Source organism: Corvus moneduloides, chromosome 2 (assembly GCF_009650955.1).
Source record: "Corvus moneduloides isolate bCorMon1 chromosome 2, bCorMon1.pri, whole genome shotgun sequence".
In the NCBI taxonomy this organism is placed as follows: Eukaryota; Metazoa; Chordata; class Aves; order Passeriformes; family Corvidae; genus Corvus; species Corvus moneduloides.
The window spans coordinates 118,269,669-118,413,467 of record NC_045477.1 but is presented as its reverse complement, the minus strand read 5'-3'; the positions used below and the strand labels follow the sequence as shown (position 1 = coordinate 118,413,467).

General features: G+C 45.3%; 2 protein-coding genes across 8 annotated transcripts; one reads left to right on the top strand and one right to left on the bottom strand.

Annotated features, from left to right (window-relative positions):
- Window positions 1-49,592: 49,592 nt before the first annotated feature.
- HSF2BP (heat shock transcription factor 2 binding protein) lies at window positions 49,593-108,409 on the bottom strand. Of its 7 annotated transcripts, none has more exons than XM_032101014.1 (9): window positions 107,914-108,001; window positions 107,289-107,387; window positions 105,599-105,749; window positions 100,984-101,087; window positions 96,754-96,903; window positions 92,693-92,831; window positions 91,229-91,346; window positions 86,706-86,809; window positions 76,675-77,528 (listed from the first exon to the last, which is right to left on the bottom strand). In XM_032101014.1, exons 3-9 carry the CDS (start codon window positions 105,678-105,680, stop codon window positions 77,320-77,322), a joined length of 906 nt encoding a protein of 301 aa, XP_031956905.1. In that variant the 5' UTR covers window positions 105,681-105,749; window positions 107,289-107,387; window positions 107,914-108,001; the 3' UTR covers window positions 76,675-77,319. The 7 variants fall into 7 exon arrangements, with proteins under 7 accessions (XP_031956909.1, XP_031956905.1, XP_031956904.1 ...); XM_032101013.1 differs by having other exon boundaries at window positions 105,599-105,746; XM_032101016.1 differs by lacking the exon at window positions 107,289-107,387 and adding an exon at window positions 83,576-83,673 and having other exon boundaries at window positions 77,442-77,528; window positions 107,914-108,409.
- Window positions 108,410-108,657: 248 nt separating this feature from the next.
- Window positions 108,658-132,118, top strand: RRP1B (ribosomal RNA processing 1B). The gene is made up of 16 exons (XM_032101010.1): window positions 108,658-109,170; window positions 113,302-113,384; window positions 114,260-114,317; window positions 114,995-115,080; window positions 116,085-116,146; window positions 117,535-117,664; window positions 119,068-119,132; window positions 119,643-119,806; window positions 120,024-120,118; window positions 121,411-121,508; window positions 121,957-121,976; window positions 122,389-122,514; window positions 123,206-123,942; window positions 126,767-126,913; window positions 127,649-127,715; window positions 128,786-132,118. The coding sequence occupies exons 1-16, from the start codon at window positions 109,038-109,040 to the stop codon at window positions 128,974-128,976; spliced, it is 2,262 nt and encodes a 753-aa protein (XP_031956901.1). The 5' UTR covers window positions 108,658-109,037; the 3' UTR covers window positions 128,977-132,118.
- The last annotated feature ends 11,681 nt before the right edge of the window (window positions 132,119-143,799 follow it).

Sequence of the window (143,799 nt, the reverse complement as noted above, 5' to 3'; positions counted from 1 at the left end):
GTAGACTTCAGATATGAGAGCAGAGGTGGGAGGGAGGCATGTCCATGATCCATTTCACAGGGGATTTCATTCCTGCGAAATTATCCTTCCCCTTCTCCTTGTGTGCGATTTTTTCTCTTTGGGATCTTTTCTCTTTAGGATTCCAACAAAAGAGTTGAGGAAATTCTGCCAGGCTGATGGGAGAGCTAGAAACGAGTTTGGGAACCTTCCTGTGGGCAGGCCAGGAGACTGAAGGCTGTTGCCCGTGTCATTACGGCCACTGGAGTTGCCATGAGGTGCTCCCACGTGGGAAAGACCTGCCAGCTATCCTTCAGCCAGTGCAGGGACTGGATGTCTGTTCCCGTGCTGGGCTGGAGGGACAATCTGTGAGGGCAGGAAGGAATTCAGCCTCGTTCCTTTTGGACTGACTGTCCCAAGTGTCCTATTGCGTTTTACAGGAGTGCCATAGGATGCGGGGGTGCCCCGGCCGTGCAGCTGTGGGTGATGTGGACACGTGCCCAACAGGAAGCATCCTGAGACAATGGAATTCACTGCACACACACGTATGTCCTTTGTTGGTGGCTGTGCTGGAAACAGTGACCTGAGTGAGGCACTTTTGATGTCCCCTCGCTGCAGCCTCCACTCCTCTCCCCTCACTTGGTGAGTGATTCATGCGGAAAGCTCCAAATCATTCCCCAGGGACAAAATTAATAAGGGCCCCCTCACCTTTCTTCTGTATTCATGCATTGGAGTCTGAGATCCACCGTGCTCTTGCTGCAGTTTGAAATGGAAAGGCAATCACTTCCCTGGAGTCCCAGGTAATTGCTTCATCTGCTTGTGCCTGCCTGTACCTCTGCCAGGCAATGGGATGTGCACAGGCTCCTTTTGAGAGGGTTTTAATGGCATTTGTCTACTGCATACCAAAAAATCAGGAGCTTTTCCCCTCCCCCTTCCCTTTTTCTACTTTGCTCACTCTGAAAGAAAACAGAAACAAAATAAAAGTTGAGTTTACAGCGCGGTGCCGGTGGTACAGTTATTCCACAGGGAAAACCTGATATATCCACCTATTGTCTGAGCCACTAGCAAGAGCCCTTCGTCAATGAGCAAGTTACGAAAACAGGTATCCTTCCTTAGAGATTGATGTGATATTTGTGTTGGATATTTCCTGCCATGCAGCACAGATTGTTTGTGCCAGTGGACAAGTGAGAAATGCGGCTTTCCAGCGGGGGGGAGGACTGTTGCAACACACCTTTATTGTCCTCCTCTGGAGCAGCATATTTAATTCGTTTTCCACCCATCCATCCCTGCAAATACATTTCCTATAATTGCTGCTCTGTCAGATGCGCTGTAATCCGTCCCCTCCTACGACAGCTGCATTGTTGTCACCCCACTCCTGTGTCAGGAAAACTGTAATCCTGCTCTTACGTTACTTGGGAGCTGCGCCTCTGGCATTTCCAATCGCATTCGCCCCGAGTCAGGCAAAGCAGGGACACAGAACAAAACACCACTTTCTGGACCACGAATGTAATGAGTCCTCTGGCGTTTGGGGTGTGCACGTGGGTTGTTTGGAACAAAACATAAATGCATTTTACACACTGGGAGGTTGGCATTCTGCAGCCACACACCAGACAAAGGCTCCCATTGGTGGCGGCTGTGAGAAGCTCAGCAGAATTTTTGCGTGGCGTTGAATCATGCGTGATGCATTCTTGCACACTGGTTCTGCACGTGGTCTGTGATGGAGGCAAAGACAATAAATAACCTTTCAGAGGGAGAAGGGTTAGCAAAATTCCTGCTTTGTGCGTCCCAGCTGATGAAATGACTCCAAGGGAGCAGGAGTGGGGGAGGTGGGTGGGCTCACAGTCTGTGAGTGAGACACCAAGACAATCTATTTTCCAATGTGCACACGTGTGTTACGCTCCAGTTCCAGGGCTGAGCAAGAACCTATGAGCAATAACACATGGGAAATTTCTTATGTGCAATTCTTGGCACAAGCCAGCCCTAAGTTTCCAGGGAAGTGAAGTACAGGGCATATGGCACCTAAATACATGCCATCATGGATGACAAGAAACATGGAAGAACTTTTTGGATGGGGTTGTTTGTTGACATCCTGAAAATATCTTTCACAAGACAGATACTGACAAGACAACTCCAAACCAGATGATTCTCCAGTGATGGTTTCACACGAGCTTTAAGTTTGGGGTGAAATAAGCAGTTTGTGCTACTGGAGCAGATTGATTGTGACTCCTCAAATAGGAAACCAGATGTTCCTGCTTCAGCTACAGCTATTCCCCTGTTACACAGCTGATACAACCAGAGAGCACACGGCTTTGTCCTCACACTCAGCAGGACATGCTATCTTCAAGAAGTCTTCCTGTTTCACGCTCTTGATAATTTTTCGAGTTGGCTCAAACTGCTTCCTCTCTGTCGATACCCGACACCTCTCACAAGATCAGTGACACAGATTCTCCTTCCCTGCTTAATTTATGCTTTTCAGTTGGGCAGATGGCTCCCCAGTCTTGTTGGACATACCGGGAGCAAACCTTTACAATTAAATCTGCCACTGCTCATCTTGGAGGTAAAGACAGACAGACAGGTGTCTTGGTCTAAAGAGATGCCTTTTAGAAGGTGTCCTAATTATGTGAGGATAGCAAGATCATATTCTGTGGGTATTTATTTTAAAGAATAACACTTCAAGATGCATAAGAGGTAGAGAGTCAGATTAGGAAGAGACCCAGTTATGCAGAAATTCTCACTGCAAGCAAGGGTGAGAAAGTCAGGAGCTGAACTCATCTCCAAATTTTGGGCAGATGCTTCCATAGGAGCTGAGATCTGTGACGTGAATTCCTCCAGTCAGCATGTTCCTACTTGGGTAAGTCATGTCACTTATGTCAGCAGCAGGGCTTTTTGGGATGAAAACCTCTAAATTTTGTAATTTGTAATTGAAGGAGGAAGAGTGTGAAGAAGGAGAACAAAATGGGTATAGATTTGCAGTGGGTTCCAGTGCAAAACCTCTTCTGGTGAGTCTATGTGAGAACACCCCACTCTGGAGCTGCAGATGGGACATCCCATCAGGGGGAATGATCTGTGATTGAGGGAACTGGTGGTAAAAAGTTGCATAGTCTGCAAGGCATCCAGATACATCTTCTTGCTTCACTGCATGCCAATAAAAACTAATGTGATGGCCAAACATTTCCATAGACTCATTTGTTAATAAGAGATACTAGATAAGAAAGTCAATATATTTGCATACTCCTTCCTTTGACAGCATGAAATTATTCTGCTGGTTTGTAATATCAAAGGCAGTCTAACCTGGGACTTGAGGCTTTAGCCTATTGGCAATATTGATAAATATTTTCCTTAGACAAAAAAGTTTCTCACCTTTGAAATCAAAGGGATAAGCCATAAAGGGATATGTGCCTTCTCTGTTAGCAGGAGAAGTACTTTTGGGAAAAGAGGAATGCTTTTGGGACAGTGCAATAATCTGCCTTACAGAACATGCATTGAATTGGGTAAATACAAGCTTGCAGTGTAGTTGGGACAAAGTACAGGAAGGAGCAACCTTCACCACCACAAGTAGGATGGGGCTGTGGTGAGAACATCTATTACTGCATCTTCACAAGACAGGAAGGTATTCAGGAACTCCTCTTTTTTTTTTTTTTTTTTTTTTTCTGTTTTTCATGAAGAGGAGTCTTGTTAAATAACACAGCAGCCACGTGGGCATTCAGAGAGAATGTACTCATACAGCAACATTTATGGAAAGGAAACACTAGTTTGGGAATCAGAAAAAAATGCCAAGGCCAAACCTGATGGGAAATGAATAGTAAAGGCATGGTCAGAGTGCAGTTCACTGGGTGATCCAGTGCCAGCCACTGAAGCCATTCACTGAGGAATTTCCAGTGATGACAAACTCTCTCTGCACCCAGCTTCATCAGTAGACAGAAAGACAGTTTCTCTTGGGCACATTGTTAATGGCAAACTGTTTTCCTGGCACTGCAAGAGAGCAGAGTGGAGTTTATGTGCACCACTGTATCATCATGTCCTGAAACAGAGGGAGCAGCATTCCTGCACTGCCCCGGCAAATATCACTGGGAAGGACAGGGAAACTTTGCAGAAGCATCACCAGTGCAGGCTGCTGGCCTTTAGAGTCTCATCAGTGAACTGTTTTGCATAAAGTCCATTAGTCAATGCAATAAAAACACAGCAAGCCATAAACCAGTTGTCCTAATAAACTAAGACAAAAAAGGCTGGGTCCTATGCTGGAGAAATGGCAGCAACTTTTCATCACTGGAGTAGCATGAGACAGCTGGAGACTTGTGCTGGGTGCACAGTGTGTCTTGTTTGACAGGACCTTCACAGCCAGAGCTGGTCCACTGGCCATGAGTTTAACTCTAGACTCCGCCCCAGTGCAGTCCTAGTGTGAGGGGGATGCTGCCCTGGTCAGCTCCTGCATCTGTCCCACTGGTGCTGTCCCACTGCTCAAGGCATCCTTGAGAGGACATTTCACCACACACCTAGCTGTCTCCAACAGGGCATTCCTACCCACAACATGGATGCTTTCTTGGAATGGCAGACCCCCCCCCAAAATATAGAAAGAAGGGGGAGGAAAAAAAAGCTTTAAAAGCAAGAAAATCATCAGTGACCCCTGCTGGACACAGGCACAGGTATTGCTGTTGGGCTTCCCGTTCGCTCCAGTGCCAGTGAAATGTGTGCCTGGCTGAAGCTCTTGGGAGAGGAATAGAACAAAAAAAAAAAAAAACAAAACAAAAAAAAAAAAAAAAAACCAAAAAAAACCACAAACAAAAAGTGGAAGAAAGTTAGAAGTTAAAATTGTGCCATTTACCCTGTTTCAGTGTGCTTCAGAGCTTTATGGAATCTCACATTTCTACCTCCACCTCAGTTGTTGCTGCCTGCTCCAGAGGAACCCTTTCCTGGCAGCCTTGACCCTTCCCTTCCTGCCTGCTGTCTCCATGGGCTCCAATAACTCCTGCCAAGGCCGAGCATGGGAAGCTCTATGCACCTTGCCAGCTGCTTCTCCCAGGAAAAGTCCTTGCTCTTGTCTCCAGGATCTCCTCACAGTAGGAGTTTTGCTTAGACATGCAGGTTTCTGGAAGGGATCCTAAGCTTTCCTTCACATTTTTTAAAGCCAGCTCTGGATGTCCAGGAAGAAGCAAACCAAGTGCCCATTCATCCCTTCCTCCATCCTTCCTGACCCTGGGGGCAGTCTAAGGGGAAGTGTTCCTCCCAGGGTTCCCAAATGGCTCATCTTTGTCTCCTAGTGGCTCTCTGGCCAATGCAGTTGATTATCCTTGGAAGCCCTCACAGCTGTTGAGTCTTTCATTTGCTCTTGGAGCCAGGATAGTTGGTGTGCTCCAGGTCCAAAATAGTTTAGGACAACTGCATCCTGTCCACCTAAAAGTGCCCAGCAGGTTCTTGTGGATGGCCCCCAGCAGCTGCTCGGTGTTTTCATGTGCTGTGCAACAGCTGGATTTCCAAAGGGGAGAGGGGGCTCCTGTAACGTGGACAGTTGTCTCAACTGCCTTGGAAAGGAACAACACAGTCTCTGTCCCAGCTTGACTGAAAATGCCCTCAGCCAATGCTAACCGTGCCAAAACTATAATTACTTTATCTTCCTTGTTCTCCTGGAATCACCAAGAGCTGTTTTTTATAGGTGATAATCACAGTGCAGCTGCTCCTGACGTCGCCATTCCTTGAATCCAAAGAAATCCCTTACCTGCTCTGTAATTGTGTGCTAACTGCCGAGCACACAGGCAATGTATTCTGCCTGATTTGAGGCCACTGGGCTTCTGGCTACAGCACCATCCTCTGTTCAGAGGCACTGGAAGAAGGTGGACACCAGCAAACAGATTGTGGTGGTGTGATCTTCAGTTTCCAAAACTGCGGCACCTTTCTGCGTAAGCAGCCCCACGCAGTCAGCAGAGCGGTGAATCCTCATTATTCACCCTGCTAAAACGATGAAGTATCTGCAAAATCTGGCAGAGTGTGTGCACAGGATTTGGACAAGTTCTGGTGGAGCTCTGGGGACCCCCACAGAGGGGATGTGGTGAGCCTGGAGCGAGTTGCCTGCCCACCCACTGGGTTAGGTGTTCTGCTCAGTGACCAGCATTAGGTTTTGACTTCAATTAATCTATGCACAAAAACCAAACAACCAACAAACAAACAAAAGACTTTGCATCATGGGCACTTTTTACCTCTCTAACAGCTGTGATCCAGCATTCTCCTCCCTTCTCTCCCAGCTCCTGGGGAAACAGCCTTTATATCAAGCAGTCATGTCGCCACAAAGATGTGTTTGCCAGGTCAGTAAACAGCAGTGACATAGGAATCTGCAAACAGGCTGAATCTCTGCTTTAATGACTAGAGAGTTTGAACAAATACAGGTGAAGAACAGTATGAGCCCTCTGCTTCCACCATAACCCCAACATCTAAGGCCCTGCTGGCTCAAGGGACTGACACAGATGTCTTGGGAAGGAGCATCATTTTTTGCCTCTACTCCATGCAAGAGTAAGTCATGAAGGAGACTGATTCATGGATTAGGCTTCCCTGACACACAGTCTTTGCAGAAGGAACAAGCCCCTCATTCCTAGGTTGTGTGGAGGAGCCCAGTGCAGTAAATGAGCCCCAGATGGGCACTCACAGGTTACCTGCACTGAGAAGCGAAGAAGGGCACACAGACCTGCCAGTCCATGCTGCTGGCTCACACTGTAGGTCTGTTTTGGACTGCTCCAGCTGGGCATCTCCTTCTTGAAAGGAGCCTAATTCTTCACAGTGGAAAAAGGAGTGAGCAAGTGCTCCATAAAATCAGTTTGTGGCTTTATTTTTTTTTTTTTTTGTCTGTCAGGATGAGTGCCACGGGGCTTAGGTGCTCTCACTAACTGAAAGCAGTGGGAAACTACCCAGTTTCGCACATCCCAGAGAACATCCCTACTGACTCAGCAGACCCAGCACTGACTGCTGATTTCCCCTCCCCTGCCCACGAGGCGTGTTTAATGTCTGCTTTGTGTTAAACAGTGAAAATGAATGCTTCCCTGATAATTGCTCTCAGGAAGGAGTAACATCATAGTCAAGGCATCCTGCAGGAACACCATGAGTCAAAGGAGAGGTAGTTCCAAGACAATCTTGCTGTTAGCTGGGGTCCAAGCTGTGAAGATCTTGCACAGCTCTGAGCAGGCAGAACCCAGTAGGGCTGTAATTTTGAGTCTGTCATCCTTTATTTTCCCTTTTTTGTACAAAGTTGTGCCTGGTCTGAACCCCAGGCCAGGCTTATTGCTTTGCCTGTGTTCTCAGGGGTAGAAGTACCCTTTGGATACACAGCTTGCATCATTAGTCACAGACTTTGATCCTTGTGCTCCCATTTCCTCTGTGGCAAGAGCCCAACCTCTTTCTTTCTGACACCACTCTGCAGGGCTCAGTCCTTTCACCACCACACTGAAGAGCATTGCAATGTTTTCAGTAGCTACTCAGGAACCCAGTGAACCCAGTGCAGATGGAGATGCCCAAAATATTCCTGTATGGATGTGATAATAACATCCAAACTTTGTTGGGCAATAAAATGCAGCAGGGCTGGTGCAATACTCCTGGAGGACTGGCACATGAAATGGGCAAATCTCTGCACCATGCAAGCTTCAGTAATGGGCTGGACATGTCAGGTAGGTGGGCTGGGCACAAAGCCTCATGCAGTTAATCTGTCTCCCAAATCAGAAACTTCCTGTGCCTGGATTTGTGTCTCATAGGCAGAGTGAAGCTTGTCTTGGTTCTTTGCAAATACCACATTAACAGCTGGCATTTTCAGTGGCCAGAACTTCAAAAGCACAAGCCAAGGAGTTGGAGTTCTTTGGCAGGGGGACAGGGGGTGTCATGGTGGAGGTGCACAGTGACAGGAAGAGAGGCAGCAGAAATGGGTTGTAAGAGGGAGATTCTGATTAGGTCCTAGAAAAAGTTGTCTCCCTGTGAGGGTGGTCACACACTGGACCAGGCTGACCAGAGATGCTGTGTAATCTGCAGCCTTAGAGATACTCAGGGCTCAGCTGGACAAGTCCCTGAGATGTTTGAACTGTGTTGGCCGTGCTTTGAGCAGGGGCTGGGACCAGATGTCATCCAAGGACCTTCCAGACATGCTCAAGCCAATGGTTTTACGATGCTGCGGCCAATGCCAGACAAGTCACAGTGACTCAAGAGGGCACCCTGAGGATGGAGACTGAGCTAAATTCTCCTCTGCTTTATAACTCTTAAATGAGACTGTGCAAAAATCCTCTCAATCACCTCGGGGACTTTGGGGAGCTACTCTGCACCAGGGACCCTCAAGGCTGTATCTGCTCTTGCTTGTCTCTAAGCTATAACTTTATTAGCACAGGATTTCTCTTCTGGCTGAGAGCTTATCCACAAGAAACACAGTTCCAATCAGCCATGGAACACACAGCTCCCCTTCAGCAGCTGATATTTCAGGGGCAAGTCATGAAGCCACAGGGACCCAGCAGCAGCACTTTGTGGTCAGGGCACAGAGCTGTGGGAAACCCATCTGCCTCTCTCAGACCAAGTGGTGGAAACAACATGTCCCACCACACAAGGAAGTCTCTCAGCTCCCAGGCCATCATCTCTTTGGCTCCTGGCTATTTAAAGAGCCTGTGGAAAGTGGAACAACTCCAGCACGAGGAACTGGGAATAATCCACCCCTCAAGACACAGAGACGCAGTCAGGACGCTGTGGAGGAGGCTGGAGACATGAGATTCCCTTGAGGGGTGAAGTAGTGGGATCTGCATGGCCTCCATCCTGTGCCACAGCCCTCACCTCCTGCCTCATGTCCTGCCACATCTACAGCAGATCTGCCACATCTGGGGGTTTGTGAGGAGCAGATAAGGGGCTCCATCCCATGCCAAACTTATTTCTTCCTAATATCTAACTTAAACATACTGTCTGTCAGTTTGAAGCCATCCCCCCTTGTCCTGTCACTCCAGGCCCTTTTAAATAGTGTCTCTCCATCTTTCTTGTCAGCTCCCTTCAGGCACTAGAAGACTGCAATTATTAGGTCACTCTGAAGCTTCTCTTTTCCAGGCTGAACAATCCCAATCCTCTCAGCCTTTGCTCATAGGAGAGGTACTCCATCCCTCTGATCATCTTGGTGGCCTCCTCTGGACTCTCTCCAATAGTTTAGGCCAAACTTACTGCTCTGCTTTGCTGCCAGAACAAAAGACCAATGGGTACCTCCAGAAGGGAGGAAACAGGGGCACAGCAACACCTGACACACCTTAAGCAGAGAGCAAACAAGAGAGAGGGAGGTGAGCAGGATTTATGGCTGTGACCTTGAGGCTTTCAGCACATCTCACTCTATATAGGGGGCAGTTTTCTTTGACAGAGTTGCAACACTGCAATAACCTCCTGCACCTGGTAACAGAGGGCGGGGGCATTGCTTGTGTGCTTTGAAATAAAAACCAAGCATTAAACTAGTGAGAATGATATATTAAAAAAAAAAAAATAGGTAGAAGAAAAGCAGTAACCTGAGAACACGTTTTCACAGGAATTGCCTGCTCTTTCTCATTGGGTCAGTGTATTTGCCCAGCACATAAACAACATTGCTCACACAACTCGCAAGGAAATCTGACCGGCAGCTCAGGCTGCCTGGGTGGGGAGATATTTTTGTCCTAAGGCCCAAAGGAGGAACAAACAACACTGAGCAGGGAGCATAGGTGAAAGGCAAGCTGAAGGAAGGCAGCTCTGAGGCAGTGTGGGGAAGATGGACCAGTTGCTCAACAGGTGAAAGCAAGAGCAGAGGGAGCAGCCTGGAGAGATGAGGAGCGGGAGGCAGGAGTGGGAGCCAGAGATGAAGAAAGTGGCAAAATAGATGAGTCTGTGGTGCTACCATGAGGATAGGAAGAGTAGGAGGAAAGCTGAGCTGAGATGTGATTAGAGGCTGGTCAGCTCAGAGTTTTAAATGTCAGGATGAAGAGCTTGACCAAACGTGGAAGGGAAGCGAGTGGGACGGCGATGCAGGGAAGGGGCAGCCCTGCAGGCAGGCACTGGCCCTGCTGGGTGTTCCAGGGGACCTGCTGTGCCCAGCACAGCGTGAGGGCAGATGGAGAGGGGAAGGGAGGTGCCAGTGCAGAGCTCCCAGGGTGGTGGGAGACACCCTGACATCCCTGAGAGGCACTGGGTGCTGTGACGGTGGGAACAAACAGCCCTTTTGGGGACCTCCACAGTAAACAGGAAGAAGAAGATAAAGCTGCAGCCAGAGAGGCCACTTGGTTTCAAGGGAGATTTCCTCTGTCTTTGAAAGACCAGGGAGTGCTTGCAGCTAAGCAGCCAGTCCTGAGGGAAGCACAGCCCATGGATGGAAGGGAGATCCTGCTGGAATCCTGTGCCAGGGAGCAACGTAGAGTGATGTGGAGGAGTGTAGGTACAGCTTCCCATTCTGTCTGTCATGTTGGCACCTCTTCTGTGCTCAGTTCCTACTGCCACAAGCCTTCCTGATCTCAAGCCCACAGGAGGAGGACCCCTCTCAGCATTTTGAGATCAGCTTCACATATCCCAGCGACCAGAGGAGAAGGTTTCCCTGTGACAGGCTCTTCCAGGAAGATACCATCCCACTGGGGTGGCAATGCCATGCACACCTTGGGCTGACTTCCTCTGCTTGCACAACTCCCATCCCATCCCATCCCATCCTATCCCATCCCATCCCATCCCATCCCATCCCATCCCATCCCATCCCATCCCATCCCACTTTATCCAATCCCACGCTCAGGATGGGAACAGCAGCCATGAAAAGAGCTGGGTCATACCGAAGCAGCAGCAATGCAAAGGAGATGCCAGAATACACAAATTGAAGGTGCACCACGAAAGTGTGAACAGATTGGGGTGCAACTGCCTGACCCCAGGAAGCACAGCTCTGTGGTGTCACATCTCCACCCTGTCTCCCAGTGGCCCCGTGTGTGGAGCCAGGTGGGGTGTGGTAAATGACGCCATGTGGAAATCACACTTAAAAAGGTTTTGAAGAACAGTCACACAGGGCCTTTCTTTGGGTTCCCATGCAGATTTGTTCTCTGATGCTGATAGTGCTATCAGCACGTCTGTCCTGGGCTGCACTGGCAGGGGAGGCAGGGCTGCGATGCCTTCCTTACTCTGCAGTGTAACCCGAGCCGGTGTGGGCAGGAGAAGTCCTTGTCTGGCTGTGCTGCTCTCACCCCCGCTGGCAGCAAGCAGAGATAGTGGAGGGGAAGTGTTGGTTTTCTAGCACGGATTATTTTCCTAAGGATTCCTATCCCTCGTGAGTCACTGGAGGTTTTTCCGCTGACTGCAAGGAATGAAATTCATATCACTGAGATACTCAAAAAATGTGTGCAGTGGTCAGGAATGCTGCTTTATCAGCTTTTAGGACACCCTTTGGTTATGAGACAACTTTGATTGGTGTGAAGATACAGCTAATTGCAATTTAAAGGCCACATCTTCAAATGAGGCACAACAGCTTCCCCTGTCTGAAAAATCTGTAGTATCCCAAAACGAAGTGCTAATTTGGTAAATGTTCAGCCCTCTGAGACTTAATTAGATCCTTTTGTCCAGGAGGAGAATTTGGAGCTGGGTTTCAGTGCTGGGTGGCCCCGATCCCACTGTAGATTCTGGACATGGAGGAGCTTTGCTCTTTCCCAGAGCTCACAGTGGGATCACATCAGCCACAGCACCGTGGGCAGCACGGTTTGGGAGGACGGAGTCCCTTCCTCCCAGCTTCCCAGATGTCAGCAGTGGAGCACTTCCATCCCACACTGCCGGAATAGCAGGTCAAGATATTCTCGAACAAATAGACACCAAGTCAAAGCAAAGTTCAGGGGTTTACAGACCAGCAGTGTGCGTGCAGCTGAAGAAATTCTCTGGGTGGTTACTGCACAGCTTTAAAACAGCCAGGTTGGGGGAAAGGGCTGCATTTACATAAAAATATCCATTTTCCTGCAAAGAGAGTGCTTCTTCAGGGCTTTCTTGGAAAGAGCCCTCCAGCCGGCTCATCCCAAGCATCACATGGGAAGGATTTTTAAAACACACTAATGAGCAGTGAGATGGAGACACTAAGTGCTGGTTTAGACATTCTAGAGGAGGTCAAAACCGTGTTTAACTTCCATTAATGTCACTCCAGTCCCTTTTGATAGTACTGAATAGCAAAGGGAACAAGAGAAAGACAAAAACAATCTTAAAAGCTTCTCAAAAACACCACATTCCTAAAGAAGATGACATTTGTTTAGAGTGGCTTTAACGGGAAAGAAAGCATGAAAGAACAAAGATTTCTTCACTGATTCCCAAATTGTAGGCTGGGCCTGGGGAAGACTGAGATGTGATTCAGTGCTTGTTGGACACTGATACCAACTGAGTGCCCTTAGCACTGCCGATGTGGGCAAAAGAGATGGTCAGTGGGGAGCAGGGGGGTGGCAGATGCCCCCTGGTCCCCCTGCACTCCAGGAACAGCACAGGGTAAGCAAACAGAAAATCAGGACCTGTGTAGCATAGCAAATCAAAATGTTGGAGACAAAGGCCATAAGATTCTGTCCAGAAGGAAGAGAAGCAGCAGCCACAAGCTCAGAGAGACCACAACTGCTTTCGGCAGTGCATAAATGTCACACGGTGCTTAAAATACTTGATCAGCCTCGTCCAGCCAGCCGGGCTCTGGCAATAAACACACTGTTCTGCTTTAGATTGTGTTTCCCTCAAACGATGCTCTAGCAACCAACTGTGTTCAAAAAAGCCCAGCAGTTGCAGTTCGAGATTTATTTTAACTTTGCAGAGAATCAAAACAAAAAGAGCCAGAAGGGAGTGTGGGAAACTTTTTCCTAGATAAAGATGAAGTTAGATTATTTTGCTCTTTCCACCCTGCCAGGGCTGTTGGGATGCCACCGGGAGAGCATGGAGGATGTGTGGTCTAATGACTAACAGGGTCAGAGGAATCTGAGCCCAGACATTACCAACAGGCAGAAGCACCTCAGGCAAATCGCTAATTGCCTGTGACTTATTCCCATTTATCCGGGGGGCAGCAGCTCACTCCCGGGAATGTGGTGAGCATTTAATCAATTAGGGCTTGATTGCTGCTTTGAAATCCTGGCTCCCAAAACATGCGGGGTAATTGCAGAAAGTCCTTTATTATTCCCAGCAGCAGGGACCATGTTTGCACACATGGATCAGGCCCTCCCCAAGCCTGGCTGATCCCCACTGCCCATCTGGGTAACCTGCTGAGGTGGTGGATCATGGCTAGGACAGATGGCTACGCTGCCCATCACTGGCTGGAGCTGGCTTTGAACCCCCCCAGATGGAGCTGTGAGAGGTGGATCACAGCTGAGCACAGGCAGGCAGAGAACTGTGGCAGTCGTTACCCTGATGGGAGAGGACAGCCAGTTTGTAACTCCATCCCTGAGGTGTGGCACTGGGAGGAAGGTGGGAACGTGGCTGTGCTCCTGGGAGGGAGGAAGAGGCTTGCCTTGGAAATGGAGAGAGATGGAGATGGAGATGGAGATGATGGAGATGGAACAGGCTGAGGTGACTGTGACCAATGGAAATGTCAGTGACCTTTAACTAAAGTCTGTGTACACTCTGCAGATGCTGAAACTCAGCTGGGTGGAGAGCTGGAGCAAGCTCTGAGCTGTCCTGTGCCCCTGGCAGCACCCATGCCCTCAGCTCCCCTCTGGGGGAAGCAGGACCACCCTCAGGGACCCTGGCTGCTCTCCCAGGCCCCAGAGCAGTGCCACCATGCCCCCTGCACCGTGCCCGTGACAGGACACAGTGCAGCCAGCACGCAGCCGCGGGGCTGGAATGGGGTCGTCCGTCAGCTGTGTGGAAGGAAGCCAAGGGACATTTTTTTAGGCGTCTCAGACAAGAAGGAGGTTAACTTTCTTTACTAGATAAGGCATTTGCCATCTAAGTAGGACATTTCAAAATGTCCCATTCCCAAACAAGCCTTTCTAAGAGGGCCTGAGCAAAACAAAGTGTCAGAAGCCATTGGTTTGAGCTCCTCCTGCTCTGTTTTGTCGTTCCCCCCCTACCCCTGGCCTCGCTTCCCTCTTTGCCTTCTTTCAAGGAAGAAAGAAAAAATGTTGAAATTGGAAGGCTGCCAGCAGGACTGGCCACAACAAGCCCTGCAGGGCACTAGTGCAGGAGAGGGTGTGACCTGTGGGGACAGTCCTGTGGCACCGTGGGGCTGGTGGCTGCAGCCGCCACTGGGCTCTGGTGGGGACTGAGAGGCTCTTGGAGGTGACACCAAGTGGGGTGACTTTTCTACCCACCCACAGAGCCAGGGGAGCTGGGGGGACTGGGAGCACTATGGGGCCACCCTCGTCTTCCATTGGGGGTTGCTCACCCTTGAGGTGTTGGAAGAGAGCTGATGGCTGCAGAGGCTCCAGACCCTGTTTCCTCTCTAGTTTTGTGCCATTTGCTGTTGAAATCAGTGACCTTGGCTATGGTTTCCCTTCTTCTGTGCAAGTGCCACCCACCTCCAAAGCTGGCACCCAAGTGCCCGATCTGCCTGGGGCGGTGTCATTTTGGAAAGTGCCCAAGGATGAGGACCCCTCTATCTACTACAGGATGTCCTATGTGACATTTTGCCATGGCCCACCATGTCCAGAGGACACAGCCGGGTTCAGAGCCCGTGCTGGTGACTCAGCCACATAATCACCATGGCTGACGCTCTCGCTGTGCTCCGCACTGAAGCGAGGAGCTGACGGCATCCACGCTTCACCACACACGGCTGGGGTCGGTGTGAATCCACCTTCCCCAGGAAGCTGATGAGCCAGGACAAGTTGTGTCTCCTGAGAGCAGGGGTAACCCTCACTCCTTGCAGACAAGCCGAGGAGATGTGGTAGATCTCTGGTGAAGGAAACACCCTGATGCTGCCGGAGGTTTTATGGCAGTGACAACTCTTAGGCAGACAGGAGGTGCCTAAACTGTGTGTGTGCCTTTGTCACACCAAAAATGCCATTCTCCACCTTTGCTGGGCAAGATGCATGAGCACAGCTTCCTCTACTGCAGCGCTGTGTTTGTGCCAAGCCTTGCTCCTGCTGACAGTGGCCAAAAGCTTTGTGAGACAGCCTCGGGGCTCAGCCATGGCAGGGCGAGTGCTTGGTGGCTCCATCACCTCAGCCCTCGGCCTGTGCTGGTGCAGGAGCAGGGAGAAGCTGGTCCAGGTCTCCTGGAGCACTGCAGCAGCTCTCAGGGGGGCACACAGCAGGGAAACACCACTGATTCATGTTTCCTAATGAATGGCATTGCCACACGACTGTAAAAAGGGGAAGTGGAACCATGCAGAGGCTGTCTCAATACCTTCCCCCCACCTTTCCTCTTCCCCCACTCACTCTAGCTCATCCCAGGTCGTGTCTGTTGAGATTCACTTATTTCTTCCTCTTGCCAGGCTGTTTCTCATGGTGGGAGAGGTACATTTTAGGATGGCTTCCACTCCCTGTTAGCTTTAGAAATGATTCCCCAAGGTACAGAGGCACTTTCTCCAGCATCACTCTTATTCCAGCAGCCAAGCCAGGACCCCTTCACAGCGAGGATCAGCACCAGGACCTGTGAGAGGGAATCCCTGTTGTGACCATTTTCGTGCCATTCCCTTTCCCTCAAGAGACCCATGTACTGCCAGTATCCTGGCCTGGGGGTGCCTGGGGATGCCTGTGCTGCACTGTCCTGGGGAGAGGCACAGTTCCTGTGAGGCTGGAGGTATCTGGATTGCCTGGAAAACAGCTGGGGGTTTGAACAAATCCATAGGAGCTCCCCCACACCTGTCCCCTTCACAGTCTGCACAGGCCACCCTGTACAGTGTCCCACAGCTTCGTGTCCGTGCTCCTGCACTCTGGGGTGGTCACCAGGCTACAGTGAGACTGAGATGAAACACCTTTAAAAGCCCTTAAAGGGTGTCACTCTACAGCAGAAGCACAGTCTGTGGGGTGAGGGAGCCCAAGTCCTGGCTTGTCATCCTCCCATGTAGGGAGCAGACAACAGAGATTCAAAAAAGTGGTGATGAAAAGCCCCCTGACAAACTCCAAGGCAGTGAATGATGTTATTTTCCATCAGGAAAGGTGCTGCCAGCCTGCTAACCAGGGAAGAGGACATTCGCCACCCACAGTACCACCCATGGGGCTGCCACCCCGTGCTGCAGGTGTCCTCTCCCAGCTGGTACTGAAAGCCATGTCCTGCCCCCTTGGGATGAGCCAAGCTCCACTGTGATCCCACCAGGAGATACTGTGGGGAGGAGCTCTGGGAAGAGATTGTGTTCCCACAGTGCCCAAGTCAGCACTATAAAGCCACTCCTCAGGGAACATTAATAATGTAGGAATAAACTGGAGCCTCTATTGTCTTCTGAGTAGGCTGTGGTATTTGCTTATCATGACAATGTCTGAGCCCCTTCCAGCAATGCACTCGCCTGTCTGATGGATGTTTGGCACGTGCTCGTGTCCTGTCCCCAAAAAAAGGAGGGACAGGCTGCACAATTGCTTGGGCAGCAGGAGACACTTGGGTGCTGGACTTTCATCCCAGATGATGAGATAGTCCTAAAACAGGCCTTCAGAATAGGGTCTAAACCCAAAGTAATCATGAGCAGCAGACACTCATGGTTCATTGAAAGCTTAGAAACACAAACCCTTGAAGAAAGAAGGGTTGTCAATTAATCTGGAATCTCTCTGCAATCTGAGATTTGTTGAACCCGCTGGGACCAATTTATCCTCTGCAGTTTTCCCCAGTGATTCCTGGAAGTGGTCTGGGATAGCTTTTTCTGGACAGGCCTGTGTGCCAGCACCCCTGTCCCAGAGTGCACACGTGACACAATGCATGAGTTTTGGTTGAGGCACCCAGGAGCAGACACTGTGCTCTAAGTTCACAGCTGTCACTAACACCTGATAGATTTTCTGTGAAAACTAAGAGTGTGGTAAAAATGTTGATGATCATCTCGTGTTGCAGGCAAAGAGGTAATAGCACACAGCACAGCTCGGGAGCAAGACCCAAGCTACGAACACAAGAACAGACAGGGATTAAGAGAGAGATGTCCTTACCTTCCTGTCAGCTAAACTGAGGGGCTGCAACTCCTACGGGAAGTGTTTAACAGGGAAGGAAAGAGTGATTGAAATGCAATTCAGTCTGCATTCACCATCTATCATGAAACCAGCACAGTGAGAGATCCCTTCTGAGAAGCCCTGAGATGGGATGACCCGAAGCTGGCTGGTTTACAGGAATACACAGAGCGTGGCACAGTCTCTCCATTAGCTGGATGAAGGGAACAGCTTAGTCACTGTGAGGGGAACCATTCACGGGGAGATGAAACCTTCGCCTCCTGTTGCAACAGAGGAGTTGTTGTTTCTAACTTGCCCACCATTTATGTCACCACTTGTGCGTGGCAGGCAGCTCTCCCCCACTTCCCAGCAAACTCTCAGTGTCACTGAGTCACTGTGGATGTCCCTAAGGGGGAGGTGCCCAAAAATGAATATCTCATGGGGAACGGGATACAAATACCTTGACTGAGCAGCTGCTACAGTGCAAGGGAGAACACATTCATGGGGGATGATATCTGGGAAGTGCTGCAGTCTCTTACTGAAGCTGCAGCTCTTTATAAGAAGCAGAAAAGTCATCCAGAGGCTTGACTCAGTGGCCGTGAGGCAAATGCCTTTAATCAGAGGCCAGCTGAAAATTCTCCCAAGAGCAAAGAAGACTCATGCTGATCCCAGTGGGTTTGTACTCAGGGGTTAGGGGTCTGGGGTTAGGTTTGCAGAGGGGTTAAGGTGTTCCTTCTGTGCAGGAGCTAAGGGTGGGGTCATCCTGTCAAAGTCTTCCTGGCAGCAGCACCCTCATATCCAATTTGAGAATTAAGGCCTGAGAGTGAAGGGATTTAAGCCATTATTTGCCACCCCGTGTGACTGGGCCACAGCACACAGCGGCTCGGAAGAGATGATCTCATTCCCTCCTGCTGGAGCTGTTCTGCCTGACATAGATAAATTAAGTATTGATGCAAGTATTGATTACCGTTGTGCTACGTATTGGAAAACTTATCCTCATCCTTTCGTGGGCGTTTTTCCATCTCACTATAATTAGGTGCCTGGGCAGATACTCTTCTCACTGAGGAGGTGAGGGTGGGTTTTCACTGTGTCCTGTGGGTCTAGCCCTGGCCTGGTGGGCAAGGCAGGAGGAGAAGACCCCACTGCCTTAGTGAGCAGAGGGACAGCACTGCCAGGACAAGCTGTGGCTGGCAGTGACAGCAGTGCCACCAGTAGAGCCCACACCTGAGGGCTGCAGCTTCTGGCTTGTGTTTAGGGGCTCTGTTTGAAGAACACAGTGAGTGGCTGGGACTGGGAAGGCCTCAAGGAGGATATTTCTAAGGAGAAGATGTGGTCTGCAGGCGCCTTTTGAAAACACCTTAATGCTTTCACATTTTGGAAGATGTTCATGTGCAGGATGCAAACAAAGTAGAGCCAAAGAGTCCTACAAAGACTAAAACTCCAAAACCAGAGAAGAACACAACAGTTCTTCCCACTCTGTGGTTTGATCTATGTCCTTTTCAGATTTTGCTCTGAAGCACAAGGGTAATACAGCTCTTACAGCAGAGAGACATTCTCAGTAGAAATTGAGTCATTTCAGTTAAGGTGACATACAAATATAATGGTTTAATGTCTGTGAGGCAAAGTTAAAAGCAAATGTATTTTCAGTAGAAATAGCTGATGGATCTTGTGAGCAGATTTTCCAATGAGACTGCTGTTAAGGCCCATCTGTGTTGGAGGTGTTGAATCTTTCTGGGCCAATCCCAAAGCAGAGAAACAATCTGCCCTGTGCTTCTGACCTGGGGCCATTGATAATCTCCGGGCTTTTTGAGATAAGACATGGGGCTGTGTCCCAGTGCCATTCACTGGCATAGGGTGCATTGTTCAGGAATAGGAAGGGAAGAATAGGTCAGACAAGAACTGTTACAGTTATTCACAAAGAGAGAAAACAAAACTTAAATAGGACAGTTTTTGTAACATCACGTAAGCTAAAGCTCATCTGTCTGTCAATAAAGTCATCCCTGAGTAATTGCTGGCACTGAGGGAGCCAGCCCAAACATTTTACAGTTTATCAGCCTCTCTGTAGGGTGAATATTTGCACAAGGTAGAGCTTTTTTCTTCCCTTTTTTTTTAACCTTTCCCGAAATCAACTGAGAAGTGCATGATTTCTCACTGAAAACGTCACTGGTTTCTGTGATCCTGCCAGAATCAATAGATTCCAGCAACGCCTTTGATGTGGAGATGTGCTAGTGAAGCAAACTCACCGCAGTCTGTTTTTAATGCTTTCGGTGTGTGCACTCTCACAGGGGAAGAGTGGAGAGAGGGAGATGAAACAAGAACACAAAATGCATTTTACATGACACCTTATCCCACCCAGAAGCAGAGTAGCACTTAAAGCTCAGAGTTCCTCTTTGGATGGTGCTCCTGTCAACAGCTTAAAGCAACATTGCCTAAAGTGGCATTTATCTTTGGGGCTCTCTATCAGATTCCTTTCTGATTTTGCTACAAGTGCGTTCCTCGCTGTTTATGCCATACATGGTTAAAGGGAATCTTTGTTGTTCCTCCACAGGTTACAGCAAGGTCAGGACTGAGCACTGTACATCCTCTTGTGCCCAAAATATTGGACACTTAATCCCAAAGGCTCTGTCTCAGAGGTGGAAATGCACCTACAAGAATACCTTCTCTCCAGTCTGCCTATAAGGTTACTCCTGAGCACAAAACACAGCAGCCATATAGGATTTGAGGCAGAAATGAGCCAGTTTCTTCCTGCTGTTTAGGTTCAAAGCTTGGTGAGAAGGGATTTATCCTTGTGCTGACTTATCCTGGGGAGTTCTGAGACAGGCTAAATAACCAGACCCTGGAGTGACCAGGGTGGTGGTCCCAGCTCTGGCCAAGGGCCACACAAGATGCCATTGTCAACTCGCAGCCCTGCTCAAGTTCCCCGAGCTGTACAGGCTGGTCTTGTTTGCCAGACATTTTGAGAACATCCACACATGATGAATATGCAGTGCATTAAAATCAGAAGGCAAATCTCTGCCCCTTTAGGCACTGCAAGTCTGCAATTAGGGAACCCCAAAGCCTTCCTTTTCCAGGCTAAACAACTCCATCTCTCTCAGCCTTTCCTCATAGGAAATGTGCTCCATCCCTCTCATCATCTTCATGTTCCTCCTCTGGGCTCACTCCCAACAGGTCATTGTTCTTCATGTGCTGAGGACTCCAGAACTGGATGCAGGTGGAGTCTCCTGAGAGTAGAGGGGCAGAAATTAGAGTTATGATCCTCCAGTTGCTGAGACAGAGGAACTACCCACGTTTACAAAAGACCTGAAGACAGAAATTAAGAGAAAAGAAAAACACCACACATGGTCAAAAGCCTGCTTGTTCCTCAGCTCTCAGAGCTTCTCCACCTCCTTGAGGGACCATGAAAGCTTGCTTGATTCCTCCAACTGCAGGCGAGGAGGTGACCAAAGAAAATTATAAATACCCCTGACTCCAGTCAGTGAGCAGTCGTGGTTTGTACCTCATGAAGTTCAGGACACTGACAAACAGAGGCTCCTTTGCTGTTTGTGGCACATAAACAGCTGTTTGAGAAAAGAAACATATCTGCATGAGTCTGTTATCAAAGACATACCTAAATTTTTGGAGATTTCTGGTGGTAGAATCCCTTCTGTTCCACAGCTGTCTGAGGGAGGCTGAGTGTAAACTCACACCCCTCTATTCCATACAGATGCCCATAAATCTGACAGAGAAGGCAAAATTAACAGCAGGATAACCGAATTAACTTTAATTAAGTCACTTTCTTATTTTTCATCCTGTGCACCCAGGAGAAAAATCAAGACCTGTACTATCTATTGTACCATGTCATGGTTTTGTAACACTGGAGAAGATTAATACACAATAAAGCAGGGACAAATGCCTGTGAACAACTTCATGGATAAATGGTTACATTCTGGGCTGGTTATAGCGGTGGAAGTCAAGAGAGGCAGCATTGCCATTGGTGGCACATCTCCAGCACTGATCTGACACATATTTTGTCTTCACTCCATGGCAAGAATGAGCAAAAAGTGGCTGAAGCCATTGGCCAAACAGCAAATGAGCTCAGACATCCCTGCTCCATGCCCATTAGCAGAGGACAACATTTCCAGCAATTCCAGTTATTCACCCCTGTGCAGTAGGCTCCAAAATGGAATAGAATCACAGAATTATTAGGGCTGGAAAAGACCTCTGAGATCATCGAGTCCAACCTTTGATCAATCACCACCTTGTCAACTAAACCACAGCACTGAGTGCCACATCCAGTCATTTCTGGAATGCTTCTAGGGATAAATGTTGTCAGAGCCATTGAAACCTGTCAGCGGGCACTAACAAAATGGGTTGTCTTATTTTGCCTTTAACAATCAGGGTAGCTGTTAATCCACACACGTCTTGGGGAGGAGCAGCAGCCTTTCTGCTACGTGAGCCATCTCACAGGGATTTTCTCAGCCCTTTGAAACATCTCTGTGCATATTGGTGGGTGTTTAATTGTGCAGAGTGGGACGCACAGTGAGACACGTCCTCATTGAACACAGGGTCACTTCTGAAGGGGCTGTGTTTTTTAAATCTTTCCTTGACCACAGCAAACATTTTAGGGCTGTGAGAACTTCCTTTGCTACTCGTGTGTCTGGTGAGGATGGACTTCTGAAATAACAACTGCAAGGGAGAATTACCCCCACCAACAGCTTTAACCCACAAACACTCCTTCCTCCTGCCCCGCTGGGGCACTTTTTGGTAACTGATTTTGCTACTTCACCTTCCAGAAAAGCCAAGGCAGTGTTTTACTGCAAAGCCCTGTGGGTGCACGAGTGCATGAGCACAGCTAAAGGGGCTTCTTTCTGGTGGGAACACCGAGTAGGATGTGTGCAAAAGCTGCTCATCCACGTGTAGCTCGGGGCTTGTAGGAAGGACAGCGGTGGGAATCAGTCAATGGAACAGGGGGATAAATGCACATGACCACGCTCCCTGGAAATCCCCTGGCTCATAGGACAGCCTGGCTAGGGAAGAGTTAAAAGCAGAGCTCTGGAAAGTTTGGCCAGATGACTTCCTGATGGAGTTTATACAAGTATAGTGTGCGCAAGGACGTATGTGCCTACGTGCCACTTCTCCCGGAGCAGCCTGAGCAGAGGGAGGAAAAAATTATAAAAACATCACAGATGGGTCCAGGCTGAAAACAACCATCTGATGAATGTGCAGGGTCATCACACTCCTCTCATTACAAACCTGCCAGACAAATCCATGTGATGCTTCCTCTGCTATGTAGCCCCCTTGCCACAGAACAAGAGGGCAGGGGCAGAGACAAGGCAGGGCAGGAGACAAAAGAGGGCATGAGCATGAGGAATTCACAGTATCCCAAACCAGCTGCCACTGGTTCAGCTCTGAGGACATTCCCAGCATCTGGGGAAATAATGCAGTCATCTGCAGTCGCTGGAATGCCAGGGTGATGCAGGGGTGATGCAGAGCTGATGCAGAGCTGATGCCAGGGAGATTCCAGGGAGGCACTGGCACGATGCCGGGGTGATGGCTGCAGGCAGGAGGTGTGATGGAATGCAGCTCCGTACGTACACACATGGTGGTCTCATAAAACCCAGCCTAGATAGAGGTATCAGTGAAACACTAACACGAGCTTGCTAGCATGGATTGTACAAACCTGGGCAGGACTTTGGTACTCAAACTATCCCCTGCCCCTGTGCTGTCTACATGGAAAACCCTCTGGGTTACCTTAATGCACTCATGTGCATGTCCTGCTGTGGAGCTGTGACAGCCAGAGCTGCTAATCCTGAGGGGAATGGGCTTGCTTAGGTGCAGGAGCTTAATTCCCACTGCTGTGTGCTGAGTGGGAGCTCTCTCTGTCCTCCCAAAGGAAAGGAGTGGAGACAAACTGAGGATTATACAGAGCAGCCTGCTTGATCTTCTGCAGGCAGATCAGTAAGAAGGCAAAGTCCTTATTACTCTCATGTAGCAGTAAATCAACCTTCCTCTCAATTATGGAGCACATTTGCCTCCTCCTGCTCCTTCAGAGCAGGGTGAGAGGGCGCCATGTACGAAAGAATTAAGCAGCAGTCCCTTTAGGGATGCTTAGTCAGTGAACCCGTGCTTCTCATTACATACTTAAAACCTGCTGTCATTTGACAATCTTGTGGAAGGGCTTGCAAGTTTGTGCTGCCTCAGAAATTTCTGCTTGTTCATTGCAGCTGCGCTCAGAGGGGATTCTCTGAGCACAGCAAGACCACAGCTAATTGCATCAGGAGGTCAGGAGGAAGGTCTGCTAAACTGCTCCTGTTACAAACCCCACCTGCATTCTCAGAGCCCAGGTAGGTTGCTTAGAGAGCCATCATTAGCACTGAAAAGTAAAAAGCTGCAGACAGAATTTGCACAAGGTAAAGCAGCGAAAAATTAAAGAAACAAGAAAACTTTCTTCCCAGTAGTTGAGCTGACTTTGGAAGGCAAGACTTGTAAATATTAGAAATTTGCCATATAAATAAAATGAACATTTTATTCACTGATTTCTTTTAGGTCAAAATACTAACACTGAATACTATCGTTTGACCACATGGATTCCAAAAGTCATGTTATTTTATTTAGCTGGATGCTTTTTATTTTATTCTTTATTAAGTCCAAAAACTTACCTTTGACTGGAGCAACAACAGATCCTAAATCCTTGAGTGCAGTTCTCTGGAAGATGGTTTTGAATTTTTGACTTACTCTGTTGATTTTCTGAGTATTCTCATCTTTACAATTCTATCAAAGATGTCTGTCATTTCCATCTTATTTCTATGATGCCCAAAGCAAAAGAAACCTGTTGTGTTACAACCCACAAGGCAGGCAGGGCAATTAGGAGGAAGATGTGTTACATTTTGCTGCCTTCCAGTACCCAAAGGGAGCCTACAGATAAAGGGATAGTTTTGACAAGGGCATGGGGGAATGGCTTCAAACTGGCTTAGATGAAATATTAGGAAGAAATTCTTTGCTGTGAGGGTGGTAAGGCACTGGGAAAGGTTGCCCTGGAAGTTGTGGCTGCCCCATTCCTGGAAGTGTCCAAGGCCAGATTGGATGAGGCTCTGAGCAACCTGGGATAGTGGAAGGTATCCCTGCCCATGGTACAGGGGTTGGAACTGGATGATCTTTAACGTCCCTTCCATCCCAAATCATTCTGGGATTCTGAGATTCTTCTCTGCTTCTTTGCAGTGGTAGCAAGAAGCCTGCTAAAGGTGAGGTCAGGGAGTTGAGTTTTGCAGTGGCAGCTTGAGAGCTTTATTTTCTACCTCTTTGCATTTCACCCCTTCTAGAGATTAGCACGGGCTCAAGCCAGGCTGAGTAGTATCAGGATGAAGCAAGATAGTGGAAAAGAAGTGATTTCAGTTCATCTCAGTGGAAAAGATGAGTTTTCATCTCATTTCACACTGGATTGTCTCCCACTTGAGCTGACGTGTTAAACAGAGCTGTTTACCAGCCTGTGGTAAACTCAATTTTCACTGGGTACACAGCTCTGCAGCCAGGAGGGTCCCAGCTCCTGGGTGGCTGCCTGAACCCAATCTGAGAGCACAGAGCAGGGTTCAGGCTCCCTACCTGAATGGCAGACGTCTGATGCCAGCCACTACAGAAGTGCCCCTGTTTGGGTGGGAAGGACAGGCAGCATGAAACCATGTGGGGATTCATACCAGATTCATTCCAAAACCAAAGAGTCAAACCCATCTTTCCTGAGAAACAAGGTCCCTTCTCAAAAAAAAGAAGAGTAATTTAAGGTCAAATACTTTCACCCTAAGCAACATTAAGTGAAGAATGGCAAAATTTGGTTGGCATCCTGTGTGGTTTACCAGCAGTGCCTGAATTTGGATTTTGGGGAGGACTGCAACGTCACCACACTGCCTGGCAGCTGAGTGACATCAGGTCACACAACGTGGGAGAATGCCACACAGAAAAGGTCATTCCCTGGGCTCCAACCCAGCCTGTCCCACTTGGAAAGAGGGTTCTGTACTGGGCAGTAGCTTGTTCTGGAAAATGCCTTCTCAGGCTCAGCTTCTGTCACCCGAGCCCCTGACAGTGGCTGATGACAGGCAGGGAAGCTCTGGGCATGCACAGGTGGTAGGGAAAAACAGAGATGTCTAAAGGAAGGGGTCATTTCTTAGAAAGAGAAGAGGAACAGGTCACTCTGGGGCTGGCCAGCTGGTACAGGGTGTTTCACAAGCACATGGACTGAAGTGGCTGCTGAGATTTGCCCAGAGATGAGCTCGACCCTCTTAGCACAGCCACAGCCTCCTTTGCAGGACAACTACTCCCTCTCTGTCTTCTCTTTGGAGTATTTCCTGAGCTGCTGCAAACCAAACACAGATCCTCAGGGGCTGGTAGATGCCACCACTGTCTGGCATTGCCCCCACGACTGTAACCTGTCATATCTGTGTCCTCCCCCCGGTACAAATTGCTGTGGTCACCATGTAATAAAGCAGCTGCCAGCTCTCCATGAGACAGCTCCGTGTCCCTTGCCCATCCATGAGCCCCTTTGCAGCAACACCAGTGAGGCTGGCTTCTGCCCAGCCCCACAAAGCCCTGGGAGTGGTGCCAATGCTGTCCCCAAAGTGTGGCAGTGGGGCCTGTGCCAGCATTGCCAACCCAGAACGGTCTCACACAGCCTTGAAGTGAAAACCAACCTCCTTAGGTAGGAACTGTACTGGATTTTGCAGGAGGTATCCAGGAACCCTCTGGCACCTGCAGCCACTGGGAGCAGAGCTGGTGTTCCCTAGTGGTGCTGCACTGTGCCCTGCTCTCCCACCCATCCGACCACTGGAATCCAGAAGAGGTTTTTTCAGTCTCGGAGGGATTCTGCCCTGCCTCATTTGTTATTTTTGTGCCACCACAGTCTTACTAAGGGATTGCATCCAAGCTAGGCTCTGGCTTATCCCCACTTAGTGAAATGCATACCAGTTTGGACACTTGTAGACTTGATGGCCTCGCTGTTGTGGCAGCTTGAAAAGGGAAACACATCCTAAATTCCCCAAGTTTTGGGGGCATAATTGAGCTTGTGAGGTCTGGTACATCCAAGGAGTGGTGTGGTTCAGTGCTCGAGCTGTAACATTCAAAGCCTGGCTTAGGGCAGGTATAGGAAATGCAGCCACCAAACCTCTGGCACTGCCCATCTTTAAAAATGCCCCGTGACTTGCTCCCCACACAAGGTGCAAGACAGGCATTGCACCTGTTAGTGAGACAGAGAGGGAGGGCACTTCAGCTCCTCACAGGGACACATTTCTCACCCATTTGGCACCCATGAAAAGGGTGATGTCCCCTCAGGGTACCAGGCTCAGTGCCAAGCCATCAAGAAAACACATTGTCAGGTGCTGGGACCCTTAAATGAGGTATCAGCTCTGTCTGGGCCATGCAGTCTAGCACCTGCTTTCACACACAAGCACCTTCCATGTCCCCTTCCATCCCTGCTGGTGGCCAGCACAGCACCTTCATCCCAGCATCCCAAATACACCTACCTTCCTTCCCCATACAGGCATTTCGTTTGGGATACTTGGCTCAAAGCTTAGGCTGCTCAAGCTGGGCTGCAGGCAAAGTCGTGCCTCTGCTGAATTCAATGCCAGATTTGCCTTTGATTTCAGTAGGGAGTTAATTTTGCCCTACATGGTGGTAATTTACTGCTCGGCTGTGACCTTGCAGAACATCAGTCAGAGCCCACCTCCATTCTCATCCCCATCCTGCTCTGACAAGCAATTGCTCTCATGCCTCAGTTTCCCCCTCTGTATCTAAAAGGAAAGCCAAGTTGAAAACGCACCTTCCCCTTCCTTATGAATTTCTTTGATACAGAGATCTAAAATACAACACAAGAGCCAACACTGACCTTCACTTTCCTTTACTGTGTCAGACCCATTTAGTGGCTATTTATGGCAACCTGGTCATTAGCACTACAAGAACAAATTCAGCACAAAGAAAGCTTTAAACCACAGAACTGGGGTGTGCCAGGCTGTCAGAACACCATTGTACACTACTTTCCTCCTTGCCCTATCGAAAGACAAAAGCTGCATTTGATGATTGAAGACACAGAAACCAGAACAGCAACAGGAGCTCCTCCTGCAAAAAGGGAATTTTGCATTTCCTAAACCCCACATTCCTCCTTTCCTCTACCCTGCTTGATCCCCTTGGACCTCTCCACACGGAGATCAGAGCAGGATTTCTCCCCCAGCTTTCTGTTCACCTCTTGCAGCCCCTCGAGCCAGACCTGGGCTAAGCTGCTCCAGCAGTGTCAGAAGAGCTTCTGGTGTGCACATTTTTTTGCTGCTTTGTTTTCAGACAAACAAGGGAGCAGGCAGAGGATGTGAGATGTGGACAGCCTCTTTGTCAGGCAGGGAGCTGCTGCCACTTGCTGGCACCCCGCTATGTACAAGTGAAAAGGTTTTTCCTTCTGCATTTCTTCCCATGGAAGATTTCAAGGGTGAAAACTCATTGGAAGGAGGTGATGCACCTCCTCCTGAGCCAGGAGGGATTTTTCATTTATGGTTTCAGGTCCTCTCATAGCTCTCTTAACACCCATGGGGCTTACTATTGCACATTTCCTTTTTTCTCTCTGTCTCTCTTCCTGGAGCAGAGCTGCTCAGTTCTGACTCTAGAAAGGGAAAGACAGGGAAAGACCAGATGCCTTTGCCTCCCTGGAGCTCACAGACAGTGAGAACACCTGAGTTAACCACATTTTTCATGACTCTCCTTCTGAACTAAAATCAGGCTGGAATGGGATATTTGTGTTCAGATGTGGACAACAGTGAGATTGTCTCAGAGAGAAAAAGAACCTAAGAATCCTACTGTGAAAACATAACATCCTTATGTGCTTAGTTTTAATGAAAACAGTTGTGATAGCAGCTTGGTATTCCTTGAAAACATGCACAGACACCCACTAAAGTATGTATTAATAGTCACTACCTCATTTCTTGCCTTCCATTCCATTCCAATCCAAAATGCCCATCTGGCCTACGCTGCCAACAAATAGCGAACCAACTTCAGTCTTGATCAGTCCTGGGGATGTACTCACAGCACTATGTAAGACATGGGTTTAGTAATATTTTCCAGCTTGGATGTGATGGAAGTGGATATCCATACCTTCCTCAGAGGCAGTATGTTGAGTAGATGCAGCAACAAGGGAAATATAAAACTGCAGAATAAGATCAGATCTTACAAACTGAGCACTTTATGAGGTGTCACACCCTGTGGATGCTTGGAGGATGCCATGCAGTCCAAAAGGATCTCTTTCTCTCCCCCATATTTCCTGGAACAAGAGGCTTAGAGATATTTTATGGTTGACATAGATATGCTGTAAGGAGGGGATTCATTCCTCCCAGAAAGTGCACCACACAATGACTGGGGAACACCTTTCTGCCCAGGAGGTGAAACTGTGCTCTGGATCACGTAAACACAAGGCAATGCCATGCTGGGAAAGCTGTGTTTGTTTGTTGACTGTCAGTTCAGCTAGAGATTAGATAAAGCTTAATTAATGCAGTCCAGTTATGCTTTTGAGGTTAAATTCTTAACACACAGATAAAAATTATTACTGAAAGTCACAGGCTGACTCCAGCAGAAGCCAAGGGAAGAGAGAGCTTTTTAACCACTGACTCAAAGGGGGCTTTTTTACTAAACAAACCACATTAGTGAGTTGCTATCAGCTCCATGCTCACAGCCTCCATTGCTTGGCAGACCAGTATCACCCTGGGAAAAGCCCCAGAAACAATCTTTCAAACATGCCCTTTTATGACCCCAGACATCTATTTTCTACATTCATTTGCAAATATCCTGCAACATGTAGTCAGAAAGAGATCAGATGGATGGACTCAATGATCTTTTCAACTCAAATGATTCTGTAATACTATGATTCTATACTGGAGCTGGCCTTTTATCATTGGGAAAATGCCAACTCATTTACATGAATGTCCACGGAATACCAGTGACTTGGCAAACATCTTGCCAGAAACCTTCAGGGTCACAGTCATTTATAAATAGGTATCAGCAGCAACCTCATTCTTACCAAAAAATTTACCAAAACCTCTATATCTTCCAAGCAGATTCCGGTCAAACAAGTTAATGCATCACAATTAATGCTTCTTGCCTTTCACTCTATTTACAAACACAATGCCATCCTCTGGGTCACAGCAAGTAATTCCCCTTCCTATTCTAGTGATCAACTGAATTCCCAATGAACCCAGAATCCAACTCTTTACAAAGCCTTTTCAGGAGTCAAATTCCAGCCTGGTCATACCACTACAGCTGCCCAAACTTTTGGATGGTTAAGTGGCAGCCAAATGGAAAAGAAATGGACTGAAACAGGGATGGTGGCTGAGGGAAGCAATAATTCTCAGCAGGAGGGGTGGCCACCTCAAGCTCCTCAAAACACCTCTAGAAACAGGACTAAATAACAAAAAAATACTTTGAAAACACCTCAAGTTTATGAACCAAAGTAGCAACACAAGGGAGAAGAAGGGAGGTGGAGTAACTGAAGGCAGAAGGAGTTTGTTGAGACCTTTCCCAAATGAAAGCAAAGCCCAGAACCCAGGGCTGAGGACAGCGAGGCAAAAGGCAGCAGAAAGGAGGTGAGCAGGAGGAGAGGCTGTGGCCAGCTGATGTCCAGAGCTACGGCCACAACGTCAATGGGAGCAAGGCCAAAATTACATCGAATCTGCAGAAGGATCATGGAAATAGCATCCCCCTGACTGAAACACCATGAGTCTGAGGGTCAGCTCCAGGCCAGCTACTGCAGCCCAGTCAGGCGCTTCCCAGGGGATGTGTTCCAGCTCATCCAGCTGACCTGACTTTGGCTCTGTCCCCGGCTATCGCACCCAGCGCTGCATCCAACCATCCAGCGGGGCCACAGCGCCTTTCGGCGGGACAAGGGGATCCCTGGGAGAGCAGATCTGGTGCAGTGTGAGCCAGGGCCATGGGTTAGGACCTGGCAAACTGCCCCTGTTCTAACCTGGCTGCATTTGTAGATGAGGAACTAAGTGTTCAGTTCATCCTCCAGGCAGTGAGGATGGGTATCCCAAGGAGAAAAAGCGTCTGGGAAGAGGAAGGCATTCAAAATGACCCAAGGAGTCTGTCCATGCTGTCTGTGGAGCTGGCCAAGGGAGTAGAAGTGGTGAATGGGAGATGAAATGATCAGTTAAAACATGTGTTTTACATGTGGAAGAGAAGATATGGAAGGGGAGATGAGTTACAGCATGCTGAGATTGCAAATAGTCATTTCTATTTTTCCTCTGTGACACACACATTACCGCCTTCTGCATGTTTTCCTACATAAACAAATAACTTTGCACCCCTCCCCCTGACTTTAATAACTTTTGAACTTACTGGCCAATTTTGACTGAATTTATTTGGAGGCAATGATATCAAAGATATCATTCCTGTAACAGTTTCTCAGGCCACGCAAAGAAGAGAAATTTTCCTATTTGAGAGACCAATTTTCTAAGCAACAGAGAATCCATGGGTGCACAAACCTCTGCAGGGGTGAGAAAGAAAGAGGAGGAGTGAGGTGTCCAAACACCAGCAACAGCTCTGGCCAAGCTCTCTTGATTGAGGCCAATCAAGCACTAGACACAGTATGGTGCTGGTAATCCTTTGGAAGACATTCCACTTGCAATGGCAAAAAACAAGCTCCTTTTTCCTTGCACGTGCACCACAGATTTCAAGTTATGCCCTCAGGTTAGGTTTGTGCTTGTGCTAAAGTTGGGTGAGCACCCCTAACCACCCAGCTCTCTCGCCCTCTTCCTTCCTCACCCCTGCACAGGCCTGTGCACCATGGATTCTCTGTTCCTTGGAAAATGGTGACTTTATACTGGTCTCTCAAATAGGATAAATTCTCTTCTTTGCCTGGCCAGGGCAAATATGGGAATGAAATTGTCTTTGATATCCTTGTTTCTCACTGCCCTTCCTCTCTCCCTGGGGGCAGAGCCCTCTCCTGCCTCCAAAGCACAAGTGTCTGGGAGGCCATTTGGCATCTCTCCTGCTTTTTGGCTGTACACAGGCACTGCTGAAAACCAACCTGCATAAACCACTGGATAGGAATGGAAAGCGTAACAGAATGATCATAGTCCTGGTAGGAGGCCAAATGCTAACAGTGCAGAAGCCTGTATGGGTTTGTTAACCTACTAAAATAACATAACTCCTGCCCCACCAGCACATTCATACGTGGCTTCTGCCACAACAGGTCAGTAAAGATTTATTTACCAGGCCTGCAGTACAGAATGCTGGCTGCACCCTGCTGGGAATCTGCAGAAAAATGCAGTAAACAGCAACAAACTCTTTGGTGCTTCTCCTTTTGCTGAAAGCAAAGCCTCCAATGGTGGCTATAAATCTTTTGCTGCCACTTGCAGAGGGTACTTACTAATTACAGCGTCAGCACGTCTTGTGCCAGTTGTAGGTCATTGGGGTAGCCTAGAAAAGGAGCAGAAATAGTTTTGCAACGAAGGCAGGCTCAAAGAATGAATGTCTCAGCAGTGATCTCTCCACTGCTCTGGCAGCAGCACTAGGAAACTAAGGATCACAATGCAGAGAACAAGGATGTTAATTCTGCCTAAATAACAGACCACGTTTCCTCTACCCGGCTGTTCTGGGGAGCTAATTACACAGACTCCCAAATCAAAGAAATATAAAACAGTCTGCAAATGACTGCAATGTTGATGTGTTGGCAGTCCAAACCATGACATATGGTCCTTCAGTTTGCCATCCTAGAGAACAAGCTCACGAGCAACCCTTGTTACGCAAAATTATGTCATAAATAACAGAAAGAGGCTGACTTTAGAAATGAGCTTGAGGTGACCTCCCACCTTAGCCCCACGAGAGACAGAGCTGCTGCCAGCCTGGTCATAGGTCCCCAAATGTACCTCCCTTGAGGGGGAAGGAAGGTGAATCATATCCAGGCAGGATCCTGGCTCAGTCAATACCCACACACAAACGTTGCACTCAGGTCACAAAGCCCAAGATTTCGGCACCAACACCGGCTGGACATGTGTGTCCCACCAGCCCTGCTCCAAGACCGCTCCGCAGCCGTGTGCCAGTCCCTGAGGCACTCATCAGCAGGATCCGGACCTTGAGGTCATCACTGGACCCCCATCACGGACCTCATGGAGTGAGGGACACCTGCACACAGCAGGGGAGGAGAGGGATGAGACACCAGCATGCCAAGGGCTTTCACACGCCCTCACCCACAGCAGCCGGTGCAGGTTCCTCACTCCGGTCCCAGCTGAAGAGGTGAGCATCGCTCCCGGTGCCACAGGGCTTGGGCCATTCCCAAAAGGGAGATCCTCCTCTCTCCTCCTCCTCCTCCTTCATGCTGCCCTTGTGTCAGAGACTGGAAAGATTGATACCTTGAGACATTTTGGGGTGCAGGTGTGTGGGGCAGGGGCCGGTGGGGCCTTGCCCTGGCGGGGCAGTGCCCTGCTCCGCACACCCCACCCCTCTGGAGCCTGCATCCCAGCCCTGCAGTGGTGCCAGTCAAGGGCACCATGGAGGCAATGCTCCACACCTGCCCCTGGAGCCCCTGACCCAGCTCCTGAATGGCCAAATGACTGGAATCCCCACCTGGGAGAAGGGCCCATGAAGGCCAAGGGGTATTTAAGGCTGAACACGAGGCCATCATGTTTATCTAGATCTTACGTCTCCTTGGAGTCTCTATCATCGCTGGAACCCAGGAGTTGGTAGCTATATGTGTGCTTTTCTATATCTTTTCTGTCTCTCTCTCTTTCTCCTTCTTCTTAATTCCCTCTTCTTGGAATATTTTGAGTAACTTAAAATCAAACGGGCTTAAAGTTCACTAAGTTGAACGTGCCAAGTTAATGCTGTGAGAAGTGTTTTATGTTGATTGAATGTTGCACTAAACTTTTTGCCAAACATTCACTGATTTTCTAAAGTTTGTCAGTAAAGTCTTTTGTGTTGCTTTGACCTCTTGAGAATATCTCATTGGTATTTCTTCTGTGCATCCAACTCAGAGTACACAAACCACTGTAAGCCCTTTTAAAAGGCTCATCAAGCTGGTTGACTGGGGCCTTACACCTTGCCTGAGCATTTCCTCTTCCTCCACTCCAGCAGTGCCTCACTTCCTACCTTTGTAACCTGACCCAGTGTCACCATCCCACCTCAGCCCCTGCTCAGCCCCCCAGGTCACTCTCTATCCCTCATGGACACCCCAGAACTAGTCCAGCAGAACCCCTGAGCACCAGACCTGTGCTCCTCCCTGGCAAGCAGAGAAGTGATTTTCCTGTGCAAAAGGTTAAGGACAGAGCTGATTTATTTTCTCCTTGCCCTCAAGGATACAAAGTTCAGCTGCACAGAGCAGCATCCCTGCATCGAGCAGCTCAGGGCACTGAGATCAAGACTTTGGCTCAGAAGACAGGTAACCCTGGCTCCCTTGCCTCAATCCACTCTCCTCCTGCTCCTCAGGACTGCAGGGAAGGAGGAACAGGCAAGGAGGAGTGTGATGTCCACTGCTTCTCCCTTAAGGTCATAGTTTTGAACTTGTAGCTCAGAACGGATAATTTTTATGTACACAGCATCTGCCCTGGACACTGTGGACTTCATTAGTCCACAAAAGGCTAAATAGGCACAGTACCTTTGCACTTGCCTGCCTTACTGCACACTAAAATCCCAAATTCTGGTGTGCTGAGGGGCTGTTGGTTGCCTTGCTCTCATCCTGCCTGTGTTTGGGCTTCCAATGGGCAAATGTAACTCTGGTAACGGAGTAGAGGAAACCTCAGAGAGGCCACGGGAGCATTGTGCCTCTTTGGAAGGAGACAGCAGATAAACAGGATTAAGGAATTTTGCACAGTTCAACCTGCCAATTTCTGCGAAGAGGAAATGTAGGCAGTGCCTGCAGCCCTGATTCAGAGGAGAAGCCTTTGAAATGCCTGCCAGGCAAAACGTGTGAAGATACAAGCTGCTTTTCCTCTGTAGCAGGGCGCAGTGCAGGGAACAGCCCTCCCTCTGTGGAGCCCACCCTGCACCAGGCACAGTCTGTGGTGCTTAGGCAGTTTTCAAGAGTCCTGGGAGCCAAGAAAAGTAGTCCTGATCCTGAGTCACAGGCTGGTGCCGGTGCTGGGATTCAAACAGGGAGATCCCCTGCAAGATGTTCTGTTCTGGGCCAGACCAAAAAATTTCACTAAGAACTAGTGTCCCAGGAAGACCTTAATTATTTTCACCTCTTTGTTGTTGTTGTTGTTGAAAAGTGCTGAAAACTGAAATATTTGAAATGGGGCTGGTTGTATTTGGGGTTTTCTTTAGGGGAAGGGGCTGGATTTGGGGTTATGTCTAGAGAAAGTGTTTGGACTTTCAGGTGAAACTGGCTCATTCTGATACCCAGTCTTACAGCAGGTATATTCTGCTACGCCCTGTGGGAATGCAGTATTAGAGGGGCCACCTTGACATCACATACCTCTGGCCTCCACAGTGCTGTCTCCCAAGAGGAGAGATACACCTGTAACTCACCATTGCTCAGGGACAAGAGGAGCTGCCAGTGTCTCTCCCCAAAACCAGAGCCGTACATACCCTCTCCTCAGTCCTGGTCATGACACCGAAGGATGAACACTGATTTTTGTGAGCTCTCTGTAAGCCAGCATACAGTGCGAGCTCTGCTCATTAAACCCAAAGGAAAAATATTGGGAGAAAAGGCAGGATCATTGGAAAAATAAGTTGCTGCTGTGTGATCAGCTCCATGGAGGGCCATCCCAGCCTGTACGGTGTCACTGGCCTGCCATGTTCTTTACCATTGGTGGTTCTGCCTTTTTGCCTCTCAGGTTTGGCTGGGAATGCAGCAGAGAGCCAGGTTTGGGCAGTTCAGTGGAGATGGGGAGAGAAGAGAGAAGAAAAGCAGGGCAGAAACCAGCACAGCCCAAGCATTCCCTGTGGCACGGGGACAACAGCAGCATCCTTAACCCACTGGGGTGGGACTGAGGCAACCAAAGCGAGGAGGTTGGTGTAAGATATTGGAGATTTCCTGAGTGCCCAGAGTGCTCACAGAGGATTTGGCTGTGTCTCTACAAGCAAAGGGAGTGGGGCAGCCCTTGGGCAGGTGCCAGCGATGGAAGGTGAGGCTGGTGTTTCTCAACGGGAGCTCCATGTTGGGTAACCCGGTCCCATCTTTGCAAGAAGTCTGCACTCCTGGAGTATTGTATATCTAAGCTTTTCATCATTTTTAAAATTTTATTTTTAGAGTTTGTTTAATTATTTATTTGCAAGTAGTGATTCAGAAAAGTTTTTCCAAAGTTGGTCTGGACAACATGCTGTTGAAACTTCCTCTTCTCGGGCACAAGGGGCACCCACCACTAGCAAATTATAAGGAACTGAGTGAGGAGTCATGTCTGGTTTCCCTGCATCTAACTGGAATTTTCACTCTTTCACATCATATCATATTTGTTCTGTCCCTCAGGGTACTCCTGTCATTGGATGAGGTTTTAGTGGGGCTGTTCAATCCTGTTTGGATGGACTTCCAGACAGCCCAGATAGCTGAAAGCTCGGCTGCACAGAATGCAGGATAGGACTGTTGGGATGTGGAGCAGGCATGGGGAGAAGAAGCTGCTTCTCCAGACGAGGTCCCAGCTGTGTTGTGCAGGTTTTCAGAGCAGCCCACTCCTCCCCTGCTCTGCTGGGCTTGGGGGGCTGTGGGAAATCTGCTTTGTTGGCCCATTCTGCAGAGCCCTGTGTCCAGCTTCACAGTCCAGCCACTCCAGACCTGTTGGCTCTGAGGAGCCTGCAGGAGCAAAGCTGAATCGGCAAGAGAAGATGTAAGTATGGAAGATTTGTCAAGGAAATGTTTTAAAAAATATCAAATATCCCACAGCAGTCCAAAGTAATAGCTCAGCTGCTAAAAAGGTGGAATTAAATAGGTCAGGCTGTAGAGCTGTGCCACTCCATGCCAGCAAAAGGAACCAACTTCTCATCTGTTAGATTGTTTCATCCTTTGCTGTTCCAAGAATCCATCTCTCTGCTAGTAATGATGTCAAATAAATCTTCACTAAAATGTAAAAATGTTTATTATTATATGTACTGACCCGTTCCTTTATTAAATGAGGACAACAGGATGATGCCTTGATATTTACTAATGGGTTACTCCCATCTAACCTTTTCTTGCTCATCCATGTCATCTGTTTTCATTTCACCATTCAATGGCTGCCAATAAAATTAAGTCAATTAAATTAAAGGTCTATTATGTTCTTTCAAATCAGGCTGAGGCCCTTTTTCTTTCCCCAGTCAGTCAATGCTCTGAGAAGATTTTTGATAGGGCAGCTGGGAAATCTGGAGCAGATTCTCCTCTGCTGGAAATTGGTTTAGCTTTTCAGAAATCAATAGAGAGGCATCAGCTTACCCCAGCTGAGGGCCTGAGCCTTGATCTGTAGGAATAAGCCTCAAGCCTCTCTTTGGGCCAAGATTTAGATCTGGAATCTCTCCCTCATGCAATCTCAAAGACTTTGTCTGCTTCTCAAAGTGTTAGAAGTTTCTTATAACATATATGGTACACTTACGCCATCATCTCTTCCCTATGGAAATAGCCCTAGCCCAGTATAAAAATGACCTTTTATATTTAACTTTGAATGTGAGCTATTGCCAAGAGGCATAAGTGAAATTGATAAAAGACTCTAATGTCGTATAGTAGAGTCTGCATGAAGCTGTTTGCTTTGGTTTTCTGATATTAAAACAGTTTATTGTGGTTTTTTCCAGTGTAGATAAAACCTTAACATCTCATTCAGTGATTATTAAAAAAAAAAAAGTAAACCAAGGAGGAATGTTCTACATCCTAACAAAATCCTAAAGATTGCAGATCTTTTCTGCAAAATTCTTATCAGGCTAGTGAAAATGTCAAGCATAAACCTAACCAAGGCACCATCACTTTGCTTGAATCTTGAATCTTGAATGCTTTTTTCAACTTTTAAGATGTGAGCCTCCCTCAATGCTCTGAATGCTTTGTCAGAAGTCATCTGTAAACTCCTTACTCATCATCTCAGTGCTGCTATTGTATTTGAAGCCCCAGCCCTCTGTTAGAAATCATCTCAAATGTCTGCAAAGTAGAAAGTGCAAAGCAGAAAGTGTTTTGTCTTCCTGCAGACTTGGTGGCAAAGTTAGCACAATCCCCACCAAACTCTGCTGTGAAAGGAAGGCAAATAAAGACCTGGAAGAGCTCCTTCACAGAGGCTGAGAGAAGAGACAATGTTTACCCAAAAACCGTAAAGCAAACTCGGGAATTAAGGCTGAGCAGCTCTGTATGTGTGAGAGACTTTGTAAGCAAAGCTTTATTTAACTCTCTGCTGTCACAAATTCAAACAGTGAAACGGCTCCTAACCCTAATTAACTCAAAATGTTTGACATCTTAGGAAAGCTTTGAAGCACAGAAGGGCTTTCTATAAGCCAAACTTACAGTGCAAACCAAAAGTTTCCCTATTCAAATGTCAAAGTTTTTCAGTTTGCATCAAGCATCATATAAACTACAAGCAACCTCACACAAGAGCCAGCAACCTTTTTGGCTCCTAAAGCACATTTTTCTAGGATAAAAGCTTTAAAGTGATTTATGGATTTCTATCTGCAAGCAGAAAATCCCAACTTCTCCTCAGACCCAAGGGGTGTGAAAATGAGTACAAGAGCTACGGTCACACAGTGAAAAGGCAAAGCAAGAATGTCCCTTGCATGGTGTTGCAAGAGGGGTAGGAGAAGAGAACAAGGTCAGACCTTCCTCTGAGCTGATCTCTCTGCCACTGGGCAGAGGATGGATCAGAGAGAACCCAAAATTGCTACTACAGCTGACACTGAACCGTGCCATAAATCAAGTCCCTCCAGATGGGAGAGAATTTGCTGAAAGTCCTTGCAAGGAGTTTCAAAGATAAGCTGAGACTTTTCCTTTAGTTTCAATGCTTCCAGATAGTTGTTTATTAAGTCTTATCAGAGGAACAGAGCCACTAACGTGACCCAAGTACAGCATAGAAGGAAGAAAAGTAGGAGTGAGTCTAATTATCAAGATTTACACAGCCTTTTAAAGATATTTTAACCAATAGTTACTAAAAACGTACGTTATTTTCACTTTCCTACCAATTACTCAGTAACACGACTAGGAACTGTGGAGTTTTCTATCCAAACTACTTTTACTGCAGAATATGGAGTAGTAGAAGAAGGAGAAGAAGGTTTAGAGAACAACAACAATCCTCCATTTTGATATTTTTTACTCTTATCTATTTACTACAAAGAGAAGCCTAAAACCTCTAAATTTTTCACCCTGTGACAATCTTACATAGCAGTCTATCACCTAATTCACACCACTGTATTTTCTAGTTCTTGTCTGACTGTTGGCAATTTTTTCCAAGGTTTGAAGCTAAAACAGTGTTGTTCAGGGTGGTAAGAACCCTTAAAAACAGGCAGAGAAATATTCTCGGCACTCTGGGTTCCTACAACTGCTCAGGCTAGTGATTACCTAAGGATAGAAAGTTGAACCCACTCTTCCCTCAAAGGATCTTGCCATTCATTTGTGCAGTTCCAACTCTAAATGGTCTCTGAAATGATGCAAACAAGATCTGGTTGCTCGTTGCCTGTTAATGACCCCGCTGCTGTGCAGCTCCATCAGCTCTGTGCAGAGCTCATTTCTGCTGAACGATCACAACTCAGCGGCTAGAAACCCAGAGATCATCAATTTCAAGAGCTGCAAAGGTGATCTTCCTCCCGGGAGACCCACACCCCTCCTGCAATTGTCAAACTGCGTTGGGGTAAAAGTGATGCAAATGAAGAGAACCCTTACTTGGCAATTTATGTGCTGTATCAGGAAAACGTTATCACCTGTGACATATCAGCGGGATTCTGTGTTTACTGACACCTTTGCAACACAACAGTGATTTTGGTGAAATCCTCGGGTAATGATTACATCAGGAGAGTTGCACCACTGAAAAAGAATTACAGCACTTTCCATCTGTGCTGCACATTAGGTATCAGTGGTGATGACTTCCATGGGGTTATCCCTGAGTAGAAGAGAAGCAGGAGAACTCAGATTTCTGCATTTCGTCAGGTGAAGCTGAGAGCCACAGCCAGGAGAGCTTGTGCTGGTGAGAGAGAAAGGGAAAGGGATGCTTATACCTGATGTGCTCACAGAAGGAGCAGGGTTTGACCAACAGAAGCAGCAGGAAAACGACTTCTCCATCTCCAGACATGCATCATGTCTATAACTCACTGACAATGGTGGTTTTTAACAGGAAGGAGAAGAATAAAAGCAAGAATAAACACTCTGAACAAGAAAATCTGAGTTTGTATACAGCAACCTTTGCAATACATCTACTTTTTCCTTAAAGAAAGATCTTTCTTTAAATCTTTAGACCAAGGTGCCTCCATGAGAGTTAGAGCTCCTTTTGACCAAAACTGAAGTGCTGCTGTGATAAGGATTAGCCTTATCAGCCTGAGGGCTGTGGAAGAAAGTGCACCAGGCTCAGGGTAGGGGAGGGTGCTGGAAGGGTTTGTAAACATCTGGGACATCTGGGCTGCTGAGTCACACGTGCAGAGAGAGCCTGTGCTGCAGGCAATGGCCAGATGGCAAAAGAACACAAGAAAAGCTGTGTCCCATGTGCCTCTCATACAGGGCATGGGATTTGAGAGTGCAATACAGGAAATCTGTGTTGAAAGGGGTGGCTGAGGAGCTTGGCACTCACTGATGGGGAAGGGGTGTCATTGCTAGGAACAGCAGAGCAGCGTGGCTCCTGTGCAGGATGAGGCACCAGCAGTGGGTCCCACCCATGGCAGCTGGGCACCCCTGGGGGCACCTGTCCCCCCCCCAGGCAGCACCCTGCATTTGCTGAGGAAAGATCCTGCATGGATCTGGTATCCCTGGGCTCTCCACTGGGCTCTCTTCAGGCCAGAGCTGCCAAGGAGGTCAGAGCTCTGCCTTGGCTGCTCTCCCCAGGCTCAGTCTGGGCCCTGCTGCATCTGGCTCCAAGCACCTCTGTGTAGGGAAGGGAGCACTCTCACTGCAAGCTTTCCCCTGGAAGAGCAGAAATTCACCAGCAGCTCTCAGCAGGAAAGAAAATTGTAAGAAAAAAGAGCGATAACACGTGGAGGGTGATGGGCAACAGTGAGAGAGAGAAGCAGTTGTTTGTTAGTCTGATTTATTGAGCAGGGATTTTTTGCAATATCCATGGTGCAGTGATGGAGCTCTCGTGGTGCTGATGTGTCCAAGCCCAGTTCTGACAGCCTGGGAGTTCCTGTGCCACAGGTCCTCACTTTGCTTCCCTGCCAGGTAGACTGGACACCTGGAGTGCTTTTCTTTCCCCTCCTCTTTTCTGCTAGTGGAGAGTGCAATTTCATTTCATTAATCTAGGAGCAAAAGCCACGAGAACAAAAAGCAAATATTCTAAGACTGACAAAATCACAAGAGCTGGTAGCACTGCCTGGATTTGTCTGTTCAATACTCATTCTAGAATAATTGGAAGAGACTTAACCAGCCCACTGGCACAGACAGGGACACACGGTGCCTTGTAAAACTCAGGGCAGAGAACAAAATGAAAAGGTAGTTCAGCCCAACTCCCTGCAGACACAGAATTTCAGTGTGAGAGTCTTGTGGATCCAGTCTCTCTCTGTGAATGCCCGTGTTCCCCTGCTGTGTCCCCACATCCCTGCAGATTTCAGCACAAACAGGTACTCCTTGAGCCTTCTATCAAACTGTAGGGTAAACAAAGTCCATATGACAAGAGCCTGAATTAAGAAAAAGAGCTGACCAACTCCAGGCAGTGGCCAAGTCAATGTGTCTAGACTGTGTCCAGTCAGTGCTGCAGACCAGCTTTGATTCCCACAGCTTCTGGAATTCCAGTGGTGAGAAGCATTTTGTGGTGTAAACTTGTCCTTACTTCACTCACAGTTCTCTCTGGCTCTCCTGGGACTTGTTTAATATAACATGATCATCCCAGTGTCACCACAGTAAGGACCTGTGGGCCACACCCTGTGTTCCTCAGGCACTTGGTACTTTCAGGGCTACAGAAATACCCACTCCAAGGCTGACAACTCAAACAAAAAGTTAAAGATGCCCTTTCAGGCAAATTTCATGGTTGGACTTTGAGTCTTCTCTCAGGCCCAAAACTTCAGAGCTAGTCCCCCATGGTTTCAAGGAGAGCAACATTTTGCATTTTCCCTCCAGGCAGCCACTTATTAAAAATGCCAAGACAAGCAACTTTCCAGAGAATCCCATTTCTGCCTGCTGAAGGACAGCTGTGCTAACCAGGCACCAGTCAGACCAAGCCTAACATCTGGCAGCATCTACCTGGGTCTCCTCTCTCTCACTCCTGTCTGGTTAGAAAGCACAGGAAGAGGCTTGACTGCTGCAAAACTGTAGGAAACAAGGTGTTCTGAGACATGGTGGGTATGGTAACACCGTACCCGTGCAGGACAGAAACAAAGCCATTTCTTTTTACAAGAACCAGGAGCAACAGCACCACCGACCCCGGGAAATGGGAGTGAGACACATCTGACAGAGCTGGATGAAACATTGCATCAACCAAGACAACCCCAAAAAGTCAGTGGGTAAACAGAACAGCTTTTTCTCTGTCCATACATACACACACACACACATCTATATGTGCATGTGCTGCTATGTGTATTCAGGTAGAAGCATTATTCAGAGAGAGGTTAATTCCAAGCTGATAATGCCCATTAGTGCGAGGCATAACCAGCAATCTGGAAGCATTCAGAAGTGTTTCCTTCTGTGGGTATAGAGCAGCTGAATTGGATTGTAGAGGCAGCAGTGGCTCTCCTCAGGGATCCTCAGAAGGCAGGCTGGTGCCTCTACCACCCCACATACCTTTCATCACAAGTCAGAGTTAGGCTCCAAGGAGGATTTGCTGCCTTATCACCTCCTCCTGCCCCTTTCACTGGCATTTACATCATCCTGAATCCGGCCTGGCTCATTTAAACAAAACCATAAAAAAAATACCCCTACATTTTCCTAATTACAAATGGATTTAGAGAGCCTAGTGCAGCAAAAGGCAAAGTAAAATTCACTTGCCTGACAAGCACAATCTCGTTGATGGAAACCAAAAGACCTATGCCAAGGGAAATTTTAATAGTCACCTGGAAAAAACATTAACTTGAGTTACATCTATTTTCTAATGGCATATTGTGTATGTAACAAAACACCCACAAATAATTTTGGGACCAGGGATGTTCCCCCTTCCAATTGTTTTCATCATGGGGGCCGACAGGGCTCTTACGTGCGCTTTCGACTGCCACGGTGAAAAATGTGTTCCCTGTTTGTTCTTGTTCTGCCTCTGCAGGAAATCAGAGACTCTGGCTTCCTGTAGGCTACAGATGCTTTATTCTTTGTATTCCCCAAATAGGAAGTCCTGGGGTCACTCTGCCAAATATATGGAAACTTAATTTCGTTTCAACACAGGATTAATCACTAGGAAGTGTCAGGACATTGATGGGCTGATAACAAGACAGTTACAGCAGAAACCTTTTATGGGCACCAGGGTCATAGCATTTGGCAGCAGACATGGAGCTCTGAGTCTCCCCTCGAATGGGGAAGGAAGGCTACCTGATGGGAATTAATGCCGGCAATTGTAATAGCAGTGTTTGTTTAATGCCCTGTAAACCTCACCAAACTTTCAAGCCTTTTCATATTTTGAGAGGAAGGTAAACTGTTTTTGATGACTAACCCCTGTTTTTGATGACTAAGCTCTGTGTTTTCACTCTACGAATCAAAACAGTCTGCGATAAACGTCCTCTCCTTACCACAGCCTGGCAATGGCACAACTCCACTCAGTTCAAGGAAAGGCTTCTGATTTGCACCCTTGGAATCATAGAATAATTAAGGTTGAAAAAGACCTTTAAAATCATCAAGTCCAACCATCAACCCAGCGCTGCCAAGTCCACCACTAAATCATGTTGCTAAGCACCACATGTTTTAACACTTCCAGGGATAGTGATTCCAACACTTCCCTGGACAGTCTGTTCCAATGCCTGGCCACCCTTCCACAGTGGATGAATTTTTCCTCATATCCAATCTAAACTTCCTGGTGCAACTTGAGGCCATTCCCTCTCACCCTGTCCCTTGTTACCTGGAAGTCACAGATCAGTCCCCTATTGCCACTGCATGTCACAGGGGGTCCAGGCTAATGGATAGAACGGGATCACTGGAAAACCCAAATTTAAATACAGGAGCAATTAAATAGAGTTCCACCAAGTGTGCTCAGACTTTCTGTTTAAGCACAGCCAATACCACACTGCTATAAAGTTAACAACTATTATTATTCCCACTATAAAGGTGGGAAAAGTGAAGTACAAAGACTGAGAGCTTGATGTGCACCCACAGAGTTGTGGTCTTTGTCAGCACTCAGGGACTGACACCATCAATCACAGAATTTATGAATTGTAGAATGGTTTGGGTTGGAAAGAACCTTAAAGATCACCCAAGTTCCAGGCCCCCTGCTATGGGCAGGGACATCTTCCACTATCTCACATTGCTCAGAGCCCCATTCAAATTGGCCTTGAACACTTCCAGGGATGGGGCATCCACAACATCTGGACCAGGGCTTTCATAATTATTATGTCATCTCCTGCAACAGAGGAAGAGATATGTCTAAATTATAGGACTTTGTGAAGATAACATGCTTCTAAAAGCATCTTCAATCCAGCATTTTCTACAATGAGTAAACAGTGAGGGAGGACTGTCCTTTACAGAAATGAAGATCCCCTTCACAGAGACCAGCAGGCACATGGTGCCCCACCCAAACTGCTCTTGTGCAGCGTGCAAAGGGAGTTGTCACCTCCTCCCCTCTGAAAACACACTGCAGCAAGTGAGTATTTCAATTTCTACCCTTTCTGAGCTTGTGTGACATCTGCTATGGGAAAGCTGTCAGGTCAGCCCATTGTGCTTTGTGTGCATCCTTCATCTCTACTCTCTGAGACTGGAGAGGAGAAAACCTGGGTGAGTAGAGGGATGAGATGAGATGAGATGAGATGAGATGAGATATGAGATGAGATGAGATGAGATGAGATGAGATGAGATATCACCCAGTGCCACCACCCTTCCCACACCAGCAGAGCTGAGAGGCTCACCAAGGTCCTGAGCCACCTCACAGGCCCTTTCACCAGGCAGATCCAACACCACAAAAATATCCCTTGATGAGCAAGATTAAAATATCAACACTTTGCCCTGGGAATAAACTGTTGGATGCACAGCTGGTGGGGAGGGAAGTCTTGGGGCAGGAGTGTACCAGTTTTCTGCCTGAACTCAGCTCTGCAGAGCTCCCCTCTCCTTGTAATTAATCCCTGCCTCATTCAGTGATGTAGAGTGGACATTCACCTAAACCCATTAACAAGCTAAGGGATTTGAGCATGAGTTTAATATTAAATTCACAGTTAAATGTTCTGCTGGATGGAAATGGAGCAGAAATTGGCTTATGTGCTTTGCTGAGTAGGAACAGCTTGCAGCAGTTCAGCATCAGTAGCAGAGGGAGATTACTCTGTGAGGATGATTCACTCCACTCAAGCCCAGACAACCCCAAGCTCCACCAGCCACATCCCACCCTGCCTGTAAAGAGACTTGAGAACATGAGAGGCTTGAATTGAGCAATGATGCATACGATGAGTGCTGCCAGAAGACACCCAGGATGTGAGAACAACAAATGCAGAAAGGTTCACTGCAGAGCATCTCTGCCTTGGGGATCTGCAGGAACCTGCAGAAAAGCTGCACGAGGGGAGCAGTGACCTTATCGAACTGATGTGCAGCAACTGAGTCAAACCACCAGCACTTCAGCCAGCTCCATTTAGGAGCACTTGTCTATACTACAAAGCCTTTAACAGCAGCTAAATTGGCTGATTTATGTCAGAAAACTCAGCTTATACTTGGAGGGGGGCGATTTGGAAGATTTATCTTAATGTTCTCCCTGAATAAAATAAAGCTGTGTTCTTCTGCTGGTCTGAATTCTGCTTACTCTGCTTACTTTCCTGAGCTACCTAACCTGGTTTGGGAAATAATCTCTTTTGCCCAGAAAAATGTCAGCTTGGGTGAGGAGACCGATGCAGTGGCAAACACATAAAGAGGCAGGAGAAAAAAAAAAAGGACAAGAGGCAGGAAATTTGGGATAAAACACAGGCAAGAAAAACCGGCAAGGAAAGGCTTCCCAATGATAAATCATTTTTGTTACAGGCAAAACCCAAAGGAAAAAGAACTAAGCAACTTATCAAAGAAACAGTCATGCTAAAAGCCTGTCACAGACAGAGTTTACATTAATGGATAAATAAAAGACATCAAGAAAGGTGTAAAATATTGCCCTGAAGGACACGTCCTTTACAGAAATGGCCGGGCTCTGGAGGGCAGAGCAATTGGGGATGAGAAGGAAATAGTGAGACCTAAATCATGGAATCACAGAACAGAGACCACTGGAAAAGACCTCTAAGATCATCAAGTCCAACCCAGCATCACCAAGGCCACCACTAACTCATGTCCCCAGCCACCACATCTACACATCCTTTAAATACCTCCAGGGATGGTGACTCCACCACTTCCCTGGGCAGCCTGCTCCAATGCTTGACCATCAAGAAAATTTTCCTAACATCCAACCTAAACTTCCCCCTGGCACAACCTGAGATCATTTCCTCTCCTGTCATTTGTTACTTGGGAGAAGAGACTGACCCCACCTGGCCACAACCTCCTGTCAGGGAGTTGTGGAGAGTGAGAAGATTCCCCCTGAGCCTCCTCTTCTCCAGACTAAACACCCCCAGCTCCTTCAGCACTTCCTGATCAGACCTGTGCTCCAGACCCTTCTCCAGCTCCACTGCCTTCCTCTGGACATGCTCCAGCCTCTCAATGTCCTTCCTGCACTGAGGAACACTCCTGCCCAACTTAGGGTCAGCTGCAGACTGACTGAGGGTGCCTCAATCCCCTCATCCAGACAATAAAGATATGGAACAGAACTGGCCCCAGCACTGAGCCCCGGGGAACCCTGCTCATGCCTGGTCACCAGCTGGATGTAACTCCATTTCCACCACTTCTGGACCTGGCCATCCAGCCAGTTTTTAGCCCAGCAAAGAGTGCACCTTCCCAAGCCATGAGCAGCCAGTTTCTTCAGGAGAATGCTGTGGGAAATGGTATCAAAGTCTTTACTGAAGTCCAGGTATCCACAGCCTTTCCCTCACCTGCTAAGCAGGTCACCTGGTCACAGAAGATCAGGTTTGTCAAGCAGGACCTGCCTTTCCCAAATGCATGCCAGCTGGACCTGATCCCCTGGTTGATCTGCATGTGCCACATGATGGCACTTGGGATGACTTGCCTCATGACCTTCCCCAGCACCAAGGTCAGGCTGACACACCTGTAGTTCCCAGGATCCTCCTCCTGGCCCTCCTTTTAGCTGGATGGCACATTTACTGACTTCCAGTCAACTGGGGCTTCTTCAGCTAACCAGGACTGCTGGTAAATGATGGGAAGTGGCTAGGAAAGCTCCCTCAGCACCCTTGGATGAATCCTGTACAGACTTGTGTATGCCTGTATGGCTTGTACTAGGTTACTGATGATTTCCCCTTGGATTTTGGGTCTTCATGCTGCTCCCTGTTCCTGTCCTCCAACTCAGGGTACCCAGAACACAACTGGTCTTACTACAAAAGACTGAGGCAAAGAAGGCTTTAAGTATTTCAGCCTTTGTCACTATGCTTCCCCCCACCTCCAGGAAAGGATGGAGATTCTCCTTAGCCCTCCTTTGGTTGCTAATGTATTTATAGAAACAACTGTTGTTGTCTTTCCCAGCAGTACACAGGTTAAGTTCTATTTGGGCTTTGGCCTTTCTGATTTTCTCCCTCCCTGCATGACTTCACAATATCCTTGTAGTCCTCCTGAGTTGCTTGCACCTTCTTCCAAGAGTCATAAATGCTCCTTTATTCCCTGAGTTCCAGCCAAAGCTCTCTGCTCAGCCAGGCCAGTCCTTCTCCCCCTCTGTCTCATCTTTTGGCACATGGGGATGGATGGTCTGCTCTTGCTGTGCCTTTAGGATTTCCTTCTTAAGGATCTCCAGCCTTCCTGGGCCTCTTTGACTTCAGGACTGCCTCCCAAGGGACTCTGTCAACCAGACTCCTAAACGGGCCCAAGCCTGCCCTCTGGAAGTCCAAGGTGGCTTTTCTTTGATCCCACTCCCTACTTCTCCAAGAACTGAAAACTCTACTATTTCATGGTTGTGATTAAAGGATCCTGCTGAAATTTGTTGAGCACTGTTTGCAGTACTTAAAAGTCCTAACTGAAATAGCCCCCAGAAAGTGCAAGTGGGCTCCAGCCAAGCTCTGAGCCAGCCAGCTGGAGCTGTGGTGAGCAGGAATCTCCTGAGCACAGGAACTGGCACCAGCGAGGTGCCTTCAGGGCCAGACCAAGCCTTGAGGGAAGGCTGTTCTTGCAACTTCACTGACCTCTTTGTGCAGCTGTGCAGAGCTGGGGTCAGGGAAAGGGGCAAGGGGTCCATCCAGCAGGGGATATTCTGAGAATAAGATGACCAGTGAGCAAGAATTGCATTTCACAGAAAAAAAAGAAAAAAAAGGATTTCAACACTTGTTCCCCACTCCAGGAGGAATTCAATTTTGGATAGTCCCAACATGAGGAGAGGAGGGAGGAGAAGGGAGTGGGGGAAAGGATGAGGGGGAAACGTGGAGAAAGCGGAGAGGAGCGCCTGAGGAGCTTGGGCTGGGGCAAAGCCAGCATGCCTGAGGTCAGACGTGGGGAGCACTTAATCCTCAGCAGGGCTGCTCACTTCCTCGCTGTTTAAAAAAAATACATCTATTTACAGGACCTCTCAGGGAAGGGAAGTTCTGTGAATCAGTGTCTGACTATTAGCTGCTGACCCAGATGAAGGCATTAGCAACTTGGAGTGCCCCTTTCACGTCGGCTCCCCAGGCATCCTGTGAGCTGTGTGCCATTAGAGCCAACCTCACCTGACCTTGCATCACTGCCACGTTGACACAGCACAAGTAATGTCACTTATGGACCTCAGCTGACCTCAGGGGGCTTTGCTTCCTGCCTTGAACCTCTTCTTTCAAGGTCCTCAGCGTGTCATAGTGCAAAATCTTTCAGCTTCACGTTAGAAAACTCCTCAGAAGGATGTATTTTCTCTCTGTGCCTCACTGTCCTTGGAGCTTCTCACAGCGACCAAGTTAGAATCATAGAACCATAGAATGGTTTGGGTTGGAAGGGACCCTAAAGATCATCCAGTTCCAGCCCCTGCCATGGGCAGGGACACCTTCCACTATCCCAGGTTGCTCAGAGCCCCTGGCCTTGGAGACTTCCAGGGATGGGGCAGCCCCAGCTTCTCTGGGCAACCTCTGCCAGAGCCTCACCACCCTCACAGGGCAGAATTTCTTCCCAACATCTAATCTAAACCTACTCTCTTTCAGTTTAAAGTTCCTACTCTCTTTCAGTTTGAAGTTCCCCAAGGTCCCTTTCATCACATAATTGCTCTGCAGAGCACCCCAAAACACATCCTACCAGTTTCCAAGACCTATGGATTGCTGAAGGTCCTTGAGGCTGCCCACCTCCTGCTAGGTATTAAAGAGGCTTTCTTTGAGCTTCCATGAGGCTCCACAGTGCCTGTCCCAGACTGAAGGGTCACATCTGAATCCAGGCTCTGCCAGTGGTGCCTTCCCTGTGCTCCACAGCCCTGACCCTGGCCAGGGAAGGGTGGGGTTCAGTCAGGTGCAGCTTCCTTGAGTTCCTCATCCCTTCAACCAGGAAAATCCTCAGAACTTGTGAATTAGAAGCCCTTGTGAATTAGGTAAATCCTCAGTTTTCTTGACGGCCTCTTCCAAAGTGCCAGCCAAAGGCATCCCTGGGGGATGAGCAGGTTGGTCCAGCCCAAGGGAGCATGGACTACAGGGGAAGGTAATGTCCGAGAGTCTGTGCAAATGATGGAGAAATTTCACAATTTGAGAGGTTTCTGGTGGGAATTTGGCACCAGGAGGCACATTTGTAAGGGCACCCAGAGGGGTTTTCAAAAGATCCCACTCTCCCAATGCATTTATTTCAGTGGTGGTTGGGGACCAAGGAGCTTCCCAAAGCCCCATTGCTGTCCCCTGGCAGGACAAAGCTGAGCTGAGCTGTGACACTCACACTGTTGCCTCTCCATTGCATAAGCCACAAACCCATGGCCCCGTGTCTGTGCAGCTCTACCCCATCACCCTGGCCTCGTGCCACCTTCAGGAGGACACAGAGCACCTGGTCTGCATGAGAGCTGCTTTAATGACATTAACCCCTCCAAAGCTGTGTTGTCTGGGGAATGAGATGCAGCAAAGGGATTCAAAGTAGCAGCTCAATGTCTTGTGCTGCGTGGTTGTAATGGATTTGGGTCAGCGCTAAGTGCCCTGAAAGTTGATTTATGATCTCATTGAACCATGGCCTCTGCTACTTGGGAAATTTGAATAACATTTCCAGAAGTACCTAAGTGCTCCTGATATATTTTACTGCCAAAATTCCATTTGTTTCATTTCCTCTTTTTCCTCCCACTTTCTCCCCTTATTCCCATTATTGTTTCAGGAGTAAAGAAATGTTGTCAGTGTCACAAATAGCTCTGAAATCATTTGCATACAGCTTTTTTGGTTGGGGTTTTTTTTTATTATTTTTTATCTCAGTCCTCCCAAGGCCTTCACACACACACACACCTCTTATCCTTATCTCTACAGTCACTATGGATGCATCAGGGATGGGCCTGGAAAATTTACATTTTGATAATTTTCAATGGGAAATAGATTTCCCTGTTTTGTTTTCTGCTTTTGCTTTTTTGCTCTGGCCACTGGAGTCCTGAGACCTTGTCCTCCTCCTCCTTCTTCTTGTTCTTCTCCTCCCCCAGCAGGGCTTTAATGGGAAAAGAGACCTAAATTTAAGGACATTTATGCAAATTAGAGGATATATATACAGTAGGAAAGCTGCTGACATGCTTCCATGGCATGGGCAACTGTCCTTGATAGGAAAAAAGAGATTCTGAACTAATGGGAGAGCTTTAGGGTTTGCACCTTCATTTTCTGATTATAGAGTTTAGGAGTGCTTGGGGATTTACATTAAAAATAAACATAGAGGGCCAAAATGCATGTCTGTGCATCTGGGAGAGATAGGGAATGTGGACACCCAGAACTTGTTTTCTCGTTGTGCCAAATCTTGATTTGGTTGAAGTGAATGGAAATATTTCCACAGGCTTCAGCCAGATGGTAATTTAGGTTTTCTTCTGGAAAAGGTTGTCCCTGTGGAAGGAGCACTATTGCACACTCAGGACTGACTGAGTCCTTTTTATAGCTGCTTCTTGTTTATAAGCAAAAGTACTTACATTAACATTGCAAAAACAAATAGTCTAATGTTATTGCATTTTAAGGGCACATTAACTTGACAGAGCAGCCAAGTTTGTTGACTAAAATGATTTACACAACTCTAAGGCCACTAAACAAGTATTTCTTAATGTCTCAGCAGCAGCTCAAGGGAGCAGAAGCTAAAAATGCCACAGCTCAACAAACAGTTCTGTCTTCTGCTGTTGATAAATACATCACGCTTCTTTGCAATTAGGACTTTCACAGTTGTTTTAAAGAAAAAAAAAAAAACAAACAACAAAAATCAACAAATAAGCTGTAATTAAATAAATAACATGAATGATTTCTAAGTGCATACTGTCCTCTTTCCCTCCTTCCATTTCCCTCATATTACTCCATCAAAACTGCCCAACAAATCATCTGCAGTTTGCCCAGGATTCCCTAATTACCTTCAAACTGGCTGCTGGCTGGCCAAGAGGCAACCCTTGGGGTGGCCTGGTCAACACAGCTGCCCTTTGCCTGGCAGGGACAGGTCACTCCAGGTGTCAGGAAACTCCTTTTACACAAGTTGATCATCCAAGGTTGCCTGAGGGACACAGAATGTCCTCCACCAGCAGATGTTTTGATGGGAGGTGAGCATGTTCACACCACACAGACAAGGTAAGCACCTCCCAGGGCCAGCCCTAAGACCAAGAGCCTACACAGGGCCATGGAGCCTTCTGTGGAATTCCAGTCAGAGAGGCACCCCCTGATCTGTCAAGCTGCAGTAGGAATAGGTCCCTGTCAAAGGTTGTCATCCATTAGAGCTCAGTCAGGATCTCTACCAGCTCCCCAGAGGGAAGTGTCCAGGTGCCTTGCCAAGGGAGCTGTACAAAGTGGAGATAGTTCCTTATCAAACCAGGCAAAGGACTGGTAAAGGGAGCAGAGATACTGAATTGAGGAAAACAGTGTTCTGGCAGACATCCAGTACCGAGCACGGTCAGGCAAGGGACTCATTAACAAGGCCATTACTTGGTTCCTTTTCATCTGGCAAAACTTCCATAAAAGATGCTCTTCAACCAAAAGCTTACTTGGTTTTTGGAACTGGATGATAAAATTCAAAGTCTTCTATCATACAGAGGTCAAGCAAGGTGACCTTAGAATCATAGGACCATCACAGAATGATAGAAGGGTTTGGGGTGGAAGGGACCTTAAAGATCACCCAGTTCCAACACCCCGCCACGGGCAGGGACACCTTCCACTATCTCAGGCTGCTCAGAGCCCTGTCCAAACTGGCCTTGAACACTTCCAAGGATGGAGTATCCACAACTTCCCTGGGCAACATGTTCCAGTTGTGAAGGATTTAAAAACATTGAAGACTACAAAATCAATAATTTAAAAGATTTGAAAAGCTTTTGTCTCTGCCAGAAGTGTTGGAGAGGGAGAATAGGAAAGTGTGCTCTGCAGCTGGACTCCAGGCAGGGAAAATATCAAGCAGCACTACACTGTGCTGTCTGTTTTGGTAATTTCTATGGCCATGGTTGCCAAACAACAGAGATCCTCACTGATGTGCTGACTTCCAGCAGGCCTGGTGCAGCATGAACACAGCCAAATTTCACAGCTCCAGAAAGAGATGAGAACCAGTAGTTTATGTCATCCAGTCACATAAAACATAAATATGTCCTAATGGAGGCATGCAAAGTACTTGCTTTACTTCCTCTCCTAAGCCAGCTGAGAATACGCTTTGCTGCTGCAGCAAAAGCGGCCAAACCGCTGAATGTCACGTTTCAGGCATACACCTTCCATCATGCACAGCCTGTCTGTTCCCTTGGTTTTCCTTATTTTCTCTGTTAGGTAGCAAGAAAGCTCCACTGTAAGGAGACAGACGTCTCACAGACCTGATTCTCACTCAGGCCCTGCCATGCATATCCATCACACACATCTCTCCTGCCATAAGAAGGTGGCTGGTCTTTTGCCTGCCATATGATCATTTGCCAGAAATCATTTTAAATAGAGAGGACAATGAGCCTATTACTTAGAAATGTTTTCTGATAATTATGTTCTGTCATCCTGAGCCAAAGTGATGTAACATCTCTGCTCAAGCAGTTCCTACACAGATGCTGCCCAAGCCCCGTTTTCCCTGTGAACACTTGGTGAACAGTGAAAGACAGAGAAGGAAAACACCACTTGGAGTCACACTATCAGTATTTCCATGATGCAGGAAGAAGGCCATGAGCTGAACTCTCTTTACATAAACACCAATAGGGGATAAGTCAGTACTCTTGAAATCGGGGTGTCACCTTATTTCAACATCAAACTAAAGCTTGATGTGAAAGTTCAGTCAGAGCTGAGTCTGGCTCCACAATTTATAGTATTTATCTAACTCAGGAGACAGCATGATAGTAAAATGTCTCAGTTGCCTCTTTAATCTGGATAGTTTATATCCAAAATTGCATTTAACAGTCGGAGGATGGGAAGGAGGGCAAGTCACAGTTTGGACCAGGTTTTATTGGTTGCACAGGGAACTGCCTCTGGGGAACTTCTTGGGGAACAAGACCCAGGGAGAGGCTCCAGAGCAGGGATGAACTCTGGCCTTGGAGTCCAGGGGAGAGGCAGGAGAGGAATAGGGAGGGAGAAACATGTGCATACAGAAGGGCAAAGGCACTTGGAATTTCCCAAAAAATATAGGCTACAGGGCAGGAGGCCCAGATGAGAAGGGCACAGACCAAGCTTGGCACAGGAGACAGCTCAACCCTGCTGCCCTGGGAGGAGACAGGAATTTATCCACAGGCAACACACTCTGCCTGCACTGCTGAGCTTCCCCCCTGCTCCCTCCCTCTGTGCCTGAGGACACTGCACATCTCCTCTGCAAGGGCTACAGCCCAAACCCCAGGAGCCAGGCTTCAAACTGTGGGAACACATTCCCCGCTGGGGGCTGTGAAATGGGATCCTGCCACTGCAGCTGGAGGGACTGATCCCTGCTTCCAGAGAGGCTGGTCAGGGGCCAGATGGGCATAGGGGTAACTCCCCCATGTGGTCAGTGACTGGCTACTGAGCCACACAGACTTCCTCATGTAAAGGTCGCTGTTATTTTAGGTTTATTAATAAAATTATCTTTGACTGGGCTGAAAGCCACTTCACTATGGAATGGTATCTGAATCCTCTTCAGTTTGGGGATGCAGGGGCAGCAAGCAAAATCTCAACAATTTGCAAAATTCCCCTCTGAGACACACAGCTGTGCACTTGTATTTTTAAATATCAATTTGCATGTTATCTGGAACGGAAACATACATTTACACACATATGTGTATAAAACTCAAGAGACTTTCTGAAGACATTGAAGTGCAGCAGAAAGTTGTCCCACGTCCCTTCAGGCAGGGCTCTGAAATGCCTCTCTTGGCCAGGTGGTATTCCCTGTCCTTCTTCGCTGATGTATGAGAAGGTGATGGAAGTTTATGCTTGCCCAAGAGCTGGACCCCTCGGGAATTTCCAAGGAATTTGTGCTGCCCTCCTCACACAGATTCAGCAGGGGATGGACCTGCCATGGGCAAGACTGGCGAGGCCGGGTGTCCCCAAGGCCGGAGTGCTGCCGTGTTAGGTACAAAAAAAGCCAGGCTGTCATCCAGAGGGTGCTGCAGCTGAAGCTTTTGGGTGCAGTATCAGGGCTGGCACATCCCAAACCAGCCACAGGTCCCAACACAGATGTGCTGTGGGTGGCACAGCCACAATGGTGTGCTTGGACCAAAACCACGTCCACCCACAGCTGCCGTGGTGAACACCTTGGCTCCCTGGGAGGCTGACAGGAGCTAACGAGGCCTGAGGCTCTGCCTTATCCCTTTGCTTGGCCTTGGTTATCCAGTGCCAAGATCTTCTCCAGGACACTGTGACAAATACCTTGTCTAATGGCTTCCCCTGAAAAGCCAGGATTTTCTGCGTCATCGCCAGACGCTCTCGGAGGCAGACCCGAGTGATTCAAGCAGCGAGCAAATGCCAGAAAGGGGATGATTTCACTGCATTATTGAACACATATTGGGCAGATAAGCCTAGCAACAGGGCCTCTGTCTGCAGGCTGACTCCCAACAATCAGCCTCTGCTGCAGCTCCCTGTCATTCAACCGCATGAATAAATAAATGAGATCCTATAGCTTTTCTGCAATAAGCAGAATATTAGCAGTGGCTCTCAAGATGACCTTTATCAAAGGAAGCAGCATTTATGTTGGAGAAATCGATCTAAAAATAAATGATTATCACTCATGTATACATAGAAATACCAAGGGCAAGATATGACTTTCTATAGTGTGAAATGACTCATTTTCCCCCTGAAGTTTCGGTGAGTGTAGAAGATCCTGCTAAGAGTGAATCACTGCAAATGGCCACTGGGTGATTGGCTGAGTTTGAACTAATCCCAGGGAGGAGAGCTGACGCAAGGGCCAGGGGCCTGGGACTTGGAATGCCTCAGCTATTTGCAGGGCAAGGACGGCAGACATTACACTCAGTTGTCACCAGCAAATCTCAGATTGCTCTGACAGGTGGCAGATTGCGAGACGTGAATGGCTACAGCTTCCAGGGCAACACTTCTGCTCATGGAAAGTGGGATGGGGCCAAGGGAATGGCCCATATTTCTTCTTTGTGTGTATACACGTGTCCACACTCTTGCATAAATAGCTGTAAAAAACAAGAGCACCTCTCCTACGGATCAGCCAACTAACTTGAACCCTCCTTTATACTTGCTAGCTCAACCCCTTGGTAAGAGTTCAAGCTTTCTGGGAGCGTAGCTGAATTTCCAGCCTCCAGAACAAGCCCCAAAACGTTCTGATGAGTTACTTTCAAACTTTGGCAGCACGAGGGAATTCAGCAATTCTGCAGATAATCATGGGCATGTGTGGAGCCCCTGCTCACTGGGCTCAAGCCACTCCTGGAACAACCAGTGACAGCAGTATGATGCTTAAAGGATTTTTTCTTTTCAGTTACCTCAGTGAGGTTTGTCCTCTGTGTCATTCCCAGGTATCCAGGTCAGCATGGATGCTGATCAGCACCCCAGGGAATGGCACAAGCCTCGCTGAGGAGGGGAGGCATTCCCTCTCTTCCTGCATGCAGCCAGTCTGGACAGCATATTACTTGTGACAGCACCAGGGGAAGAGCTTTCTCCTCTCTTCCCAGAGGCACAAATGGAAATTGAGGACGGCAGGACCGAGCAGGCATGGCTGCAGTGTGCTAAGCAGGCACACAGCAAATTCCTGACTCACTTAGGAGTGCCTCCCCCAGGGCACAGGCATTACACGCACAAATATCAGCTTCACACTGGAGATGTGTCCCGAGGAGGGAGGTGAAAGAGAAGCAAGCCACGACTTTCCAGATTAGTTCACAGCTTTTTGCAGCCTCCCTTTAAACTGTGATCAGAGCAGCCTGATTGCTGGGAAGGGAATGATCCCCAGAAAACTCTGGCTTCCAGAGGCACCCAGCAGCCTCCATAAGCAATGTAAGTGTACCTGTGCCTGTCAACAGCACATCCCAGCCACGCAACATCACACACGATAGAACGGGCTGAAACAGCAGTGTGTGGATGCCTTGGGATTGGCTTCACATGGAAACTCGTGCTCTACAATCTGCTATGGACAATTCCCATCTCACAGCCCAGCACCTGCCACGTGTGCAGGTTCCTTGCACTCCGTGAACTCAGTTGCTGAACGTGGGTCTCACAGAGGCTTTACACCTCGCTAAGAACCTGGCTGTCTTTCATTTCCCACTCCCAGAGCATGCAGTCAACACAGCTTGCCCTGTACTCCATAGGAAACTTTGTGAAAACTGGTAAAATTTTATTGTGGGTTACAATACAAAATAAAAACCAAACCAAACCAATTCAAGGAAAACCTGTTATGGAGAAGCATTTCCTCAGATGACAGAGCAGTCAAACAAAAGGTCTTTCAGAGAACAGAGAGAAACCTCTTTTGACTAACACAGTCTGCCAGAAAGAATGAAATCCTGGAAGGATTTTGAAAATGAGAGGGAAATGTGGATATTTCCACATCACAGAGATTTTTTCTGACTTTAGTATAACCAAAGCGGTTTAACTCCCCCTTTGAACTCTCACTTCTCCCTCCCTCCAAAGGCGGAGGGATGACAGGAACACCTGCAGTTCCTCCCATTCCTAAGGGGCACCAGCAACTCAAACACACGGGACAAGTAGGGATTTTAAGCACATGAATTATTTGCTAGAAACATTCATTTCCACTTGGCTAATTATCCTCAGACCTACTTGGATGACTATAAATCCGTTCATGATTATGAAACAAGAGAGGGATGCAGCTGTAGTTCATCCTGTATGCAAACCCTTTGCACAACCAGGATGGAGTCAGCCCTTGTCCCACTGCAAGAGCTGTGCAGCTGCACAGCCACAGCCAGCTGCTGCTAGGGCAGGGAAAAGGGTCGGGATCTCTTAGCCAGCCTCACACAGGACTGCAAGACACTCATTTTTTTGCTGCCATGAAGTTATTCAATTGCACTTGCCAGTCCCATGGCACCTGATGGCCAAAGCTACAAAGAAATGTCAAACTAACCATAGGAATCCTCCCAAATATTGATATATTTGCATTTTACCTACTTAAGGACAGCCTCAAAAAACCCATGCAAACTCCTCAAGTAAGTGGAGTCCTCAGTAGCTGGTAACTCACATGGTTTCCAATGAAATTAAGGTTTCTGGGTCCTTCTGGGACAAATTTAAACCACTCTGCTCTTAGCAATGCAGCTTATCTAGAGGGAAAGATAAAGTATAAAAAACCAGACAAGCTGGCTGCAAATCCCACTGCACCCCAGCTCTCTGTAATTTCAGAAAAACTGGGTGAGTGTTAACTACAAGTTTGCATTTTCCAACAGAGGACATTCAAAGGACAATTATATCAATGACTGAGAAGAGCTCATAAACCACACAGGTGAGATCTATAACCATTTGTAGGTGAGGCAGGAGACTTCCACATAACATTCATATTTAACACAGTCACGTTTCCCTTCGTATAACAGGTCATAGTTGAACCCTGAAGAACAGATTCTTGCATGAAGAATTTTGTTAAGTACATCCCATTTTCAGTGGCTGAGATTCTCCTTCGGAGAATAATTAAGTATGCAATATATGGTCTAAAACAGCCAGGAAAGAGATTGAAAATTCAGAAAATTGAAAGGAAATTATTTCAAACTGGAGTGCTCTGGAGACTAAGTTATAAATGCTTTTGAGAACCTGCATTTATTACTTGCAATAAATAACTTTTCTTCCAAACACGCCTTTGTGTGAGAGATTAGCAGTGCAAGTGGAGCATATTTCTGCTGTGCAGAAGTTACTTATTTTAGAATAATGGACGTCACAAATTGGCCCTGCATAGCAACACTCATTGGAAAAAGATCACAGCTCCACTTAACACAAAAGTGCAATCTTGAAGCCCATTGAAACTGAAGTCTCTTCACAGGGCAAACACTGAAGTAGCTCCTCATTTACGTAAAGCCGGACAATTGTTCCACTTCCATACACAAAAAATTGCTTAGATATCTGCTATGCATGGGGAAAGGCTCATTAATCACATTACAGCAAGTGAACATCCCAAGGTTAAATCCTACTGCTGTGGAGCACTTCAGTGGTTTATAAAAGTCATCTAAATGGGATTTATATCTGCAAATCTTCACACTGCGGTGAAGATTTGGAGCTTACCTTTAAACTCGAGGCACTTTTTTTTTTCCCTGTAAGAAAAGCACAGCTCTGAAAAACAAATCTAGATAAATAAGGTTTAATTCTTCACTACATTAAGCCTGTTTCACAGCTGTGTCACTGCAGTGAAAATCAGTGGAGTAGCACTGGTGAAAAAACCCCAACATAACGATGATGAGAACTAGCCCAGGCTCTTTTGAAGGCTGTTCATGCAGCCATTCCACTTGGGTTTTCTTCAAGTCCCTTTGGATAGCTGCTGTGTGGAAGGAGGATGTAGGAAAAGAAGGCTGTGAGATGGTAAACCTTTTTCCACCCTTGTTTGCTTGTTTTATGGCATTCCTATCTTGCTGCCTCTGCATCATAACTCTACTTTCCTTCAAGGAAAAGAAAACAATGAGACCTAGATTTATCCTCACTGAGCGAGCTGCCTTTCCTTACAGTTTTGGTTTTTTTCTCTGTGAGAAGCAATTACACCTGAATTTGTTCCAGTGCTGCTGACTGCCCAGGAGGATGGCTGGGAGCACGGGCTGGGAGCCAGAGTAGCTCCAAAGGGACCAAGGGGACAGTGCTGATTTACATCCACAGGAGAACTGTCTCGGGAGCTTTGCTGTCGGGCAGGTCATTTCACTTCTGGAGTCTCCACTGGCAGACACTTTAAGTTTCCCCTTAGAAATCACACAAAGCTTCTCAAAATCCCACAGACCACTTCAAAGTCACCTTGTAATCACCTGTGAACAAAAAGGGGCAGCTCCTCTGCTTGTCACTAGTCACATGTGTCCCTGCCAGTGCCCAGTGCCTCCCACCCATCCCACACCAGCTCTCACCCACACTGCTCCAGGATGTCCTGCATGGGGCCAGATCCACTCTGTCCCAGACCAAGACAGCTGATAAAGCACATGTGCTGGGCTTTCTCCTCATTCATCACACCAAAAGCTGTTCTTTTGTGGTTGGGATCCAGACACGAGAAGTCTGAGTTGCTGTTTAAATTTGCCACGGGCTCCCTGCATGAGATTAGGGAAGACAGTTGAGCCCTCTGGCTCTCAATTGCCTGTTCCCAATGCTGACAGCACAGCTTGTCCTCTCATCCACCCTCTCTCCAGTGCATCCACTTTTGGGGACACAGGGTTTTTTACATGGCCTCCCTGGTAGGACCTACCCCATCCCAATTCACTGTGTGAAGCTCCATTTGGAGCTTTAAAAGCAAAGGGGGGTTGCACCCCTCTGCCAACATTTGGTTTTCCAGAATTTGAGTATAATGAGGCCAAGTGGCAGGAGAGCTGAGTTTTGGGCTGCAGAGGAGGCTGGCACAAGGCAGTTGGCAGCAAGGAATTACCTGAGTCAGAGGAGCACCTGAGTGGAAGAAGGGGTGTGTATGAGCACAAACCTGCTTAAAGAGCGTGGGCCACTCCTGCAGCCATGGCTCCAGAGAGCTGAGAAGGGAAAGGAGATGGGATGACTGAGCATAATCTTGGGGAAGAGTCAAGACCCCTGAAGGGACAGAGCAGTGCAAACACCAGCTTGAAATTTTCACACCTCTCTGACTGAGCCAAGAAATGTTCTATCTGTGAAGCACTCTGCGTCACATGGCTGCAGTGCTCTTTCGCCCAGGACAGAGTGCTCTAAACCCAGATTTGCCACCTCCCCGACACATGGCCCCGCAGCTGAGGCTGTGCCCACGTTGGACACAGCCCTGGGAAGGGGTCCCTGCTCTGAGGCAGGGTCTCTGATCACATCCCCAGCAGGCACTGCCGCAGTTGTGATGTGCATGTGTGGCTGGCACAGCTCAATCACCCTTCGTCAGATTAACAACCTCTGCAAAGGCCACTTTGCAGCTGTCATGTCACCTGTCCCAGTCCTGGGTCAGACTCTTAATTTTAGCAGCCCCACATACCTTCAGGGCTACTTACAAGGTTAGAAACGGGGGATTTCCAAGTGAAAACTGTGGGTAGCCAGACCCACCCTGAGTTTTTTCATTCCAGAGGTGACACAGCTATAACTGGACCCTGGCAACGGGAAGACAGAGAGAGCTCCAGAAGGCAGCCAGGGGGCATGTGCTTGGGGTTTCTGATTTGGTCTCTCTTTGTCTGGAGGTAAAAGTGAAGTGCCAGGACTCCCAGGAAAACGACAAAGCACGAAGATGAACTGCAGGGATTCAGCCAGTGACAAGGTAATGAATGAGGTAGGGAGGAAACTCTGCCTGGAAGACTCTTCTGTTCATCTGCAGCTGGATGAATTATGCCTCCCAATAACCCACTGACAGCAGGGTGGGCTTGAGATTTTCTGCAGTGTCCAATGAAGTACAAGATTCAGCACTAATCTGTGGGGGTCATGGGGCCAGGTAGAAAGGAATGAGGTGAATAAATTACATATGAGAAATAAAACAAGGTGAAAAGTTAGCTTTGTCAGTGTTCAGAAGGCCAGAAGGAAACACAGGTAAGCACAGTTTAGCCACTTCTAATTCAGATATTTCCTTCCCTGGTGTATGAGGAAGCAGCCAGACAAGTGAATTTACCCAGCTCCTTCCATACCAGCTCCCACCAAGCTACACTGTATTATGAGTTGAACAGCCAGCTCCAGCACTGACCTTTAAAGCACCACACAATCCTTTCCAACCACTCTGTAAACAGAAGAGCCTTCTATCCTTAGAACAGGCGGATGGAGATGCCCAGACCATGTCCATAAAATGTATCAGACGTGCCCAGGTCTGTCCTCTGGCACCAAGGCCAGCCAGCATGAGATGCTTCCAGTCTACTGAACTTCCTTATTGGCCAAAATAAGGCAGTTTCATCTCAAATGTCTACCAAGAATGGTCTCCAGGCTCTGCTGGCTTCCAAGCCATGCCTGGGAAACATCTGAAGGACCACAGATGTGCTTTGGACAGTACAGATGACTCAGCCTTAATGTGTGGGACTGTGCCCTGGCATCATTTAATTAAGAAGCAGAGAAGTAGCTTGAGGTGCTGAAGTGCTGCAGCTCCAGCCAAAACCAGGGGACAGTTTCAGGCAGCCTCTGGCAGCCAACCCTTCCATGGCTGGAGCATCCCAGAGAACAAAGCAGCTTTCTAAAGATGTGTCAACATCACTGCCCCAGAGCATGTCTTGGATGTCTCTTATCTCCTACTAGAGAACGATGTGGGAGTGATCCTTCCCCACATCCCCATTGCACCCTGGTTCCCACACAGAGGAAATCTGAGTGCACAGGCTGAGTTAGACCCATGTCACTGCCTGTGGGAAATGCAGCTGCAGCTGCAGGGATCCAGAAGAACTGGGAAATATCCTCCTAAGAACCCTACCTCTCCTCACGCTCTCTGAAGAGCTCTACCTCACCCTGCCTTTTGCCCTGACTTTCTGGCCAGTCATCTATGGCTGGGTCATGGAATCAATGCTGATCTTAGCTGCACAGATGACAGCATGTCACTAATTAATGACAGCCATGTCAGCCTCCCAGCAGGGAGCTGCACACATGCCGTGCATTTTTAACATCAGTCAGTAAACAGTGGTGATGAAACATGATAAAAAATGCCAAATGTTTAACACTGATACGATGCCCAGACAGGTTTGAGTGCCTTTGGCAGACAAGGGAGAGGGTGAGCTCCTTTTCTTTGCCATCACAATAAGCCAGTGGCCTCACTAGAATCGTATCTGTAAGATCTCAGAACTAAGCAGGATGTCCTGTTCATAAATCAAATCCCAGCAGACCTCTCCCTCGACAGGCTTTTCCCTTCCTGGACTGCACTTTCTGGAAACCTAACATTTAAAATTCTAATCCTGCAAACATTTGTACGCATGTTTTCTTACCTAGAGGCCCCATCATTGCAGTCAGATCTATGCACAAATGTTGACCAGGAACAGATTTTGTAACATTACTTTTCAGTGCATTACCGATTTCTAAACAAGTATCTGTATTTTTCCACATGACCTCATAACTCTGGGGCAAAGAGAGAACTGTATACGCCCACTGAGTGACTTTACAATCAGTTGTCTCAGCTGCCTTGCCCTGTACCAGATTTGGGATGTGCCCTGTGGAGTACCTCAGATACAGCTCGGTTGCACTTCCCTCCCTATTATTTAAGCAATAATAGCTGATGGGGAGGGTATTTCCTGAGAGTCATCTGGAGAAAATGAGGTCTCTGCCTCAGGCCCATAATTCAGCAAGGAATGTACTGCCAGGATGTCAGTCCCACCCCGTCCCCCTATGCCGGGCCCACCACTGCTACAGCAAGCGGCTGCTTGGTTTGGGGTTTTCAGGTGCAACAAACACGTCAGACCTACATTTGTGTTTTCCTCAGCGAGCTACTTCTCAGGTTTCCAGAGTGACTGGTGATTTTGGAGGCACAGAAAGCTGCTCGACTTCCAGAGGGAAATTTTGCCCTGAAGAGTCAATGAATCACGGCATGTCAGGCTGCAGAAGGGGACATGCAGGCAGTGTACAATAGACAGGATACACAGTCCATGCAGGATTGCTCTCATGTGCTGTGTGTTGATCGCTGTGGTCTCCACAGGACACACAGGAGGATCTGTGAGCAGCAGGGGCTGCACGCAGCACTTGAAAAATCTCTGCGTTATATGGGAGCAAATTTACCAGTCCAGCTACACATTTGGAGCGACTGTTCTGAGCCATAAACTGCCACCCATAAGCTGAGTTTCCGGCTACACTGAATTCCCAGAAAGCTGCACAGCAATCAGAGCTCACAGAGGAATCTGAGCAACTGTTTTATACCAGCATTTCTTCCACTGATGTGTTGTTCTTTGCTTTTCACAGAATCCTTTCTTGTCTAAAATTGTTATGACAGCAGGACTTACTCTTCTCAGCAGTTACATACAAATGTATTTTCACATGCCTATACATATGTAGGTATATATTTTCTATTTTCTTTCTTTCTTTCTTTCTTAACAGAGAAATTAAATTTTTAAAAAGCCACAGGGATTTTAAAAACCTTGGATTCAAATCTGGAAAAACGGCAGTGGAGGATAAGCTGGGGAAGCTGGGGAGCATTTTGTTAGCTTTATTCATGTGAACTGTGAGAAAGAGAAAATATTTTTTCAGGTCTGTACCTGTAGGACTACAAATGATGCAGCACAGCTCTGGCAGCCTGCAGAGCTCATTGGCACAGGACAGTAACCTGTTCTCAGGCTGGGTAGGATTGATGTGGAATATTTGGAGCTATGGGATATTCTCTAAAATCACTGCTTGCCGCTGCAAATTAAACTCTTCTCCTGACTTTACCAGAGAGCTGCTGCCACCAGCAGAGCTTTCAGCTGCAAAGGTTCCTGTGGATACAAGGGCACCAGCACTAACAGGCCGTGGTTACACAATACAAGGCCATCAGCAGCAATTCTGGTTCAGACAATTGACACTGCCCTCCCTTCTTGTCCCCTGTGCCATCCCCTCACACCACCAAGCACCGCTGTCTGTGGGGCCACGTTTGGAAGTGGCTTAGGGAATGGATCCAGCAGAAAAGCAAGTAGGGAAATTGCACAGAATACCCACAGCAAAGAATCCCTGCGGTTTGATGTAGCTCAGGTGTGTTGGCAGCACTGGCCAAAAGCAGGTGGGCAGCACAAGAGGAGGCAGGTGAGCCACAGGTGAGAAGCTGAGGGCATCCACCACTGGCTGTGCTGCCAAAGACGCCACAGTGCAAAAGCACAGCCTGGCTGAGCTCCCCTGGCCCACCATGAACAGGGAAGCTGAACTTGGTGCCTCTCCTGAATGCCCTTTTGGCCTAAAACCACCAGTGTCCCAGGGATTTCCCGAGCCAGCTGCAATGTCCATAACCCTTCTGGTGATGCTCAGTGGATTTCTCTCCACAAACTTGTCTAAGCTCCTCCTGGATCCACACAAACTTCCTCAGCATCTACAGCACCCCCTTAAAGGAGAGAGCTGCTCCATCACCAAGTCATGGGATGGGAACAGGCAGTGGTGTGGCAGAGGTGGGCCCAGGCAGGGAACAGAGACTCCTGTGCCTCCTGGCAGGACTCCACAAGGCCCTGCTGAGGGCTGTGTGGCACAGACCAGGGGCAGGCTGGCCCCTCGCACTGGGCATGATGGTGGGGGTTGCTGTGGGGCAGGAGAGACACCACAGTGCCTTCTCCTGGCAGAGTGTGAGGCAGTGGCCAAGGAATGTTTGTCAAAAGCCAAGGGGCCAGCTCATGCTCCAGAGCAAACAACAGGGCTCAGGAACAAGTGCTCTATTGCCCTCCTCTTCATAAGAAAAGTACCTATTCCCCAGACTTTCAGCATTTTCCCTGAGAGCCTCCAGTGGTGTTCACTGCTGGAGACAGGACTGGCTCATGGGTTGTGATTCCACCTGATAGAGCTGTGCCTGTCTGCACAGTCCCACCACATGGAAACAACCTACCTGTGGAAGAACTGCTCTTGCTGTTGCCTCAGTGCTGATCAACTGCACATTTTGGGTGGGAATGTCTGTGTTGCTGCTGAGGTGAGTTAGGGCAGTGTCGTTCAGCATCCAGAAGGTTTTGACTTCTTGCGCTTGCCACTTGAACAGCAAATCCTGGCATTTCACACTTCCTCTGAACAAAACTTCAAGCCTTTTGCAGAAGCTGAATTTTCAAAGAGGCCGAATCCCCTGCCATGATGAAACCAACAGCATTTCTATATTCACTTCAGTTCGTGTCTCTTTATTTGAAATTGCATCTACACCCTAGAGTGGCTGAAACTCTGGATGTACAAATCAATTGAAACTGAGTCACTGGGCTTGATAAAAGCAAACAGACGTCATCATAACGGGAGTGAAGCCCTGCTTCAAGCCTCAACCACCCTGATGAGTTGCAAGATTAATTAGAGGAATGTATGAAACTGAAATGAATAAAGCAACCATTAAACATGTTGCTAATATTTAAAGAAACTTGGCCAAAAAAAGAAAAACTAGCTAGTGGACTCATGTTTACATTGTAAAATGTAAATTTACAGTGTTAACTTACTCCAGAATGAACAAACAAATATTTTAAGCAGGCAAGAAAAATGTACATACTTTCAGCAAACACTGACATCTTCTAACACTGGGGAAATTCTTGCCATGCTTAACCCAAGTGTGACACAATGCCTTGTAATAATTATCCATTACTGAAGCTTATCTGGGCTTGCTGATAGCCTGGTGTTCCTGTAGCACATAAAGCAGTGCATATTTCACCCCATTTATCTTGGACACCACTGTATTTAATCCCTAGGAAGCCAAGTGTATAAACCAAGAAACACTTGGGTGTTTCGAATTACTCACTTGGGGCTATAGTCAGTCTTTGTAGAGCTAGCAAATACATCAACTCAGATGCCTAAAGCAGGGCAGGGTGAGTATTTACTAAATATCCATCTCAAGAGCTGAGGGTTTGGTCCCTCTCTTCGAGTCTCACCAACAGGAAAGTCACTGTAAGTGACTTCCCACAGATACTCCAAAAATTACCCAGAAAAAAGTCACGGTTTCTTTTAAATCATTAAATCTGTGATGTCTCACAGGCAGATGCTCCTGCACTGCTGGGAAGTGGATCCTGTGCTGAGAATGGGAGAGAGGAAGGGTAGATGGTGACAGAGAGGACAAAGCCTCTATCCAGGGAATCATAACACAATACAAACAGTAGTTATTGATGGTACAGGCTTGATTCAGTTGATACAAGTTTCACCTCTTTCTGCCTTTTTTTCTTCAGAGAGCATTTACATCGGGTTACATCAGTGGGTCTGTCTTTTATACTGATGTGGAGAAGGGATAACACTTCCCACTCACCACAATTCCTTTTATTGGGAATAGCAGTTAGAACGTACTATTTATCCTCCGAACAAAAAAAAACCCTGTTACAAAATCTCAGCAGCAGAACCTGAAGGTCTTTATTTATTCCTTGAGCCCTGGTCTGTAGTCCAAAAATTTAAGAATATTGTTGGACAAGTCAAACAACAGATGCATGGGGAACAATGAGGAGATAGGGAAGAGAATAGTGAAGATAAACAGCCCTGTTATATATACTATTCTCACTTTCCACAGACCCGCATTTTCAAGCCACAGAATGCAATTTTCATGCTGTCTCTAGACATAAGGATAACTGCTCTTCAGGAGCTACTTTGTGTGTTAAACAAATATGACATTTGCAGATTGTTTTCTCTCAGTACTTATTTGTTATGTCCTGAGCTAATGACCTTAAAAATTGCTCTCTCTGATGGCATTAGTGTGAGACGATTTCCAAAAAGCATGAAATTGCAATAAACTGTCAAGTTTGCACAGGTGCACAGGAGATTAAGAGATCAGCCACAGAGCCATTAAGATCTATGGCAAAGTGCCCAATGGGACCAAGATCAAACCTTTAGAGTGTTTTTAAAAATGTCATCATTAGGAGAGAGATGCCTTCCCAGGAGTTCCACATAATGCTGGATTTTAACCATACCCTTCCACAGTGCTCCTCGGAGATGGCAGCTGGTGGAATTTTCTATTCATCTCTAAATAGATGAAGCAAATATTAATTCTGCTGGAGCAAGGATCAGTGGCACATCCTCCCTGAGATATACTACAGAAGCCTTCAAGTTCTTCCTCACCTGCAGGGAGAGGCACTTTAGAGGTGCAAGAAGCCCATTTGCACTCCTTGCACAGGGACATATTTTTACCTACTATGAAAAACTCTAAGGAGCCAGGTCTTGGGAAAAATGTGGCCATGAAAAGGTGGATTTCTCACCAGTAACTGTCTTCTCTGCAGTCACACAAGTTTCATCCTTACCCCACTGCCTTTCCACCTAGAAGGACTCTGGCCCAGGGAAATTCCACTAGCTGGTGTGGCCAAGGGCAATGGTGATGCCCTGAGCTGCTGGTCTGCACAGAGAAGGTGGGAAAAGAAACCAGTTTTCAAAATCTCCCACTGATATTTTCCTGGAAGGACAGGCAAGTTTCCCTTTAACTGCCTGGGAGTGAACTCCAGGGCATTCCAGCCCCATGAGCCAAGAGAAACACTCTGGGATGCACTGGCAAATGCAGAACCCTTGGTACAGCAGGAGCACAGGCAGAGAATTGCTTTGCAGTGCTCCCACATGGGGTTGGCTCTGCCTAAGTGATAGGTGAGGAGCAGAGCGTTTGTAATGGCTTGGGAATGCCAAGCTTCAGTGCTTCTCATCTGGAAAATGACATCATCAATGCTGAGGTTACGTTTTACTTCAGTTCTCTGTTGGCAAATTCCCATTTCTGTCCTTTTGTGCTCTTGGCTTTCTCTGTATTGTAAGTCTTACACTGCAAACGAGCACAAAGAGAAAGAAGAAAACCTAATCCAACTTTTTCCCCCCAAACGTTCCACATTGGTTTTTTCAAGAGAAAACCTGGGATGTTCACAAAAACCCCTACCCTGCGTCACGCTGTTGAGCATATACTTTCAGTTAGTTCTTCAAATATTTTTGTAAGATAGAGAAGTCAAGCAGGAGGTGGGAAATGACCAGATCAGAGGGTACACATGCTCAGCAGGCTGAGTCACCCCTGAACCCAGCCAGCTGCCTGCACACAGCTCCCCTGCTGCTCAGCTGCACGTTAGCTCTGGCTTTGGGCAGAAATTCTGTTACACAGGACATAATAGGTGCTACTGCTGTAGCATTTCATTGCTGACGTTGTCCTGGCCCGCTGTGGCACTGGCTCCTGAAGCCCTGCAGTTGATAGCTGGCAGGGCATGATGCTGAAGGTGCTTTCTGCAAGCCCATCACACAACTCCAAATCAGACCAGGATCAGGTGCTGCTGACAAGAGACAGCTCTATCTCAGCCAACACAGCAGTTCCCAGCCTTTTCCAATACAAAGGCTCATACACATCTTCCAGTGCTTAATGGCCACGGGAGGAAAGAGAGCAGAGCAGAAGAAGATGTTTGTCTTTATGGAAAAGAGTAAAAAGGGCAAAAAATGCAAAAATATTCCCATCATCAGACTATAAGACCTTCTGCCCTGTCCCTGTTGTTGTATCCTTGGCCTTGGCTACTATTCTGAATTCAAGGACAGTGAGATTTTCAAGGTAAAAAAAACAAAGCATCCCCTGCAGGGCAGAGGAAGGAAGGGAACCACAGTGAGCCCTTGGGAGAGGGTCTGGATAAACAGAAGCTCACAGCACTCACCTGTCTGCCTGCCTTCCTCTCTGCAGGCTGTGGCCACAGGGCAGACAGAAGGCACCCTGCCACAGCTGAGTTGCTCAAGACAGGCCAGGTAGCTTTAGACAGCACTCTGGTTCCTGTTGCTGCTGTTTTCCCTTCCCCTTCCCTTGTTGCAATCCGTGCTCATTGCTGATGCAGAGAAGCTGAAATAGGAGCCCGGTTGGTTAAGACAGGCTTTGCAGCCCCTCAGGGGTAGCATCACTGCAGCTTCCCTGCTGCCAGCTGATCAGACACACCGTCCAAAGAAACCAGCGGCTCAGCAGGATGGGGAGGTTACTCCTTGTGAAAGGAAGGAAGGAAGGAACATTTTGAGACCTTACAGGGGGATGAGGTGCAGGGGCAGCAGTAACACAGGCTGTGCCTGTTTGAAGGCCTGGGAGATGCTGATCCACAGGCAGAACCATGCTGTGGACTCAAGTAGCTTCTCCAGGCTCCCACTAGCAGCAGGAACAAAACACATGGGACATTTTCCAGTTTCTAAGACACACTTCAAATCTTAGGTTACCTGCTCCTTGACTATACTTTTTATTTTCCAGGGAAGTTGAGTTCTTCAAGAATGAACAGATTCGGTATTCCAAAAGCACCCAGCCAGGATCTCTCCAGGGGAGGGAAGGGAGCCAGCTCTGCCTGTGCTGCAGCAGGAATGAGAGAGCAGCACACTCAGGTCTCCTCAGAGCCTGGCCCACAGGCAGTGCAGCCTCTGACAGTGGTTTCTGCTCCTGGGAGAGCTCCCTAGGGAACAGACCCATCTCTCTGCCCTGTCCCAAAGGACGAGCTTTCCTTGGGTAACTTCTTATCCCTCCCCCACCCCCATTTCCTTTCTCGCTTCCTCTGTAAACAGAATCTCCTTCTTTCTACGTCACTGTGCTTAAGGGCTGAGTCCTTGGAAGCAAGCTTCTTTTTTCTCTTCCTCCTAGTTCCAGAATGCCCTTTGTCCTTTTGTCTTCCCTCAAGATTTCCAGAAGGGATTGTTTCATTCTCATTTAGGATTTTAGCATTTAATTTAGGATCTTTGGATCCTCATTTAGGATCTTAGAAGTCTCCCACCTGGACAGGCAGAGGAGCACAAACCTGGAGAAATTCTCCCTCCCATAATTTATGGTGGTGAAAGCAGGAACACCCTGGGCAATAGAGGAGCTTCTCCTTTTGGCTCCTTCCACACCGAGCTTTCATAGCATGAGCCCAAGAGAGTTCACACAAATTCAGACTACTGTCAACAACCTGGGCTGCAGAGAGGCAGGAGCAGCAAACCCAGGGTCTCCTTTTCCACGAGGTTCTCTCTGTTCTGGCAGGAGCAACATCTCCTAGGCTGGAAAGGACTCATAGGACTTAAGATGGGTCCTTTTAGCAGCTTGCAGGGGTCTCAGTCAGTGCCACAGGAGGACTATGAGGACAGCAGAAGCCACGTCACAGCCACACAACCAGCTGGGAGCAGGACTGGGTATCCTCCACACCTCAGGCTCCCTCTTCTCCTTCCCTCAGCCAGTCATTACTTGGACTGTGGTATTATCCTCTCTGTGCCTGCCACATACTTTACTTACTTACCCCAAAGCCTTTTGCAATCCAAGTAAAAATGGTCAGACCAAGGCAGAAAGGAGGAAAGTTACACGAAAAGAGAACCAAAGCAGGAAACTGATTTGGAGGACTGAACACTCCAGCATACTCCCTCTGCAATCAGGAATGGTCCAAGAGAAGCCCAGCCCCTCAGCAAATTTGCTCCATGTGGCTTTCCTGTGTACACAGGAGGTCTGTGACTGCACAAGGAACTGAATCCATATCCCCTGAGTCCCAGATAAGCCCAGCAGCTTATCTCAGGTCCCAGGGCTGCATCTCCTGCCCCAGCAGGAGCCATGGAGACAACATCTCCTGGCCACCAGTGGAGCAGAAGCTGTACAATCTTCTTGTGCCCACAGAAACTGAAATGCAGGTCTAAGAAACTAAAATTTAATAGCAGCAGGGCACTTCAGAGGAAATGCTTAGTTTGTGTGGTAATGTCTCCGGTTTTTGTGGTGGCATTATAGCAGTGCCTTAGTAACACTTTCCTGTCCTTCCCTCTGTTCTCCTCTTGTGCCACCTTTATCAGTGAGAAGGTTGCCAGTGGGTCAACCCTTGCCATAGACAGCCTGTACAGTAGAAGCTTCCTATCACTACAGAACACTCCATTACAATTAAAAATTAATGGCAAATGCACTCTCTCCCTCTCTCGCTCCTGAGCAACGTGTGTCATTGCGGGGACAAAAGCTTGTGGGATACCAAACGCTTTTCGTTAGAGGCTCTGTGGCAGCTCCCTCCTCAGTGCTCTCATGCTTGTCATCTGCCCTTGAAACCTGGCCTCTCCCTCGGCCACTGACAGCAGCACTATTGTTTCTAGCAGCTCAGCTTTTCAGCTGACTTCAGGATCCCCAGAGGCCATCCCTTTTTTTCTGACTGTGCTCCAGATTGCCATCAGTGCTCATGAAATTATTCCAGCACCGTTTGGCCCCTTGCCATTTACAGCCAAGAAGGCACCTCCTTTCCCTTGGCTTCCTTACCCAGGATCTGTCTGCTGCTGGCTGAGCTGCCTGGGCACTGGAGACACTGGCTGTGCCTGACAAGCAATCTCTAAAGGTTTCCGGGGCAGTGTTACACTCCGTCAGCATTGTTAGAGCTGAGCAGGATCATTGCTAGAGAGGCTTCCTGAAGGGGCTTCCTTACTGGAATGTGGGTGACTCACCGCACTCAGCCGCTCTTGTCTCAAAGAGATCACGCTCCTGCTGCACCAGGGCAGTAATGATGTTCGTGAAAATCCCTAGGAAAAAACAGCCGCTGCAATATAAAGGGGAGAGAGGGTGTTTGGGAAGAGCAGTGGCTATCGGTAGCTTCTTGCTGCTGAACGATTTCTGAGCGCACAGAGAGCTCTGTGTCCCTTTGCACCAGCCACGAGACGATGCATCCACTGCATTTCCCAAAATGCAGCTGCACCCAGCCGGGCCGTGCAGAATACAGTGACAGGAGCATGGGTGTTTCTGTGTGTGCCTGCAGGGGAGCCTGCAAGCCCTATGGAGAGTCTGCACATGCAAAGCAGAGGTAACCACCTGCCCACCCATGCTGTGGGTCCATTGTTACAGATCCCGTAGAAGTCCTGTTTTCCCTGCAAGTAGCTCTGCCGACACACTCCAGGGTCAGCAAGGGCTGCCAGGGGACCCACAGGGAGGCCAGCAGGAGAGCCTGCACTTGGGTTTACAGTGGCTGGCTGCCCTTCAGGTTGGCCACCAGGTTTGTTCTTTGGAAAAGGCATCCCACAAAATGCCATCACCACTTCCTGGCACAGGCAAGGCCCTGGTGCTTTTGGTCACCTCTCCGAAGTCAGGCAGCTCAGGACACATTCAGGACCATGTAGCCCAGTGCCCCCCAGCCTCAGCAGAAACATGCTGCCCCACTGCTGGGAGAAGAGCCTGGAGCACTGCTGAAACCCTGGGCATGTCTGCCCCCAACCTGGTCAATCCTGCCCCCAACCTGGTCAACCCTGCCCCCAGCAGCCTCAGAGACTTCACTCCCCCTCAGCAATGACTCCTGGCCCACTCTCAGGCAGCAGGCGCAGCCTGAGAATGGAGAAGATGGAGAGGGACTCTTTGTTGGGAACTGTAGTGATAGGACAAAGGGAAATGGGTACAAATTGAAAGAGAGGAAATTTAGGTTAGATATTAGGAAGCAATTCTTTACTGTGAGGTTGGGGAAGCCCCATCCCTGGCAGTGTTCAAAGCCAGGTTGGGTAAGACCTTGAGCAACCTGGTCTAGTGGGAGGTGTCCCTGCCCATGCCAGGGGGGTTGGAACGAGATGATCTTTAAGGTCCCTTCCAACCCAAGCTATCTGGGATTCTGTGAAACTTATTCTGGACACTATGGATCCTGCTCAGGAGGAAGGTGTGCAGATCCAAGAACTGGGCCTTTTTTTCTGCAATTTTCCATTCTCTGTTTTGTGCTAGTACAGGGTGACTGCTGCACTTTATTTGACCCTGGTGGCAATACCGCTACAGAAGCAAGGAGGGATTTATCTCTGCAGAGAGCTTCAAGCAGTTCACTTGCTCTCTTAACACCCAACCCAATCTCCTGCCTCAAAGGAAGACTCAAACTTTCCATACAAGTTCAAAGCAAGACTCATGTGGCACAAAAGCCACTTAGGCAGCTCAGTCGGAGCTGACCTTCTCCATCCACCCCAGGTCACACAACCCCTTCCCCTCCTCAGCCCTTGCCCTCAGTGGTTGCTGCCTCTCCCACCTGCAGCCCAACAGCACAGACAAACACGTGCATTGGGAAGCACTGAGCAGCTGGAATTTGAAGTGCTTTCACTGCAGTCACACCCACAGTAAAAGTTATAGTTCCCATAAATGACATGTGCAACTATCATTTGGTCAAAGTCTTTTCAAGGTTTCCGACTGAGCAAGTTATAGGTTGTAAAGGTCATCGTAAAGCATTGGAGAAGTTTAAATCTCTACAACCTCGAGCTCGCTAATGACTTTTTATCAGCTGTAACTTGGAACTCACGTATTCAAGCAGCAAACAGCAGTTGCAAAAGTTCCTGCATACAAACCAGGAAAATTCCAAACAACACAGACATGGCCAGACGCAGATGCAAATGAGATGCTATGAAGAGAAATGAAGGTGCAGCCATGCTTTGCCTAGCTCGTAACTTGTAGTACAAGCATTGGGCAGGGATAACAGAGCAAAAAAGAGGTTCCTTATTCCCCAGGAAAACTCCTGTCTCCTCACCTCCAGCATCCTCGTAGGACTGAAGGCAGTAGAGGAGATGAATCGTACAGTATTTGCAAGACTTGTAAAATCTTATCAATTCTGAAGTCCAATTTGTGCTAATCAGCACATATCACAAGCACAAATGATAACTCAAAGAAGCACGTAAGTGACTGGTGCCACCAGCTGAAATTGAATCATCTAAAAGTTCACTTGTGGCCACAAGACCATACTGTCACATCTCCCATTCTTCCTCCCATTCTTCCTTAAAAGGGACTTACTTCCCTCTCTTAAGCAACCAGAACAGGATGATGTGCCTTGAACTCCAGTTCACTGCCATTCTCCTGAGTGCTGGGAATGGGCCAGCGTCCTCATGTAACCAAACACCACCTTCCTTCAGGACAGCTGCTTGCTGTTCCCACCCAAGCTCTCACAGTGCCCTTCAGAGATGCCAGGCCCCTCTTGCTGCCATGCCTGTCCCTCAGCACAGGGCACAGAGCCACCAGAGGCCTTGCTTTCCTCTACTGAGGTTTGCCAGTTTCTTTCCAGCCAGCTCGTGCTCCAGACCAAACACTGGCCTGAGATACCACACGAAGAACTGATGGGGCAGCACATTACACAGCTAAACTTCTTAAGCTGCACAAAGTAAGTTTTAGGGGATCCTCATTTATTTTTCATTTGCATCTAATTTACCACCAGCACCAACTATGAAGAGCCAGTATCTCCCTGGAGCATCAGCAAACAGGCATCATTCCAGGGCTCTGTACAGTGTATACAGAATGAAAGGAGCCAAGTTCACTTTTAATTGTGCAGCTGATACTGTGAACTTTCTTCTACAAGTTGTTAAAACAGATTTTTCATCTTTTGAGGCAGTTTAGCCCAAGAGTCAAATTTTACTTTCAGTTATATGGGTTTAAGTCTGGAGTAACTGATAATCTCAAAGCAACACCAAAATCACGTTTTCTCCTCCACTGAAACTCTCAGATTGTGCAACAGAGGAAATAGCAAAGCTGGAGTAACTCTGGACTTTGAACACAGCTACTGAAACTCGTGCTTTGACTGTGTGAGCCCCCTTTACTCCTGCAAGCTAACGATCCAGTTAATCAATTAAGTAATGCAGTTAATCAATGAAGTACTTCAGTTAATCAATTACTACAGAAGAATTCCAACTTTTCAACAGGATCCAGCAAAAGCAACACTCCAAGCCAGTGTTTTTTACAGCACAGGCTGAACTCTTGATTTTAAACCAATAAAGCCTCCTAATGGTCCAGAGTTTCAGAATGAAGCAAACTGAAGCAAAAAAAAGAGCTGAGATTTACAATGCATCTGTTGACCAGTCTTTAACTGCAGCAGCTCCTTGTGTCATACTGTGTCTTGTGTGCCAACCATTGTTCAACTTCATACATAAAGCTTCGGCACGCTCTGAGTTTTCAGTTTCTGTTATTCAGAGACTTTCTTTTACTCATAACCTGTCAAAAAAAGATGTCTTTCAGGGGACAGGGGGACTCAAAGGAGATCCACAGTTACTTAATGGCCTAATTTCCAGTACTAACCACAAGAAGACAAATTAGGCCTTCAGACACTCGTCTCTTCCAACAGGGATCTCTCAAGCTTATCAACACACAAAATTATAAAATGCTGTCTGCAAACAGTAGGACAATCTGAAAGCTTGCTCATGTCTATTATTGCAAAATAGACACCAAAGGGTAGGATTCACCTCATCTAATTTCAGTCATCTAAATAGCTGGCATCTCATCTCAACAAGTCACTGCAGCTTCCTCTACAGCCAATGGCATGAGATTCCCACCTATGTTAGGATGGAAAAAGGAACAGAAAAGAAGGCATTGATGCTGCTGATGAGGAAGAACAGATCAGTACTTTATGACAGATGCCAAAGTCTGAGAGAGTCCCACCATGGCGTGTCCAAGAGTATGCATGGGGTATAACAGACTCTTGTGTGGAAAGCTGAAGGCTTCACTCCACAGCACAAAGGTTCAACTAATTGTACACAGCCCTAGACCAGGAGGGGCTGGTCCCTGGCTCCATCAAATGGGGGATTAGGGAAGGAAGGAACCTGAAAAACAGCAGAATGACCTAACAGCCCATCATGCAACCTGCAACTCCAAATGTCCATTTCATTTCACTACAACATTTAAGTATGAGACACCTTGAACATTTCTAACACTCTGGAACGTTAAAGGGTCAGGCTTATCCCTGGCTTCTGCCCACTCACCTTGCTTCAGCACCGTGTGACTGCACTGACACTTTTTTCCCCAAATCAAGAAGTATTATGAATTTGCTTCCCTGTGATAACAAGTTTCTCTCAAATGCTGTCTTCTTCTTTTCCATACACTCAATTAATTGTGAACACCTAGAAAAAGTACGCTAAGGGAAAATACACAGACTTTCTTAGAGAACTGTTTGACACAGGTTCTTCTCTGATGCTTCTGATACTTTTCTTCTCTAGTATTTTTAAATATACACTGTATTTCACAGATTAGATGATTTTTTTCTTATTTTTCAGTCTTGCATAATCAAACATTTTGTACAGAAAAAAGACTTTCTCAAGGTCAGTGGGTCATTGATGATTTGGCTCTGAAGAAACAGTCCTGGCAAGCTACACCTGAAAATAAAGTCATCTGGGAGACACTGAAAGAACCTACCATCAGATTTGAGCAGTTTGCTGGGGAAAACTGTATCTCAAATCACCTATTTGAGCATAGTTGACCATGCCAGTGGACACACAATTAAGACGAACAGTCCTGATTGTTTTGTTTCCTGATTTCACATGGAAATGAGGTGCAGTTGCACTGCCAGTCCCTCTCGTAAGGCTGAATTTGTCAGTGGCCCCTCACCACAGTTTACTGACCTGGCCATGAGCACCTGCGTCACCCCCAGCTCGTGCACACCACACTGACCCTTGGCTGGGAAGGGCAGGGAAGTTTTCAAGAAATATCTCAAATCCACAGGACATGAGGCTCCATCAGCTTTTCTGCTTGCAGAACTACTTTTTTCTTTTTCTGCTATTTACTGGCTTCCAAAGTTTGATGAAAGACCTTCGTGAGCAGGTAACAATTCAATGCAAAGTGGATGATGCCCTTCAGTGTTTCTCAAAATCAAACACTTTCATGAGTTGATATTCCAATTACCATTTTGATTCCTTCAGGATTAAACTCTAGGAGGATTAACTAGGATAGCAAGATAAGAAAACAAATCCAAAGAAAGTACACTTTACTGAAGATTTAAAGCCTTCCACAAGTCTGCACTTGGTAAGTTCAACGCAGTGTTGAATGAGACACAGCAGAACCCCATGCAACCCACCCATGTATGTGAGCTCTCTATCTTAATCTTCATTCTACAGCCCCAAACCAGACTGTTACCATCTGCAGCATCTGAGCCAAGTAATTTCAAGGTGATTTATTACATTTCTAACTCTGAACATCCATCATTCTGCAAACAGCCCAAAGGGAGATGCCCTATACCTTAAATTTCACGTTTTACAACCGTCTCCCTCCGCTCTCTGCCAATCATAATATTTAAATCCCATGAAGCTTACTTCATGTTTTCTGTAATTTGAAGTTCACGTTGTATTTTGTTAATACATTGAGTTCCCAGATGAGGTGCAATAACTTTAGCATGGAAAAAGGTGCTACCACAGCACTGCACTTCTCATTTGCTGCTCCCTTGAACAGCCTCACTTAACTGGCTCTGTTTCTGACATCACAGAAATGAACGCTATTTTTTTCTAAGAACATTATAGATTCCACCAATACCCAGCACTAAGTGTTTGTATTTACCCCTGAGGTGAGCACACTGTACTCAGAAGCTCTAACAAACCCCATGGTTGTGAGGGGATGTGATGCTGCTCACGACAGAGCAGCAGCTCATTTTAGCCTCTTCAGCACACAACTGGGTACCACGGACAACAGCAATTTATTTCCCCTCTCAGGGCTTTTCTAAAAACAACAGCCCAGTTTCTAGCATGCCTGGCAGCCACAGACCAGCTTGACTTGCAAATACAAATTGACTCTGAATACAATTTTTGAAATCCATTACATGCTACAGAATTTCAGTTTTATTACAATAGAGAGAGGTGAGAAATAACAACAATAAAACTGGAACTTGGGGTGCATTCTGACACAGAAGAGTTATAAAAGGCAACAAAGTTTTCCTCACAGTACAGTAATTCTTAAGGATGGATCAAAAGGATTATTTACCACTGCAGTGAACTGTTACCAATGAATGAGAATATTTTACTCCATCTAGACAGCAAATACACAACATAACCGTGGACCATTTTGGAAACCCATTATCAATAAAATTCTGCTCAAAGAAATTAAGCCTGTCCCATCTCTACCAGATCACCCAAGGTTTTATTTGGGCAGCTAAAACCCAACACATTTTCCCAAGTACGATTTTAGTTGGGTTACCTAATTCCCAAAAAGGATTTTGTCCGAGGAACTTAGGCAGAGGTTTTTTTTCAGTCAAGCCCATCTCCAACAACTCTTGCAGCATAAAAAGATAGGAAAGACATATGCATTTGGTGTCATAGAGCTCTTCTACGCTTCGTACTCAAATATTTTAAGATCCTCAAGTAGTTCTTTAGCGAGTGCCTGCAGCTCTGCATTGCGGCTCTGGGACAGGGCGACGATGCGCTGGAACGGCAGCGTCTCGCGCACCTCGGCGCCCGACCTGGCCAACACCTCTGGCTCCAGGAGCACCGACTGCAGGAGCCGCAGGACGTGGAGGCAAACCTCTGTGTCCGGGTCTAAAAGCAGGGAAGAAAAGCATCCAGTGCTTGTTAGAAGCCAGTCTGAACAGATCCACCAGGCAGACAGGGAATAATGGAAGTGTCGCAATTCCCAGATGCCCATTGCTGCTGGCTGGCTCCAGGAGGTATCTGAAAACCACATTTCTGTCCGCCCTCAGCAGCTTCTGCCCAGCAGTGTTTGTGAGGGAGAGATAACCAGGAACCTTTCTTGTTTTTCAGATGTTGAAACTGCTGTAAACCAGGGAATTTATCAACCTGACTTTATCCAGTCAGTGCCCAGGATGTACTGTTGGATGCAATCCAATTTAAGAGCAGAACAAACTGTATCCCATGATTATTCAGACTTAAACAGACTAACAAATCAACTCTGCAGTAGATCATCAGGCTTTTCTTTAATTTCTTTTTATAGGAGGCTTCAGATTTCTTCAAAGCTCAATAAAATATTAATCTCTATAAAACTTTCTAGCAACCATGTATCAACCTTCCAAGTGTTTAATTCCGCAGACATTGAAAGCACTGCTGCTCAGGAACGTGCCAGGGAAATGCAGCAAAGACCTTTGACTGACTTAAGCCAGGAAGACACGTAATAACTCCACTGCTAAGAACACAGGATGCATTTTTAATTACTGAAACACTTAGGAGCATTACATTTTAATCATTTGCAACGGCCTATTTGCATTTAGTGGTTTACTGCTTTATCAAAAGCATGTGGTAGAAAGACTTCCCCTATTCTGCATATTCCAAATGAAAACATCTAATATATTTTTATAGCGGAAGCAGTTATTTGTCCCACGTGCCATGCATTTTTAATGTGTTTTTCATTAGCATACCTAGTCTTCAGCAAGCTTTTGATAAAGGGTTGTGCAGAAAAGTTGAGAAAATTAATTCAGATCACTTGGAGCACAAAAGCACCAGAGAGACCAAAATCTCACTGAAGGAGCATAAAACCAGTGCAGTGATAAACCAGAGTGCACTGAGCTTGGAGGAAGCATTTGGTGGGGCTGAGGCAAGTTCTTACCATTCCTGGCTTATTTCACACATAACACTGGCGACTTGAAAAAGGACTGAGGAGAATTATTCATTAAAGCATAAGGGTTGAAAGCACCCAGGGGGACAGAGAACAGGATGTGATGGACAGTGAAGAAGACTCTGGTTTCAGAATGAAACTCACTGCTGAGATGAGGATTTTTAAGTAATTCCCAACAGCACAGGGCTGAAGGGCAATTTTAAAGACTGTAACATCTGCTCTACACCCAAAAGCCAGGCACTCTCTCTCTTCCTCCATTTTCCATCATAAATGGAAATAATCAAGTGTTAACCTGTTAAGAAAGGAGTTCTACTTTCTCCTGGAAAACCAGCAGAGTGAGGTATAATCTGAGGACGCAGGTGTTGTCCAAACCCAAAAAGTAATGTACATTTCCTCCTTTTCTGTGCCCTGAGAATCCTAGCTGTTGGGCATGCTGGACAATTTTACACATATCAGATCAATAAAAACCCAGTGATTAGTGCTGCATACCCATGGCACAGTCACTCCTATTGCTGACACCCAGGCTGAAGGCTCTAAGCTGCCTCTTTCCATCATCATCTCCAGCAGTACCTGCAGGTGCAACTTTCTGAGTGATGAGCATTTGTAACTCATGGGGAAATGCTGCAGCTCAGCCTCACAGAGAGCAAGACTTTATATGCAATTTCCTGGCCAGCAACATTTCAGTGAATCCTTTTAAGAAAACCTGGGTGCAAATTTTGGTTTTCAGATTTATTCTGACCTAATCAAAATATAAATAAAAGCCTTGAATTCATCCTCCTTTGCCTTCATTTTTTGCCTCTATGTCTTCCACATTGTGTGGTTTTTAATGCATATTTTTTTGCCAGATATAATTTTCAAACTCTGCACACATCACCTCCCCCTTTTTCTGTACTTTGTATTATTCTACATTTATTCATTAGAAATAAAAGCCACAAACTACAGCTCAAAGAGGTAAGAAGAAAGAAGCTTTGGGGGAGCAAAATCTATGTAGTTCATTTACAATCTTCCTCTGTGTGACATTATTCCTCCATGAAATAAAGCCACTAATACTTTTAATGGCTTGCAGTACTGCTGGGAAGCTTCATATATGTAAGATGAAAAGAGCTTTGTTATTAATACTGTTACGGGAATCAATGTTAGTATTATCTGCATGTGTTTAAAGGCTGTAGAAATTAAAGAATCGATCAGGGAAGAAGCCTTAGCAGGGGAGCCAAGAAAATGAGGATCTGTAGGAGATCAGGAAATGATTTCCAGCTTGACAAACAAGAACGTTTTCCAGTAAGAGCAGAGAGGTTCTAGGAAGAATCTCCAGCAGCAGCCAGGGAAGCTCAACAGCTTGAGTCACTCAAATGAAGAACAGATTAGGCACGTGGGCATCCAGCAAAGGAAGGAAATGATCCTGCACCAGAAGATGACTTAATACACATTTAACCTCAGATTGCCATTGTTTTGAATGTATTCTGAGATGTTCTGAGTTAAATAAGTACATATGCCTTAAAATACACTCCCTTAGGATTACATGTGGTTTTGAGAATATTACTTATTGAAGATAATCATGTTCCCTAAGAGGATTTAAAAAAAATACCAGAGAAATCTTTCTCTTGTCTCCAACATCATTAGGGACGTTTTCTAAAAACCCTGTCTACAAAGCACTCAGAGAAATGTAAGGAATCTTCATTATTCAGCATTATATTTATGTCAACAGCTTCCAGATTTAGTCATTTCTACACTAGCTGAGTAACATTTTGTTTGTACAAGACTGAAAAAATCCTTTTTAGCTGTAATCAAATCACTGCATCACATCCTCCCAACCAGCAGCATGCACATCTCCAACTACAATTTCAAAATTATCACCATTATTTCTGGAGAAGAGGGGGAGAAATCAAGCTGCTTGCCTCAGCCAGGATCACAGGCATAGCCCAAACCTACCACCATCATAAGGTGCTGATGTAATTTTACCAAGGTGTTGAAACTGCTGGAGTTTGCTGACGTCCTGCAAGCTGCCAGCTCAGTTTGATGTCAATGGCTTTCAGTCACTGACAAAAGGCAGCTGATAACGTGGATGGATTTTAGTCACATCTGTCATTAGCACCAGGCTCTCAGATGAACTGTCCCCTACAGCAGTGTTTAGGTAATTGCATTACATCAGCACTGAACAGCTTATCCACAACTGGCTCTGAGTTGTGTGAACTCAATTTACACGTGGCCACGCCATCCCCTGTCCACCTGAATGCAACATTTATTGCCAGCACACTGTTTACAGCTGTGCCTGTGTACAAGAACACAGAAGTTCACAAGGCCAAGTGCAAGGTCCTGCACATGGGTTGGGACAATTCCAAGCACAAGTACAGGCTGGGGAATGAAGTGATTGAAAGCTGCCCTGAGGAGAAGGACTCAGGGGTGTTGGTGGGTGAGAGGCTGGATATGAGCTGGCCACCTGCACTGGCAGCCCAGAAAGCCAAACATGTCCTGCGCTGCATCCAAAGCACCATGGGCAGCAGGTGAGGGAGGATTCTGCCCCTCTGCCCTGCTCAGGTGAGACCCCACCTGCAGAGCTGCATGCAGCCCTGGAGCTCACAATATAAGGAGGACATGGATCTGTTGGAGTGAGTCCAGAGGAGGGACATAAAGGTGAACAGAGGCTGGGGCACCTCTGCTATGGAGACAGGCTGAGAGAGCTGGAGCTGTTCAGCCTGGAGCAGAGAAGGCTTTGGAGAGACTTTAGAGCCTCTTACAGTGCCTAAAGGAGCTACAAGAGAGCTGGACAGGGACTTGGTACAAGGGAATGTGGTGACAGGACAAGGGGCAGTGGCTTTAAACTGAAAGAGGGGAGGAGGTTAGATTAAATATTAGGAAGAAATTCCTCATTATGTGTGTGAGAAGTTGCCCAGAGAAGCTGTGAATGCCCTGTCCCTGGAATTGTTCAAGTTCAGGATGGATGGAGTTCTGAGCAACCTGGCATAGCGGAACGGTATCCCTGCTCACAACAGGGGTGTTGGAACAAGATGCTCCTTAAGATCCCTTCCAATTCAAACCATTCTATCACTTTACAATTTCAAAAGCTTCCTACCACTGCTGTAGGTACCATTCAATTAAATTCCTGTCTGATTCCAGCAGGAAGGAGCAATCTGCCACTCAGCTTTTCCTTTTAATGAGCCTGTCAGACTATCTGTGTTCACAGCATATTTAACAGAGACAGCTATGGCCACGGCTTCCCCTGTGCAAGATCCCTTTGCATTGCCAGTGCTGGCAGGGCTGAAGCAGCATCTGCAGCAGGAGAGTTTTCCAGACATTTCTATATTGTTGATAGGTCTGAAGAGACAAGAAATGTTGCAGTAAAGATGCACTGAGGGGAAGGAGCAGAGAGAACACCAGGGCAGAAAAAAAGACTGAGCTTTGCTGCTGCCATTCTTACAGACACAAATGCACTTTCTCTCTGCAAAATTTTTGCCCCAGCTCCTGTGTTACAGCTGGGTTACCTTCACTCTCCTCCCTGGCTGGGTGGCTGCTCTCACATGGAATTCAGCTAAGGAGAATTCCCCACTCTCCTACAGACACATTTGTCATGCTTTTACCAGGGAAATCCTTGAGAGAGACTCTCAGGATCCATACTGAAGCAGCAATTCAGTCCCAATTTCCCTGCCAGGGGCTGCAAGTGAACAGGAGTTTGCAGAGAGGCCACTCTGCAGCTGCTGGGTAACACTGTGCTCCTCCCAGAACATCAGTCTGCATGAGCTGTTAGGCAGGGCAATGACGTTGTCAAGAAGCTCCTGCTCAGATGGCAAGGACAGCCTAGAGCTCCACCCAGGCAAGCAGCTGAGTATGGAAAAGTATGAGTATGGAAAAGTATGAGTATGGAAAAGGGCAAACATTCCACAAGACTTGCCCTGGCCACTCTTCCAGCCTCCCAGATAACTGAGGCTCAGGGGACTCTGCGTCAGAGCTGACATCCCTGCATTTACCAAAATGGATGTGGTCTCAAAGGGCAATCCTCTTCTTAAGATTAATGTCATCATCTGAAGAACAGCATGAAGATGAGTCAGGGCAGGTTTAGGCTGGATATCAGAAGGTTTTCCATAAAGAGGGTGGCTGGGCACTAGAGTAAGCTCCACAGGGAAGCTGTCACAGCCCCAAGCCTGCCAGAATTCAAGGAGCCTTTGGACAATATTCTCAGGCACATGGTGGGATTCTTGAGATGTTTTGTGGGGTCAGGAGTTGGACTCAATGATCCTGACGGGTCCCTTCCAACACAGAATATTCTATGGTTCTATGACAAGAGGATGAAATTGTTGAGCACTTGAAAGACTGGTAACTGAGGTTTTGATTTATGAGCCAAAATTTGTTTTAATACAGACATCCATTTATAAATATGATGGTTCTGTTTGTCCAGATGTTTTTTAAAATAACATGCTGCCATGCAAATAACCTGAAATTTCAAAAGCTCTCACAGCCATAAAAAATTCAGATGGAAGAGCAAAGCATTAGAAACCTTCAGAGTTAGTCATGAAAAGCAAATATTGAGGGTGCAGGCAGCAAAGTGAGAATGGGCTTCATGCAAGCATTTCTAACAGAGACAATAATTTGCAAAGAATTTGGATAAATAAGGTTGGATTTCCAACTGGAAACTGTGGGTTCCAATGGAACTGTGGTGGAGGAAACTGAAGGGCAAGATCTAAAATTAGTCCTCCTCCTCTTTTTGTGTTTTGTTTAATTAAGTACCTGGAGCAATTTCCCAGCTATGGACAAGAAATGTCACTGACTTCATGTCTCTGCATTCCATGCTTTCTCAAGTATCCAAAGAAAGCAATTTTTTAAACTGCATTCAAAGAAAAGGAAAGAGGGGAAAACCAAAATAAAGATACACAATAATAAAAAACCCCCAACCAACCAAAAAACTCCACCCAAACAGAGAAAGTAAAGAAGACCCTAGACTCCTTTTCTCCAGCACTCATTTGCTGGCGGATGTTCTGCATGATCAAAAATGAAAAACATTTAATTTAGTCTTTATTATTAATACCTGAGCTAACTGTTACTTCTTATTCTTCAAGAGATCCTTGTCAGAGAAATGTTCCAATCCACTCCTTTGGCAGTTACAGAATGGAGGTCTTACTGCATCTTGAGATGGAAAACACCAGAAAAAAAATATTGACAAATCTCAGGTGGATTTCTACACAGTATGATATAGGCTTCTTTTTCTGTGGCTGAGGACAGGGGTTCTTTAAATCTGAAAGTTATCTGAAACCCTCAGCCAGCACACCAACACAGGGATAGCAGCTGATGGAGGAAACTAAAGCTGCCTATTTTGTCCAAGATAGGAACAGCTGCTCTGCAAACAAATGGTGCTCCACAAGAGGAGAACTCTATTGATCCCACAGGCTGCTCCACGGACAGAAATCTGAGTCATCATTCATGCTGGCACCAGGCTGGGAAGGTGTAGGCAGGCACAGCTGATACCTACACAGAGGATTCAGTGATCAGTGTTGGTTATTGAAGGGTGTCCATCTTTTAAGCAGTTTTAAAAAGGCAGGAAAAAAAAAAGGAAGAAAAAGACAGCCCACTTGATAAAGCGCTAAAACTAGAGATCTGCATTATCTTCAAAAATTCTGTCAAACATTTGGTTTTCTCCTATGATCAGTACAGCCTCCAGCAGAAAGAGGTATTAAGAATTCTTGTTAGGGAACATGAAGCCACACCAGCTCATCCAAGTTTCCCAAAGACAACAGGACAGTTTGCTGTTAACATTCTTACTCCACTAGGAACCTTCATTAGATTTTTTCCCTTCTTTCTCTTCCAATCCATGTATTCAACATCAAGGCACATTTCTATCTCTTCAAAAATGCTGTGAGACAACTTGAATGAAATCCCTCTTTGCTTTAGATACAACAAAGGAAAATAAAGACAATCGAGTCAATTATTTGCTCTCTTCACTTAACGGGAAGGACATTCTTCTTCAAGGGACAAGGATGGGCAGAAACTGAGAACTCAGAGAAGGAATTTGAGGGATTTATCAGCTGCATACAAGGCAGTGGAGAAAGATGGGCCTGATGCATATAGGCTGAGGTCACGGACACTTGTAGATTGGCAATGGAAAAGTAAACAGGGTAATTCTCTGAAAATGAAAAAAAAAAATTAGAGGCTGATTTCTGGGGCTTCTCTTAGTGGGAATGGTGATAAAAGCATACAAAACTGGAAAGCTGAGTCATGTCATAAGCCTTAATCAAAAGAGGCTTTGAAGAAGCTTCCAGCAGGCAGGAAGCACGTACAGGATACTCTGCCAGCACAGGGTAGTGCTCTACTCTCCTCCATGGAAATAACAGGACCTTATGCTGTAGCAGCTCCACGTGTTTATGAGCTGAATCTTGGCTAGCAGAACCTGAAGGTGCTGGTCAGGGAAACAGGAGAGGAGCAAGAGTGGGCGGAAGCTGCTGAATTTTACAACTACAGACATTTAGAAATAGATTAAATGTCGAGAAAACTATGGAGATCTCACACAAAAGGATGGGAATAAGATCAGGTCTTGGATCTAACCTCTCATCTGATATCCAAACCAGCCAGTGCTCTCTCTTGACAGTAAGCAGATTTCCTCCAAAGTCGGGGATCTGAACCTGCAGAAGTGCTTTATCTGAGAATCTTCCACCCTTGCTGTAACTGGAGAAGTTTATTATCCAAAAAGTCAAGGAATTAGCCATGATCATCCTTCTTTCTACAACCCAGCCATAAACAATTAGCACTTCCAAATTGCAGAGTAGCCTTTCCATTAGTAGCTTAATTAATCATAAATGTTTTCCATTTCATCCTCTTACTTGATCTTTTTCAGACAACAGACTGCATCAAATGATTATCTTTTTTATCACAACAATTGGAAAGGAACATTTGGGAACCCACAGTTAGACAGGATACTAAGAGGGTGTTTTGGGTTGGTATTTTTTGCTAGAACAGCTTATGTATATATTAGCCAACATAAAGTAAAAGGAAAACCTGGACTAAGACATGTTAAATTTCAAAGCACAGCTGAACAAAGGACCAAGTATTTAATGGTCTCTGAGGATCACATTTTTCTCAAAATATATTAAAAACCTTTATAGAAATGGTGTTTTCCCTTACAAGGATTACTTAATTTCCTGAGACCTCGGAAGAGCGAGCCTGTGACATTCCACAGCAGGAAATTATTTGATGAAAAGCATGAGCAGCTACATTTTCTGTAAAATAGTTAAGGGAACCATGAGCTATACAAATAGCTTTCAGTTTACCAACCCTAACCAAAGCTTTTTTCAAAAATTCAGTATCAAAGTAATTTCTGGAAAAAGCAGATGCAATCTCTCTCATTTCAGCTGCTGTTAGTATTTTCCAGTCGTACTTTAGCAGGGGTTTAGCAGCACAGAGGGATAATTAACCTCCCCAGTCCTATCTGCACACCAAAATCTCCTCATATATCTTGAGAAAGCCCAGGCAGAGCAGTGTCACAGCTCTGTCCCCCTGCTGTCCCTCACGAGCTGTGCACACAGCTGCCAGCCCAGTCCAACGCACACTGGAACGTCAATCCCCGCTGGCTCCTGCACAGCGATTTGAAGCCTCCCAAAGAGCAGAGCCTTGATGTCACTCATGTACCTGACAGTGACAACACAAGTCCTTGACATCCCTGGAGTCCTGCACTGGCCAAAGGCACAGCTGGGAATAGTCCTCCAGCCCTGGCACCCCAAATCCTATTAGAGCACAAAGCCTCTCCTCAGAAAGGGCCACTTTTGCAATGGGTCAGTGTAGTTACAGACTTGGCTTCTCTCCCACAAACTCCTCTGTTAAATGGTAGTGAAATGGTATGTAGTTTCCCCTTAAAGTTTATTTTAAAGTTGGTATGGGAAGACACAGGTGGCTTTTTTTTAAACGACTCCATCAAATTTCTCCACTCCCAATTCTTAAATCTACCACCCTTAAAATTTTACATTAATGAAATATTACATACAGTGCCAAAAGTTTTGTGGGAAAGGCACATCTTTTCCCTCCAGCTATGTGCCCTTTTTGTTTACTTCTATTCTGTCAAAAGCTGATCAGGTTACAGATAAAAACTTCTGGTTTGTTACTTGCAACACCTATTGCAAATCTACAAAGCCCTGAAAGTCATGGTTTACAAGGTTCTTAGAGGAACTTACCATTCAACAGCCACCAAAGCAGGGGAATAAAACTTGGACTTTCACTGATGTACTTCAAGCCTTTCAGGTTGATACTCACATTGTAAAGTGACATTAGCATTAGCCTAGAATTGAAAGAAAGAAGATGTGATGGCCTTTGATTTCTTTGCATGCTTCAGCATCTTTTGCCATGTGTCAAGCAGGTACCGGTGCAGAACCCTGTGCTACTAATTTATATTTTAGTAAAAGAGACGAATCTCAAATTATATATAAGCAATGTTGTGCAACCCTTTGTTTCTACTGTTGAATCACATATTCTAAACACATGAAAAAATACCCCATGCAAGAGTAGGAAGGTCTCAGGGAGGGGAATGTTCTCTGTCCTGGAGCCACCCTGGCTACTGCTCTCTCATGTCTGAGATAAACCTGCATGTCACTGCACTGCCACCATGTCCAAACAAAAGGGAAATGATTCTATTCCAAATGGACTTCACACCTCACGTCCAGTTCTTAAACAAGGTCTCATGGCTTAAGCTCCTATGCCACCAGCAGACTTCTGGACACTCTGTGGACACCTTCAGAAAGCAGAAAAGGCAGTGACCCACGGCACACTAAACTGAGCTGTAAGAGGTGTCATTTATGTGCCCCGAGTTTGATCACCTTGGTTAAGCAGTAGAAAGATGGAAGAGCAGATTTATTAAATCTACTGCACCAGTGGCCACTGCCAAGCAGGGAGGGGTGCTCTGGATCTGAAATTTCAGCTGGTAGAGCCCACACACCGCTTTTCATCCAGCCCCTGCAGCTCTGGGCTTCCAGAACAAGCCCTGACAAAAGAGCACAGCACTACCTATAATCAGCCAGAATGGAAATAATCAATAAACCATCATCTTATAATGGCAATGTTAACATTTCTTGAGAATGTCTTTCACCCTTAATCTGTTTGACATTTGCAGTTAGAAATAAAGTGACGTAAAAAGGCACTGCTGTGTTTGTATTTTTATTTCACTTGTTTGCTTTGTGCAGACAAAAGGGACTGGTGGTGGTGATCCAAGAAAGTGCTGAGGTTTTTGGAGTGCTGGAACACCCCACAAGCCAATGCAGTGGGATATGAATATGTAACAGAATATTTAATTAAACACACTCATCTAGGTACAACAGAGAAACATTTCCAGGCCCTTTACAACCACCTTCACCTCCAGGACCCGTAAATTTTAGTAAACATTTTTTGAATAATAATTGCAAAAGTGCTCATTGAAGCAAACCTGACAAAAATGATTAGTGGATAAACAATACTTTCTGGTGTTGTTTTTTTTTTTTTTTTTTTTAATGTGGAGTGAGTCTTAATTATGCATTTCATAATCTTCCTACTTAGACAAGCCAAATTTAATTAACATCTTGTACTACTGTATCTGTCAATGCTTTCTTTTAAACCTGGAACTAAATGCACAGCTAAAGCCCCTTCCCGTCTTGTTAATACATGGGATTAGTATATAAAATGTACTATTATGTACTAATCTGTCTCTTTACTGGCTACGTTCAACTGCTACAAAAGCAAAGTTGAATATTCTTAACCATTTAATTATGGCTACAAACAATTACATAAATGTTTATTGACTGTGTTACAATTACAAATGTTGAACAAACCCTACATCAATGAGAAAAATAACTAGTCTTTCACATCTGCAACTTCAGAAAGGCAAGGACACCCCTGAGATTTCAGTCCCAGCACTCACATTGATGCCTGGGATATATTTACTCCATACTCAACAGACTACAGTGGATATCACAGCAGTTTTGGAGTAAGTGACAGCTTCTCCCTGTATTTTTTTATTTATATATTCATCCAAATAAAACACAGGATTGCTAGAACTAGGAAATAGAACTCCCCTCTTCATCAGCTTACTTTGATACTGCTGTGTGTAAAATTAGACTCACAGTTTCCCCTGATTTTTCACACAGAAATAAAAAATATTTTTGAAAATAAAAGTTAGAAAATAATTGTAAAATCTCAAAGCTAAGCAAAAGACAACCATAGCATTTAAAATTATAAGCCAAATTTTTTTCTTCAACTGATTGGATTATAAATTGATATCCTCTCATGTAACACCATGGTTATGCTTTAAGAAAAACACATTGCATTTCCAGAATAATGAACAGACATTTTCATCTGAGAGGTATAGTTCTAAAAACGTATCTGTCTGTATGAATATGTATATAAATCTATGTGTAAACACTATTTATGATGACTCCAGAGTCCATCCACATGTAACTTTGAAATTGCACTAGAATTTATGACAACCTTCATATCCTTGTCTCACAGCTGTCTTTCATTTTGTCCTGGCTTATGTTCCCTATGGGAGGAGAAAAGGGAGTTCTTTTGACACATCTGCTTATGAAAATGCTGATTAAGGTTAACCAGCAGCTAAAAAACCTTACATGCAAAGAACAACTTAAAAACAAATCAACCAACCCCCCAGACCCTTCTTTGCTGGGCTGAGAGACTGTAAAACTCCCCAAGAGGACAAGAATAAAATCTAGTGTTAGTTAGTAACAGGTTTTTAGAACTGAGCAGTGACAAGACAAATACAGAGCCCATTAAAAAAAGGATTTTTTTTTTTGATTATGGACATGAAAGACAAACACAGGGAATCATTTTGCACTAAAACATTTGAGCAAATTAGGCTCTCCCGTTCTATGACAAGGCCATGAAGAAATATCCTTTCTGGCATTTGCTCTAATGTCAGAATACAGCAATTTTTGTTATCCAATGGCAAGTGCCAGAGTAAGGAAAAAAAAAAAGTTGATTCTGTGGGATATCAGAAAATACCATCACAGCACTGCATTCAAGCTATTGTAACACATGCTTAATATTTCTCACTTATCAACTACATTGAGCAACCTCTTTTCCAAGCTTCCCTCCATTTGTTAGCCCAGAAGTTCACACCTGTTGAATTCCTTGCCACCTCATGGGATTGTTCTATGTATATTTTACCAGCAGTGCTGCATGGCAGCCAAGTTTACATCACCATGGGCAATTCCTCTGCAAAGCAGGCAGATTTTGAAGCATAAATACAAGCAACCCAAAATATCAATTCAAAAGAAAGGCCCTCAAATCAAATTACATTAATACAATATGAAATTATCAAAACCAGTTTATCTGGACCCATAGACACATATCCATTTGAAATTCAGTGTGTGTGTGCAGGAGTATCTTCCTTCCTCCTCTCAAAGTCCTCTTTTTTTTTCCTATTTACCGATTCTGAAACAGTATGGATCCTCTTTTAAGGGTTGTTTTTTGGCTTTGGTTGGTTGGTTGGTTTGGTTTTTTTATACACATGAAGTCACAAATTTCCTTTCTTAAACTGAGATTCTCATAGAATTCTTTCAGTTGGGATGTTATCAAAAAAATCCCTTCTGTTGACCTTCAAGCCCAACACTCAGGAGTAAATAACTCAAATCATCAAGCCACTATCTACAGCACAGGCTGTTCAGCTTTCCCCTCATCAGCCAACAGGGAAAGGCAAACACCTTCAGAGGGCAACTTGCTCCCCCTCACATGAGCAATCACCTGACAGCACCATCTCCTCCCAGTGACTGTGGGAAGGAGCCCAGTCAGTCAGCAAATGCTTGACATCCCCCTCTTTGACAGCTGGGGTTAGGCAAGAAAGAACCTCTCCCAAGTGAAGACCGAGCCTGATTTCAAGACTATCACATCCAACCTGCCTAAATGTGTGCCTGGACGTGATCAAGTTACTGTGGCTGACAGGGCTGCTGTTTGTCAGCTGAGCTGTGACAGCTGCCTGGGGTATGAATTGCTTGTGTATTTAGGAAAAAACCACAACAGTGGCTCAAACCATCCTCATGAACAAGTGAACCAGGTGTACAGGACCAGCGCCCACAGTTCGGCAGATGAGCCATTTGTTAAGCCACAGTAATTTGTTCAGTCAAGGCCATACATCCTCAGCTTACAAGGTCTTGGAGGAAAAGGCAAAGACAGTTGTTTATTTAATCTCTCCATCAGCTGAAAAGCAGTTCTGCAGTATCTGAGCTGTGCAACAGGGCCTTGCCTTTAAAGCTGTTTTGCAAGGTCACTTTACAGGCATTGCCTCTTACAGACTGAAGTGTTTGGTGAGTCTTTTTCAGTTGAAATCAAAAATTATTTCATTTTTGCTCCATAACTGACTTTCTTCACTAAGCACATGTGACATTTTACACTTCATATTAGAAGGGAATAAATATGAGTCCACATTTCCCACATCCTCTCTGTTGCAAAACTTGACCTCACACCTTCCTTATTTCTCACTCAACTCATGACCCCCTCCCAAGGTAGATGAGAGCAACCCTGCTCACCTTTACAATATTACAATGCTTAAGAGACTTCCAAAGAGACACAAAACCTGGATAAAGCTGCAAGGAATGATACTGAGAAAATAACTTTCTCTCCAGGAAGGGAATAATGGGAGAGTGGGAAAACTACTGTCATCACTTGAGCTGCACTGCAAGACAATGCATTTCATTTGAAAGGGGAAAAAAAGTCAACATACACTTTGAATTTGTTGCAGAGTCCTGGCTTCATGTCTCCCAGGAGATGCATCATTGTGTCCAGTAATTCCCGACTGGAACTCACCAGGAATTCACGGCCACACGCCAGCGCAGCAACGTCTGTGGGAGAGCACAAAACATCACCAAAAATCATGTTTCAAACAAAAGTTTTTGCTATTATCAGGACCACTAAAAAGATATGTCAGCTGTAACGGATGAACTGTGGCACTTATGTAAACTTCAGACTACATTCACCTACATAGCAAATACTGAACAGCAAACACTGGTCGAGCTCCTTCATACTTCTGCTTTGGTAACCAAAGAATTTATTCAGAATGCCCAGTGTCCCAATAGCAACACAGTAAATTATGAAACAAAAGGCTGCATTCATCCACAGGTAAAGTGTGACTGAAACAAGGCTGATCATTATAGGTTCCACTTTAAAGAAACAGGATTCCAGAGTTTTACAACCACTCAATTCAATACACCTGGCACACTACACAACCAAAATTCTTGTCAACATCTACTCAAATTCTCTTTTCCTACCTGTCTGCAAGTGTGGCATTATTCAAGCACAAACCAAAAGACCAAATTATTTCCAAAGGCTACTACTCCAGAGCAGACTTTCCTTTATTATTTTCCCTTACACCTGCCCCATAGTAACAGCGGCATAATGCATCACATATTGATTTTATTACACTCTTTGATGACACACCAACAGCTAAAAACCCCATTTTCAGAAAAGTTGTTCATTCAAAATTCACTTATTTGTATAAATATCCATTGTTTCATCTCTCTTGCGTTATGTCTTTAGTGTAATTTTGACAGTTACAGTTTCACAGAAATGCAGATGATGTATCAACCCTATGCCTCACAGCCTCCCAAGCCAAGGGCAATCACTCTACCGCAGATATGTGACTTTTTACTTATTTTCTGGCCCTAAAAAAAAAATACTTAGTATGGAAGTCAGGTTTATTACCTTCTACTTCTCTTATACAGTGAAAGTGTGGTGTATTTGACAGTAACCATATTTTTAAGCAGTTTTAAAATCCTTAGTCCATGCCTTAAGCTGGGGCTGATCTACTTGCAGCATGTGCAATTCGTAATCTTGCACATGTTGGCATCACTGGTGATTCACGAAGTCAATTGATGTGTACAGACTTATGTGAGCACACAGGACTGGTACAATGGTCCTTGTTTCATTCCAGACTGAAGGGTGCAATAGGGAATTTCAGAACTCAATGGCTCTTACCTGTCTAATCCTTAATGTCACGGGCAGCACAGAAGTGCCTGTAGCAGAAGTGTTAGTAACAAAATTTGCCAGAACTTTAGAAAAGCAGAAAGTCACCCAAGATATCAACATTGACTACTTAACTTTGAAAAGCTGTATTTACTGCAGCTTCTATGAGGCAATATACATTCCCAGTACGTGTGGAATGCTATTCTGAGACACAACATTAACTTACTTGTTACAATCCCTGCCAAAGCTAATACAAACTGATTTTCCTCAGAATCCAAATCCTGCTGTTTCATGTCTTCACTTAATGACTTCACAAAGCTCTCCATGGTCTGGGCAGTGATTGTGAAAAACTTTACTGCTTTACTCTGCAAGAGGAGAAGAAAGATTACACACACTACAGCAACTATAATTATTAGATGCTACAGTAAAATTAGACAATCTTCCAAACTATTAAAGCATTCAGTTACTTCAAATAAATAACAGAAAATACCAGGTATTCACTGAGTGATGCTTGATCCCCCATTACCTCAGAAGAAAACAGGAAACTACTCAATGCTACATTTATTCATAAAACTGAACCATTGCATATCTACCTCCTAAGCACACAATAATATCTATCAACCAGCAGAATTAAAGCTTATTTTTAAAAGTGAGAATATTGTCTCCTTGTTTTGCAGTAGCTGCACCAGGTGTTTCACATTTATCTGGCCTACTACAGTAGCTTTTGTCAAAATCAGCTGGAGACTGGAGACTTAACATGAAATTCCTAAGAAAACAATGAAGTATCCAGAAAAAAAAGCAGAATTCAAATGGATCCTAATAGGACTCATTATTGCTCAATACAGGATGGAGAGTAACAGGCTATGCAGAAGTTCTTTAGAAAAGGAAATGGAGGTCTCTCCTGGGTCACAGGTTGAATTTAAGTCAGCCATGTCACATGAGAAAGAATAATCATCACAGGAGAACACGCGAACAGGAGCACAGGCTGTAATTATGGGACAGTCTTGTCCCCTCAGCTGCAATCCTGCTCCGTTTGGAGGTATCTCAGCTGAGGGAGCTCCAGCTGGTACAAAGCTCAGGGCAGGTCAAAGAGCCTGGCCAGAGGTGCAGAGTCCACAAAGAATGGTGGAGAGACCTGTTTCTGCTCATTGGTAATTCTGACTAGTAAAACATTGCTGGAACTCTCTTTCACACAGAGGATGAAGCTTTCATAACCAAAACAGTGTGGCAGAGAGCCCATAATGCTGGGTTTCCCAGTGTCTTTGATAATTTTTCCTTAATAACTTTAATAGGTTGTTCCATGAAGCAGCTGAAACTTGTAGTTATTCCCAGTAGTGACCCAATGGGAGAGTTCAAGAAATGCCTGAACTTTTATTCATTTTGTAAAGTGACTGAAAATGTTAATATTTTTGCAAAATTACTGCTTTCACAGTATGTGCAAAGCTAGTGGTAACATTTATTTATTCCTCCACTGCTGCACATTCGCACATTAAAGATGTATAGTTCCTGCAGGGTGAATTCAGCAAGAGGGGACAAAAACAGGGTCAGTCAACACAGTATCTTCACAAATGACACTGTGGCCCCAAAATCAGAGAAATGAAGGGATCATGGAGAAAGAGGAGGAAAACAAGTGCAATTCTGCATGTGCTGGATGTAGTTTTTATATGGGCACCACTCCTCAAGGATGGCAATTTTAACAAGCAGCAACTATAGCTCAAGAAGCAAGAGGGTGTGAGTGAAAATGAAGAGCCCTACAAGTTATTATGAAAATACATATTCTCGTGGGAACATAAGGGTACTAAGCACCCTGAGTAGTAAGTATGTTGCACAGAAAACAAGAAACCTATCTGCCAGCCTCTTGAGGTTTCACTGGTGTCCTCTCTGCTGATCCTTCTTTCCAGACAGCCACTACTTAACTAGTGCTGATGTCTGAAGAGCTGCAGCAGAGACCTAGCAGGTTTATAAATAGCAAACATTACGCACTCTGCACAGTCCCTTATTAATTGACGGCATTTTCGTGGGACTGAAGAATGTCTCACCCACATATGTTGAGAAAACGACAGTTCTGAAAACAGCCATTAAGGTGCTTGAGCTCAGATGGTGCAATGACCCCTCTGCTGTCTGTGGAACTCCTGTGTGAAAACTCCAGGTAACATGAAAAATTGCTGCCACAAAATATAAAGTCTTTTGTCACCATATCAGACAACTGAAGTAGCAAAACACCTCGTAGGATCCAAAATTTCTCAAGCTGAAGTAAGCCTTGATGCTGCTCTGAAATCAAACCTTCAGGTTGTATTTCCATGTGAGAAGCCCGTCATATCTGGCTGAAGCTTTTTGAAAGACATCCAAAACAATCTCACGGGAATTAATTTACTTCTTTTTTTGGTACATGCAGGTAGGAAATCTTGAAAACTCTATCATGATGCTCCTCTGGGTGTTTCTTCAAATTCTCTCTAGGAACATGTGGGCAAAACCAGCAGGCATCTCTCCCCCACTGCCTTGAGAACTACTTGTGTCACATTTCAAATCTGCTGCTTAAGTTCTGATCTTCCCAATCCGTACAGACACAAAACATATATTGGTCACTAACGTCATTTCAGTCCACTTGCATTACAGGACTGTAAGAAAGACCCACTTCTGTGTTGCTTCAAAGACTGAAAAAAGCTTGGGCATTGTTCCCTGAGGCATGACACGATTATGAATTGATGCCACCTTCCCCACGTGCGTAAATATCAGCAACAGTTTCAAAGCACCCTCGATGCTCTCATACATTTGCGTAGCTCACAGCACCTTCTCAGGGGAGGAGGGAAGAAGCTACAAGCTGTACAACTTGTCCCAAAATAACCCAAACCAAATATGTTGTATGACAAATCTCCATCATCTTTTAATGACCTGACTCACTGCCAGTTGCAATCTGTGGTTGACACAATGCCACACAATCCATTTATGTTTTTCCTAGGAGTCTTGTTGCAAGCCCAGGCACATTTCTTACAGTGTTATGTGCACCATCACAAGAAAATGATGCCCCCAAATGTTGCTATGATCTTCACCAGAAGTACAGCAGTTCAACAGGCTTTAATGATTGCTGGAAATGACTGTAGGAGAAGTATTTTGCATTTCAAACAAACCTAACCCCCGAAGTACTGCATCTTTACAGTTGGGTTTTTTACTTTTATACAAATCTTCAGGCAGCAATTTTGTTTTTAACTAATTCAATTGAATTTTAATACTTAAGACTGCTTTTAACAACCAGCCTTGTTCTTTAAATTTCAACTGCTTTATACAGTGTTTTACAGATTTTTTTTTCCTAGTGACTGCTGCTGCTTGGATTTGGAATCATCAGAAGTTATCATTAAAAAGGCATCATTGTACAGCTTTCTGATATCCAATATAAAGTTGTAATTGTATTTTGGAGCACCCAGCTAGAACAACTCTTACAAACATATTGGTTTACCACTTACTATAATGAACTAATCATATTCACTCAGCTGTTCATCATGCTGCTGAAAAATCAAGCCAAAAGAAACTGTGGCGTCAGTTCACTCAGATTAAATACAGCAATTTCTTCTCATGTTGGCTGTGTCAAGAATGAAAATCATATTTTTATCAGGCCTGGTCCCCTAATCCCTCCTAATTCCATCAGCTGCACTTGGCAGTGAAACTGGGATAGTTGCAGTATTACTATTGTCATTACTGTTGTTGTTTTGGTTTTGTGGTTTGTTTTTGTTGGTTTTTTTTTTTCAAATAGTCTACTTGCCCATGTTTAACACTGATGATTTAATAAAATCCACGAACAGTAAGGGTCTCTAAAATTCCAAGAGTCATTCACGTATTAAAGCAGCAGAAGGATTTATAGAAGTTGAGAACCAATGGATCTGTCTTTTCTCAATGGAAATAGGTCCTCCAAGCTCCCTACAGCCATGGAAACTCCTGCATGTGCCCAGGAACTATTGTCTCCTTCTGCTAGCTTGTGAAGATACTTATATTGTGCTAACTGTAGCCTTGCTTCCCGTTTAGCTGTCTGTGGTGGAAAACAGATAACCCTCATTTGATAACAAAATCATGAATTACTGCATTTATTCATAACACTTCACAGCTCCAACCCTTCTTAAATGAGAATGGATGGTGCCCAAAGAACATGTAAACCAGAAAACATTCTTGCTGCCCAGACAAGTTTCTGAAATACATCCTTAAAGTGTGTTCCACAGCAAGGTCCTTATTTTAAAGATCCTTGTTTTAAACGCCTAAGAGCATTACCAGGGGTCAGTATTCACCTGCCATACTTACTGCTCCTAGAATGGATTTCACAGCCTCCTCATTGCTGGACGCCCCCCAGAGCAAGGTGCACACTGCTGCTCCCATCTCTGTGCAATACTCTGCCTGCTGCAGGAGCTGCTGCTTGGCCTCGTTCAGCTGCTGCCGCAGGTCCAGTTTCTCCTGGAACAGTGTAAGGAAATTTTGGTTGCACTTCATGTCTGCCACAAGGGACAGAACAAGAAACACAATCATGGCCACCTCTGAAATGGAGGGTAACCCACAGCAGCTGCAGACATGTTCCTTCTCTCCTGAGCTGTCTCTAAGCAGTGCAGCCTGACAGGAACCAGAAACTGTCCACAAGGTCAAACCAAGTGACCCACCGAGACGGAGTGGCACCTAGAGAAGCGTGATAGGAGACATCTCCCCCTGAGCAAACAGATCCCTGTCTCTTCAAGAGAGAGATTTCAGCATCAGGGGCCAGCTTTTCCTGACACCTGACAAAAGATACAGGAAACATCTTACAGGATGGGAGGGTTGTTTTGTTTTTCAAAACAGGCTTCTGCTCTAGCCAACATGGAACAGTTGCTGGATATCTAGGATAAATACTGGTGTCTTCAAACTCTTTACTGTTGGCATAGTCCTGAGCAGCAGTGTCAAAGCAAGACAGAGTTCCCAAAAAACACACCTAAGGTTTGAAGTTTGGAGGACCTTCCATTGCAAGGAAGTCGAGGCACCATTGTGCATCCATGAGGTTGGATGGGGTTCTGAACAACCCGGTCTAGTGGAAGTTGTCCCTGCCCACAGCAGTGGGTTTGGAATGAGGTAAGACAACCCCAAAATCCTTTCCAGTCCAAACTATTCTGTGACACAATGATTCTGTGATCACTTAAGTGAACTGCTAAGTGGTTCTTGCCACAAAGCATAAAGAGAGAACAGATCAACCCTAACCAAACTAAAGCACAATATCCATTTGGCAGTACTTTCTTCCAATCACATGGGAAGCTGGCTGGAAGAGTATCATGTAATTGGGCAGGATTCTAGGTCTCACTGTCTTCTCACCAGCAGCCACCGGAGTAGCGAAGCTGTTGCACTTCTTGGTTTAGAGCCAGCACAGACAGCGAGATCAAGGCAGGGATTCAGCAGTCTGTGTCTCAGGGTGGGTGGGGGCTCCCAAGCACCTTCCAGGTAGGGTGGTACTAGACAGTGCTGCAGGGAAAAGACCAAGGCCAGTCCAGAAAAATCATGCCAATTCATGTATTAAAAGAGAGAGAATCACAGATTGCACAATGTCAAAAAATAGAGGGATCTGGGTTTTTTTGCCCTTTTTACTGACATAGTATTTTCAAATTCACTGCAGAACACACCTTCCTCAGCTCAGCCTTCCCAGTGTGTTTGGCTTGTGTATGGGGAAATGAGAAGGAATCTTTTCTATGTCAGTTTTGAAAGCAACTAGACAGAACAAGACTTTCAACCATGTATTGTCATCAAGACTTTAAGTATCTTGTCGTTTTTGGGGTTCAGCTCAATGCTTCATGTCGAGGGTTTGGAAAGAATAGAAAGAGAAACTCATCTGAACATTTACACAATATGGTAGCAACCAGTACAGAGCTGCCTGTGCTCTGTCACCAACTGCCTGCTGAGCCTCCTGATCACACCCACCAGCCTGATTTGCACTGCTGCTGATGGAACATGCAGGTAAGGATTTGTAAAGTTCAAATCTCATTTCTCAAGTAGACTTCTGTGTGCACTTACTCTCTGCAGTGAGTCTCTCTCACCTATATATGCAAAAGACTGACACTTGCTGCTGATTCCATAGGCAGAGTCTCCCAGGAAAAGTCTCTTACTTCTTAATACTTTGATCCTTTTTAAGCAAATTAGCCAAATTCCATCTTTTACATGACTCACTGCCAGGCCTATCAGCTTTTCTGCCACCATGTGCATCCACAAAATGTCCTCAGGCATCTTCCTGCCTAATCCCTATATTCTCCCTGTCTTTTCCACACTGTCCTAGTCTTAGGGAAATGTATCTTCAATACATTTTATTTGCATTTGGATGCTAATACTGAGTAAGACATAAAACCCAGTAATACCAAATCTAGATCCCGCAACAAGCATGCAAAGCCAGCAGAAGAAATGCCAGAATTTTTAACAGATCAAAAGCAACACCAGAACAAAGATATGAAGCAAGGAAAACAAAATGGTACATTCAAGAGCCAGGAAAATAAACGGAGCCTGGAAAAGCAAATAACCTGGCTGGAAACAACGCTCCTAAGAGTTCACATCACCAAGCAATCCCTGTGCTATGCAACACCACCATCTTCAGGAAAAGGTCAAGGCACGAGAACACACCAGTGCCCAAGTATGGAACTGCAAAAAGACAGACAAAGGAGACATTAGCCAAGAATAACACGTGCACTTGAAGTTTTGCTCAGGTTCAGAACGCACAGCAATTCCCTAATCAGTGATACAGCTCTGTGCAGAGAGTTTGGAATGCAAAATGTTGACTTATGATGGCCTCAGAAAAGGACACTGCTCAACCAGAAATGCATTTATTTTATGTTTGTTTCAGTGAATCATTTTCTTCTCCTTTAGAAGATAAACATATAGAAGATAATTCAGAAACTGTACACAAGGATGCCTAGAGCAGAACAGCAACCAAATGAAGAACACCAGGAAAGTCACTACCAGGAACAAAAATCACTCGTATACACACACCATCTTGTTGTACCCTGAAGAGCTAAAGGACTTCACACCATCATGAGCACAATCCACTCATATACACCTTCCTGGTATTTAAGAGAACACATTCAGAGAACTGCCACACACTGCACAGCAGCAAAGACATGAAGAGAAGAGCTTTGAGCAGAAACAGCAAAATAACTGCTCCCAGTAAACTACCCATGCTTTAAGTAAAACTCATCCCCAAGAAATCATAAATGCAAACCACCTGCACTTTACTTAGTAGTATTAACAAGAATAATGGGAGGGACTCACTTCATTAGTATCTAAAGCAGCAACATTCAGTCTTACAGGGATTTTATACTGGGTGCTTACACAACTGAAGACCTCAGTGCACAGCAAAATGAACCCTGTACCTACTGCTGAACTGCAACAGCTATTCCAGAAGATATTTATTTTGAAATAAGGAACATCCAGATTGACAACTATTCCATCATACCAAACTTCATCCCAGAGTGACTTTTCTATGCAGATGTGCACTAAAAGTGCATTTCTGAACTCTTCATTATTCCTCTTCAAAAACAAAGTAAGTTTTGTAGGTTCATCTGTCTTTGTGCAATCCCAAGGCTGGCAAATGCCAGCTGTACAATCCCAACAATGTGAGCTTCTGCTGACTACTGAAGATTGCTCCAAGGAAATGAACTTTTGCAGCAGATAATCACCACTGATTCTCACGGAGACTCATTTGAACCCAGATGGTTTCACAGTCTGAGAAGTCACAGTCTTGCTATTCCTTCATTGTCAAGAATCTCCCCTCTCATAATCACTAAATACAATATTGACAGAGCAAAAGAAGCCCTGAAATTGCTCTTTGACTCTCAGCTGTACATGGCAATCGGATCAATAGGTGCTTTGAGAAAGACTATTAACACTAGACAAAGGTACACAGCTCACAGCAAACCAAGCAATGCTGGTTTCATTCTGCACATTGCACTGTTTAAATTATCTTCTATTGCCCTCTTTGCAAATATGTTATAGCAATGTTAAAGTCAAAAAAACTGATTCTGTGAAGGACCTCTTGATTCCAGCTATACCACAATGCTCAAAAATACCCCAGTGTTTTACTACAACATGTTAATATAAACAAAATGCTTGATTTTTTTGTTCATATATACCAAGACAAGCCCTGCCAAGAACCCATAACACAATTCCATACAACTCTACTCTCCTAGAGTATGGAAGCTGAGAGAGATCCCTGCAGCTATGCAGGATCCTGTACTGCAGTGGGAGACAGTTGGTACCTCTGTTTGTACACATTGACTTCTTTCTGGTACTGCATCTTACCATATTTTGCCTAGTTACAATATTGATCCTTTTGCTCTAGAAATACCAAGGGGGTGGGGGGGAAAGCAGTTATGACCTTACAGGTTTTTTCCTCACCACCTGACTATATGGATAGAAATCCCAGATTGTTTTTGAGAGAGGATTCATTTTGTGACATGAACATGAAAATTTTATCAGTACTGCTTCTGTTAGTAAAACTCAAACACACAGATATCAATATCCTGGCAGCAAATCTACCTTCTTCTCTCTCATGCAATCTGCCTGGGCTGTTTCCAGACGGGCTCTGAAGTGTTCACAATCCATTCTCAGCTGCTCTATTTCCTCCTCCTTTTTCTCCAGGTCTGTGACAGGATAAATGAGACAAAAGAAAGAAGGACCACATTATGACCATCAGGCCTGTGTTAAAGCAAAGAGAATCCACCAAGTGCGGCTTTACTGAGGCGCTTCAGCCGTTTGCTTGTGCGAGATCACCTCCCCGTGGCTAAATGGGAATCTCACAATCTGCTGTGTGGCAATAGCTCTGAGAAAGCAAACCAACACGTTTCTAATTTAAGAGAATCACATCTAGCTGTTAAATACAGAGGGTTGAGAAGACACTTAAAAATTTACTCAGTTTTCTGCTTTGTTTTCACGTTGGTTTTCATGAAAACTCCATGAGTGAAATTTCACCCAAGTCAGTGAGTATATTAAAAATGTAAGAAAAATACCAACATTAGTCAAAAGTGAGTGTTTCAATCTACAATTTACAAGCTATATGGATAGCAAGAATGAAAAGCAACTATTCCAAATACTTTAAAATAGTATTTATAAAGTAGTATAAGCAACCTGGACTAGTGAAAGCTGTCCCTGCCCATGGCAATGGGGTTATAACTGGATGATCTTTAAGATTCCTTCCAACCCAAACCAGTCTGTGATTCTATGATTATAAACTATTTACACATTATGTCAGTTACAAGCAAATTTTATGATTCCCTTATAAAATTAATTTCTGATGTTATTGCACTTCTGATGTTATCAGAAATTTCCTTTATCAGAAATTCATTCTAATTTAGACACTTTATTTTAGTGATCAGAAATCAAGTTAAAAGTATTCAATTTCACCAGCATGATGCCTGTTTAAAAAAATTCCCTTTGAAGGATATTTTTAACAATAGTTGCATGTTGTATTTTTCTTTAAAAACCACAGTCCTGGATGCTTAGTATTTATACTGAAAAACGGAAACACATTTAAGTAGTTCCAAAAAGTAAAATCTAAATAGCATCTATTCTAACCCTGGTTGGTTCAAAAAAACCCCAAATTACACCCCACTTTAAACACCAAACCCTTGGACATGACAGTTTGGTCTATGGCTTAACACACTTTAAATACTTCCCTTAACATGTGACAGTATTTTTTAATGTAGTTACAAAAAAATCATATCAAACTCTATCATAAAAAGACAACATCATTAAATTTATCCAAGTATGTTCTTATCAACCAAAGGACTTGGCTTCTGGCATTCTATTTAGTAATTCTACACTATTTGAAAAGAAACATCTTCTTGTTTTGGTCCTAATTGACAAGTTTATCATCTTAAATATACACACATTGCTTTGAGTAGCCTGTATAAAAGGAGAAAGGCTGTTTGTGGCTGATTTATCTGAAGAGGTAGAACATATTTCCACTCAGCCCTTGTGTGATTCTAAGCCAGCAACACTTTTTAGCAGAAAGCAGAGGTAAGCCAAGGGTTCACTGCTGAGAAACATCTCTGTGCCAGGACATGCTCTCTAAGCAACTCACTTCTTTTCAACCTGCAATCCAAAGGAAAAGAATGAAGGGAGGAATGGATTCATTGAGTTTTTGAGGATAACTCTGGACAGTGGCAAGAAACTTCCCTTCCGTCAAGTAAAGAAAAATCAGTCCCATGCACTTCTGACTGTGGGTGTCAGTCTGAAGCAGCTGACAGCAAGATGTCTTGAGCAGGACTAGAACATGATCTGCTTATCTACAGCAGGCCAAGAACCTATTCATACTTGCCAGGTAAGTTCATCCAGTGAAAATATCTGTCCCTGCAAGGAAACAAGCTCTCCAGACAGAGAAGAATCACTTCCAGCCTTTGAGAGGCTGGATCCAACCTGAATCCAGCCAGAAGACACACAAAGATGCCACATCCTTCACCACCAGACTGCAAAAGTCCTGGAACCAAACCTGAGCCAGAAGGGGAATAATACTCACAAGTGAGTGTTAACACAAGGCAACCTGTACTTTATTTAAAGGGCTTCAGATGAAACAAGGATGTGTTGATGTCCTGTAAGGCATCACAATGTTTTATGTAGAGGGGAAAAAAAAGGACAATAGTGGAAGCTGCTGAAAAGAGACCTACTTCTAGCTATTCCTCATTTGTGGAAACTCCCCTGCTATGCCCAGTCAACCTCCCAGCTATGCCTTTGCTCTGAAGAGAAAGAAGCAGCTTTCACTACCAACCTGGGTGAGCAAAGAAAAATATGAAATGGTATCTTCATACAAAGAGGAAATATGTAACTTCACCAATGCAGTGGTAATCAGACTCTGGGAAGAAGTGGCACTTGCTCCCAAGATAAAGACTCAAAAGCAGAACAAGGCACTCGGCACAAGAAAGAAGAGGAGGCCCCTATTTTCAGATGGGAGGTAGACTCGTTCTCATCCACAGAAAGTTACAGGTCATCACAGGAGATTTTCTGCACCAGAGGTCTAACCTCAAAGCTCTGAGAGATGGAGAACTGAGTACAATAATGCAAACAAGTGATGAAATTCCAATTCTACTGATGCAAATGCTAGATCAATGTTAAATGCTACTTTTAACACTTCCCCAGTGAAGTGTTTTGTTTATGTTCCACTAAACATACCCATAACAATGCAGAAAAACTGCTGGAGCTGTATTTCTAAGACTCCTGGAGCCAAGCACTCTTCCTGAGAAGGGTAATAAGAACAAAACAGAACTCTCTTTTCAAAATGAACAATTACCCTGGCAAAAATCTAAATAAAGACCCTGACAGCAGCCTGAAAAGTAAGTGTTGGCTGCACTGAGAATTGCAAGCTCAGATCTCAGACATCACCCCTGGGAAGCCTTAGGAAATGGCCATCCTATTGACCTACACACACCAGTGAAATGTGCAAAGATCTCAAGGTTTCTCAAAGCTATTCAAGACTCCATCAGTCTCACAACCAAATGGGCCAGAGGTGCTGAAGTCTCTGACTACAATCTGTACTTCTTGAGGAGCAGGAGACTCTACTCCTCAAGCACACCTCACACACTTCACAGTATGCAGAAAACTGCAATAGCTGATGCAGTCTGGAGACGTACAAATCACACATTAGGCTTCTGTAAGAACAACAGGAAAAAACATCTCTAGGAGCTGCCAGGACTCCTGTAAGCTTCGCATGCCACACCAAGAGGCTGTATGTAGCAAACAGCACCATTCTGAGAGTGAGGGATGCTTGTGTCCCTGTGATGTGATCTGTATGCTCCAAAGCCTCCTTTCACTCTGCCTTATTTCTTGCTGCAGAGGCAGGAGAAGACTGGAGCAGCAAAAATCACCACCTGACTGTCCAGCTGTAGGGGCACACGATAGCCAGAGCCTAAATAAATATTCAAATGACCTCATCACCTGCAAGAAAAATCTCCACTGTGGAGACAGACTCAAGAGAGGTCAAAGGCTGACTCGGCTCCACGTCCTGCCCTAGAGGACCCAGAGAATGCTGGGCAGCCAGCAGAACATTTCAAGGAGTCTTCAAATCCCCACGTTGGTGCCACGAGCCTGCTCTGGATGGCCCTGACAGTGTCTCCTTGATGCCTGGCACAAGGAATATAAGAAGGATCAGTGAGAGGAATCTCGAGACTGGACATGGATGTAAGTAGGTAAAAACTAATTGAGGATCTTGATTTGAATTGAGGATCTTAATGCAACATGAAACAAACCCTGATGCCTTGCAAGAGCATAAAGAGAACGCGTCCAGATCCCATCCCCTGCTTGTGACGTGGAAGAATCTTCCCAAAGAGCGGATCACTGAGGCAGCTGGCAGCTCTGCCCCAATATATTATTACATTGTCAGAGACAGGCCTTGAGGCCCTATCTGGGTCCTTCTTAGCTGGCTGTTGCAAATTCATTTCCCATTTATTACTTGATATTCTACAAGAGACACACTCAGTCTGTGTCAGTGCTTGTTCCATGTCTTTCCAGGCAAACCCAAATCCAGGTAAATTGTACAGCTGCAGGTAAGCTACAGGCTAGGGATGGAGCTGACTCCTATTTGGACCTGGTGGTATGCTGGGAGTGGGATAATTTTTGAAAAAAATAATGCACAGAGAAACCCAACATTGAAAAACTGGACTTTGGGAACAGCAGTAAAAAGACTTTTATTACAGAATCTTTTTTTTTTTTTATTAGTATAGCATACAAACTAAAAACCAAAACAGGCCAAATACAAGATTAATTCACTCTTCCTTCAAATTTTTATCCACTACTGTTTACCATTATTTTGTTGGGGTTTATTTTCTGTGAAAAGTGACTTTTTGAAAAACAAAATGCTTTTGCCTTTTCTCAAAGGGAAAACTTTTTTTTTGCCTCATACAGCTTCCCCTACTGCCTGAATGATGTATGTTTTTATCCACAGAAAAATATTTTTACAGATTAATTTGACATGTCTGATTATTCCTAAGGCAGCCTGTAATCTTCTTCACTACAAACACATTAATTTACTGAAGCAGCCACTGAACAACACAGTTGAATCTGGAATAGCTCCACAAACTCTACAACTATTTCTGGGGAACAACAGTTTGTTCTAAGCAGTTCTGGCAGAAACTGTAAGAGCTTGTAAGATGGTGCAACTCACTTGATTCAATAGCATCCAGCTTCTGGAATGTCCCCAGGATATCTCCATTTACTATTTTGGGTAAGAAATCCCGCAGTTGCATAACTTCAGTTGTCAGCCTTTCCAAATCCCTCCTTCTAACTTTTACAAATTCCTCTTTGGTCTCAGCCTTCTGAAATAAAACAACAGAGCAAAGCAAAACAAAAACAAACCAACCAAGAACCAACCAAAGACACTGTTACAGCCCTGTAGCACTTTTCTGCTGAATTTCTTTTCTTGGATAAAAATATTCCTCTCTATGACATCATTTCAGAAATTTGTAACTTTTTAACAGAGAACTATCCAGCAATCAAACCCAAAAGTCTCTGAGGTTGACCCTTTGACTGTAATTTTTTCGCCACTCTGGCCTAAAGTAAATAATATTACCTCTCTACATGTGTTTCTTCACCCAAAATGTGTGCAATGCATCTGAGAATGCTGCAAAAATTCACACTCACATTTTACAATGTGAGCAGCGTACACCAAGTGTCGTTTCATGACTGTCGTAAAGGGTACAATTACTCAGCTTTTTAATTAATTCAAAAACTTGCAAGATCCTCAGTCCTAAATTGCAACAACTCTTTTGGAGGAAACTGTTGCTTTTTTCAAACCACTTTATCTTTTGTGCAGAGCAAAAATTACTTGCAGCCATCCGCAACCCAATCTCACGTAAATGATTTAATCCTGAGGTAAGACAGAAATGTTTACTAGCTTCCTCTCCTGCCACACTATAGCTATAAAATAATTTTCATTCCATATTCCAGTAGAACGTGTGTTAATTTTAAAATTACAGAGCAAGTTTTGCTAAAAAAAACCCATAAATTCCAATTTCTGATGTACAGAAATGTGCACTCTGCTGGATCTTAAAAAGGCTGATACACACACACACCCACAAAAAGAAGGTTTTAACATGTTTTGACTAAAACATCAATCATTTAATATGCTTTCAGAAAGCAAACTTACAACATATCTTAGTACTGCTTTGCACTGCATCAAGAACAGTGACAAAATGAGATCTTTTATGTACCACATCTTATTCCAGAGGCAGGAGGGTAACAAACCAAAATCTCATCTCCTACAGGTATAAAATGTGCCATCCCCACCGTCCTCTCAAGACCAGACACACAAGACAAACGGAGGTCATGCTCTCCAACCATTCCCTACAATTCTTTCTGCTTCCCTACTTCCTCAGATTGAACATTTCCTTTCAGTTTTGCTTCCTACTCTATTTCTTTCCCCAGATGTCTTTCAAATCCAGAGAGTTTTGGGACATGTCAGTCCTACCTTTGCAGGTTCAGAACTGCAATGAAGGTATGGAAGAAAGATTTTGCTTTAATTTGAACTATAAGCTCTAAGTTGCATTTAGGAAGTGCTTATGGCAAGGTTCCTGAGGCCAAGTAGCACCACGTGGCATGACTCTGGACAAATTCAACTCATCTAGGTCTCAAAAAAGCATGGAATAAACACATCGGAAGAGGAGCCTTTAGAGGAATGCCATCTGCATGTCAGCAACCATGAATGACAGGGAGAATTCAGTACTGTTCAGACTTACGGAGCAAAATTTGGTACATAAAAATAGCTCTGTTCACTAGCAGAAGCTGAATTCAAATAAATCACACTGTGAATCACTGGTGTTGAGATATGAAATATACAGTAAGGAGAAAATTCTCACTTGTAGTTCCCACTGTAAGCACAGGTCTTTGCAGTGCTGCAGTTACAGTAGACAAGTTTTATTTTCTCTCTTTAAGCAGCTCCTCCACATCTCTCTGCACTACAAGAGTATATTAAAGACAAACACAGAAAGGGGAGAACAGGAGTTTTCTGCCCAGTCCTTAGAGTAACAGCAGGTTAGCCTGGATGTAGGAAATCTGACCTCAGTCTTCACCAAGCTCTTTCACAGGGGTCAAGCAGCCCAGTTATGCACCTGAGCTCATGGCCTGCCTGGTGTGACCCAAGTGACGGCAACTCCCCCTTCCTGCCCCACATGGGGGGGGGACAAACAGGGCAGAGCTCCCAGCTGGCAACGAACCCCGACCATGGAATCACTGCCAGCCCTTTCGCCACTCACTCCCCACCAGCCCAGGGTGCCTCTGGCACCGCTCTACAGCCCCCACCACGCTCCCCTCTACCTGCGGCCCCGCCATCGCCCCCTCAGGACCCCACAAAGCCCAGGGCCGCCACAGAACTCCCCGCTCCTGCTGCTCCTCGGGGCACCCACGCCCGCACAGACCCCCGGGCTGGGCTGGGCTGGGCTCGGCCCCAGGCCCAGCCCTGAGCCCCTCGGCCGCTCTCGATACCTGCGCGTCGCCAGCGAGGCCGGCGCTGCGCCACATCGCCACAGCGGCGTCGCGCGGGGGCAGGCGGCCGGCGAGGGAAGGGCGCGAGGGCGGGAAAGGCCGCGCGGTGGCCGCGCCCCCTCCGTGACCACACCCCCGCTGCCGCCTCGCCCGCTCCGATTGGGTAACCGCGTTCGGGGGCGTGGTCTGGGCGCCAGGCTCCGCCCCCAGCCCCGCCCGGAGCAGTCCCGGGACAACGCCGGGACAGCCCCGGGAGAACGCCGGGATAGTACCGGGATAGTACCGGAACAGTTCCGGGCTGCCGGGGACGGCCAGAGCAGGGTAGGGCTGCAGGGAGCCGGAGCGCGGCCCTGCTGTGGTGCCGCTGGGGCTGACGGCTCCAGGGAGTGGCACCAAGTTGGGAGGGAGCGCTGATCTGCTAGAGGGCAGGAAGGCTCTGCAGAGGGATCCGCACAGGCTGGATCGAAGGGCAGACGCCCGTGGTGTGAGGTTCAACAAGGCCAACTGCTGGGTCGTGCACTTGGGTCACAACAATCCCTGCAGTGCTACAGGCTGGGGCAGAGAGGCTGGAAAGCTGCCCGGAGAAAAAGGACCTGGGGTGCTGGTCAGCAGGGCTGAACATGAGCCGGGTGTGCCCAGGTGGCCAATGGCACCTGGCTTGTGTCAGCAACAGTGTGGCCAGCAGGACCAGGACAATGATTATGCCTCTGTGCTGGGCATAGGTGAGGCCACACCTGAGGTGCTGTGTCCAGCTCTGGGCCCCTCGATTCGGGAAGGACGTGGCACTCAGTGCCGTGGGCTGGCTGGCACGGTGATTATCGGTCACAGACTGGGCTCGATGATCTCGGAGGTCTTTTCCAGCCTTAATGACTTTGTGATCTCTGGGGTGCAAAGCCCCGGGAGACCTCGGCCGGTGCCTGCCGTGGGTGCGCCCGCCCCGCTGGTGCCGATGAGCCCCGACCTCCGCATCGCGTTCCCCGCGGCCCTCCCTGTGCCCATCCCGGTGCCCCGCCTTCCCTGCGGTGACGGCGGAGCCCCGCGTCGGTGACGGCATCAGGCGGAGCCCGGCGCGGTGCGGGCCGGGCCGGGAGCGGGGCAGGAGCGGAGCAGGGCCAGGCCGGGCCATGGCTCCCGCGGCCGTGCAGCCGCCCGAGGTGCAGTTCGCGCAGCGCTTGGCCGCCAACGAGAAGCGCATCCGAGACCGCGCCCTCAAAAAGCTGCGGGGCTACATCGGCGTGCGGACCCAGCGCTCCGCCGGTACGGACCGGGGCGGCCCGGGGGTCGGGAGGGACCGGGACAAGGACAGGGACGGGGACAGGGGCCCGGTGCCGTGGCGAGGGGCGCGGAGGGAGCGGCGGCGCCGGCGGACGGACGGCATGGGGAGGGAAGCACCACGTGTGCGCCCAGAGCCCAGCGCGCCTCCTCGGGGCTTCTTTCCGGCTTGGTTTGGGGTTTTTTTTTTTTTTTTTTTGTTCGTTTTTTTTTGTTGCTGTTTTTTTGGAGGTTTTTTGTTGTTGTTGTTTTAATTTTTGATTTATTTATTTTTATTTCGTGTATTTTCCTTTTCCCTTTTTAACTTTTGTTTAACTTTTACGCATGTATTTCACCGTGCGTACGCACGTTCTGCCCCCCTGCTGCCGCAAGCGCAGCCCCAGCACCCGGGAGCAGAGGGACTCGTGGATCCTCGCCCGGGAAGCGTCTCCGGACACTGGAGGGGCTCGGGAAGGATCAGCTTGGACCGGGGGAGGGTCTTGCTGGCAGCATTAACAAATCTGGGATGGGAGCAGCGTGGCTCATGTGCTCTCGTTCCCAAGGAACAGGGTGTAAATGCACTGATCCAGGCTGGAAACTGCCCTGTATATGCAGCATGAAGTTTCATTTTCTGCTGTTTCTGTGAGGCGATGTTTTTTTTCCGTGACTGATATTCAGGAGCATTGGAGGAAATTGGGGAAGGTTCAGGAGTGTTTCAGCACTTGTGTAATTGAAGCTGATTCTGTTACCCATCTGGGCTATCTCCACATTCATAGTATCAAAAGTTTTTCTGCCATATTTTTCTATAAATTCAACGTGGAGCTATATATTGGCACTTTAGAACAAGAGTTCACCGGTGTTTCTGGGGACAGTTTGAGTCTGGCAATGCCAGTCTGAAGCTTCCTGCACCTGAAAGTGTCTTGTGCACAGTTTCCACATGGATGTGGGTTTTTCCTATATGTTATGTTATATATAATATATATAATGTAATATATAATCTATAATTTATATATAATTTTTATAAAATATATTTTATAAGCTGGTTCGTACATGGTTTTGTTATCATACATTTAAATTATGTATTACTGTATACTGCACCTATATTTTATATCTGTGGCTTTGGGGAACCAGCCTAGACCTGACCCCAAGGGCTAAACTGGAGCTGGAGTAATGGTTGGACCTGAGTCAATTCCTTGAAAAGACTGTAAAATAGATATTGTTTATTGCCTTTTCAGGTAGTATTTGTCCCATTAGCCGCATCTGACAGAGGGAAGGACACCTAGGATAGCCCTACAGGGTCAGGCCAGAGAGCCAAACAGTCATTATCCCATTCCTGACAGTTAACATAAATCTAGGGATTGCCTGGGGACTAGGTCAGTGTACATCATGTACCTCTCAAGTACTCTTTGAGCCTTCAGCTATTTTTAGCTCTAGAGACTTTCTAAGGGGGAGTCTGTGTTCAGCAGTGCTCTGTGCATCTCACTGCAAAGTGCAGATTCCTCGGAGTTTGTGGAAGTAGCCACAAGAAGGCCAGGAGTACTCCTAACTGAGGGAAAAGGCTGCGGGTTCAGGTACTGACATCATGAAACCATCACAGGGAAATTGCTCAGTTGAGCTGTGAACCTTTTGCATGTTAAAATCAGCACACCATGGAATGCAAATGAGTAGGAAATAAGGGTGACTAATTTCCAGAGCTCTTAGATTTACTTGCTGGTAGATACTATTCAAACTTGAAACAAAGGGTAATTTCTTTGGGTTTGGAAAAAAAGCATGTTCAGGAGAGAAGGGGATTTATTAAGTTATTTATTAATTAGCAGCCTTATATCCATCCAGTGTTCTGAGAGGGATGAGGCTCACACACCACACAACCCAGGTAAGATGCCCTAACCTGAGGAGCTGAGAATGTGCTGGCTTTTGGAAGAAGTGCTGGAGTTCACCCGATGTTCACACTGACTGCTCAGTGTGGTCTGTGCTAAGGCTGGGGGAGCTTCTTCACAGAGCCAGAGCTCTTAATTTTCAGCAAGAAGTTAAACTCTGTGGGAGGCATAGAACTACCTAATGAACTGATGAGAGGATAGTAAACAGAAATAACTTCTGGTAACAGAGGAAGCATTGCTGGGGGGTTTTCCTGTCTGACAGAGCTGCACTTACTCGGGCCCAGATCTGTGAAGGATTTATGTAATTTCCACTGAAATGTGCCTGTGTGGATCTGGTCCATTGCAATTATCTAGAATAGGAAAAATTGTAACAAATTCAATGATAGCAGTGTCAAAGCTGCCCAGCTCCCAGACAGAAATGCTGACAAGGATTGCATTAAAGTAGCTGTGAGTGGTTGTAACATGTTAATCCCAGCTCCAACAATACATAGGAACAGAGTTACAGTGCACAGGGACAGTTACAATTCAAGCCCTAAAGCCAAAATCTTTCTCAGGATAGGTTTGAGGTATAGAAGGCCTTCAGTTCTGTGGTTGCTAATATAATGCATTCAGGTTTTAAAATAGCCTTACTTGAATGATTATTATTTACCAGCTGTGGCTGGGGTCGGCACGTAAAATTTAAAAACAGAAAACACAATCTTGAAACTATCCTTTTGAGCCACAAGGATAAGAAACTTGCTGTAAAACCTTTTGGTCAGAGTCCTATGTCAAATGGACACAGGACTGCCTCAGGCACTTTAAAAAGCCCTGTATGTATGAAAAGCAGCCCCATGGAAGTCTGTGTTTTCTTCCCTGAAGGTTCTCAAGCGTTGGAACAGTCTGTCCAGGGCAGTGGTGGGGTCACTGTCCCTGGAGGGATTTAAACGATGTGTAGATGTGGCACTTGGGAACATGGCTTAGTGGTGGCCTTGGCAGTGATTATCTGAGAGGTCTTTTCCAACCTGAATAATTCTGTGATTCAATTCTGTGAACTCCTGAGCCGCATTTATAGGTAGCAGGTGATACTTCTGTCTGATGCCTCTGTAGGGTTGATGCTACCTGTGAGGTTAAACCTGCTTCTTACCACTCAGTATGTCACATATAATTCCCTTAAGAAATGTTATTAATTTTAATATTTCAATGAATAATTAAACAGTGAATTAAATTGTTTCATATTTTATCTTAACATTACTGTCAAATCGAAGTTAAATTTATAATTAAGGCTTGATATTACTGGACATATGGCTTCCTACATAGCATTTTGCATATTTCCTCACTTCCTTTCTTTTTAACCAAGCAGGACTGCAGATGATTCCACTAGCATGTTTGCAGGTGTTTTTGTCTGAGTGATAATTGCTTTCAAATGACTTGTTCCAAGGAAAAGGTGCACAGTTCAGGTCTAACGCTGGGTCTCAGGCTTTTTGACTGACACACCCCTGAGACAGTGGTCTTTGTGGAGCAAATTTTAGCTTATTGAAGATGATGACCTTTTCAAAGTGATTTTTCACGAAATTGCTTGGGAGTATTTAGTAGGCCATAGTTTGAAAATAGCTGTAGTAGGTCATTGTAGCTGCCTTGTAACGATGTACTGTTACAATTTTACTTCACAGAAATGTAGTTGATGTAATGAAAAATCCAGTTCTTGAGCAGCTATTATGACTTCCATGTAGTACTTTACTTCTGGAATATGAAAATACTGTTTTGCTGTTAAAATTCAGGTGTTACTACACCTCAAGACTAACTGTTGGAAGTATTTAATATAGAAATTTAATATAGTAATAAATGTGTTGATTGCTAGAAGTTTATTCTATCCAAACAAACTCGTAGTAAGGAGTAAAACTATTGGTAAAGTGAGACAAGTTAAAAACAACAAAACAAAACCCATCATGTCTCTTGTAAAACTAGTTCTGATGCCCTCATTAAAAATTTCTTTCAGACTTTGTGTTGAAAATATGCCAGAGAGATTTATCAGAATTATCTTGGTATTCATCTTACCTGTGATTGCTTTGAAATCTTTGTTGTTTCAGTACAAGGTAGAATCTTACACTCATGGAATCACTGTTCTATGCCTAGCTGCCTTCCAGTTAATGTACTTACAGTAGGAACCAAGGGAAAATAACAAAAACAAAGAAGAAAGCAGGGAGCAGAGGGAACTGCATGAAAATATTTTGGTGGAAATGTGTGTTTTTTTCCTTTCATTCAGACTTTTTCTGGTCTGTAGGTGGCTTCAGCCAGGAAGAACTGCTGAAAATATGGAAGGGCCTTTTCTATTGTATGTGGATGCAGGATAAACCTCTGCTTCAGGTATAGTAACTGGGTTTGTGTTTGCTTGAGGGGGTCCCTCCAAAATACACTCTAAGGACATACTAATTTAGAACAGGGAAAATTATCTTTTTTTTTTCCTTCCCCTGCAGCCTATCTGTGGCACATGCAGGAGAAGAGGTGACTGTAACTCGGTGATCTGAACGTGAGCAGATCATGTTTGGACTCACCTTCTGAGGGGCAGGTGTAGCTGTTTACCTTTCAAAAGGAGAGCTGAAATAGATGCCTCATGAAATGTTGATTTGGTGTAACTAAAGCAGTAACAGCAGGTTGCCCTTAACTGGTATAACATTAGTGCAGATTTCAGTGTGAAAGTTTCCATTTCCTTTTCCTATGTTAGTTCAGTAGCACTTCATCTACTACCAGCTTTGTCTCTACTATGTACTTTGGTCAACTTCTACTAGTTTGTCTCCCTACCTTCAAAAGATACTGGTTTTGGAGTACCAGCTCTCAGTAACCTCAATTTTCAAATCACTTGTCTGCATGAACAAGGTTTATCTCACACATGGCCCAGACAGCTCCACAGAGATGTATATGAGAGCAGTGCCCCATAAGTTTTACATCATTTGTTAATGGGATTCTTCTCCTCTTAATTTAATATTGTCTGCTGTCAAAAAGATGATTTGTGCCGAGATCTGGTGAAGTGAACAGGTTTTGATACCCTTGAAACTTCTCTTCCAGCTGACCTAGTCCTAGTGGAAGGATAACTGCAGTCCTAAAGCAGCTGTTGAGAGAATATTTCTCATTCTGAGAGATGTTTCATGAAATTCATACTTCTTGCTGTTTGCTGGTTGTGTGTTTAGTGAGGAGACCAAACTCCAAAACATGCTACACTAACTATATTTATTTACTTTTAGGAGGAACTTGCAGCCAATATCTCACAGCTTATCCACGTGTTTCAGAATACAGAGACTCGTAAGTACTATTTAATTACCTAGTGCTTTGTAAGGTACTTCCCTCTTTGCTGATTCCACTATCACAGTGCCAGAATACAGACAGACAGATGGGGTGCTGCTTTGGGGTATTTTTCTTTCCTTTTTGTCCAACTGGTGTGTGTGATTGCATTAAAGGAGGTGCAGTTTTTTTCTGGCTGCTGCAGAGGAAGAGTTGTGTCTTTAGTGTGATACAGGTGAGATTTTGCAGGACAGGTAGCAAAGCAAACTTGTCCCCTTACTTTTCCATTCTGTGTAGACTGCTCTGCGTATTTCCTGCTCAAAACCAACCTTGTTTCATGAGCTGTTAAGCCCCTGGTATTCAAAATGCTCATGAAATGGAGTACTCAGTCAATGCCAAAACTTGCATGGGTAGAAATGAGGGCAGAATGGATATTTTCCTTTAACTTGTGCATATATAACACAAAATAGATGCAAATCTGTCCCTGTGACTGTTTTTAAAAGTAGCTGTGTGCCTTTTCTTGTATTGTTCTCAAGTTTAATTGACTCTTGTACCAGTCTCAAGCCTGTCTTCCCGTAGCTCTGTCCCTGTCACTAGGAGAATCCTAGGGAGCTGCATCCCTTTCTTGAGATTCTTTCAGGTTAGCAAAATAACCCATTGTGCCAGACATGCAGGTGTTTTTCCTTGCTCCCTTGCAGGACACCTGTTCATCCAGACATTTTGGCAAACGATGAACCGGGAATGGAACGGGATTGACAATCTGCGTCTGGACAAGTACTACATGGTACTTACACATCTCTGGGTGGGGTTTTCTCCTAGAAAACATGTGGTGCTGGTGTGCTGGAAGGCAGCTTTGTCTGCACATGCCTTGGTGTATATTTTAAGAGAAGAGAAGGGATCATCTTCTTGACTCATTGCAAGAGATGTTTGTTTCAAAGGCTTTCACTCACCACTGCGTGAATCTAAAAGCCAGTGCAGTTTATATCTCTATATATATATTAAGTGCTTTCCCTCCTAACTCAGTTATTTTTTTCATTGATTTATATATTGGAATATAAATACTGTCTCAAAGGACACTGTATCAACATCAGTTATATAGATCAGGCTGTTTAAAGACTCTTCTATAAAAGACTCTGCACCAGAACCCCAACTTTTCACCAGTAAAGTATCCACTGCAGTACATTCAGTTGTCAGAATTCTTTCTATAGGAAACAGAATATTAAAACAAGTACTAAAATCTTAAAAAGCATACCTTTGTAAAGAACAAAGTCCCATTATCTTCTTCTTTGAAAGAAGGTCATTACAGGCACATTCACTCTTGGTTTTTCTTTCCCAATATTAGCAGATACAAGTTATTTCAGTAAGTGAGGTGTTTTGAGCTAGTCGAATGTAGTTACATATCACTGTCTCTTAGTGCAAGTTTTGAGTAAATTAAATTATTATTGTTATCATCTGTCCCATATTGTTGAGCCAGTTTAAGATGTGGCTTTTCTTAGATTAAGGCAGAACTTAATGAAGAAATCAGGGGTGTGAATCAAGAGAAAGCTGTATAGTAGAAATGATCATGGATTTTTCTGTGCTTAGCATATGAAAATAGTTTGTTGCCTTTTTTTGCTTCACAGCACCCTTCTGTTGCATTACATGATAGACAATCTGTCGAAATGTTGATGAGGCACCTTCCACCTTGTGCTTAAGAGGTTTACCAAGAAATCTGTTCCTGTTACAGTCACAGTGACTCCTCTACCTGTTTTCATAAACAAAATGTGTAACAGATTTTGTGCTTTGCAGCTGATGCGTCTGATTTTGAGGCAATCCTTTGAAGTGCTGAAAAGAAATGAATGGGATGAGGGGTAAGCGGATTTCTGAATGTTGTTGCATCATAAACAAGTCACCCAATATACCTGTATTCAAATATATTTTCATTTAATAGATCCTTTTTTTCCATAGATGCTACTGTCATGAAGTCTTAACATTAAGGCTTATTTGTCCTTTATATCACTTACTTTGTTTAGTGACATAGTCAGGTGTTACACTTCATTAAATTGAATACAGTATTTAATGTATTTCATTTTCTGATTTAGCCAGAAGAGCTATCAATGAAATATCACCTGCAGGGAGTGCAGACAGGGGACCTGCATCCCCAAAAATATGGAAAAGGAATTTTTTTCTTTGTTTATGTTGGTTTTCTGATTGGCTCTGACTTTTTTTTTTTAATATTTATTTTACTATGATTAATCATGGCGAGTTCTCTTCTGCTAAGACGGAACGCCTTAATTGTAAACTAGCTTCCTATTTGTTGTAAACATCAGTGGTTTTGGTTGTATTTCTTCCATATTCTATTAAAAGGCAAATAATTGCAGTCATTTGCTCTGTCTAGAGCTCTGTGCCACTTCTAAGCTTGTTGTCTTTAAATCTATGAAGAGATTTAAATCTTTTAATTGAAAGTGCTCGATAACCCAGTGTTAAGGTTATGGTTTCTCTCTCTTACCCTCTGAAATGTGGGATGCACACAGGCATGTTTTTGTGGAAACAGAAAGGAATGCAGAGCTAAAGAACACCCCATCCCTCCTGTTCCACCTTAATTTTGCACTGGGTAAATGCCCTCAGGTTGAAGAGATGAAAATGTTCCTTGACAGGAGCAGAAGGTGTGGGAGGAGGTTTGATAAAGCTGAAGCCCTTCCTCCCACACACATGGTCACCCAAACTGATCTCTGACAAGGTTTCTAATGGCTTTGGCCTCCATCTTGCACTGGAAGGAGGCAGTGTGAGAAGAGAGCATTGTGATTCCTTTATTTGCAGAGTGAGGAAGCTCAAGAACTGCCTTTCCCTCCCCAGGTGGAGCCGAGAAGCTGCCTAGCATGACTTTCTTTCCTCTTGCCTTTTAAAATGCTTTTGAAGAAAGGTGTATTAAAGTAAAACTGAAAGAAGGTTTATGGGTTTTCAATGTTTTGAATTCTCTTTGGGACTGGAAATGTTTGTTCTGGGCAAAATTGCAGGAGGTCCCAAAGAACGCCAGGGGAGAAAGCTTGGAATATACAAAACTTCACTCTCCTGAAAGATAGCAATGATAGGCCTCAGGATAAAAAAAAAAGGAAAAAAATTCAAATTGGATAGCTGTCCATAACAGTAAAGAAGTGGAGTTTGTTTTCAAGACGAGTTTGTTTCCAAGGCAGATAAGACATGAGCAATTGAATATGAATATCTTGTTCTTTTTTTTCCCCTTTATTATTTTTTTCAGTCTAGTTGAACCATTGCTGCAGCTATTAATGAAAGAAGTTATGGACCCAGACAGCAATTCTCCCACTGGGATAAAGTTCCATTTCATTGATATCTATCTGGATGAATTGGCTAAAGTTGGTGCAAAGGAGGTTAGAAAATACTTTGTCATTTTCTTCCTGATTGATGTTAACTGTGGCATGGAGCATCTTAGAAGAAATGTAATTTTTAGATTATGCAATTTTTAATTGTTCTAAATATAGCATAACAACACTGAGTAAGCCTGAAGAAAGTGACTTACTACAAGTTACACTTTTACTTTTATTCATGTCTTTGACAGTGAGAATATTGTAGTTTCTCTGAAGTTCCTGAGTACTGCTATGCTGCTCCAAATTGAGGTTGGAAAAATAGTGATAGAAAAGTTAGACCATTTCTCATTTGTTTGTTTCAGAAGGGACTCAGTGTAATTTCCCTTGTGTGAACTTGTTTTTCAGTCTTTGCTTTTGCAAAGGCTGACATAAAGCCTGCTCTTGGCTCGTTATGTAACACCTAAATAGAGAAGGAAAGTGAGCTTTCACCATTGTCTAATATTTGCTTATTGTTGTCTGTGCATTGTGCAGTTTACCCTGCATATCCAGATGTTTGTTTTGCTGGTGACATCTGTCTTGCCCTGCTGTGTTTTGCTGTGACAGTTAATTTGTGACTCTTAATTTTGGCTGCTGTTCCAGTGGTGCAGAGTTTTGCAGCAGCAAAGCCAATGTGCATTCCTCCTGTCCCTGCACCCTTCTTGCTGCCCCACGCTTGTCCCAGGCTGCTCCTCAGTTACTTCCTTTTGTCTCTGGCTTCTGATACTTCTCCTTGCAATGGACAAAGCTGTTAGCAGTTTTCCATTCCTGTTCCTTCCAGTCAGTATTCAAACCAATCCTGCCTGCAGTTTTGTGGTTATGGATTGTGGAGCAAGACAGAGATGTCTGCACCAGAGAAGTGCCAGAGCTTGGTGCCCAAATAATTTCTGCAGCTCCACAGTCATACAACTGTAGCTAAGCCACTCACTGGAAGCCTGGAGAGGGGAGTGAGTCCCCCAGACTATTTGCAATCACTGATGATGCTCATAAATTGAATTTTGAAGGGAAGGATCTTGATCTTTAGCTCTATTGTAGCTGACAGTGTTTTGGTGCAAGCAGCCCAGTTAAGAGAAACCCAAATCTTACTCTTGTCTGCTACAGACCTTCTTTGGGAAAGTAAACAAAATTGTTTTAAGTTTTCTCTGCCTCCTGTTTCCATATCTAAAGTAAGAAGCCTTGTTGTATTTCTGTACGCAGCAGAAAAAAGTCTGCAAGGCAGTCAGTGTTTTTATAATACTTCCAGGGAAATCTGGAAGTTGATGGTAGCAGTGGTAACAAAAAGGCCCTGGATACCTCTGCCAGTTGGAATTAGATAATATGCTGAAAGACTGTTAAAGAAGATTCCTGTATAAACACCAATATTCATGGAATTTCAGTGCACACATACAGTATTTTCTGTACTCACAGGATTTTTCTTTCTAATCAAACAGCTCACAGCAGACCAGAATCTCAAGTTTATCGAACCTTTCTGCAAAATTGCTGCCAAATCAAAAGAGTAAGTTCAATGACAGGATAAATACATTTTAAGAATTAAGAAACTCTGAATATGGTAATAAATGGATCAAAGAGTCATAATTTCAGAATGTAGAAAAAGAAGGGTATTTTACCAGCAATGTTCACAGTCATTTGAAGCTAACTTGTGTTTATCAAAGCTATAGATAGTCTGCATGGATTTATAAGAACTATATCAACCTCTGTTGATTAATTTGTCCAGTTATTTTAATTTTTTAATGCATAGAGCAGCTAAGCTGGTTGGCTTCTTTGCAGTGTAATATAGGTCAGCATAACAAACAGTGAAATTTAAGAGGGGCACATTAGCAGGACACTGCTTGGATTAAAGGACTTCTGTTTAGGGAGTAACAGGTTCACTTCCATCATCTGAAGAGCGTGGTGTTCTTCCACGTTCTTTCTTACCCATTTTCCCTCCAAGTCCCCCTTTTTTAATGTGAGAGGCAGGGGTGTTTATGGTCTGCCTTTGGGCTCACCCTGCTCTCCTGTGACACAGTCGCTGCGTGCTCCATGCTGTGGCCACCGGCATCTTTGAGATGATCATGGATCAGTCCCCCTTTGCCATTGAAGACCTGATGAAAGAACTGGGTACCCACAGTGATGAAGAGGATGCTTCTGAAGAAGGCAGAGAGGAAAATGAAGAGGTGCTTAAAACCAAAGGTGAGGAGAAAGCTCTAAATTGCCCTGGTAAGAGTTGCCAAGATGGAAAAATTTGTTTCCTGAAAATACTGCTCTGAACCAATCAAACACATGCTCAGGGTGTTTTGAGGATAATTGTGTTTTCCCATCTTCCCTTCAGATGTGCTTAATAAAGTTTGTTCTTTTGGAGTCACTATCTCAAATAAACCATTAATATTCAGTCTTTTTTCTACAATAGCAGACAGATGTCTGTCAAGAAAATCAGCACAGAGCTCTGAAAAAACAGAGGATGTCAATGAAAATGCTGATGATGGGATCGGGACTGTTCTTCAGGTTTGTGGCTTACTTACTCTGTTATTGTTACTTCTTTTTCCCCCTTCCTTTCAAGAGGTGCCGAAGTAAAGGGTGTTAAAGGATAGACAGGTTACAAAATTTCAATCTCCTTTTGATTTAATGTAAGGTGGTATTTATGTAATGTGTATTCTGTGAGTGGTAGTAAAATAAATCCATTTCTAAATTCTAAATTCCTCTTTCCTCTCTCCTGTATCTTCTGTTTTCTGCTCCTTCCTTCCTGTTTCAATAATTTAAAAATGTGTGTGCTAAAAGCCAAGTCAGTTTGGGTGGGTGGGGAAGCAATCAGCCTAAGCTTCATTGAAAATGGATGGTGGGATTGATGCCATGAAGATTTTTGCCTTTTCTTTTATACCCCTGTTATGCCTTTTTACAACTTCTGTACTCCTAGTGCTTTTTGCCTCCATTCTTGGACTTGTTTGTCAAGCTGAGAGACTCAACATTTTAGAAGCTTCGTAGCCAGGGATCAGTGTGCCCCAGACCCCAAGGTCCTCTCCAGAACACATTCTGTAAACCAAGATAGAACCATCCAGGGGAAGGTTCCTTGGGCAGGGGGCTCACTCGAGCCTCTCATTGGGGAATCTTTGATAGATCTGCTAATTAGTAAAACCTGTAACGATATACCAGATCTTTTGGGGTATATTCGGCGGGGTGCATTTCAATCCATATGACCTGGACGTGTGCACCTAAGGATTCTTAAAAATAAATACCAAGGTAAAATCCCTTTTCCCCTTCTAACCGTGTTTGACTCTTGATTTTAAGACCAGGAAAAGGCATCAGGATACATAGGAGAGAGGATAATATGTTACAATTTGGGTTTTCTAGACCCAGGGCCAGTGCAGTGTAGTGATTTTGACAGATCCTCCCATCAAACACACATGCAGGTGGATACACTTCATGCATCTGTGGCTTTTAAGCAAGAATTAGGACATGACACACTTTAAATCTGATATTTAACTAAATATTTATGGAAGTTTTGAAGTGGGTTGGCTTCTCTCTTGAGTAGGAATTAAGGTTGGGAACGTTTGAGAAAGTGATACCAAGTTCAGCTGTTCTGTTAATGAAGCAGCCATCTGTACAAATCAGTGTGTGAAGGGGGCGTAAATTTCAACAGAGGAAAACATTTGGGGTTTAAAGGAAGTGTCTGTTTCAAGATGTGTATCTTTACAATTTACCTATTGAGCTTAATACTTGATGTACTGGTAACACGAGTTGCACTGAGTTATCTTGCATGGATAAACTAAGAAAAGCTGCATTGTACTTCCCCCCAACAGTTTGATTACAAGGCTGTTGCTGACAAAATCTTCGAATTTGCAAGCAGGAAAAATACACCTTCCCTGAACAGAAAGCGTCTGTACAAGCTGGTCAAAAAGTGAGTTCTCCTGAAGTTCACCTTTTCCTGAACAACTTGCATTTGCTTTCTGTCCAGCCTCTCTTGTCCTGGTGATGGTGTCATGCTGTTCCTCACTGGTACCAGACAACTGCAGCCAGTTGGGGTTTATCTGCAGAGGTTTATCTGCACAGGGTGGGTTTGTTCTGCAGGATGTGACATCAGGTTTTGTGTGACACAAGGAACAGATGCAGAAAAAATGTTGAACTGCTGTTTTCTCAATCCTTTCAGTGATTTGGTTTGAGTTTGGGGGTTTCTGAGGCAGATCTCTTCTGGAGTGAGCTCTCTGTAACTTCCTATGCAAAATATGTTGTTCCTATTTTGACAAAACCATAGTAAGTGCAGTAGTGCTGTTCTGCTAGTGTTATTATCAGTACTAAATGAGTAATAATGTTTTGGTTTTTCTTTTCTCCCTTCCTCTCCCCTCCAGGTTCCAGGACTTAGCAGAAGGTAAGGACTGAGCACCAGATAGAGACAGCAGTTATTTTCCATTAAATGATATATAATGCTCCCATACGATATGTACTGGAATTTTTTTTCTCTTTTTTAATGTCTATTTCAAGAATATTGTATTGGGAGTTTTGTGGGTTTTTTAAAGCTCATTAAGACACATTACATGGTTTTGGTGAGATGGCCAAATTCCTTTCACAATTTGAGCAACCCTGTACTTTGTCCTGAAATAAAAGATGATTATTTTTGCTTAAACAAATAGGAATCAGTCATATGTTTTTCTTTAAGGTTGGGTGGGGAAAAAGGAGTTGTTTTTTCTTTCTGTGGGAGTTACACTGTATATGAACAGTTCATATAACTGTTCATAGAAGTAGGACTCGCAGTTTTCTGATACCTTATCCTTTCTCAACAGGAATCTTCCCCCAAGATATTCCTGAAGATGTTTCTACAGATGAAGACGATGATGAATTCGGCAGGCGAAAGCGAAAAAAAAAAGCCGTCAAGCCTTGGCAGCAAAATGAGCTGGAAAAAGTAAAAGGTAAGGCAAGATCAACCTTTGGAAAAGAGACAATTTGCAGTGACTTGTACAGTTTGGCAAAGTGTCAGATACCAGCTGTTCTGAGGATGGCAACACTGTTGTTCAGGATGTGCTGATTTGTAGCCTGTTGTGATGAGGGTTAAATGTGAAATTAAGTTCTCTTTGAAAGTGGGGGGAGTTCTCTTACCAATTCTGAGGCAAGCATCACCTCAAAAATTTCAGTCAAAAGCAGAACTGGAAGCAGGTGTTTGCATCGCTCCTTTGAGCAGGTGAATTTACTGTAGGAAAGCAGAAACATGTCAGTCTTAAAACAGGATGAGTGTTGAAATATAAGAATTTGGGGATGCGGGATGCTGGAATACTGAACCCCTGAGTTGCCCTTCTGATGGGCTTAACAGGTGGGTAATAACTCTTTCTAGGGATGTTGCTATGAAAAATAAGGTTGCCACAGGGAATGGTTTAGATCTTAGCTGTGACAAGGCAAAATTAGCAAAGTATTAATTAGGCCAGACATCAGCAGACTGCAGTGTCCTGAGCAGCTGTAACAGTGAAACTGTTGTGCAGGCTGATAACAGGAAAATGGTACACCTATTTTAAAAGAAAAGAACAAAAAAAAAAATAGAGTTCAGTTGTTTTAAGTACCTTTGTGTTTCACATCTGTGTTATGGCATTCTTTTTGTGATGGATTTAGAGGATAAAGAAGAGCTTTCAAGTGTGAAGGTGTCATCAGTTTCCCAGAGGAAGAGGAAAAAACGGAAGAAGAGGGACAGCCCAAGTGCTGATTCTGGAACAGCTGATGGAAATTGTGAGGAGGGAAAAGCTGAAACATCTGGATCTGATGCTTCTAGCCAGGAAAAGGTGCCAGAAAATAACAAGGAGAGGAAGAAAAAGAAATTGCTAGTAAATGAGACCAGTGAGACCACAAATGTAGCAACTGACACCAGAGAAAATCACAGTATCTCTGCGCAGAACAGTCTGACTGACGCAGAGCAGAGTAAAAAGAGTCATTTGAAGAACGTGAATCCAAAAGTGCAGAATGTTCCTGCAAAACCAGCATGTCAGAATGGACCAGCCAGTGCCAGTGCAGCAGAGGATGTCAACCCATCTGTCATGCCATCACCTCCTAAGGCTATGAAAAAGAAACAGAAAGCAGGGGCTGTCCTGGTGAATGGGGAACCCCCTGTGCAGCAAACTGACCTGAAACCCAACAAGGAAGGTGTGCTGGGGACCCTGCCAAGAAAGGCAGGGGCTGAATCTGTGCCCTCCAGAAAGGTCGCAGTGAAGACAAAGTTAGGTGGTTTGGAAGGGATGAAAGTCTCCAGTCAGAATGCAGCAGCCCTGAAAAAGAAGAGAAAAGTGAAAGAGGTGCTAAACTCAGTCGAAGCCAATGGAGTTCTGGAGACTGCATGCAAGAAAAGCAGGAAGGTGGTATGTACATCTCATTCTTTTCTCTGCCTGCTTCAGGAACTGCCAGGCTCATTTTCAAATTTGGCTTTAGCTTTCTGAGCATGGGGCTGCATGGGCTGCATGCTGATGTCATCATGCATTGCCACCAAAAAGAACTTGATTCCCCAGAAATCCACACACTGTTACAGTGTCACACCCTGCTGTACAATGACACTAAATCCTGTGCCAGCCTCTCAGCTGGAAGAACCCATCTAGCTGAAAAATGGGATGTTATGGGCAAGATGGGGTTGTCTTTCTTTGTCTTTCTTTTTTTTTCTTTAGTCCCTGCGTTAATTATTCTTTTGCATTGGGTCTCTGGTTGAGCTTTACAGCATGCTTACAAAGGGCATCACGTTTTGACAAGACAATGAGAAATGGGAAGATGGAGCATCCCCTCTGCAGCAGCAGCACACAGATTAGGATAAGCTCCTTGTAAAATTGCCCACAGCATTCCAGGAGTGGCTTCTTTTGCTCACTCACTGCTCCATCTTAAACAAACTGATAGGACTGTCAGGGGAAAGTGTTTGGGGAAAGAGAATAGACATTGGAATAGAGAATATGACCCTGTGACCTTTAATGTCATCAGTGGCTATGTAATCACATTTATGAATGATCCAGTTTTTTATAAAGACAGTACTGTGGGTTTTTTGCTAGGAAGGTCTGCTTGTAGTCATCTTCTTCAAAAATGTATGTCTTGCAGTTTGGGAACAACCTATTTATTCCCCACCATCTCCCACCCCCATTTTCTTTTTGGCAATAAGTAGAACAGGGTTGATTTTTCTCAGTGATGTGAGTGTCAAAAAGCACTTTGCACTGTGTAATTTTGATAGTGTGGCTAAGAGAGAGAGTGCAGAGGTTCTTCCCTCTCCAGCCACTGAAATGATTTTTAACTGCTCATTTCCCATGTGCATATTCACCCTTCCCATGTGCATATTCACCCTAACACATTCAGGGGTTTACTTACATTCTTGGAAGTCTTGCTGACAATCTCACTTTGGTGGAAAAAAAATTCATAAAGCACAAATGAGATTATGAGCACATAAAAGAGTTAAAAGTGCATGTTATGAGCCTATGAGCTCACCTCTGTTTGACTTAAGTTTAAAACTCTAGAATTAGTTAAGTAGTGCAGCATTGTATATGAAGATATAACTATTCAGTCCTTCACAGGAGAAAAAATTCATATTGGAACTTTGCTTAAATAACAATAAAATAACTGACATTTTCTGGTTTTTGATGATAAACTCCTGAGAGGGACTATTCAGACTGCATTTCTCTCACTGCAGGGCTTTCCAAGTAGGAACCATTGGCTTTGTCTCCTGTTGTCTCAATATTCCGTATCTCACACCTGGTTTTTCTTTGTCTATAAAAGTTTAGTTTCTAAGAAAATATGATTATGACACCCCCATCTCTTTCTTTAAGACTTTGCTGTAACTGACCAACAGGTTCCAAGACCTGTGATAGATTAAAGATAAGATGTTCCTGCAGACTTCATGGAAATGAGTTGTTGGCACAAATCAGTGTAAGGCGCTGAGGGAAAGGCAGCAGCACAGCCCCAGCACCGGCTTGTTGACTGTCAGGGCATGGGCTAGTGGGTCACTCTTCACATGTAGAATTCCAAAGAAATTATGGCATTTGCTTTTAATTGCCCAGTTCACATAGTTGTGCGTGTGCTGAAAGGGAGGAGAGGGATGGAGACAAGGAAAGATACATGGAAGCTGAGTCAGGAGGAGAGGGAGAATACTGATGAAAGAAAGAAGAGGGCAGGGTAAAGCTAAAATGCGTAAATGCGGAGGAAGTTAAGCTTTGCTAATTTTGTTTTCGTTGCTTGAGAAATAACATGTTGTTTTATTTCCTGATTTTAATTATATAATCCTGGCCCTGTGCCCAGAAATAAGGGGCATGTTTTGATTCTTGATTTCAAGGACAACACACACCTCCAGAGAAATAGCTTCAAATGTTCAGAGGAAAGAGGAGGAGAAGGGGAAAAAAGCTGACAAGATCAGCATTATTTCAGAGATGTCTCCACAATTCAGAAAGCTAAAAGTCTTGTGGGTTTTCCCTTTATTTAAAGCATAAGTGATTTTCAAATCAAAAGAGGCCATATCCTCTGGACATTTTCCACAGCTTTCAGTGAATTCCTTCGGAATTCCATGTCTGTAGGTTGATGAGAAGCATAGCTGAACTTCCTCTCACCACAGTCCACAGGTATCTGACTAGTCCACAGACAGCAGGTTAGAAACCTCTGCCAGTGCAGGTCCTAAGAATTGCCTTGTGCTGGAGACAAGAATTGCTTTAAATCCCATAAAAGTATGAATTTCAGGCAGCAAACCAGTAGCACTACACAACAGCTGGATTTCTGATAATATAGTCACATTTTTTTCTTCAAGCTCTCCATCTTAGCCCAAAGTTGTGTTTGTTCATTAGTTATTTATCTTATTCATCCAGAAGTACCACGGAAGAGTTTTTGCTTATGGTGAAGGGAAAAAAAAGATCACTTGTGCGCTGGAGAGCTGGATCAATTGTGAAGTATCCTCATGCACATGGAGAAAATGTGTTTGTTTGCACTCTGATGGGCTTGGCAAATCCATTGCAAATTCTTCCTTTTGTGCTTTGCAATGACTTCCCTATTTCTGTGCAGAGCTTGCCTTAAACTTCTGCTTTCACTCATGCTAATTGCAAAATTACCTGCTGAGAGTTAAATATGATGATTAGCTGATGTGAGTGTGTGGTCAGCACTGATCCCTGCACCAGGTATTAGTTAACTACAGTACTTTGTACTGAAGCATTTTTCCCTTTCCCTCCTCAGGAAAGCAGTGCTGCTCTGTCACCATTAAAGAAAAAGAAAGTGAAACCAGCAAGTGATTTTGTAAAATTTGAAAAATCAACTGTACCAAAGGCAGTGTTCTTCAGGAAAGCCAGAAGCGCCATCTCTTCCACCAGGACATCCATGCAGGTAAGGTGATCTCACAAAGGGCAGCTGAGTCTGGGGACAAATGTCTTCCCAAGCAAGCTCCCCAGCTTGCGACCTCACTCGTGCTGTCTTTTCCACTCTGTGTTAGTCTCCTAAAATGAGCAGATAAAACTGGAAATGCTGAGGCATTTCCCTGTAGACAGAGTCAAACACAGCTTCAGAGTTTCAGAAAATGAGTTGTAGATGTCTCTGAAATCTCTTCTTCCTTCCCCTCTGCTTTCAACCTTCTTGTTGAACGCACACCATTCTGAATCTGCTCATTTCACAAGAAAGCAAAAGCATAAACTGATTTTCAGTCTTGCAAAGGGACTTTGAGCCTCCATTTCTTCTCATTTGTGGAGAGTGGCAGCAGTACAGGGCTTCAAAAGACTGCCTTCTTCTCTAGACCTTTTTAACATCGAAAGCTTTTCAAGTCCTCTTAGTTTGAGGCCTGAGTGCAGTGGGGCCAGTCTGTTTAACACACAAATATCTTCTTGTTTGTTGCTGAATTACATAATGACATTAAGGAGAGTATGTGATTTCTGCACAAATGGAATATGTTTGCTTTTGGCTAGAAAAACAGTGCTGTCTTAGCAAGGGTCAGTGCCACAGGATTGGGGCAGTTCTAAACCGACTGAAGGAAGCAGGTTGCTTTACATCAGTGGGGTGCAGGTGAAAGAACCCACAGCATTGCCTCAGAAGTCTTATTTTATTTCATGTGTTTATTTTGCTTTATAGCTGAACAAGCTGCAGTCGCCCAGCTCCAAAAAAGTCACGTTTGGCTTGAATAAAAACATGACTGCAGGTGAGTCTGACATGTGTGTGTGTGTCCACAGTCTCTCTGGTAGCTGTACATACTCCCACACCTGTAGAACACCTCTAGAACAGGATGATTCTGATCCTTTTTTGTCTCAATATTTGTATTTCGTTTACAAACTCTCCTCAAGTTCCTTTCCAGAGGAGATGGTAAAGTTCAGGCCATTCAGCCCTGCAGCTAGACTTGAGCAGTTCCAGGGTGCTGGATTAGTGACCTGCAGAAGGAGCCTCATGGATGGAACACTGCAGCAGGGTGATGGACTTGCCTTCCTGAGCTGCCTCTTTGCAGGGCTCCTCTGAGGGAAACACGTGCACTTCACAGTCATCATTGCTCACTTCTGTTTCCCAAGGCAAAGGTGCTGACATGCTGATAAAATCAGACTTTGTAGTAGCAAAGTTTGCTTTTTATCTTGGCTGCCTGTGGTTTATTAATGGTTATGAGTAGATAAATGTCACTTCCCTTCTGTAAGCAGACAGTGTTTTCCCTGTTAAATAAATGTCTTGCTCCATAGCACAGAATTATATTCCATGTATTCATTTAGGTATTTTTTAACTCTCTGAGGTGTGCAATAGGTCAAGTTCAAATTGAGAACAGTGTATTTAGGTAAATGTCTTCATGTTAATATAACACAGGTGAACAAAATGAAAAACAAATGCCTCCCTGCTGGCTGAAGGGATGGCCAGGAGACTCTGGAGCTGTTCAGCAGTCAGAGCAGAGACACTTCTTACCCACTGTGATCTTTTAAACTCCAGTGTGGTGTTCTTCAGGATAGCTGGAGCACTTGTGTCTGAGGAAAAGGCCCAGAGTCTCTGGTGGTCTGTGGAACCATCGGGAGGATTCTCAGTGGGTTGCAGCAGACCCTGTTCCCCAAGGGACTCTGCTGAGAGATGTGCTTCACCACCATCTGTTTTCTCTGCCAAGTTCTTAGGCTTCTGATGCTTGCTGGGCTTGAGGATCTAACTCAGGCTTCCAGGGCTGGGAAATTCCACAGTTGATTGATAGGCCTAGTTATTCCAGGGGTTGCATTTCTTTTAACTTGTTGGCTTGTTTTCCAACAGAATTTAAAAAGACTGACAAAAGTATATTAGTGAGCCCAGAAGGACCCTCCCGTGTGGCTTTCAATCCTGAACAGAAACCTCGTCATGGGGTGCTGAAGTCACCCACAGTGACCCCAGCAAAAGAGCCCCAAATGAAGAGACCATTTACTATGTCAGCTAAGAAGAGACCAACTGCTGTGGACTTCTTTTAAACCAACAAGTGTGGCCTACTTTTGTACAGGACATTTTGCTAACCTAGAATGTTCTCTGGAGGTATTTTGAACTTCTTTATTTTTTTAAGTTAATACAAATTGTATATACAAAATTCTGATTATGACCTGGGTCATTGCTATTTTGAAACCACTTCAGCTCTACCTTGAAATACTTGTTTTGTCTATTTACAGAAAAGAAACAAAATCCAATCTCTACTCAGGTTTGGTCTACAAAAAGTATGGTCTCTGCCCATGTCATTCCCAAGAGACTTGTCCATTTACTTAAGGAATGTTCAGGGTTTGATTGTTCCAGTGATTTTTTTTTTTTTGAGCCAGTGTAGGACAACTTGCACTTCATGCTGTCAAACTGTCTTTCATTGGACAGAATTTAAATTGGAAAAAGGCAATGCAGGTTTTAAGCCTACTTGTTCGTGTATTTTAAAATTCTGTCTGTCATTTTTCATGTGTCACCCCTGGCATCCTGTTAATTCTTCTGGAAATAATGATTACCTCATGTCTCTGTTTAATAACAGCTGGACTTGGGCAGCTTTGCAGCTAGCAAGCGAGCTTTCCCTGGGATAAGAAACCCTTAGCTGTTGCTCAAGTGGTCACTGGTGCAAATAAACCTTCACAGCAGGTTGCCTGCTGAGTTGGGAACAGGTCACCACATTACTTGCAGTAACACAAGTGCCAAAGCTGGCTTGAGCCTGTCACATTTTGAGCTGACTCCTTCTCTTCACTGAACTGAAATTCATGCTCTTGCGCAGGAGAAATCTTTGGTATTTCCAGGTCTTGCCCCAGCCTCCACTGCTGCCTTTCCTGAAGGTCTGACAAGACTCCTGGTTTTCTGATTTAGCAGCTGGTGTCACCACATTGTGCCAGAACTCAGCTCTCATTCAGTGCATGAACCTCTGACTGAACTGAAGTGAGCTAGATGGGTATAGTGCATCTCTGGGTAGGACACACATCTCCCTGAGAGCTTTGGTGCCTCTCAGTACAGGGTGAATGAAACTTTACAGCCCAGGCAGCTTGGTTTTGGTTTTGATGTAGAATCAGATGTCCACTTGGCATTTCTCTGAGTTCAGTTTTTATTTGGATATTTTATCACTACTCTGCATGTTTTGTTTTTAATTTGCTTATTTGGTAAAGATTGAGGTGCATTGCTGCGAGTGATCATTTATGTATTCTGAAGGGGAACAGTGAGGAGGGGGAGAGCAAATTAAATTAAAACCTTTTTTGATACAATTGGAAGATTTGAAATCTTTCTTTGGAAATTTTCCTTACATGAATGAGGCAAAGACTTTGCAGCAGCTCTCTACATTAGAACTCAGCTTGGAAGCAGAGCCTGGTGCCAGAGCAAAGCTTTTCATGAAGCTTCACACCAGTTATTTCTGTGATCCTGTAAGAGAGAGAGTGAACCTGCTTCATTACCTTGTCGTAGGATAACTGGATTATCAGTTAAATAAACTGATAAATGTTTATTTACCTACTTCAGCCAACAGAATTACATTTTGTGACCTTTTGCATACTTTAATGCTGTTTTTTACTAGTCCTCAATGTTGACTGTCCTCTGCCAGATTACTCCTCATAAGCAACTGTATCAAAACTGTTCTTTTGTAGCTCATCTACAATTGCTTCAAAATACTGGGGTCCTGCTGGTTGGTCTCAGCTACTCAATTGTAATCTGTCCCAGCTCTCGCACTAAGTTTGTGGCAGTCCACGGTTTGTGGTACTGCCAGAAATTAATTTTGCTCTTGTCTTTTCTCATTTACAGTGAAGGACTGAATTTAATTTGGTTTTGGTATTGGTGTAGGCTGTATCGGTCTCTGTGATCAATAAAGAACTCTGGAGAATACATTGATAAATTAATTATACTTGTTTGTGCAAGTATTGTTCACTATGTGTTAAAAAGCTCATTGTATATTAGCATAATGGATTTTGTTGAGAAGATGATGGTAAGTAGGGTGTGACAGCCTGTTCAACATGTTGTACTGTTACTTTGTCCTGTGGGTGAAAAGTCTCCTGTGGAGTATGCATAAAACCATTTGTATGTGCATGGTTGTTACTGCCTCAGGTTGCAGATGCCACATTCCTCCAAGGATAGAGATGCAAACAGTCACTCGGTGGATCTGGTATGCACAGAAAAATTCAGGATCAAGACACATTGGGGTTTGGTTTGGTTTTAATACATATAACTTATTATGGAAAGGTATTGGCTGTCTGGATCTGTTTCTGTTGATCGTAGATCCACTGAACCTATTGCTTGTCCAAATATTTTGTTGCCCACAGTGTTAAATGGAGAGGGCAGAAATGGCAGTCAGGTTTTTATCTAAAGTTTTATTGATGTGATTGCTCGTTGCAAGGCATCCATAATCCATCTGTGCCATGGAAATGGTGCAATGTTTTGTAAATATACCTATGAGGTGGGTATTGTCTGAAATTTCATTCAGGACAACTTTACAAACAAAACCCAACCACTGTCAATGCAGTTTATTCAGCATTGTTGGGTTACATTTGAATACATTACCCAAATTATTTGGATGGTGACAATTCCAACAAACATTGAAGACAAAAAAAGAAATGTAACATGCAGTATCCATTGCACAGATACAATAGTGCTGTGAGGAGAGATGTATTGGTAAGAAAAGAGAAAGGAAAACTCATCTGACCTGTTTGATGTCACTTCATAGGTTTTTTTTCAGTGTTATTCCAGCTCCCCAGCTGCCAGCCATGCTCTGAGTCAAAAGTAACATGGCCTCACTTTTAAAGGATGGTGTATTTTAATGATTGTCTCTGCGTTTTTGTTACAAATCTGAACAACTCTGTATTTGTCAAGCTCTAATGGTTTATAATTCTTCATAGCTTCAAGAGAACTCAAAAGCACAAAATTAATTCAGCAAGGCAAAAAGTTGAAATTCTATTTGGATATGCAAGATCTCTTACAGTTTGTCAAAGCTGTGTGACTTGGAAAGCATCCAGTGCCCTTTGTCATGAATTACCTGCATTGAGATCTCATTAGAGGCAGGAAAAAAAAGTATCATGTTATGTTCCTCTGCAAGAGCATTGTTAATACAAATAACAGTGTCTAAGAATTATATCATTTAATCTAGTCCAATAAACCATATTTTTTGTGGACATTGTATATTGGGTAAATCTGTGAATTTCAGAAATTTGGAGAGGGTAACATCTGGGGGACCACTTGAAAGCACAAAGGAAGTTTTTCTTGCTGGTGTACACCTGCTATCTGTCTTTTATTTAACAGTATAAAGAGCCCAAACTGATCAAAGCTCAGACACCTTTGGAGTAGGCTTGGGACGGGATGAAGCTGTTCATACACCTTGAACTTCTTCCCTTTGTAACTGGGTCAGAGACAGCAGCATCTAAAAGATTGCTCAGGAGAAACTAGCAGATCACACACTGTCACTGCTTGGTGATGAAAATTGGTAACTGAAGTGATAATGTGGCAAGAAGTGCACTGGAGAGAGCCAGGATAAGTGAGAGATGGACACTTTGAAAGCTGCTGGCCTGATTGTTACCAGCAGCACATCCAAAAGAGCTCTGCACATAGAGAAATCCTGCACGGGGTGCTACATCCCCACCTCCGGTAGTGGGAGGCCCTGCACCTGCTCAGGATCAATTAAAATTAATCAAGGTGTCTTGATAGGCGCAGAATTTTCAGGAATGCAAAAGTAATTATTCAGACAAAGAAAACTGATCTATCCCTACTAGTAAAGTTAAACCAGTTTACCTGAATCCTCAGGTAAGGCAGGAACAGATTTCCTTCAGAGAAAAGTTGTGTGAAGGAGGTTGGCCCAGAGCCTGTGCAGCATCCTGAGGGGGTGACACAGGGTGGCTTCAGTATGGATATATTAATAAAAGATGCTGCTTTTCCAACCAGGCTCACCTGTGCCTGGTCCATCTCGGGAGCCAGATGGGGCCAGGGAAAGTAGCAGAGATCTGAAATTCTGAAACTGAAACAGCTGCAGTCTGTGGCCAAGTCTGTGTCCCTGGGCAAGCCATTCAAGAGCCCTGGGGCCAAGGCAGAGCCCTAAGGGATACCCCTTGTCCCCAGCCTGCAGCTGGACATGGAGCCAGTGCCCAGAACTCCCTGGCTGTGTCCATCTGGCCAGTGGCTCGTGCCCCAAATAGCCCAGCCTCCAAAGCCAGGGCTCTGCAGGGTGGGGCTCACGCTGTCCTGTGGGACCGTGTCCAAAGCCTCCCAGGGCTCTGGGCACATCAGGGGCTACAAGTGCCCGAGTCCGGGGCTGCTCCATGCCACTTCAGTGGGGTCAGCTGTTGTTGGGGTGCCGGGGTGGCCCTTTGTGACACAGGCGCGTTGTGTCAGGGCCCTTGGTGATGCGGGACATGGTGGTGCCCAGAGGCCATTGTGACATGACACAGCCCTGCCCTGCCAGAGGGGTATCTAAGGGGCACAGAGCCCAGCCCTGGGGTGCCCAGTCCCAGGAGAGCCGCTCTGCCACGAGGAAGCAGCTCCCCTGAGAGCCTCTGTGGCAGTGCGTGATGGAGATGCTCAGAGAGGAGGTGAACCCCAACTCCCCCCCTGCCATGGAGTAGCCAGGCCTGTGGATGAGGCCGCAGGTGATGGCCAGCCCCGGAGGGAGAGGGGAAAGACGGAGCTGGGATGGGGCCAGAGGCAGCTCCCTTGGGGCCAGGGCTGGGCTGGTGGCTGTGCCAAGGCAGTCGCCTCCTTCCCCCCCAGCCGAGGCACAGAGCCAGGGCCGTGCCCTGCACTGCCCCTGCTGCCCCCGCAGCCTCTGCCCTGGGTGGCTGGAAGCCCTCGGGGAGCAGTGGGAGGGGGCAGTGGGGGGGACAGAGCTGCCAGGGCCACAGACTGTGGGGTGGGACTTGGCCAGGGAGGAGAGAGAGTGGGAGCCCTACATGGGCCAGGAACTGCCCCAGTGGGGAAATGAGAGTGTCCAAGAGCTGGAGCAGTGGGAAGACGAGAAATATCAGGAGCCTTCGCAGTGGGGAAATGAGAATGTCCAAGAGCTGGAGCAGTGGGAAGATGAGAAATATCAGGAGCCTTCGCAGTGGGGAAATGAGAATGTCCAAGAGCTGGAGCAGTGGGAAGATGAGAAATATCAGGAGCCTTCGCAGTGGGGAAATGAGAATGTCCAAGAGCTGGAGCAGTGGGAAGATGAGAAATATCAGGAGCCTTCGCAGTGGGGAAATGAGAATGTCCAAGAGCTGGAGCAGTGGGAAGATGAGAAATACCAAGATGTGTCCCAATGGGAAGTGGAGGAAGACCAAGAGCTGTCCCACGGGAGAGATGTGAGGTGCCAGGAGCCTTCCCAAAGGGGAGATGTGGATGTCCAAGAGCTGTACAAACGGGAAGACAAAAGAGACCTGTCGCGATCAGAAGGTGAGATAGACCCACAGCTGTACCACTGGGAATTTGAGAGGCACCAAGAGTTACTCAAGTGGCTGGACATGGGAATCCAAGAGCTGTCCCAAGAAGAAAATGACAGTGACAAAGTGCTTCCCCAATGGGAACACTCAATTGACCGAGAGCTGTCCGAAGGCGAAGTCGGACGAGACCCAGAGCTGTCCCAAAGGGGACACAAGAGAGACACAGAGGTGTCGCAGGAGGACTGGGAACAGATCGCCATCCACACCATCTGGGTCAACCCCAAGTACCCACAGCTGCTGCAGGACCCCGACGCTGCTCCCCAGGACTCGGCCAAGGCCGCGGCTTCTCGGGCCTCGGCTGAGCAGGGGAGGGCAGCAGGGGCACAGAGCCAGGGCCCTGCCCCGCACAGCCCCTGCTGCCCCCCAGGCCCCTCAGCTCCCCCGCCGGGAGCCCTCGGGCAGCGGCCGGCGGCCCCCAAGAATCGCCCGTCCCGCTTCAGGCGGGCGCTGCGGGCGCTGCGGGCGCTGCTCCGCTGCCCCTGCCTGCGGCCACGGCCGGACAATCAGTGACCGCTGCCCGCGCCAGGCCGGGCCCCGCAGGTGGCGGCCGGCCCGGAGCCTGCCCGGCGTCCTGAGGGAGCCACACGGGCTGCCTTTGATGTCCAGGTGTCAGGGACATCAGTTCCTTGTCGGGAGAATCTCCTGGCTGAGGCTTAGGGCTTGACAGGCACCAGTGGTGTCAGAGCTAAGGGCAGGTGCCCAAAGCCTGGGGAGAAGGAGCTCCTGCTCAGAGGGGACACCAAGGATGCAGGAGGGACAGGCCACAAGGACATTCGGCAGAACTTCCCAGATGAGGAAGAAACTCATAAAGCCAACTCAGCAGCTGTGCTGAAATCGGCTCTGACCGGGGATAAAAGTGCTTCAGGCACGGGGAGACGGCGACCACCGACCCCCAGCTCAGTGACCCCAGAAACCCAGCGAGAACAAAGGAAACTCTTCAAAAGAAGAGACAGACCGAGCACAGAGAAGGACTAGTTAGCATAAGGAGCAAGGAAATCTTTTAACCAGTAGAGGAAAAATATTAATATTGAGATATTAGTCCATGTACTAATATTAATTATTAATAAGTTATTTCTAATCAAGAATAGTCAATAATAAAAGATTATATTAATATTTAATACATACCAAAACAAAATACTATTATAAAATACAAAGATAAATTTTGTGTATTATTTAATATTTATCATGTATATAATAAACATTGAGAAATAATGTATTTTGAATATTATAAGATAATATCCTATTTGTAATATATGATATAGAACATTACAGATTACATATAATATAAATGCAACATCTAAATGTTTAGATATGATACTATAAAAATGCAATTTTAAAAAGAAATACTATATTAAATTAATAAGAGAGCCACATAATTGGTAGCCAATGAACATTAATCCCGTTTTTGCTAAAATGTATAAATAGTGAAAAGTTTGATAGTTGCCGTGCTAGCTTTGCGCATTTACCACCCAGCACCTCTTTCTGTGCAGAACAGTAAATAAAGGAAATACTTGAACTCTGTGTGGGGATTGGCTTCTTGCACACTGGGTGAAAGAATCCTTTTTGGGACAACAGCTTTGCCGTGGACACATTAATAAAAATGCTGCTTTCCCAGCCATGCTCACCTGTGCCTGGCCCATCTCGGGAGCCAGACGGGCGCAGGCAAAGCAGCAGAGATCTGAAACCCGGCGGCTGCTGTGGCCAAGACAATCCCACGTCAGCCACGAGAGCCTCTCTGGGAACGAGCAACAAATCACAGAGGGCACCTGTCCGAGCCGGCTCCTCGAGTCCCTGTACCAAGAGGTTGTCGTCCAGGTGTTTGGGGAACCTCCTGGAGCTGTTTGGACCAGCTGTGGGGTGTTCCCAGTGAACAGCCAGCAAGTGGAATTCCCTCCCAAGGACAAGGGCGGATGGTTTGGAGGTGTCCCTTGGTTCCTTAAAGAATCATTTGTCGGTGCCATCATCCTGGCTGGGTGGCCAAGAGCAGCCTCCCACAATGACACCCTCTCCATTGGCTTGTCCCTCAATCCTTACCTCAGAGGCTTTCAGGTGGCCTCACCAACTGCAGCTCCGGACATTCCAGCCCCTCCAGTTCATCCAAAGCTCACGGCAGTGCCCTGCACACTCCCAGTGGTGCCCTGCACACTCCCACGGTGCAATGCTGCTTCAGCCATCCACAACAGGGCCTTGCCTGTTTGCACACTCACCATTGTGCCCTGCTTGCGCACCCCACTCGTGCTCACACTCCCACTCTGCACACTCTCCCTGCTCGCATGCTCACACGAGCCCAGCACACACATCCCATGCACACATCCCATGCACGCATCCCTGCATGACCCCACCCCTGTGCCCGGCCATCTGGATGGATGGGGCACTTTGGGATGTGCCTTAGGGGTGGTGCTGGGATGATGGTGGGACTGGACGGTCTTGCTGATCTCTTCCAATCTTGATGATTCTATGACTCAGGGATTGCCCCACCGCAGTGCAGCACTTTGCACTTGGCCTTATTGAACCTCATGAGGTTCTTGTGGTTTCACTTCCCAAGCTTGCCCAGGTCCCTCTGCATGGCCCTGTCCTTCCACAGTGTCACCTGCCCCTCGCAGCTTCCTGTGCCCTGCAAAGGTGCTGAGGGTGAGCTGGATCCACTGTCTGTGTCCTTGGGGAAGCCATTCAAGACCCCTGGGGCCAAGGCAGAGCCCTGAGGGACACCCCTCATCCCCAGCCTGCACCTGGACATGGAGCCAGTGCCCACAACTCCTGTGTCTATCTGGCCAATTCCTCATCCCCTGAACAGCCCACCCTCCAAACCCATAGCTCTCCTGTGGGCAAATCAGCACAAAAACATGCATACTAGGTGAGAGAGATAAAGAACTAAACTGAACAGAAAAAGGTTGAAATCATTGTTCAAGATCTTAATGACAAAAAAGCCAGCCTTCTCTTAAGTCCAGTAAGATTTGTGAGTGTGTTATTTCTTAGAATTTCCTTCTGCTGTTGAATTCTTTCATTCAATGAAGGTTTGGTCAGGTTCCAGCCTGGATCCTTCTTGCTGATCTTGCTCAGAGGAGGATACAATACCAAAAAAACTCTCTGTGAAAAAATTTTGCTCTTTAATAAGGAATGGGGACGGTGAGAGAGTCGCTGACTAAATCCTACCTCACTGAGACAGGTCTGTGAAAAAGCTTGGAAGTGCCAGGAGTGAGACCCTTCGGGTAAATGAATTCCCGTCTAAGTTTAGGGAGCAGATCTCCTTCCAGTCCTGACCCATGTTTTCATAGGCTTTGCCACTATGGTAAACATCTGGGAGACATCTATTATAAAATGAAGGTTAACACTTGTCTAATCCAATAATGGGTACTTGTCTCTGCAGAATACTGTCATGGAATAATTTTGTTTCTGAAAATAAAGCCCTCAAGTCTTTAATTAACCCCTTTGAAAAGGAGGGTGGGCATCATTCACAGGATCTGCCCTGCTTTCCAGAAGACCATCAGAGAGCAGAGAGTGCCCACTCTTTCTCCCTTAGAAATCCACTCAGGAACCTGTTCTGGCAAGAGGGCAAGAAATTGCTCTTTGTTGTTCACAAGCTGCAAAATTGGCCATTGAGGGCCTGAGCTGTACAGAGTTGCCTGCCAAGAGTAGGAAGCATTGTATTGCATTGTAATGCCAGGCACAGGAATTTGCAGTTGTCCACTGGCATGTTCAGGGCCTGCACAGGATACAGACGTTTTTGCTGATTATCTCTAACTGGCCATGGACAATGATGTTATCTGCCCAAGGAACCTGCTACTGCTGCTGATAATGTCAGACAGCTCAAATATCTGACAAAACCAGATGGCAACTCTGCATTTTTGCCCATTTATCTTGTGCAATTTTCCTATCTTTTTTATCAGTTTAGCTTATTTAATTGTAGAAGTTGTTAGTTGTCCTGGAGAAAAATTGTTGAGAATGCAAGTTTCAATGTTTGGTATTAAATCCTGGTGCCACTAATGTCCACTAATTTCATCCTACCATTTTATTTTTGTACTAAGGAGAAAAATCCAGGAGACTTTCGGAACTACATAGGTTAGACTTTGCTATTAATCACAAAGGTCAAAGTGACAGGAGTGAGGAGAGCTGTCCCCTAGTAACACAGACAAAAACAAGAGCAAATTAAAAGGAATTTCCAGCCTGGGACAGAACCAGCGTCTCTCAGACTCCTGAAATCTGTCCTCTATTACTGCTATTTTGCTAATTAGTGAAATTACAATAGCTGTAAAAATTATGTAGCTCGTGTCTGAACTACTGTATTTCATTCAGATTTTTAAAGGTTAGTTTAAAGTAGAAAATCTCTTTGTAACCACTGAAGGAAAAGAACAAAATGAAATTACCATTACCCACGTAACAGGACTAGAAATAGATGTGGTATTAATCAACTTAGCATGTACACCCTGCAGCTTGAACTCAAGTGCAAATCTGTTCTGTTTCCAGAACAGCAGTGGCCTGGCTTCCTACTGCTTTGTGTGCACATTTCCCCAGGGAATAAGCTGTGCAGTTTTGCCAAGCAGATATCCCTGAGCAGTGGGAGCTGAAGCAAGGGACTCATGACTGCAAGACGACAGCATGTGATGCAAGACACACATAGGACAAACTGCTGAGAGATGCAGTTCATGACTGAGAGGTTTATTCCCATTGCCAGGAAATTGTTCTTTTCCAGCTGTTATCACGTTTCATAAAACAAATATGCAGTGTGTGCGGAATTTCTGACCCAAAATCTAAGTCAAACAAATTTCAAGGTTAAATATCAAAAACCAGGTACAGAAGAGTCTGTGAAATCAAAGAATTAAAGGCAATGAAATATCACCAGTTTCTTCACGTTTTCCCCAAAAGTGCCTTTAAAATGAAGCAAACCAAAAACATTCGTATGCATTTCTCTAAAGCTGGTGTCCTGACCACATGTTGTAGTGTATCACCCCATAACTGCTTGCATCTCCTACTTCTTTGCTTTCCAGAGCAGGGTTCTGCTCTGCTGCTGGAAATATATTTGTTGACAAAGGGGTATTTCCACTTACTCAGCTACCCCTTTAATGCTGATTATTATATGAAAGGTTATTCAAGGATGAAAAGGGATAACTGGGATTAAATTCCTGACAAAGAGTTACTTTCCCCCAATATTAGGTAGTGGATACTAAGTGCAATAGAACTGGTTCCTGAGGGTGCGGCATGAGCATTCAGGACAAATGCAAGCTGATACAAAGCATTTTAGCTCCCTTAGCCAAGCAAAGGAGGTTTCCTGGTTTTCATTAACTTCGACTATTTTGTTAAATGGTCACTGGAACCAAAATGTGCAGACATCAGCAGCAGCCAAAATATTTGTATATAGTTATGGGGAGTTGTACCAGTGTAAGGAGTGCTTTAGCTTAGAATTGCCCAGCATAGTGGTCCTGCATGTTTCCATAAAAAGGTGTATTTTTAGTTTCTGAAGGAGATGAGGATCAAGAATGCCATGATATACAGTGCTATTCAGCTGTGGCAACTTGTGACAGCAATACAGCATTTTAAGCAGAACTTAGTTATCACTGGCCTGTCTCTCAGCTTGACACCCAGCCCCTTGGATGCTATCCCAGGAGCAGTTCCATTTACCTCAGTAAAACAATGGATGTGAAGATTGCAAGGCTGGGCCTGACATTTGGAGGCAAAAATGCTCAGAATACAGGGAGCTTTGTCAAGTCAGTGACAGAGAACAGGTCTGAGTCAAAGTGTAAGTGGATACATAGCCCACTTGATCTTCTGATTGTGTCATCTCTTAATATTGACAATTCCTGACAAAGTTAATCACAAGTTAATGTGGCCAAGTGAAAATTTGGCATGAAACAAGGATAACGGTACCCTCCTACATCAAATGTTGCTAATACTTTATGGCAATTATCACAATCATAAATTGGTACTTTACAATCTGTCTCAGCAAACATTGAGCTGACAAGCAAAAATCAGCATCTTAAATACAGATGGTTTTCTGACTGAGGAATGCACAATTAGATGTTGTCTAGAAGTGAGCAAAGCCTTTGACACCGTTTCCCACAGAATTCTGGAAAAAAACTGGCTGCTTGGGGCTTGGACTGGCCTAGTCTTCACTGGAGCTGGGAAAGGGTCTGGAACACAAGTCCTATGAGAAGAAGCTGGGGGAGCTGAGGGTGTTTAGCCTGAAGAAAAGGAAACTCAGGGGTGTCCTTATCGCTGTCTACAATGACCTAAAAGGAAATTGTAGGGGGGATTGATCTCTTCTCCCAAGTAACAAGCAACGGGACCATAGGAAAAGGTCTCAAGTTGCAACAGGGGAGGTTTAGATTGGATATTAGGAAAAATTTCTTCACTGGAAGGGTTGTTAAGCACTGAAACTGGCTGCTTGTGTCTGAGTCACCACCCCTGCAGGTATTTAAGAGATGGTTTAGTGGTGGACTTGGCAGTGCTGGGTTAATGGTTTGACTTGATGAGCTTAATGGTCTTTTCCAATCTAAGTTATTTTATTATTCTAATTATTACTCTCTGATGGTCCAATTCTGCCACCTTCAAGACTTATTGAGGAAAGGAGTGGGTATTGATACTATTTTCACATAACCATGACATTTTCATTTTCTGTAATGTCTGTGATGATTTATAGAATCCATATACAATGCACAAAATCTGATTTAAGGCCCTCTCTCTATGCATCTTCTATCAAGCTCAGGATATCATTGTCTTGGCAGCCCCATATCTTTTCTGTTGTGCTTATATCGAAAATCTGGGCTTCAGGAGACCTTGGCAGGTAAAGTCTGTCCCCTGTTCCAAAACAAACTTACACACACCTATCAATATTTATAAAATACTTCTTTCAGTAGTTATGAGAAACAACAAACTGAAAATGAAAGCTCTTCAATCTTTCAAAGCAATCTCTACCTGTGTGTTTCATAATCCCCTTCATAATGGCAGCAAGCCATCCATTATGGAACTTGGTTGATTCCCTTCTGCTCCCTCACAGCTCTGTGTCGTATGTAGTTGTAGGTTGTTATTAGAGTTGAGCTTTCATTAAAATAAAGAAACTGTTTCCTCCTAGGTTGTATGTCCTGAGCCTTGGACCCTTCTTACAGCCTCTTGCACTGTGCCATTGTTCCATTTTGAATTAAACACCACTCCAAAAACTTGGCAGTACTTCCCCAGAGACCCAACCAGTGCTGAGTATAACTGGAGGAGTCCAGGATGACCTTCTATGTCTGGCAGACTATGCTGTTGTTTATACAGCCCAAAAGGTGATTACCTTTATTGCAATATTGAGACATTGTTGACCCATGTTAAGCTTGTTATTTGCTGTAATCTCACAATTTCTTCATGCATCGTGAGCTGGAATTCCAAAGGGTAACAACACAGACATAGGAAGGCAGCAGCCTGTGCAACAACTGGCCCATAAGGATGTTTGTCCTGTCTGCCCAGGAGCAAGGAGGGCAGGGAAAGATGTGTATCTTCCAGAACTGCTGGCTGGACAACTCTCATGTGTATTCTTGCCTCAGGTCTGCCACAGGGTGTGTTTGTGGTGCACTGTCAGGCTGAGCAGGAATGAGGGAGATGTGAGAAGGATTCAGGCGAGTTGTAGAAGGAGAATGTAGGAGGAGCACAGAAGATTTGTGGAAGAAAGATTGCCAGTTGTTGATAAACTGTGGTCTTTTTGACTATCCTCTTTCTTGATCAAATTCTGATAAACTTCTCCTCAGATTTCATCATTTCCAACAAATATTCTGCTGTGACCAAGGGGATCTGGTTTGAGAGGTCAGGTTACTTTAAAAAAAATAATCCCTAGAACTCCATGCACAGTCCACTGAGAGGCCAGGAGCTGGAGAAGCTATCATCCAAGCAGTTCTACAGCAGCAGCTGTAGTAAGAAGCTGAGAACAGCTTCTCTATTGCTGACATTTTGGTCTAACCTGGCTTGCATTTTTCTTTTTTCCTTAATGAATTTCTCTGTCATCCATTGAACAGTTATTTGTTCCTTGAACAGTCTCAGTAATCCCCAAATTTGGAGGAGTACCTGGGAGTTATTTTTTTGAGAAGGATTGCACAGCAGGAAGCACAATCACTGCGAAATTGAAGCTTAGCTTCACTTTTTTCTGAGACATGTAGTCGTTTTTATGAGGAAGAGGCCTGACTTCTTAAAGAATAAATACAGCAAAGTCTGTAAAAAAAACACTGCTCAGAAATTGTGTGCTCACCTTTACGTGAGCTGCTTTCTGGGAGGGAAGGAGAATTATTTTCTGGCCTTTGTTTTGCTTGTGGCAGCTTTTTTAGTGTATGGACATATAGATTCCCCCATACTTTGAAAAATGTTAGGGCTGGATACTGTTGAGTCACACGCATACTTATTTCTGTGAATGCAGGTTCTACTCCTCAATCCATTAAAAACCATCAAGGGAGGCTTCAGATATTCCTCTGGGGAAAGCATAAAGTGTTCTAGGAGTTGAACTCTGTTGGACATTTCAGAATATTAGGAGGAAAGTAGCAATTCTGCGTAGAACTGGTATGTGTGTATATACACTTACAAGGTCAAAGTTGTGCAATAAGCACTATTGCAGAGGAAAGGATGAAAAGCAGGGAAAAGGAAAAAAAAAATCTGTATTCCAACCACTGTCCTCTAAATTGGAGGAGCGGAGCATACGTGATAGAGATCATTCATTGCTCTAGCTCTCCATGGAGATGCACTGATTTCTGCAATTCAAAAAAATATGTATTGAAGGGCTGAAGCAAGTTAGTAGTAAGGCCAGCCTAGAATAAGCCCTAAGTTTTTTAACCAGAGTGACAGCTGAAAAGAGAACAGTATGTTTCCTCATTTTCCAACAGATTACTTATGATGAGGAAAATACTCTTTCACCTTGCTAAGAAATAATCACACTATTTCAAGAGTCGATTCAAAACTATCCACGGAGAAGAACACGAGGCATCAGGTGCCCTTTCTTGTTGTGAGCTGTGATTGAACCTGTGACAGTCAATAGTGACAAATGGCCAGAGGAAGATGAAATTCCCAAACACATCACCCAGCTCCATCACAGCAGAGTCTTGATGTATTGTAGCACTTGCCAGCCAACGCATACATCTTCTTTTACTCTTTGGCAGCTCTCTGAAGGGTTTTTTTCTTTTGGGTCAATAACACACAATTGCACTCACTTCAGAACCTAGCTGCGAGGGTGGTGCTCTGTCAGGGCACCCACAGCTTGGGCCAGCATGCCACCACCAGGCGTTGCTGCTTGTGGGGCTGCCTGTGGCATCTGTGGCTCCACAGGGCTTTCTGAACACTTGAGGAAGGAGAAACGTTGCACAAGTGGGATGGTTGTCCCATTCCTGGCTTGCCAGCAAGATGTGGGCAGCTGTGGGTGGCTCATGGTATGGTACAGGGGAG

What these genes read in the sequence shown, in the direction of transcription:
- HSF2BP (XM_032101011.1), bottom strand. Translation starts at nt 107,949, where the DNA reads ATGTGGCGCAGCGCCGGCCTCGCTGGCGACGCGCAG. An exon ending in GCCTCGCTGGCGACGCGCAG is followed by an intron (nt 105,750 to 107,913) that starts GTATCGAGAGCG and finishes GTTTTATTTCAG; the next exon opens with AAGGCTGAGACCAAAGAGGA. An exon ending in CTCTGCAACAAATTCAAAGT is followed by an intron (nt 86,810 to 91,228) that starts GTATGTTGACTT and finishes TTTCAATTCTAG; the next exon opens with GCTAATGCTAATGTCACTTT.
- RRP1B (XM_032101010.1), top strand. Translation starts at nt 109,038, where the DNA reads ATGGCTCCCGCGGCCGTGCAGCCGCCCGAGGTGCAGTTCGCGCAGCGC. An exon ending in GGATCGGGACTGTTCTTCAG is followed by an intron (nt 120,119 to 121,410) that starts GTTTGTGGCTTA and finishes TCCCCCCAACAG; the next exon opens with TTTGATTACAAGGCTGTTGC. An exon ending in GTTCCAGGACTTAGCAGAAG is followed by an intron (nt 121,977 to 122,388) that starts GTAAGGACTGAG and finishes CTTTCTCAACAG; the next exon opens with GAATCTTCCCCCAAGATATT.